General features: G+C 32.4%; 3 protein-coding genes and 1 pseudogene across 3 annotated transcripts; 3 read left to right on the forward strand and 1 right to left on the reverse strand.

Moving 5' to 3' along the window:
- Positions 1-17,238: 17,238 nt before the first annotated feature.
- Positions 17,239-25,526, forward strand: LOC133198898 (uncharacterized; annotated as a pseudogene).
- A 3,602-nt stretch (positions 25,527-29,128) lies between these two features.
- LOC133198899 (uncharacterized) lies at positions 29,129-42,067 on the forward strand. The gene is made up of 9 exons (XM_061334826.1): positions 29,129-29,264; positions 32,295-32,406; positions 33,381-33,560; positions 33,773-33,807; positions 34,750-34,804; positions 35,049-35,113; positions 39,527-39,721; positions 40,995-41,232; positions 41,718-42,067. Exons 2-9 carry the CDS (start codon positions 32,316-32,318, stop codon positions 42,008-42,010), a joined length of 1,152 nt encoding a protein of 383 aa, XP_061190810.1. The 5' UTR covers positions 29,129-29,264; positions 32,295-32,315; the 3' UTR covers positions 42,011-42,067.
- Positions 42,068-49,008: 6,941 nt separating this feature from the next.
- On the forward strand, positions 49,009-58,270 carry LOC133199275 (histone-lysine N-methyltransferase PRDM9-like). Its single transcript, XM_061335109.1, has 8 exons — positions 49,009-49,087; positions 50,660-50,887; positions 54,179-54,213; positions 54,574-54,628; positions 55,667-55,731; positions 56,153-56,347; positions 57,134-57,371; positions 57,929-58,270. The coding sequence occupies exons 1-8, from the start codon at positions 49,033-49,035 to the stop codon at positions 58,225-58,227; spliced, it is 1,170 nt and encodes a 389-aa protein (XP_061191093.1). The 5' UTR covers positions 49,009-49,032; the 3' UTR covers positions 58,228-58,270.
- A 3,203-nt stretch (positions 58,271-61,473) lies between these two features.
- LOC133198507 (fibroleukin-like) lies at positions 61,474-66,274 on the reverse strand. Its single transcript, XM_061334590.1, has 5 exons — positions 66,110-66,274; positions 64,461-64,597; positions 64,182-64,278; positions 63,656-63,823; positions 61,474-61,622 (listed from the first exon to the last, which is right to left on the reverse strand). Exons 1-5 carry the CDS (start codon positions 66,231-66,233, stop codon positions 61,474-61,476), a joined length of 675 nt encoding a protein of 224 aa, XP_061190574.1. The 5' UTR covers positions 66,234-66,274.
- Positions 66,275-144,179: the final 77,905 nt, after the last annotated feature.

Below are 144,179 nucleotides of genomic sequence, written 5' to 3' on the forward strand. Positions count from 1 at the left end.
TTTTTTAAAGATAGTCTGATATATCAATTATAATTCATTGATATTTAAATTAATCTATAATTGATTTTAATTATACTTTTATTTTTTTTTTTTATTCTTTCATTATAAACATAGTAAAAAGATGAAATAATGAACGAGAATTTAGAAATGAATGATTATTGAATAATTCTATATAATTTCATATCTGAATTTTTTCCGTTTCTTTCATTATGAGCATTTTTTTTTAAATATCAATACTTTGTCTTAGACTAGTTTTATCAATCAAAATGACATAATACGTAAACCATAGTGGGATACATGAAATGTTCATATAATTCGGACTGAAAAAAAAAACAATCGGGAGTGGTATACGGTATACTATGAAACACGTTTCCTCCGATATTTTCGATAAAATTAACTCAAAAAGTCTATGTTTATACGGTATTAGTAAACCTATAAATTGAAATCCACTGTCATTGCAATTTTTTATCAGATATTTTATCATACTCAACTGACATTTTACCAAAAACTGATCATTTCACCGTTTCGTGTCACCCTTCCTCGTGGAATTTTTTTCCCAAAACAGTCTAGACGAACTCCAAAACAGCTTTGCTTTTCCAGAAGTAAGAAATTGAGACTGAAAAAGACTCCGAAAATAGAGTCGACGCGCATGTGCACACGCACAAAAAATAGCGATTTTTCGGCAAAAATTATGGGTCTACAAAAACTGTCTGTGCAAAGTTTTGGAAAGTATGGCAATTATGCCAGTACTCAGAAATGCTAAATAAAAGACTTCGGAAGAGATCGTATTTGTCAGATTTTTGATTTTATTTGCAAAAAAGGAGATATTTACTTTCAAAGGTGATGTTTGAAGTCAGGTCAATTACAGAGAAAATGATACGTTTGAGAAGTAAATATGCATAATAAAAGGGATATATATGCAAAATGGGACAATACATATTGTAACTGTTAAAAACTTGACTGAATTTTACACATATATTAGCATTCCGGTATTTTTATTTGTGTACGACATCTGAATTGAACGCGTAAGTTCTTACCATGGTTATTTACCGATTTTTTTTTATCACATACGAACAGATATTATTATGAAAACATTTTTAAAACTATTAGCTATCAAAATGAAATCTTTAAAAACCACTCTTCTAGAAATTAAGGTAACAACATGTCTTCTAAATATAAACCTGTGAATATGTCTGCTCCGTAGTGAAAAATGCGCATTTTCTAATTAAAATACATACAAGCTGGGTGTCTTCAAAAACAAGTAAAAGCACCTAGATATCGTAGGAACAACATAAAATTAAATCAAGGAGACAATAAATCAAATAAGAAAATAATTCTTACCGGCAGTATTGAATTCGATGTCGTATAATCCAATTTACTACTATGCAAGAGTTTGAAGCAATAAATAAGTCAATATCCACAAAATAATTTCATAAATATAATTATCCATTCAACAAAAATTAAAGTAAAGTCACAATGCACTAAATACAGCCATTATGCAGCCGTATATATGAAGAAAGCGAACGACAATCCATCGTTTGTTTACATCGGACGCCATTTTGCCGCAATGCATGATGGAGCCAAAGACTTTTTCGGAGTTCATGCCGTTTTTAGAGTTCGTCTTGACTGCGAAAGGTGGCCCTTGTTGCAAAAATTTATTCAGTTGAACATCTTACTATTCGTTATATCAAGTGAAAAAATAATGATATCCCTTCTATTTCTATAAAAACAACCATCTTGTTCCTACTGTTAGTGATGTTTTATAAAATAAAATTATTGTATATTTTTCTCAGATATTCGTACAAGCAATGTCGTATTACAAGGCCTAATAATTTATGGCAAGAGCTGTTGCGATGTAAATAGATCTTACTCCGCGTAGCACGTTTGTTTGTTGTTGTTTTCTCTCTTTCTCTATTTTTGTTTTGTTTTGTAATTGTTTCTTTTTTGTTATCTTTGTTGCTTTCAAAGTATAAACAACATATATATGTGAGATTTTATGTTATTTGGTATTTAAAATAGACAATGAATATCACCAACTTGTCAATATACATTTGCTCTATTTTCAATGGCGTATTTAGAATCAATATTGTGGAGTCCTTTGTCGCCGCAGTAATTGAAAAGAAAGAAATGGGGGTCAACTGCAATGAGGCCACATCGCTGTTAGGGATGCGCCTCAAAAAATAGTTTGTGTCCAAAAACATGTGAATAAACATGATAAATATTAAATCCCTCTTTATGACATTATGATATCATGAAATTAGCTTAACAGCAGACTGGGTAGTGCAACTTGTATAATTATATTTATATATATTACCTGAATAAATCTCATCATCATCATCACTGTCAAATGAATTTCCATTGAATTCCCAACTAAAAGGGTCCGATTCCACTTCCACATTGAGCTAGCCATTTGGATGTCTAAAACATCAAAGCATTTAGATTCAACATCACCTTTTAAAAATTAAAACTGTCTTCAAAACTGGCCCATGGGCCAGGATGCTCACTTTGGTCAAATAGGTTCAATAAAAGACTTACTTATAGACACAAAATATTACAAAAAAATTATTAATTCAGATTCTGAGATCTTATTTTCCAGGTATAAGTCTTCTGCTAAATGTTTCTTTGTGTGACATCATATTGTAACTAGGGGATTGCTCTAAAATCAGCCCCAGTATTTCCAATTTGTTTAAACATCATTTATGTTAAAAATTATACAAAAAATATTTTTTGGAAAAAAATATACAAACTTAAATTTAAATACAGATCAATCTGGATTTTAACTTTTTTGCACAAAACTATAAATTAAGAGCTGTATTATGAAATTGATGCATATGGAAAATATTACCTTAGGCCATTCCAAGTTTTTTTCTATGTTTAGCATCCACCCATCTTTCAAATACTTCCCTACCTATTCGCAAAAAACACACAAACCAAAAAGTAAAACACAAGTCATTATAGCCATAAAAATGATGTCATTCAAAGAATATGATTCCATTAATCTATTTTTCTCGTAGAAATATTTATTCTTCAGCAAAATCAAGGTATTAAATGCTTAAAATATTCCAAATATGGCATATTGTAGACAAATACTTAGAGAAATTGACAGAATTCAGTGAATCGACCAGAATAAACAATTTCAGGACTCCTGATTTTGTTTGTTTGTTTTGTTTTTTTTTTTTTTTTTTAAGGGATGTCAAAAAATCCAAGGCACACGCGGAAGCTAAACATTGAAAAAACTTGGAATGGCCTTAAATGTACAATGAAATACCATACTAACAAATTCTAATTAATTATCTAGGCTCGCTCTTTGATCTCTAAAAGTTGGCATTAATAAATGATTTTGGTTTAAATATATTTTATTCTAAATACTTGCTGTAATAGATGACAAATCTCCATGAAGTTCTAAAAACAGAAAATTTATTTCCACATATCTGTTATCAAGGTGGCAGGGGATAATTTTTCTTTTCAATGCCAAACATGTGCCGAGGGGGTAGGCATATGCATGAGGTCAATAAAAACAGATCATAGTTTGGGGCAGTTTCTTGGGTGCTAATTAATTGCACTTCATATATCTATAGCTCAAAAAAAGTGTCAACGTATAACATGTAACCTACATATTAAAGTGCACATGTACCGAAAATGCACTTGGAGGTCTCCAAAGATTTTGGCTTGTTTTTCCAAGATTTGGGCTGCTGTCGCACCTATACAGCCCATTCCATTCCCGAGCGAGCAGGATAAAACACCCAGTATTCTGTAGAACAATGCATGCCCTAATGAAAATTCACCAATTGATCTGGGGCCATTCACCTTCCCTCTGAGATGCACACCACTGCTTTTCAGCTGAATTTCCTCTGCGACTGACCAAATGTCTTAGTTTCGCATTTACAACTCTATATATGCTAAGCATCAGAGTGACACCTACATGATGCATATCATTTTTCTCAGCAAGCTCTGCTACACTGCACATGTACATGTATCCCATAATTATTCTATTCATTTTTCTACATAAAATATCACATCAATCAGGGGATATCTCAGTTTTTAAAGAAATTTGACAGCGCGTACTAATCTATAGTATGAAACTATCCCCTGCCACCCAATGTCATATGGCCATAGTCAAGTCGTACCCAAGGCAATTCAAATCTTAACATGTTAACATACAAACATATATGGTTTTGAGTTGACACAGATAAATGCTGTTTTTATTCTCACGGATCAAAAAGTTCCTTGATAAAATGGTTTGCTTAACGGATAAAAGTTATGTAATTGATCCTAAAAGTTTCCTTTTATTATATTTTGCTAGTTGTAAAGGGGTATATAATAAATTTATCATTATAACAGTAACTTGATCCTGAGACCCGTATTACGTCTCGTTGACAGGCGCGGATCATCAGATCAAACTCATTTGATCTGATGATCCGTGCATGTCAACTTGACATGATACGGCTCTTCAGATCAAGTTACTATTATAATTATATATATATACTGGCCTCTGTTCTTCTTTCAGAAAATATCACAGGCTCAATTTCGTTGAGTCAATAATTTAGAATATCCCATAATTATCTCTTAATTTGAATCACTTAAACCTGTTAAATCAACACATGCCCCTGATCGGCCGAGAATTGCAAAATTTGGTGGTAATTTGCTTTACATTTAGATTATTTTACAATGTATACTTTAAAATTTATTAAATATCCATTCCAATAAACAAAAAGAACAGATTACATTTATCGGAAAACAAATTTTTTACTGAGAATAAACATAGTTTGAAAAACTTGTAGTGTTTTGGGCGAGTAAACATGGTACTGAAGGAGATGCCTATCCCGTTAGTATATAGATCCCTGACTTAATGCATAGAATAATGATTATACGTTAAAAAAGTGTGTTATAAAATTTGCATTGTCTGTTTATGATACAGAATACAACAGATCTAGGGCCTATAAGTCAAAAAATTTATTTGTTTATTCATTTGAAAATTTTGTTACAATTCCAGGAAATGCAGACATGGCTCTTCTTTATAGTAAAATTCTGCGCCAGATTTTCATTTTGCTCAGTAAAAGTTCACTTCAATTATAATGCCCTGTTCACACGGAGAGTTTAATTCGAATTAAACATAAGTTACTGCGAATTAAATTTGAATCGCATTCGCACAGGGAATTTAATGCGAATTAGTTTAATTCAAATTAATTAACTGCACATTAAATTACTTCGCATTAGCTCCGTGTGAACGCTAAGCGAAGCTAATTCGAATTAAATTTTGACGCATGCGTAATGGCACAATTAAGTCACATGCCACATGTCTGTGGACAAATATGGATACTTATGCTATATTTTAGTGGAAAACAAAGAAAAATTATATTAATCACTGATTTGTGCATAGAGACTATGACAGAATGTAATATGGGTTTGCTGCGCATAAGGCGACGTGATTTGAAAATGACATCATAATAGCCTTACTGAATAGCCTTACTGTAGAAATAAAATTTTAATTCCCATTAGTTTACTTCGCATTAGCTGTAGTGTGAACACAATTTAATTTGCATTATTTTAATTCACATTATTTACTTCGCATTAATTTACTGCGAATTAAACTCTCCGTGTGAACAGGGCATAAGAATTTAATGCATGTTACTGTCAATCAAAAATTGTTTTAATCAGTAAATCATGATGCAAAAACTAACATAACTTGCAGAAGTCAGCATAAACAACTTCACTAGCGAATCAAGATCCCATTCAAAAAACATTGGTAATGTAATGCAATATCATGCACTCAAGTGTATAATATATAATTTTCTTATCGGTATTGTAAAACAATTGATACCCCATATGAGTTCCACATGGTGAAAAGAAGGACCCTTGACATGACCGACTTGCTAACCAGACATGACCTCGGCCACTACGTGGCCTTGGTCAGGTTAATTAGAATAATCTAACTGTGTCTTGGGACAGGCCCTCACTACAGTTAGAATCCCTCCCATATACCAATAATATAGCAGAAAATTGCAGAATCGCTCCGAAATGATTTTGGAGAAAATTAATGAAGTTGCATTGAAAATAACAGTCAAATTAATCATAAAAAAACCTTTTGAGACTGTAAATACCTTTCATCTAAAAATTTAATCCATATAATGGAAGAATTCAACACTTTTTCACCAACATTTTTCACTCGTTTCAAATTTACACAAGATGTTGACATTCAGAACTCTCGGGATATTTCATAGTAAATGCACAAAGTTAGAGTTATCTCCCGTATTTTCTTTGCTACATGGACAATACACGGAATGCATTCTATCGTTAAACAGGGTCCGTAGGACATTTATCATTTCAATGATAGAACATTCTATCTATGGTCAGGTCAGTTCACCTCGTAGACCAAGTCTTGGGTCCGTATTTCACCATGTTGACCTCAGAAGAGGTAATAAATTGTTAATATTGTTAAGTTATGAGTTGTCATCAATTTATATAGGGGAGTCAGCTTGTAACAATTCTCCTGGTTACGAGTTGAATTTTGTTGTTTCATTAATATGAGTTGACCTATTGGGTTTGATCTGATCTACTCAACATGCTAGAGGTTCACGGCGATATACTTTTGACTTGGCGCTCCGAGGTATATAAGGAGCGTAGGGACGTTTAACCGAGGCTCTTACTTGTAGGAGGAGATCTGACCTAGATACGATCATACGAGGCTGGTTACGAGTTGACCAAAAACCCTTAAACAGACACTGTAACTTTTTTTTGTTTAATGTTTCCCAATCCCAAACAAGGATAGACTGTAATGCAGGCCCAACTGTGTTCATTGTACGTGTATAAAAAATGAATAAAACGGGCACTATAAAGATTATCGTTCCGAAAAATTGACACATACAACTGACCTAGTTCGAATTTTCTCAACTAAGTGACAACTTTCCAAAGTTCACAGTACATACGATGAACTTCAAGCATCTTCTAAATTTCCATCTTCAAAAGTAACAAGAGAAGATTTTTTATACTTTAAAGCTTACAAATACTTACAAAACTGTCTTTCATACGCAATGCAGTCTCAGTGATCAGTTCATGTTCATGTTGATGTTTGTAGGGTGTTACCTTCGCTTAACTGGTTCTTGTGAACTTCCGGTAACCAGCACATTTCTGAAAAGTGAAAATCTTGTAATATGCAGGCAATATTTATGACTTTTAGAGTGGGACAGTTGCAAAGTATGATGGCAAAGGTACTTATTTTGGCCATTTTAGGGTGGGACAAGTCATTTTAACAACAAAAGACCCTACATACATAATCTATATAACTCAGTAACTGTAGGGCAGTGGCGGATCCAGAAGGGTGTCTAAAGATTAAGGGCCTGGGACACAAATTATAAATGCAATATTTAGCAACAACAAAATAAAAATTTCTTAATCTTTATACGAATAATTTTGGTTATAACAGGGGAGTTGGCGCCCCCCCCCCCCCCCCCCGAACCCCCTCCTAATAAAGGTCCCTGATTTTATTATGAATTGAGAAAAGACTCATGAATACATGTAGTTATTCAAATCCATGAAATAAACCCTCAAATCACAGGTTCCTCCTAGTTTTTGGACAATTTAGACCTGGCCTTCAGTGCAAAACTGTCAAATTAATCAATATAATCAAATTATCAGGAAATTAATTAATCAATTTAGATTTAGAAAGTATGCTACATTTAAGATTTAGACAGTATGTTAGAAGCATATAATATACTTTTAGTCAAGAGTGTACGGGGATTTACCCTGGATTGTATTCCATACACCTTGAGGCTGAATCAAGGGTGTAGGGGATTTACTCTGTGTTGTATTCCATACATGTGTGCAGAAGGCCCCAGTGCTTTTTAACTATGCCTTGTGACATCACAATATTTTACCTTCAGCTCAAGCTGTACATAGTACATGTATACTAAATTACACCAGCTGGCTTGCTATACAAACAAATCTTGTATTACAAGTTAGCTTGCTGCTTCAGCCTCTGAGGATGTATAGAATACAATTTACCAGAGGAAAATCTCTTTACATCCTTGATTGAATTGCAGTGGATATATCCCTGCTAGAATTACAAGAAAAACAATCCAATGCATGTCATATTTCCTTAGAAATAAAAAATGTCATGGTCAAGTAAGATTTTCTACAACTTTCAAACATTTTCAGGTTGCGTGATATCCAAAATCATGCACGTTTAAAATTCCCAAAATTATTTCATTTAGAAAAGGAAATCACCAAATATTTTGCAACTGAATGGAGTCTATACCCTTCAAGTAGTAGCCATCTATATCACAGCCTCAACATGGCTGATGAAGGAGAAATTTAAAGGTCATATTATATTGTATATATGTACAGGGGTATTTATGAACTTTAATTTACTTTGATTTAATTTTCATACAAAATGAGGACGGGAAATATATTCTTTCACTGCAGTGAAAGGTATGAGACCAATTTATTTAAGACTTTATAAATCTATGTTTATGCACTGGTCCCACTCTGGTGAATAATATTGCCTAGTCTCTTATTCATGGACTATAAATTTGTGGAAACTTGAATGTAATTGATATTGCAATTCAAATTATCCTAGTAATTAAGAATACGAAGCCAAATATACTTATTAAGCGGATGTTGCATTATTTTGTATGCTTTCTGTGGTTCATGACATTATGCTGAAAATTCTTTCCAAAAAATATTTACTTGTACATACGTATGTTTATCTAGAGTGTTCCAAGAAAAAACATGTGTTGCCTGCTATATAGGCTCATAAAAGTTGCAAATAAATCTAAGGATGGTCAGGTATTTGCTGTACAGTGCATAAAAAAATCCACAAATAGGAAGGCTCTGATAGAAATTGACAATATAATAGAAAATGTTGAATATGATTCCCCTATCCTCAAAACTAAACAAAATAATATTACAATTAAATCAGAAATAATTATAATTTAATGCATGTTTCCAACAATCCTCTGAAAGTCTGACTATCCCTATGATATTGACTTTACTACACTTGAATTTAACATTCAGCTGATTTTCAAAGGAAATACTTAGTATTCAAGATATCTTTATCTAAATTCACACAATGATATATTGTGAGAACTATTCAAATGTGTCCATTTTTTTTACCTTGACTTAGCTTTTTCATTTTGCATTTTGTTCAGTTTTAAAGGAACTTTTTTTTTATCCAAATACACATACAGTGTACTATCACATGTTGGTAAGAAGTATTCAAATGTGTCCTGAATTTTTTATTGTGACCCCTATGATATTGACCCAACTATTTCAATCTGCATTTGGCTCAATTTCAAAGAAATTATTCAAGACATTTTTATCTATACACATATCTGAGATAAACTATGTCAATTTTTTTTATCTTGATCTTCCCTTTGACCTTGACCTCGCTATTCCTTATTTTGCATGTAGCTTAGTCTTAAAAAATCTTTTAATTTATTTTTATCTATGCACTTGCACTGACACATATTGGTGATAACATTTCAACTGTGTCCAAATTATGACCTGTTCCTTTTGTTAATCATTAATCTGACTATTTATTTTAGTTACAGCTCTTTTTTTTTAAAGAAAGTATTCATAATATTTCTATCAAACGTACAATAACACAAAATTGGTGAGAGTTATTCAATTGTGTCATAATACTTCAAACCTTTATAAAGTTTCCTTTGACCTTGACCTCATCATTCCTCCTTTACTCTGATTTTGAACCATAGAAGCCTGATGCTTTTTTCCTTGTTTCATCAAAACTTATCCTGGGTAAGGCATTCATGTCCTGTTATAGATTTTAATTTCTTTTAATGAAGGTTGTTATCTAGAACACTGATATCTCAAATACAGGGATACATGTATGTCGAAGTGAGTTGGCACTCCCTAAAATCTTTTTTTCAGCATTCTTCATGTTTTTAACCCTTGTCATTTCCAATCTTTCTGCGAAAATTTCAAATTGTTATTAAAAAAAATGAATTGCAATGTTTATGCCTTTATAAAAAAAATTTAAACAAAATAAAAACAAAATTTTACCTATCAACCCTATTTTTTATTAGCAAGTAATGGTACGTGTATACAAGCATGTTTTTTTCCTTAGGCCTGATGTCTTATAGATTTCATTCCAGTTAATAAATCTTGTTGATCGATTGATTGTTTGTTGTTTAATGTCCCTCTTGAGAATTTTTCATTCATATAGAGATGCTACCACTTGCTGGTGTAGGGCTACAAATGTTGACCTATACTCGGCACTCAGGGCCAGTGAGGGATATTTTTCGAGCCAGCACTTACTGTGACAAGGGACCTTGGTTTATACAGTCTCATCCAAAGGACCGGTCTCCACGACCCGCAGTGGGATTCGAACCTGCGACGTAAGGATCAACTCCTTACTCCGCGATTCTAGAGCAGACACCCTAACCACTGCGTCATGCAGGCGACAAGAAATCTTATTAAAAAGTCTAATAAACTGTAGCTCTGTACATTGTATTTACCCTAAAATGTGCGAATTCAATGCATCACCAAACTCGATAAATCATGATATCTGTATAACAACATATTGCTGTTTCCTAATTAATGAGAATTAGTTTGTGTATATATATAGTGCAAACATATAGTGCATATGCATATATGCATAGTGTATATGCATATAAACATATCAAGTTTTCAAGCAATAATTACTTAAGTTGAACTTCAGTATCCATGACACTGATATATTGAATATCATGGATATGTTAAAAGGGATTTTGAAGTCCCAAACACTTATTCTTTGGGTATTTTGCCCTGGATATCTTGAATCCTTAGATATCAAGGTTTGACTGTATTTAAAATTTTTGGAGTTTCATTGTTATTCTGCTAACCCAGTTAAGCAGGTATTACTATTTCAATCTATACTATATGTCTTGTTAATTCCTAACCCATACTAATTATCAGACTAGTAATCAATGACTTCCCTAAGTAAGTTGTGACTTATTGACCACTTTCGGGTACATTAAAAGTGGCAGATTCAGGACCCCCCCCCCCCCCCCCACTCCAAGATATTTTTTTTAAATTGTCATTTTTACAACATATTGCATAAATGAGATTGTCTCTTTGCTATATCCAAACACATTGTTCTGTATTGTATTATATGTATTAAAAAACCCAAACATTTACTTATTGTAGTACTCTTAGATAGATTAAAGGCCGACTGAGTCATAATTTTTAATATTATACTTTCATGTAAATTAGTTGAATCTGATTCATCAAGAAACATTTGTTAAAAACACTATTACCCACTGAATAATGAAGCCACACCCTCCAGGATAGCAACAGTCGACATTGCTGGACTACAGGTGATATTCCAAAAAAATATTGACTCTGCAGAATTTATGCACGCAAGGTTCACTGTAATGTGATTGTTTGTTTGTTTGTATGTTGTTTAATGTCCCTCTCGAGAATTTTTCACTCATATGGAGACGCCACCACTTGCCGATGGAGAGCTGCAAATTTTGTCCTATACTCTGCACTTATGGCCATTGAGCAGTGAGGGATCTTTTTTGTGCCAGCACCTACTGCGACACGGGACCTCGATTTATACGGTCTCATCCAAAGGACCGGTCTCCACGTCCCACAGTGGGATTCAAATCCGCAACGTAAGGATCAACTCCTTACTTCGCGAATCTAGAGCAGGCGCTCTAACCACTGCGCCATGCGGGCGACTCGCTGTACTGTGTATTTGTATAAAACATTCAGTATGATATGAAAAATACTTCATGTAGTTGCAATTGAGGGTAACATTGAAAATTTTCACCCCAAGAAAACCATTGTCAACCTCGGCTGTGCATCGGTTGACAATGGTTTTCTAAGGCTGAAAATTTTCAATGTTGCCATGGTTACACTCAACTACATGCAGTATTTATATAATACAATCTCAAACTTTATATTACTGAGAAAGAACTTCAAGATATCCAAGGATTCAGGATATCGAGCCTCGGTTGACAATGGTTTTTTTGGGGTGAAAATTTTCAATGTTACACTCAACTTCATGCAGTATTTATTATATTATGCTGAATGTTTTTGCGAATACATATAAAAGTGAACCTTGCATGCATAAATTCTGCGCAGTCACTATTTTTGGAATATCACCCGTCATGAAGCATTGTTGACTGTTGCTATGCCGGAGGGCATGACTTCATCATTCGGTGGGTAATAGTGTTTTTTAACAAATGTTTCTCAGCGAATCAAATTCAACTATATAGCAGCAGAAATAATCTGAAAACTGAAAGCCAACCAAAATGTTAGTCTAAAAATGTTGATTTATTTTGCTCCCATCCTTTTGCATAAAGAAAGCTTGAAAATTCTTTCCATTTAACTCACATTTATCTTTTTTAATTACTAATAGTATGCGCAGTGGTTATTGCATTTGCTCTGGAGTCGCAGCTTACATTGCGGATTCGAATCTCATTGCAGGACATGGGGACAGGTCCTTTGGATGACAGTATATACCGAGCTTCTGTTTCATAGTATGCGCTGGCATGAAGAAGATCCATAATTGCTTATGGGTGCACAGGTCTAAATTTTTGGCCCTCCACCGGCAAGTGGTGGCATCTCAGTATGAGAGAAAAATTTTCAAAGGGATGGTAAACAAGCAAACAATTATTTTAATTACTTGTTCTTTAATATTAAGCAAATATGAAAGAATTTTATTTTTTCTCTTGAATATTTTGCAATTGTATCAGAGCTTGAATACTGTTCGTTATCTCCATATATTTCGTCAAATTCTTTCTTTCAAATAAACTTAACTTTCGGGAAGTTCTGGTAAAGTCAAATTACTGGTATATAAAATGTGAGATTATATGATGAAATAATTTCATTAGAGATGATGAAATAATCTCATTAGATAAGGCAAAATTATTTAAAATGAATTGTTTAAAACAGATAAAAAAACACTTAAAAAAAACCCAAACAAACAGATAAAAGAACACTAAAACAAATTCACTTGCTTTAAGTAAAATATTTACATATGTTTATTTACTAAACATTTTTTTTTAAGAAAAGGTAAGTCCACTTTTATCATTCTTGTTCAGGAAATTCGGATTATCCCTCATTCTATTTTTACAACCAGTAACTCACAATGACTTTTTTCAATATCCTAATGTTAAGTGCACAAAAGACAAACTTACGGCCTATAATTTATTAATTTATCTGTTTGCAATCGCATTGCCTTTGACAAACTACTTTAAAATGTCGGAGTTTCGAGGAAATTCAGTCAATATTAATAAATGTTATGTAACATATAAAACTGATTTTAAAGTTTAAAATAATAATTACATTAAACACGGTACGTTATTTTAAAGTTAATTATTTCAATTAATAGAGAAAATATCCTTAGAAGAAGTGCAACTTTATTCACATCCTTAACTGAATGTCATTTCTAACAAAAAAATCTGTTAAAATCATGTTATAATTTTTTTTATCAGTACTCTGGTCTTTAAGCGACTAAATAATAATAAAACATATCAAAAACAGTTAATTCGGATTTTGTACTATGTAAAAATTGTCAAAATATGTTGTTAATAACTTACTTTTACTGTTGATGTCCATTTTCACGGAAGTTACTCGTGCGCATGCGCAAAAAATCCATCAGGGGAATGTGTGTAAACGCCATGATGCAGCATGAAAATGTGTGTGGAAAAAATCACGTTCAGACCGGAAACTCACACTATGAACAATTTTGTATTTTCTGGGTAATATACGGTGCGAAATTCCGTTTTCAACGCTTTAGAAAACTCACTACATGAGTGTAAGTGGTGACTCTTCAAAATGTAGTGACTTGCTGGTGTGTTACCTAGTGCGTGTAGTGAGTATCGGGGTCTTACAAACACACACACACGTGTATGGACTCCGATCTGGGGACTCTGTCATAAAAACTTAAAATGGGGACTAAGCGATTTCATGACATATTTGGTATTGTTTAACTCATTTTACTTCGTAGGTATCCTGGTTTAAGTAGATGGAGTGAGTCTTTGAGATTGAATGATATTTCCATGAATTTAGAAAATGGGGACCCGGAAGTGCCAATCTGAGGACTCTGTGTAAAATTAGGGGACCCATCTTCTCATAAGCAAACAGAATTGGGGACCTAAACTCGGTCCCTCATACACAAACAGAGAAAAATGGGGACCCTAATTTATAAATCAAAATTTGGGTTGGGTAGACTTATGAAACGCACGGTGTTTATTTATTTGGTGTCTGTTTTCGTGCCATATATGGCCATAGATATACATGTTTTTGTTATACACTGAATTTCTGTAATTTGGTTGACTTGTACATACAGGCCTTTTATAACTCCAAATTCGCATCTTGTGGCATTGCTTGGGGTCGATCAATGTGGAAGCATAAAATGGCGGGGAGGGGAGAGCATAAGGCCCCGATGGGACCAAGCCGAAGTCCAGAGGACTCTGGGTACGAAGCCCCTGGAAGCTGGTGCATTTTAGATAAGTGACGATAGACTTAAAAAAGATTTATAACATTTTAAACCATAAAATGTTAAATGCTAATCAATACTTTTTTTTCTAAATACCTTTTGTAGTTATTATTAATGATATATATTGTCATAAATGCGTTTTCAGCGAGGAAAAAAATCTTGGTTCTCCCTGATGTCCTTATTATTAGACTGCATGTTATAGGCCTATATGCATTTTACATGTATTCAATATTACACTAAGTATGTATTATCCTTTATATACATGTAATGCTTTTGAAATTTCAATCATACATGCATGTTTTCATGAACTCGAGTCTTATAAATTATATATAAAAATGATATTCATAAATTAATATAAATTGAAAAATTAAAACATTAAACAAATAATGCCAAATTTTACTACAGTTCAGTGTTCAGTATTTTCTTCGGAGAGTGTTTTAAATTTATTTTTGAAAAGCATTTTAACTTTTTATGAATTCATTTTTCCTACCGAACAATGTGGAAGCACGTGCTTACGTGCTACAATCTAAGCTACGCCCTGTTAGTATTTAACACGTTTTCTCTCTTGAACTTCTTCAGAGTTTTGCAATTTCAAACTGAAGGCCGTGGTCACAAAGTAGTAAATATACCTTAAACTTACGAGGGCCGTTCAAAAATTACTCGGACTTGTTACACAGAAAATATATTTGACGACATAATCAAGCAAAAAGTCATAAATAATATTAAAGAATCTTTTCATATATGATCATCAAAATTTCATATATCAAAATATTATAAATTGGTATCAATTTCAAGTAATTTAACAGGAACATCTGATGAAGTCACGGCGCAGTAAAACTTTCAACGTCACGAGCATTTTAAAAACTGGGAGCTTTCATTTTCTCAATATTTTTCCTTAGTATTTGATACTGTATAGTTTTTGGTTACCTTATCCACCCAGAATAAACATCCATATGTATTACCATTTCCGATTCAGCTTAAAAACTATAAAACTATCATTGTATGTTTTAGTGTGTTAAACCCCAAAACTGCAGATATTTCTGAAGTAAAGTTTGACATCAGTCGATCTCAATCACATTCTTAACAGCCCAGATCAGTGTTTTGTCGATGAACTTCTTCCATTCCTCCCGTATTGCCTTTTGACTAAGGTCTATCGGTCTAAAATTCTTTTTACATGTTGTAGAGGTGTGTCGGATATTCCGCTGGTTTACTACATGTGTTATTAGGATTATTCTGGGTCTCTATTGGCGTTTTCCCAGCATCATTCATGATTTGATAAAAGTGCGCTGCTCCGTCAAATCACGAGACGTCATTTTTGCAGTTGATTTCGAAGGGGTCACATCGGAGAAAAATTACAATATTTCTGTTAGTACTTCAAATATTATGCCAGAAATCTAAATACTTAATAATAAAACAATAAAAAGAATTTTTAGAAAAAAGTTGTTGAATAATATAGTAAAAAATGGAAAATAAATGAATAAAATTTTGGATACCGCATGTTTGTTTTTCAACATTTTTGCCGTGCTCCGTATATCACCATCAGCAGTATCAAAACGGCAATAATTTTATGAGATATTAAATAAAATCAGAAATTTTTACCAAGAATTTATTGGAATTTTTAAGAAATATGTTCCTGTGAAATTTCAATTCTATATGACGTCTGTAAGAGTAAATAATAGCAGAGTCCGCGTAATTTTTGAACGGCCTCGTATTAAGGATGAGGGCGCATTTGATTGATATTTGGCAGGAATCTGGGCGTATTTGAAAGTCAAACTTTCAGCATTCTTTTTATGTATTGAGTTCTTCTGAAAAAGGAAAAGGAAATATTTTCCAAATATTGTTGTTCTGATTTGCTGAAGAATAACTTGAAAATTGGCTAAATGAGTCATGTGGTTCAAAATGTTACCTTTTAAACTGATTTATGAAAGTTCTAAAATACATGTAGATAAATATGTATAAGTTCAGTAGCACTGAGAGCGAAACCAATTTGAAACTTTGATATACTTGCACATGTAGATGAAAATACATTTGACTATACCCTATTATCTTACTGGTGTTATTATGTATTTGCAGTGTTACTATGTTATCGTAATTATTAAGATAAGCGAACATAAATGATAAACTGAAGAGGTATTTTAATGAAAATGCAACTTTTTCCTTATCGTCTCGAGCAACGGCCCGGAGTCGTAGAATTACTGGCCTGGAAGGATTTTCTACGGTCGAAAAATGACCCTTCTTGTCCTAGAATATTGACCTGGGTCATTTTTCTTCGTAGAAAAATGACACCTTGGTCAATACTCTACGGGGGTCACTTTTCGTTGTTACACCGGAGTCCGCATTTTGCTCTCTTCTGAAAATGGGAGAGGATTATAAATTTTGGCTGTGCATTGTTTGCGCCAATGCTTTTTCCTATGTGTGTAACTCTGTAAAGCCTGTCCAGGTGTGGTCAGCCGACCAAATTATGGATATTTTAATCAATTATTTAAATGTTTCATAAACACGATTCCTGTGCATCACATGTCAAATACGCCCATATATAGCACTGTGACGACGAATATTGACCTCTGAGGAAAGATGACTGGGTGTCAATTTCACCGATCGATATTTCTTGCCTTCTCATAAATGTTTCAAAAGAGCTATATGTCCGTGTGATATAATGAGATCACAGTTTTGAGACAAATTGTTATTAGAAATGATTCTTTTATATCGATTTGAGAGGTAACTCTCTTTTTCAAGATCTGTTTATGCAGCTGCGCCAAAATGAAAACTTGTTTTACTGGAACATTTAAAATCTTTGTTTTCCTTGTCCAGATGTAACTTCCGGTTTTTGTCGAGATGGTTTTGCGCAGGTGCAGAACTGGTGTTTTTCTTTCAATCTTCAACCTGTAGGAATGTATGACACATCACGTGAGTGTGACCGACAGGGGGCGGGACTTGTTACTCTGGACTCAGCTCAAAAAGAAAGGCATTAACTCAGTTCATTGAAGGTGAGGTTATTTGTAGAAATATGAATCCAATAAGTTGTCATTTAACGCTGAAAATATCTTTTTGTTTTTAATAATGATCATCATTTTTCTGAAACTTAAGATTGAAAGAACACACTCTAAAATCATTCACTTTTCCGATTACATGAACATGAGACCTTTTTATCATTCACTTTTGTCAATGACAATGAAGTCTATATAATTCATTTCATTGTTTACAAGGAGTTGTACCAGTGTATCTGATTTATTTCGACGCCTTAATTTTAATCTAGTAGACAAAACTTTCAACATATATCAATATTGCAGTCGAAAACTTTCAATTTGAATGAGAATTGTTAGAATATTATTTTCACACTGAATTTAAGATGCACACGGCGGGTGTGACCGGTTGGCAGGGGATGCTTACTCCTCCATGGTACCTGATCTCATCTCTGTTTTCAGAGGCTTCTGTTGGCTCTGCTCATAATTTGTATTGCTGAAGGTATTCCATCCCTAATAGCCTCAGATACAATGAATTTGAATACATAACAGATGTGTACGGTTGGAATACTCAGTATATTTAGACATAATTTCCATTCATTACTATAAGCATGTAAGAATGGAACGTGTCCTAATTTATGACCTTGACCTTTGTTGAAGAGTTATCTCTCTCTATTTTTAAGTAAGAAAATCAATTTTAAAAAATCTATACGATAAAAAAAATGTTTTCAATTGTCATTCTATTTCTAATGATTTAATGCATCTTTCCACCACAGTATTTATTGATATTCATATTATTTGAATTTTTATTTTAAAAAATCGCGTGTCTCCATAGACTTCAATGCAATTTCTGTTAATTAATTACTGCTTTGTTAATTACATTTTTGAAACTTTTTTGAAACTTTCTTTTGGTTAATCCTTTCCTACTGTAAAATGCTTTGAATTAATATCAGAGTATTATATACGTGATGGATGTATAAGGATAGAGAAGTAGGTCCTATTAGGGATGGAAAACATTAAATGGACTTAAAGAATGATCACTATTTGTTATCTTTACATTTCATTGAGTTTTTTGTTTTCAAGAGACACAAGGATTGCACAGTATCTCTTGAAAATTTGGGAAAAAAAATAAGGAACCCAAGTTTGAGATAAACCAGTTTTTTAACTTGCACTGGTTTCATGTATAGATCCTATATTTCCCATAATCCTGTCCGTCAGTCCTTTGATTTTTTTTTTCTCTTTTCCAGATATGAATTTCTTTGGCCTTCAACAGGATAGAAGTGTAAGTCGTTCATCTTATAATATGTCAATCTTATAATAGGTAAATCTTATAATACGTTAATCTTATAATACGTAATTCTTATAATACGTTAATCTTATAATAAGTAAATCTTATAATACGTTAATTATCATATGTTTATCTTATTATACGTTAGTCTTATAAAATTGTAAACTTATAATATTTTAATCTTATGATACACTTGTCTTATAAAACGTTAATCTTAAAATACGTTAACCTTATAATACGATTATCTTATTATCCGTTAATCTTATATGTCATTCATCTTATAATACGTTTATCTTATAATCCGTTAATATTATAAGTCGTTAATCTTATTATACATTAATCTTATAATACGTTGATCTTAAGATGCGTTAATCTTATAAAATGGTAAATTTATAATACGTTAACCCTATAGTACAATAATCTTATAGTACGCTGATCTTTAAAATGTTAATCTTATAATATGTTAATCCTATTATATCTTAACTTTCTAGTACGATGATCTTATGATACATGTACATTAATCTTATAATACGTTAATCCTATTATACTTTTGTCCAATAATACATTAATCTTATAAAAAGTTAACTCTTTAAACCTTAATCTTATAATTATTTATCGCGTTAATCTTAAAATATGTGTCGTTTTTTATCGCTGTAAGACTATTCCTTAATTGGGAATGGCTTAATGACGAGTTATTTTTTTCTATATCATTAAAAACACAGATGTCTCTGAGTTTTAGAACCTAGAATAATAAATTTAATTAACTGATAAATTCAAATACTGACGCTAATTGTGTTTTTACCAACTGAATGCTAGAAATATCATCAATATTTAGAAAGAAAAATGTTTCTTCATTTTTTCCGTCTAGTTTTAAATGAATGTTCTCCTTTAGTGCCGGTCCAAGGTTGTTTCCGGTACGTAATTAACAAACGCTTAGGTAATCATTCCCAAATTTATTCATGGTATTAAAAAAACCGACTCTGATTCCATATTCCTTCAATGAGGAAACAGCAGTGATTTATTCAATTCTTCCAATATTCATTAATAACTGCACGCTTTCAACTGCACAGTTTTGTTTTTTTATTAATTAACTCAATAATTCAACAGTATTAATCATCATACTGATTGAGGACACTGTTAAAATTAAAAATAAATAAATGACGAGCATATGAAAGGGTCCTATTGCATAAAATACTGTTTATCATATTAACTACTGACTTTCTACATAAGTATTTTGTTTAAAATCTATTATCCCCTCCAAACAGTGTTGCAAGGGGGAGGGGGGTCAAAATTCCGCACATAGGACTATTACAGTGTTGTGGCTATGATATTGTATTTAATTTGATAATTTAGGCTCAGGCTTGCTAGAAAGTAAGAAGTAACAAGAAATTAATCTAAGGGTCAAAAGGTCAATGGTCAAGGTCAGAGTTTCTGTGAATCATAAACACTACTGTCGACAAAATGTAACATAAATTGCTGTTTAGTCTCACTCTTTATCTAGGGAAGTGGCAGATTACCAGAGGGTCAAAACATAAAAAGACCAAAGCTCAAAAAAGTTTCCATTGGAAATGTGGTTACAATATATAGGACCAATGGAACTTTAAGCTTCTTTATAATTGTGACAAACTCGTAGAATGCAGGGTGGCCTGGGGACTCCCCCCACCCCTCCCTTTCACATTTTTCTGAGTATAGCATTTTACTATAGTAAAGTCTCCTTTGGATGCAGGTTGCCCCCCCCCCCCCCCTTGCTTTGTTGCTGTAAGTTCGAGCACTGGCAAAGTCGTGGATTTGGACGGTTAATTGGTTTTTTTTCTTGTAAGATTATTTTTGGAAGTTGCCCCTCCCGCCCACACACACTTTTTGGATTGTTGAGGTTTTTGTTTTGTTTTGTTTTTTGTTTATTTTTTGGCCTGTCAGATATTTTGGAGAGCCCCCCCCCCCCCATTTTTGATTTGAAACCGTTGCTACGGGCCTGGGTGAAAAGGGTAAAGATGAAAGAGGCCAAATAATTGAAATTTAGATATACATGTATGTTTGGTGTAAATAAAAGTGTAGAACTCATTCAGAGGGTATCTTTTGATCTCTCAGTCTCATGCCGCAGGGGTACAAGATGGACTGCGCAAGAAATTTATTGATTGCGGAGCCAAAGGTCAAAATATAATTCAGCAATAAGTTTAAAAGTAGTATTATATGTAAATTAAAATACACAGTGACTGTATTTTACCATTCGCTCTCATACTCGTCGAACAGATATGCTTGACGTAAAAAAAATTAAAAATTAAAAAAAAAATGAAAGAAAAGAAATAATACTCGTTGATTCTAATGCCCAAGATCAAGAACAATGATATTGTTAACAACAGATCAGTTCATCGCGATAAACTACAATCATGTCGGAAGGAAATGGGGGGAAATGGTCTGTTTTGCCGTGCCCTTGTTATTGAAAAGCAGAGAACAGGAGGGAATTAGAACCTTTAATAGACGTAACTCTTCATTTAAAGAATGGCATATGGTAAGGCTCCATCTTCTAAGGTGGACCCAGCGCCAGTGCGCCCGCCCCCCCCCCCCTTCCCCGTTTGATTTTTTTTTGTTGCTGACATTTTGTTGATCCTAAAATCAAGGGAAAAAACACCTCTCATTTGTAAAAATTCGTCAGTTTCCGGGGGCCACCGGACCCCCACTAGGACTTTACCCTGGACACGCTGGGGCTTCAATTCAGCCCCCAGAACCCCTACCTTCTACTGCACCCCCTCCCGCGTTATGAAATTCCTGGATCCGCCGCTGATCTTTATAAATGTGACAAAGGCATTTCTTACTGATTTGACTTTTATCCAGAATTTTATTTTCGAATTATCTCTCTTGTTTTAGGCTCTCCAGCGATCTCTCGAAGAACTGATGAACACCGACAACGACGCAGCCGCATGTAAGTATCTACTTCCGGTCTTGAAGGATACTGTATTCTGGACTTCGTATACTGTATTCTGGACTTCGTATACTGAATTTTTTCAAAGACATACTTGATAGGGGAGGGGTTATTGGTATTACTCTTAAGATAGTATTATTTGTTGCAAATTGCAAAATAATTATGATTTTTTATCTTTTTATTTTTGCAAATCTTTGTAAACGCTTAAAACTTGATTTAAGTATACAAGTATTATCTTCGTCATACTGTAGGTAGCAGACTTTAATCAATTTTGTTTGTTTATTTATTTGTTTGTTTGTTGTTTTTTTTTAAGAAAATCATCCGGACCAATTCATCCGTTAAACGCCAAATTACACAACCTAAGCGAAATATGTAACGTCGTTAAATCAACCAATCAAAGCGTTAGAGGTTAATCAACCAATCAAAGCGTCAGACATTAAATCATGTCATCTTTTTTTGTTTCAGTTTGCGAGGACTATAAAAAGAACGGAGAAACATCCAAGTCGTACACGTTTATCCCTAATGCAAAGGTATATGGAAAGGTTTTATATAGGCAATAACTGCAGCCTAACTCATCTAGCATGCCTTTTAAGTTAATAATAGAATACATGTAAATACATGTCCGAATCAAAGCTAGAGGTATATTGTTTAGGTAACAATATTTGTTTAATATTTGATCCCTACCACATTTGGTTATTGATTTTTTTTTTTTTGGGGGGGGGGGGGGGGCATTCTCTTTTTTAAATTAATATAATCTTATAACGGTTTGTTGTTTTGCTCCTCATTCCAGATCCCGCTGGGCTCTAACCCGGAGGATCGCGCCAACCACACCACCCCAGAGGGGTTCCGTATCAAGCTGTCCACGATCCCGGGGCTGGATTCGGGGGATTCACAGAGGGGTTTGTACCGAAACACACCATCATAGGAAGTTACGAGGGACTCATTCACACCAACCACAAAGACGATGACCTTTACTCCTGGCAGGTCAGAGGTCAATCTTCTACAATCTGGTTTTCTGACTTATTCACCTGTTCTTATTTTTAATAGTTAGATGATATTTAGCAAATTCTATCGATTAAGACGGGTTAGGGTTGTAGGGGGTGGGACACAAACCTTTCTTAAACGCTTTAATTTGATTTCTTATGATCTATATTATTTAGAACGTATAATCCACTTCTTCATTGTCCGATTCAAAGTTCTGCCATAATGGCACCTTTTTCTCTTTCGTATTCGTTTCAAAAAGCTGTCGATTAAAAACTCAATTGAATGTGAACATAGAAAAAGTTTAATAATTAAGTGAATTTCCTTATCCAAATATTTAGCAATTGCTGATTGGATGAAAAAGTGGGCTGTGGTTTATGTTTCTTGCATAATTAATAAGTTCTAGAACACACATTTCAGCAGATAATTAGATTATGCTTTTTACTTTCCCAAAATTATTCATTATATGACAGACTATCGTTGTATTTTGCTAAAAAAATGTTGTGATAGAGTATATAAATATGCTTTTTTATATAAACATTACATTGCATTATTTTTATACATTACATTACATATGTATTATCATAACAGTAACTTGATATCCGAAGAGCTGTATCACGCCAAGCGTCCAGTTTGATCTGATGATCCGCGCCTGTCAACGAGATGTGATGCAGCTCTTTGGATCAAGTTACTGTTATAATGATAAATTTATTATATACCCCTCTACAACTAGCAAAATATAATAAAAGGAAACCTTTTGGATCAATTACATAACTTTTATCCATTAAACAAACCAATTTGTCAAAGAACTTTTTGATGCGCGGGAATAAAAACGTCATTTATGTATACTACGTTAAACCATAGTGTGGTGTTCCGGAACGTCGGATTACACCGTCAAGTGATTGCATAAATTCAACAGTAAACCCGAATGGCAAACAGTTGGGTATTTAGTACAGTAAATTACGTTACATTACAGACAGAGAAGGTAGGATCGGAGGGTATGTACGTCATAGACGCCGGAAATCCGGCCAACAGTAACTGGTTACGGTGGATCAATTGTGCCGGAAATGTGGAACAGGAGAACGTAATAGCTGTGTCGTGCGCAGGCCTGATCCTGTACATGACTACTAGAGATATTTATCCCGGAAGTGAGATGTTTGTCTGGTATGGTGACGGGTACGGAGATTATCTCAAAATCAGCCGAGTTCACCCAGGTATCTGTTTTCTAGGAACATAGGTTAATTTGAATTTAAATAATATGCCCGACGGTGAAACCGTTAGGGCGAGCGCAGTTCATTTTCTATAACTCTACACATCTTCTCACATGTCGTTTTACATTCTGCTCATTACACTTTTATCGCGTGTTTACTGTGTGTCGTTCATATTTTTTTTTGAAACCGTTATTGAAGTATATGCAGACTTCCCATGCATCGGGATCGAAATTTCTAACTTCTCGGATATTTCCGACAAAATCAGAAATAACCGACTCGTTTAAGTGACGAAAATATGACGTCACATACAAAGTCGTGTGTACCAAGGACACAAACGATAGTTTTGTGGCCAATTATGGCATGGAAATTGAATTAAATCGTTGTTTATTATTTTCATCAAGTAAATTGTTGCTATGCTTAAGCCACTATGTTGCTATGCACCGCAAAGGATTATTGGGAGTATGGAATATTTTCACGTGGGACGATAAAAATTTCTTTGAACAATGTGCAGATATCAACCCGAATTTCCTCCGTTCGTACACGTTGTCTATGGAGCTCGCTACGCGAGCGGCGCTTCGCGCCGCCTCGCTGCGCTAGCTATTATTTTTAAAATTAATAGGTTAATTTGAATTTAAACCTTGATTTATATCAGCATCATTTAATTACTACGAGAGTTTTTTAAAAAAAATATCCGGAAAAAAACCTATTCACATCACACAAAAGTTAAAGAATTTTTTGAGATTGTAGAGATTGTAGAGCCAAAGATTAATTTGATTTTTTTCTTAATTAAACCTGTAAATTGCAATTTAACTGTCACTTTAAATGGAATTACGAGAACTCACATTTATGAACATGCTAAACCAATCCTTTGTGGTTAGTTCCTTCCTTTTTAAAACGTCCATTTTTATTTTTTTTTTCGGTTTAATGTCTTTTCATTTCTTTGTATAATTCTAGAGTCGGATCTACAAGGGATTTTTAACATCCGGGTAAACGTCCTCTCGTTTGATGAGGAGGACCGAACGATCTACAACGACGGAAGTCCCGTCACATACATGAACTGGATACCGGAAGCAGCGTCTGACGTTGTCGACAACACATTTTGCCTCGTTCTGATGTACAATGGAAGCGAATGGAAATGGTTTCCGGAGAAGGACTATCGATATTTTACCGGACCGGAAGGACTACATCTTCCATATGTATGTGAGGATAGAACAACTTACAATGAGGATGGCGTTATCGATCCTGATTACAGGGATTATGAGACAGGGGACACGACTTCAAGTCACATAGACTCCGAAATTTTAGCTGAAGGCGACATGAAGCCATTAAAAAGTGAGGATCGATTAGAACCGGAAGTAGTGTGTGATGGTTCAGTGTAGAGTCTTCTTGTGTTTGCTTAATTTATTTTGTTGGTTATGTTCTGGAGAGAAAGAAAGTGTGACAGACACAGAGAAAAAGAATGAGAGTGAGAGAGATAGAATGGATAAGCCAGAGGTTGAGTGAATGAGCGAAAGAGAGAGAGAGAGAGAGAGCGTTTTATTTATTTTTTGAAATATGTTATTTCATTTTTTTTAAACATAGAACTGTGATTTATTTTAAAGTATTACACTGGACATTTTTAAAGGAAGACATTATTCTTAACATTATTAATTCTTTATTTATATATAAATATACATGTACATGTCTTTGTAATGAAATAAAATTTACCATATAATAACTAGCAAAAAGGGACCAAGGATCAAGGAATTTCAGCGTTTTTTAGTCCCGTCTTAAAAAATATTTTAATGTCGATATGAAATCATACGCAGTATTAATTGCTATGAGCTTCAGGGTGTTCTGGCTCCATCGTATTCTCACATTTCACTTTCAGACAAGATTAACACAGTGTTCAGTATTTATTCAGAATCTCGGAAATCCATGTCTTTTTTAGACCTGATTGACATGGCGTTTAGTGTCATAATTCCGAGTTATATATAATGCAGGAAAGGGGCGGGTCAAAGCAAGGTCGCCTATTTGAAATTGTTTGAAAAACTATACATTTAAAATATTTACCCCATGAAGACAAAGGACTGGCCAACAAAATAAAATAAAGAAATTCTTAAAGTTATTCATACCTTTTTTTAAAGAATGTGGTAGATTTTCTAAACAATCTTAATTTTTATATATAGAATTATATTTTGAGTGTCAAGAATTTTCAGTCTTTAACACTACTAACTGATTTGTTACTGAAAATAATTGTACTTGTGTTAGGGATGCGCGATTTAATCGATATACCGGTATATCGCGATTTTTTATTGCGTGATACGTATATATCGTGATACGGAGTCTAAAATACCGGTATTTGGTACATGATTATAAATTCCAGAAATTATTGATTTATTTCTTCGAACTATTAAATAAAATTACAGGAAGTCTAAAAAATGTTGAAAAAAGTGAAACTACGGCATCCAACTACGGCCTTTTATCACATGTATATAAATAAAAATGAAAAAAAGTGAAGTTATGTTTTTACAGCGTATTTGTTTTAAAGGAAAAAAATTACAGAAATTCATTTGAAATTGTAGTAAAAATTCCCTGTATTTTTGGGGGGAAATCGTGATATATCACGATACGAAATTTTTGGCGGTACCCATCCCTAACTTGTATTATGGCTATTTTATAAAATTCTGTATGAGGAGAAGACTATATCTTAGTTGTAGAACTTGTGTCTTATCCTTTTGACTTAGACACTAGCATATGTTCAATTCAAAGGGCGTGAATGGTCGACAGGGGATGCTTACCCCTCCACGGCACCTGATCCCATCTCCGTTGGTTTCTTGGGATCCGTGCTTGCTCTGCTCCCTTTTTGTTTTGTTTATTGGATTATTGACCTTGTTTACTCTTCAGTAAGCATATATTTACTTCAATATGTGATAAGCGGGACAGAATTTTTTTTACATTTACAAAATCTGTAAAACAATAGCATTAACTACCGTGTGGTGATACGTACTGACGTGTCTGCACTACAATCACGATTACCTGTATTCACCTGTGTTCACCTGACTTCAGGTGTGTTAATTACCATCGATCATGTCCGACTTCAACCAGGAACGGAATTACACGGAATCAGTACAAGACAAGTCGGCCATAGCGCCAGTTGGTTAATTAGCCTTAAAGTAATTAATCTTTATCAATTATGAGCTTGAATTTTTATTTATGCAATGGACAGAATTACAAAAGGAAATGATCTCTCATTTTATCAAAGATTCTTATGGTAATTAATGAATTGAATAAAATTGTTATGTAGATTAAATGCAATTTTTTGCACTTCAAACCTGATTGCAAACACACTGCAGTCCTATATAAGACATGCGAATTTTTTTTTCCGTGTAAACAGACCACGTGTTAACCCTGGCTTAGACTAAACCATGAAAGGAAATGATTAAGATATCAAAGAACTCTTTTTCTATATTCATCATAATTAATTCAATATACGTGCATTTGTTTATCGATGCAGACAAAGATGTCACAAGAGGGCGCTGTTTCGAAGCTGACAAAGAGTGACCTATCTATGTCCCACAGTTCGTGTTAATGATAAAGAGCTAGATTTTTTCCTTGTCTTTATTCAATGAGAATGCTTAGTCGACATTTTGTTCCATGCCAAGCTAGAATAATTGTATGTTTAACTGAACAAAACACGGAAAACTTTTGAATAAGAAATGAAACGCACGATTTGAATTATTTCTCTGCATACTACTAGCATATTATGGTTGAGAATGAACTGTTAAAAAGATATTTTAAAAATATTTTCTGTAAACGTCATTTTTTAAGAATATCTTCTATTAATCGTATTTTGCCAATGATTCCGAAACATTCTTTTCGCAAATAATATTTTAGCACTGACTCGGTTCTTCTGCACTGGATTCGACACAGTCGTATTTAAGCACTGATTTAGAAGCAGTCGTTCCTTTAACCAATCATATTTTAGCACTAATTCAGTCTTTTCATTACCCAATTATATATTAGCACTATTTCAGTCCATCCATTGCCCTATCACATTTTAACACTAATTAAGATACGATCGTTCCACTAACCAATTAAATTTTAGGTCTGATTTTGAAACAACCAATGATAATCAAGCTCTGATTCCAACAGATGTTAGGAAGTCAAACCACTGCACTATCCAAAACAGTATTGATTAAATGTTTATTAAGAGTCACTTTACAAGACCATGCATTTCAGACAACCGGACATCAATTTATAACTTGTCCTTACCACGGTTTAAAATAAAACAAGGGCACTCTCAGTCCCGAGAGAGGAAGCAATGAGATTACAGCGTTATGTAGACTATTAATTATGCGTCTGCATCTGACAAAATTATCTTATTATATCATATTATATTACATGTATATTATATTAGGTATATTAGAACTGCAGCTTAAAGTTTCAAATTCTAAAAGATGCTTTAATAGAATTGAAGTATTCGATCAAAAAAAAAAACAAAAAACAAACAAACAAACAAAACAAAACTGAAATCAGACATTCACGACACTTGAGATAATGTTGATAAATGACATACCAATAAAAAAAGGGAAATCATTTAAAGCTAAAATATGTTTTAAATTTAAACCTTTTACATGTACTAGAAAACTGTATGAAAACCCGAGATTATTCCCTTTATTATTGTTATTATTTTCATTTAAAAAAAAAAGCCTTTGAATAACTTTCAGATCAATACCTTCTTTCATAATTCTAAACCTACAGAGCAGACTTTGATAAATTGACAGTATACAACGCACTTATGACCTACAGGGACTTTATTATGGTAGGTAAAACATATCTATATATTGTCCTTTCCTTACTGTTAATAACTCACACGTTCAATTGACGTTTCTGTCAGTAGTTATTTTACACGCTTTGTGACGTGCACCACAGAGCACTTTATGTGCATCGGACACAATGTCCTCATTAATTAACATGAAACACCTGTGTTACTCAACTAAAGACAAACATTAAATTTCATAACTCCAGAAAAACAAGGTTAAAAGAGCACTTTTCAAACAGTAGTGGAATTTGCTGAATGAACATTTTACACGCAGGTACGACAATTAAAAGTGATGAATGGACTGTCATTTTACGAAAAATGACGAAATGTGCCGACCAATAAGAATCAAGAAAATTCGATCAAATTCTGTTAAGATACGGAAATTACCGAAGATGGGGGGAAAATCAACGAAGAATGACAATTAACCACCAGTGACTTTAGACGGGCGAGGAGAATAGGAATATATTATATGCCTAGATGTTGTTTATGAGAAAATAAATGATTCAGCGGACCGTGACGTCTTGGAGAATTTAGGGGGTATGAATTGCGATTTAAGGAGAACCGTGTCAGAATCTACAAAGTGATGCTGTAGCCGTTATTATAGAAAGAATAAAATTTTTTTAAGGAGACGGCGGGTGTCAAATTAATGAGGTGAGGATATTTTAATTACTTTGACCTCCTTTGAACTGATGTGATAATATACCGGTATATTATCCGGGATTTAAAAATAAATATGCATTGACAGTTTAATACATATACTCCTCTGCACTCTGAAATAAATATTTATTCATTCAACAATCTGTTAATCACCCCCACCCCCTCCTTCACGAGTCTTAGATATAAGGACTAATGTTTATGCTCAAAAGGACTGTTAGATAGGTATGATCTGGTGCCCTCGGGCCACCAATTAGACACTTGTTGTGATCAAAACTTAATTTTATATACACTGTAGTTTTCCTACGTACAACTTGCAGTTTAGATTGATACCTGAATGAATACTGTGAAAAGATAAGGTCCCAGAAACAAGTTTAATTTGCTACTTTTCCTAAGATTAATTTATTTAGAATCATTCTTTTATTTTAATTTTAAAAAAATGCAAGTACATTAAAATCCTTGTTTCTGTGTGATACATGTATATCATTAGAGTTTTGACTCAACATTAAATACGTTCGATACAAAACAGTGATATTGAGATTTAAATCATTCAGTTACTTGTATACTTCCGACGGGATGTAAACATCCGGGTACCTTACATATTCTTTAATCCGATTATTGAATTCGTAATGAATCATGGCCGTCTTTAAAGTAATCAATGGTTCATTAAATGATAAATAATTAAATTAAAATTTTCATCTGCTTTGGAGGCTGCCATTTTATAACCTTCGCTTTGTCGTAAATCGGTTTTTTACGTATCCCTTTCAAGTCAAAATTCGTAAGTAAAATCAAAACTAGTAAATATCATGGTTGTAAATCTATTTACAAAGGCATTACATGTATTTTATTTTATTTGCATGGTAGGGTTGGCGGTAAAGGTTAACTGCTCTTAACGATATACGAAAAAAATTTTACGTAAATGCAATAAATAAAAGTTTGTATTTATAAAGTTTGAATCCGTTTTCATAGGCCGGAGTCAACACGATTTCTTGAATTCATAATGCGGACTTTTTTAATTACTAAATGCATAATCAGCGCATGTTTGTCTATTGTTCTTAATGATATTTAATGTATTAATGTATTTAATGATAGTCCTATATGGTATGTATAAATTTGTGTTAAAAGGAGATCAATAGACATAATAAGCACTCATGGTTTAAATGAGACAAAAAACTCTTCTTTCTTCTTACGGTTGATTGATTGATTGTATGTTGTTTTACGTCCCATTCGAGAATTTCTCACTCATATAGAGAAGTCACCATATACACCTGTACCGGTGAAGGGCTTCAAATTTTGACCTTTACTCGGCACTCAGGGTCATTGAGCAGTGAGGGATCTTTATCGTGCCAACGCCTGCCGCGACACTGGGCCTCGGTTTTTAAGGTCTCATCCGAAGGACCCGCAACTTTCACTTCAAAGTGCCGAGCGCATGGCAAAGGAACGGTTGCTACCCATTTTTTATCGACTTAGGTCAGTCGCGGTCGAGATTCGAACTCACGACCTCTCGATCACGGAGCGAGCGAGCTACCGTGAACGGTCTTCTTCTTACGGTATTGTGACTTAATTCACCACGTGTTTTCTTATCTCGGGGTAACTTTGTGAATACTAAATTCCGACAAGTGACGTGTAGGGTAGCTTGCCACGTCCCTCAGCAAATGAGCTACTCGGGAATATTGTTCGAACAATCAAAATTATCAGACATTGATTTACAATCATTTGTACCTAAAGTTAAGTGCAAATGATCAAAATGTTAATTTCGTTTTGAAACCTTTGTAAATACTAGTGCCATATGGAAAGAAGAGAAAAAGATAGATATCACGTATTTTTCTATACAAACATAACCTTGTTAAGCTTAAGACTAATATTAGACCCATTCTTACAGTATTTACTCCACCTCCCTTGCATATTTATCAACCTAATCTCCAGTCAAGGGCAGGTAAATGGAAATTTTCAAAGTAGTAAGGGAGAAGAAATGCTTAATCATTTTATGTTGTCACAATCTAAACTCATTTTGACATTCATAATAGGTTTCAAATGAACCAATTTTTTCTTAGCAAATTAGTAGAAGTAATATAAGGTAAGATAAGAGAATAAGAGAAGCTACCAGAAAGAACCCCAAACCCGGTATTAAGTGTTAGATTCTATTTCTGTACGGGGGTTAATGTGATTAACCAAGGCTTAATTCTTTTTCAAAGGGTGGGGGTCATGGGAAAAAAGTTTTAAAAAAAATGGAATCGAAGTTATTCTTTTTATGAAACTTTTGGTCAAAACCCCCCAAATTTCTAGAAACATTCAAAGCTTTATTATTAAGAGCAGATTTAAGGTTGTTCGTACAAAGGCGTTTCCCATGATAGAATTTTAGAAACATGTAAGTTCACATATCAACGATACAGATTTAAACTGCATGGCGACTGTCATAGCTCTCGTACATTAAAAAGTGAAATATAGCACGATACCAGAAATAAACCAATAGCGCATACTGATTTGTTATCTGCAGACATTTCTGTCATAATTAATTTAAAAATCCACTTCCCTAACCACTCTATCACATTATATCAGTCATGCATGTTCGCCTCTTCTGCAGATGACCGTCTTCAATGCTTATACATTGAACTAATTTACACTCGTAGGCCGTAAACTGTGTTTAAACGGGCCCATTTACTAACGGGGGTATTCAGAGGGGGGGGGGGGGGGTCCATGTATTATAGGTTTTTTTTTTCAAGATGGAGAGGGGTTTATGGACAAGACTAGGTACTTTAGATTTTAGTATATATATAGTCCCTATATCAGCTTACGTTTTTATATTTGAATATGTAAATCTTTGGAGGTAAAACACACATTTTTTTTCATTCAATTTATAAACTTTGTTTAAAAAGTTGGCAATTGTTGTTTAGTATATGTCAAAATTGCCACAGTCTATCTTCAAAATACAGTATGATGTCAACAACCTTCATATATTGCTGGAGGTCAATAATATGCACTATCTATCATAAATAGGTAGTTATATCTATGCATTTTTCTTTCCAGGACAAAGGTTTTATAAACCCTATGAAATCCATAATGTGTTCCCTTCAGATCGGCAGATCTCTGGCCAAGAGAGTGTTGTGTTGGTTTATCTTGATACAACATTGTTATGTTGGTGAGTTTTGTCCTTTACTATTGCATTTATTGTTCTATTGACCCCCCCCCCCCTTACCACCAAAGTAGAAACAAGACATTCATATCAAAATACGTTTGGTTTGGAGATTTATTTTAAATTTCAAATTATATCTACATGTAGTATATCAATTCATCTACTTACATAATAGATCCACGGCTGCTTGTGGACAAAATGCATCAACTAATATTATATCTCTAGAGCTTAGGGATTATTTAAACCTTTACATTCATCTAACACCAATATTTATAACAACATTGAATAAAAAGCCTAACTTCCAAAATTAATTTACACACTATATAAATAATCACCAGTTTACATAACGAATTCGTACAATACACACCTGAATGACATACCTGTAAAATATTAAAGAAAGTGTATAAAATGTCAATCATTGGCTAACATTATGTAAACTGTGCATAATATCATTTCAAAATTATCAAATTTGTGATATTCGATTTCTTATTATTTATCCATTTTTTTTGATAATGTGGAATCATTATATTTCTTAGAAAATAAGTTTCGGTGATCATAAGATTATCCCTTTCCCATGAATTTTAAACAATTTTAGTAAATATTGATAAAAATTGAAATACAGGAGTTATCGGAGCCCTTTGCATTGAAATTACCCCCTTACAACCCCTATACAACCATTACAAACAACCATTACCACAAACTTTTAAATTTAAGCAACTTAATTGGCTTCGAATCATTTGTACGGACATTAATCATGGTAATGTGAGCCCACCCTCGGTCTTTAATTTTAAAATTTTAAGAATTGGTAAAATAAATTTCCTGAAATGTTTCGATTTATATCCCCCCCCCCTTTACCCAAAATATTTGGAGAAAAAATTCAGTACATTTAACCATTAAAAAGAAATTGTTATGTCCCATTTAATAAATAAAGGTACAAAGCTATGACACCAAATGCACATTGTCCTTTTTATAACTCAAAGGTTTTGGCGCATGCGCACCATGTAAACCCGGCTTTATCAGAGTTGGACGATGGTGCTTTGCAGTGCACACAGAACCAGCTACCAAGAACAGCAGTGTTGCAGTTTGTCAACAAATGGGCGGATCCATGGTGGTGATTGACAGTGCTGAAAAGGAAGAGGCGTTGACGTCATATATTATGGGTATGTATCACGTGACAGGAACTCAAAATCTAGATGATAAATAATGTATAGTACAAAAAACTCACATTCCAGTAATAATTCTGAATATTGTGATTTTTATTAATTTTTCTTTTTTTGGCATAGACTTTGAAATAATTGACTAAAATACAGATAGGAAAACAGTTGTACAAACCATTTTGTGACGCTAAAACAGTTCTGTTTTTCTATTTTAGAAAACGAGCTCCTTGTTATGACTGATCAAAGACTGGTGAGAAATTGATCACTTTTGTACATAAGTTATACACTCACACACACACACACACACAGAGAAAATTGAGAGAGAGAGCGAGAGAGAGATCACTTTTGTACATGTTATAAAATGTTTACATACACTGAGAGAGAGAGAGAGAGAGAGAGAGAGAGAGAGAGAGAGAGTTGTACATAAGTTATAAAATGTTTACACACACACCCTCACACACACACACACAGAGAGAGAGAGAGAGAGAGATCACTTTTGTACATGTTATAAAATGTTTACACACACACAGAGAGAAAGAGAGAGATCACTTTTGTACATAAGTTCTAAAATGCTTGTAAAATACATGGTAGATGTCTATGATGAAAAACGTTTATCTAAAATGAGAGAGAAGGGGGGGGGGGGGCAGAGAGAGAAAGCGTCACTAGTGTGTTTATTTAAAAAGTGTTTGAATAACATTTTATCTTTGAAACATGAAACTTTATAATACAAATATTTTTAATTTGTTTAAGTTCGAAGAGCTTCATGTTCATGTCCTTGGGATCGTATAAAAATTATGTTTACTTCTCAACAAAATGTAATGATTATTGTTGGTAATATTAATCCAATGAATTTTAAAAGTTACCGCGCTTCATGAAATATGCCTACGTGACAAGTCTGTGTGATTTACACACCAATAACTCCTACAAAACTTAAAAACATTCCTTTATAATAATTACAAAATCTGTATAAAGATCTACAAGTTATAATGAAAGTTTTATATTTGTAACTATTACAATGTGATTACAGATTACATTTGTAACTATTTCAATATGATTACAGATTACATTTGTAACTATTCATTATAATTACAGACCTTGCATAAAGACCTGGAGGTTATAATGAATGTTTTACATTTGTAACTATTACAATATGATTACAGATTACATTTGTAACTATTCATTATAATTACAGACCCTGTATAAAGACCTGGAAGTTATAATGAATGGCGATGATGAAATGGACAGGTGTAAGTCAACGTAAACTGAAAATAAAAGTAAAAACAAATTGAAAGTCAAAGAAGAATAAAACCTGAAAGTGAAATGCACAAAGTGAAACGGATGGACAAATTGAAAATGAAAGTCAAAACAAATTGAAAGAGACAGTTTTAATCATTTTAAGCTTATTAATAAGAAGATCCAATAAAATTTGTAACCTGATTCTTAAAAAGAAAAAAGATTTCTCTTTAGACACTGAAATATTTTTTTTTTTAGTTTGTGACGATTATATGAAGTATGGCAGAGAAAGTAAAACATATAGGCATTTCATTAATAATGAGGTAGGTAATATTAGTAATAATTAGTAATAAGTAATAATAAGTAATAATATAAGTAATAATACATAAAAAAATAAGTAATATTGTAAGTAATAATGAGTAATAATATAAGTAATAATAATTAAAAATATGAGTAATATTATTCTGAATATTAAGGTAAGTCACAGTCTAAGCAGTTTAGGAGTAAGAATCTTAGATATCGATTACGACTTATAGTTCATCAACTCAAAATTATTAAAGCACAGATCTCCTTTTCGTGCAGTTCATCACCAAACACAAGTCAATCTGATAGAAACTTTTGTAATTTAGTAGTTTCATGGAATGCTTAGACTATTTGAGAATAAATTGACGTAACTTACTATGAATGAATTGAAATATTCTAAAATCAGAATATTTTGTGGTGGTTTAATTTTCGTTGTTTTTTTGTTTTTGTTTTTTGTTTTGGTACATGTATGAAAAAATCTTAGAATTCATATCTTTCACCATATGTTAAAATAACAAAGTGCAGCATCATGTATGTCTCCGAACAACAAAATTAAACTCCCTTTAAATTGTCGACGGATTTTCCCGCTATTTCCCGATCATGACAAAGAGCACACGACGGGTGTGACCGGTTGGCAGGGGACGCTCATTCCTCCATGGCACCTGATCCCACCTCTCATATTTTTGGAGGTCCGTGTTTGCTCTGCTCCCCATTTGTATTGTTTTAATGGACTTTGAGCTTGAATACTGTTGATTATCTCCGTATTTCATTACTGATTATGAATTGACGAAACTAATTGACAATGAATAACTTTTCCTATTGACACTTTTGCGTTACTGTTTTGAATTTTTTTCTCTTCGCTTAAAAAAAATGAATTTTAAGTTTTACTTAAAATATTTTATGTACATTGGAATGCACTGTGTATAGAAAGAGTTATCGCGCTCGCATTATCCTTGGAAGTTTTTGGCGTTGCCAAATTAGGAGAAGCAAATGCAAGTTATTCTTGGAAATGAAAACATTCGGTAAATGCCAAATGGAAATCGTGCGCGGGAAAAATCTGGACACGGTCGTTCAGATAGCGTCGCTTTTCAGTTTCTTTCAGGACGCCGTGAAAAGTACATGTGTGTTGGATAGCTTCTAATTATTTTAATTTTGAATAAAAAAAAGAAAAACAAAAATTCTTCTTTACCCTAAAACAGCTCTGTCTGTAAACATGATCTCTTGTTTCATTGTTGTTTAGGTGCACCAAACCTGAACTGACAACACCGGTGCATTGGTTTTGCTTTGTTATATTTCTATTCTGAGTTTTCTTTATTATACTTTTTATATCATTTATGAATACACCAGATTTCCAACCTTTAAAACATATTAAATCTGAAGGATAAATTTAAGTTCCTGAAAATGCAAAGAAGCATGGCAATCAAACACACATGATATTCGTAGTTTTTATTATTTTCCGATAAAAGTACACTTTTAGAATATATCGGTTTAAAATATCCTGGCCTGAAATTTTCTTAAAAGTTTTGCAGGATATAAACTTCAGATCTGTGTTTATGTCCATTCAAAAGAAAAATTTGATTTCCAGAAGATTTAAAGAAAGTGTAGACTTATTTACTATGATATGACGTAACTTACTAAACAACTAACAATGAAATGACGTAAGTCAATGTTAGTAAGTTACGTAATCTTATTGATAGTAACTTACGTCATTTCATTGTTAGTAGGTTATGTCATTTCATTGTTAGTAAGTTACGTCATTTCATTGTTAGTTAGTTATGTAATCTTATTGTTAGTAAATTATGTCATTTCATTGTTAGAAAGTTACGTAATCTTATTGTTAGTAAGTTATGTCTTTCATTTTTAGTAAGTTACGTCATTTCATTGTTTAGTAAGTTACGTCATTTCATTGTTTAGTAAGTTACGTCATTTCATTATTTAGTAAGTATAACCAAACTTGGCATACATGTAACTAATTAACAATGAAATGATGTAACTTACTAACAATGAAATGGCATTTCCTAACTTAAACCATCCACTTTTAGGATATATACAGGGTGTTTCAGAAAACATGCAACCATTTGCTTTCCTCACTTTATTGATATGCAAACAGAGATATATAAAAGTTTTATTTAAAATTATAGAAAATAGGCCTAAGATTTTATTGATAACAAAAATTTGGGAAATAATTATCATTTAAATTAATTATAAAGTCATATTTGACATCATTGAAAAATAGGTCATATCATTCTGAATATGAAATTTACTAAAGATCAATCATCAGGAGTTTTGACACTGTTTTATCAAAGCATGTCGCTAGTTCCTGTGATTGCTTAGGACAATATAGATAAGAATCCAGAATGCAAAGAACTTTAAAAAAAGTTGAAGTTGTACAATTTTTTAACAAAATTTTGAATATAATGGAACGCAAGTGATAAAAAAGGAAAAATTGGAAGAACGAAGAGAATAGAACACATGAAAACATTGAGAATGTTAGAGACGTTGATTCAGTGACTCCAATGAAATCCTTAAGTAAAATATAACTGACCTTGTAAACGAATGCAACTCAAAAATGAAAAGTCGTGTATATCGGATGCTGAAATATGGTTTGAATCTTACACATTAGACTGGGTGAAACAAATATTTGAGGATTATTCTTCTCTTCCAAATCCGAAAATCTGCATTTGGCCTCAACATTCACCTGACTTAACCCCCCCTTAAAGGTCACAGTTTATAAAACACACCCCATTACAACACATGAACAAATCGTTTTTAAAAAATGAGTCAAGGTTCATAACAAAGAAATTTTGTGCACTAGTTATGATAATGAAAAATTTCCTGCATCGATTACATTTATTCATTCAGCAAAAATGACGTCATTTAGAACATATTTTGTAACTAGGTGAAATTTTAAAGGTTTTCTTTATTCTTTCGTAGCTCATTATCTATTTGCCGGAATAATTTTATTCTTACGAGAATAAATTTTGTAATTGTGCCTTTTAATTTAATATGTTGGTGGATGGTATTGGATGAAGCACGAATAAAATTAAGTCAATCAAAATGGTTGCATGTTTTCAGAAACACCCTGTATATAAAGGAAAACGTAACTTGACAAAACACAGAATTACTAAACAACTGTTTAGGATATATATCAGGGAAAAATAATCTGTATCCATGTAATGTATATCCTCTTCTGTATCCATGTGATGTATATCCTCTTCTGTATCCATGTGATGTATATCCTCTTCTGTATCCATGTAATGTATTTCCTCTTCTGTATCCATGTAATGTATATCCTCTTCTGTATCCATGTAATGTATTTCCTCTTCTGTATCCATGTAATATATATCCTCTTCTGTATCCATGTAATATATATCCTCTTCTGTATCCATGTAATGTATATCCTCTTCTGTATCCATGTAATATATATCCTCTTCTGTATCCATGTAATGTATATCCTCTTCTGTATCCATGTAATATATATCCTCTTCTGTATCCATGTAATGTATATCCTCTTCTGTATCCATGTGATGTATATCCTCTTCTGTATCCATGTAATATATATCCTCTTCTGTATCCATGTAATATATATCCTCTTCTGTATCCATGTAATATATATCCTCTTCTGTATCCATGTGATGTATATCCTCTTCTGTATCCATGTAATATATATCCTCTTCTGTATCCATGTGATGTATATCCTCTTCTGTATCCATGTGATGTATATCCTCTTCTGTATCCATGTAATATATATCCTCTTCTGTATCCATGTGATGTATATCCTCTTCTGTATCCATGTGATGTATATCCTCTTCTGTATCCATGTAATATATATCCTCTTCTGTATCCATGTGATGTATATCCTCTTCTGTATCCATGTGATGTATATCCTCTTCTGTATCCATGTAATATATATCCTCTTCTGTATCCATGTGATGTATATCCTCTTCTGTATCCATGTGATGTATATCCTCTTCTGTATCCATGTAATATATATCCTCTTCTGTATCCATGTAATATATATCCTCTTCTGTATCCATGTAATATATATCCTCTTCTGTATCCATGTGATGTATATCCTCTTCTGTATCCATGTAATATATATCCTCTTCTGTATCCATGTGATGTATATCCTCTTCTGTATCCATGTGATGTATATCCTCTTCTGTATCCATGTAATATATATCCTATTCTGTATCCATGTGATGCATATCCTCTTCTGTATCCATGTAATATATATCCTCTTCTGTATCCATGTGATGTATATCCTCTTCTGTATCCATGTAATATATATCCTCTTCTGTATCCATGTGATGTATATCCTCTTCTGTATCCATGTGATGTATATCCTCTTCTGTATCCATGTGATGTATATCCTCTTCTGTATCCATGTGATGTATATCCTCTTCTGTATCCATGTGATGTATATCCTTTAGATTCCTTTAGGGTCAAAACCCGAGAACCGGGCCAATCTGACGACTCCGAATGGATTCAAGGTCACCCTGTCTTCAATCCCGGGGGCCGGGATGGGGGCGTGGACACACATCCCGCTCTCTAAGTACACAGTCCTGGGATCCTATGATGGTCTGGTGAGGACAGATATCAGTGATAAAGATCCGTATTCTTGGGTGGTAAGTGACCAAGTGCTAAATTGTCGCAAAAAATAAAATGAAAAAAGCAAAAAAAAATGTAGCCAGACTTTTTTTTGTGAGCGAGAAGAAGGTACAAAGGACTATATTCTGTAGTGGCCAGTATCTGCCCCCAAAATAAAACTTTGATGGAGAAATCTTTAATTATGTTCTAAACCAGGTGGATATTTGCAGACTTCAAAGCATTAAATATTTTTATCAACTATGACATCATTAGTTAGATATGACGTCAATAAAATGACGTAAATTCCAAATTACAATGATTTTGAGAGAAAATAGCGTATTTTACGTCGGTATTTTGATTGGAAATTATCGAGCGCAGGTCTGCTCAGACTAGATCTTTTGATATAATGTGTAGAATGATAATATCAATGAAATATGTGAATATGATACCTGAGCAAGCTTGCGCTCTATAAATACTATAGTCAAAATTGAACAAACTCTGTGCATTTTGGCCTCTATTTTAAAAATAACGGAAATCCAAATAGTTTGTGACGTCACAGAGACAAGAAAAGCCAGCTAATTTTTCCAATTTCATAATATATTGTCTTAATTTGGATTGTTTTATACAATATATGCACTTTTTCTCATTTCAAGAGATTTTCAAAATTTGACTATTATGGGGGCAGGAATACGCCCTTACCATATATAGTTCTTTAGAGTTATTGTTTTTACTTCCAAACCATTTTTTATTCATGGCAAGGAGCACATGTGGCGGGTATGACCAGTCCGCAGGGGATGCTCACTCCTCCATGGCACATGGTTCTATCTGATATTTTAGAGGTCCGTGTTTGCTCTACTCCTAATTTGTAATGTTTGAATGGACATTTGATCTTGAATTCTGTTCGTTATCTCCATGGTTCATTTAGTTGATCAATTAATATGTCGAATGTTTCCCCGGCCGCGAAAATTAAAAGTCATTCATGGCTTTCAAACCGAAAATTAAAATGTTGGTTTACAGTAATACATGAAGATAAAACAAGTGATCACAGAAAAAAGATATTGTGGTACGTTTCTTACCTAAAATATCGGCAATTGTCACTGGTTATAGGTTTTTATCCGTTCTTACTCCTAGACCTTGAATCAGGCAGAATTCACTTATTCTCTACCTTTGTTCATGTAAATAAATGCCCTGCAAGATCTATTTTCACTAAACAGTTAGTTCCAATTGTCAGATAGGATAATTAAAGCTGGCTTCATCTTCCGCATATAAGTATTAAACAACCATTACAAAGAATTTTGTGTATTGTTTTAGGTTGAAAAATTGCAAGGAAACGGAACTTACGTCATAGACGCTATGCCATTGGACAGCAGTAATTGGCTGCGTTTTGTGAATTCTCCACGCAACTACCAAGAAGAAAATGCGCAAGCAGTACCATGCGCAGGTTTGATTTTCTACATGACTATAAAGGAAGTAGATCCGGGCTCTGAGCTGATGGTATGGTATGGAGACAGTTACGGCCTCCATCTCAACGTAGGCAGAATACATCCGGGTGAGTCGAGAGAAAAAATCCGGATATCGATCCCGATTGAGTAATTTATTCTAAGCTCGTTACGCTCAATGGTCGTTTTCATGATTTGGTGCAAAAATGTATATACAAGTATATACAGTATAAATATATATACATGTATATACATTATAAATGTATATATATGTATGTACAGTATAAATGTATATGCATGTATATACAGTATGAATAAATATACAAGGGTAAAACAGCAGGGGTAGTTTTAAAGATTTAAGGTAATTCCAATCTTTTCTAGATATTCTTGTTAAGAGTATAAACTCTTTCCTTTGTGTACTTGTCATACACGTATATGCTAAGATACGAGTTCGTGTGTCGCTTTGTTGTAAGTACTTGTCCACGCTTTTAAAGTTTATATACTTATTTTTGTCTAACCCTGCATTTACCCAACTTTAAATGTGTTATGTTTATTGTCGAATTTTACAATGTAAAGATTTTAATTTAAATTACAGAACACGATTTAAACGGAACAGTGGTGTTTCGCGTTAACATTCTTCACATCTTGGATAAATATGGTGACGTCCTTGCGTTTGATGACGGGACCATTGTGACGTACGATAACTGGATAGAGGACCTGACGTATAACGTTGTAGATAGGACTTTTGGACTCCTCCTGTCCTATGACGTGAAACGGAAGCGATGGAGGTGGATTCCGGAAAGGAATTACTCGTATTTTACTGATAAAAACGGACTATATCTTCCATTTGTGTGCGAAGATAGGGATTCTGAAATTCCAGATGGATGAATTTATTATTCTTTATAAATTATACGTATTGTAATAAATTAAACGTTTTTATTTACATTAGTTTAATCTTTTTGACTTCTGAAAAAAAAAAAAAAAAAAACTATAAAGCAAAATGGAACTTAACAACAGGTGCGATAAAATCTTGTATTTGCTTTGATTCGAAGGTATATAACAAGGATATTTTTTACTTTTTACTAATTGTAGAATGGAGCTGAATTTTGTAGACATAAAATACCATTATAAACAAGAGGCGCATGGGCCATATTGCTCATGTGAGCACGTCGGCTAGGATAAAGTAAATCAATTCAGTGTTGAAGAGTTGTTTTTTTTTGGGGGGGGGGGGGGGGGGGGGGAAGGGGGGGGCTTAAATTTACACTACCTTAGGATGCTTCCATATCAATATTACTAATCATGGCTTTGCTGTTCTCGAGCAGAATTTAAAAAAAAATTCCCTATGTATTCCTATATAAAACTCTGATCGCTCATTGCTGCCCCACTAGTAAATTTGAACAAATTTGAATCTACACTACCTGAGGATGCTTCTATAATAATATGACTAATCATGGCTTTATTGTTCTTGAGCAGAAGATTATTCCAAAATGATTTCTATGCAAAACACTCTTTGATCAGAAAAGCTCAATTAGCCTTCGGCTCAGGTGAGCTAAAAATCAGTGTTAACGAAATCCAGATTGTAAATTTGAAGGAAGAAGTCTTAAATACATCGTTTCTCAACCATTAGTATTTTTTTATATTGATAAAATAATAAAACTCATCTTTAGTTTCATGACATGGGGATTTCAGAGAAACTATTTTGCATGTATACAGTTCTATCATTTTGGGATGTCTATTATATTGCAATGCATTATTGTATAAAAAAAAATATACCTAGGTAAACTAGATGGATGTGTTCAGTTTTTCTATCCCTTTTTTAAATCATGGAAATTTGCTTTCTTTAACCGAAGTTAATAAAATTTCAGTGACTAATCACGTCGGGCCAAAAGAGTTTTTGAAAGTCTCAAGTATTGTGACGTTCAGAAAGAGAATTGAATGTTGTTTCCTTTCTTAACTTTGACAATTTTGACCCAATTTAAAATATCTGTGAAGATAGAAGGCCACAAAACGACATAAGAAGAATAACAGTGGGTTTTTTTTGCCTAATCACCCGGGTGAAATAAAATCTGATTTGAAACATTTTAAACAATTGAGAATCTTTAATCAGCATTTTCAGAAAAAGCGTGTAGATGTTACACTCAATAGTACGTAAAAAGTGAACCTAAAAATATAAATTACGCAAGTTTTAGAATTTTAAAAATCCTCTGCAGTTGCAAATAAATTTTTATGAGCCTCCATTTTAATTGCCATTTTAAGCAATATTTAAAAAAAATAAATGAACCGACCAACCAGGAAGCGAATGCTGACTAGTGTGACTTCCCATAGCTTCTTTATTTTTCTTATTCATCATTTAACCCGATTCATTATCATTGACATTCAAAGAAACAAGAATAATGCAATTTTTCATGGCATATAGTATTTAGAACAGGAATATAATTTCTTTAAGGATAACAAAGAACAACAAAAGCCTCTCAGACGATGACCTTCAGGTCAATCATTGACAGAGCGGAAATTTACGCTTGATTGCTCAGCCTTTGCCTTTCACGCTTGATTGCCAATCCTCTGTGTTTTATACTTAATTGCCCTGCTTTTGTGTTTCACGGTGTATTCTTGTCATCTGTCATTCATTCATCACTTACTCAAATCAATCACATGACTGTCATGTGACTCCTTATTGTGTCAATTTCATTTTCCTCCTTTTTTAAAGGGATTTACACACCGTCACAGAGGTAGGTTATACTTATTTTCAGGTATATAGTCCTGCAGGCCTTTTAACAAAATATCATATGACTACGATTAAAATATGAAAACTGTGAAATTTCTTTTTTAAATTAATATCATAAATTAAAAAAATATATATTTATGATATATCCATGTCATGAAAATTTAAATTGTTTTACGGCCTGCTTTAGCTGAGACTTTTGTCTCTGTTGTGAGACCTTTTATGTACACATCTATTAATTTATTGATTTATTGGAGCTACGTTTGAAAATGTCCGAATATAATTCACGGAATTTTGAATTCGTTATAAAGAAAGGTCTTTATCTTCGTTATTTTTTTTTTCAAGGACAACAGTGAGTTTTCTTCTCCGAGGGGCTATTTGGCATGGGGGAATACGACCACGAATTATGGCTGTCCATATAAATTTCACAAAATTGAAAAATATCAACTACCCCATACACCCCTTGCTCATTAAATAAAATGTAGGAGTAGAAAGTTACACATTAGTTTTAAAATTTGACAAAGTAAAAAGGAAAAGGAATAATAATATCCCATACATCATTGGATTGTCGACAATTTTTTTTTTTGCATATAAGTAATATATAGCCCCTTCGCCCATTTCTTTGTCAAACATCATTAAATCATATTAGTCTCACGTTTTAAGGCTTATTTTGATCTTTTAATATTTCTTCCGAGGCTAATAATAAAACTCCGGAGTAATGTAACTGTCTTGGAGAAGAAACTCCACCTATTGTTGTGCGTAGCTGTATAATATTGAATTAAGTGTCACCTCTATTTTCGCTGGATTGTTATTTCACTTCCTCCGTAACATATGTAAATACATGTACATATATGTATTTAATATAAGGTAACGTTTCAGTTATTTCTTTGTTTAAAAAAAGCACATAAAAATATGTATTGTTTTGAAAATCACAATTAACTGCCAAATATTGAAGAGTGGCTCGGATTCCAGTAGAGCGGACGTCAGAAACTCCGGAGTGACTCACGATGGCTTCCTATTATAGCTATAGACCCTTTTACGTAAAATAAATAAATAAATAAAAAACCGGCTGACGGTCTACCTCAAAATCCTTCCTTTTTGCATGGAGTAAAGATTTCACTATCACTTGGTTGAACGATCACCAAGATAGCACAGCACTCTCTGTCTCTCTCTCTCTCTCTCTCTCTCTCTCTCAATCTTTACACGTAACGCTTATTTAGATGATTTATGGGCGACTGCGATATTAATTTCTATTCCTGTTTTCTCATTGAATGGATTGTGGTTATTTATAGAACAATTATTGGACACCTGTCTGACAGCCATGTTACGTCACTGACGTCTGTCCCCTTCTCTCTCTCTATCTCTCTCTCCCCTTCTCTCTCTCTCTCCTTTTTATCCTCCTCTCTCCTATGTCGAATCTGCTATCCCCTTTTCTCTATGTCCATCTCTCTCTCTCTCTCTTCTCCCCCTCTCTCTCCTTTCTCGCTTCTTCTAGCTCACTCCCTTCCTCTCTCTCTCTTTCTCTCTCTTACATTTTCAAACAGTACACTGTAAAAAATGTGTTTACAATTCAAACACTTTTCTAAACACTTTCTTGTCACCTCCTTTTTTATATGTTTAATTTCTAAATATGTAAAATTCCTAAACATGCCTTAGAAAGTGTTTAGAATTTAAACACTTGTGTGCTTAGAAATTAAACATATCTAAACACATAAACCATGTAAACACAAGTTTTTAAATTCTAAACACATAACAGCAGATGTGTTTAAAATCTAAACACATCATAAGTATAATTTGTACCTGCAGAAAAACAAAACACTCTCTTAAATTTAGGCACAAAAAGTATATGTTTTTAAATGCGCATAATTATCAAAATTTTCAAAATATGTAACCAAATTAATTATTTTCCATAAAGCCACTGAACGTTGGGATATGTACAATGTGTGATGTACATGTACTTAATTTACACAAATAATGTAGGTGATAGAACTGAATAGATTTGATAAATCTCAACAATTCAATCAGAATGACAAATAATTTATAGCGTACACATATATAACCAACTTTTAATCTTCAAAATTATTTAAGAAAATAACATTAAGCTAACAATGTCATATCAAAACTTCAATGAATATTTCTAAAAAGCTTTATTAAAGAATTTTTAAATTAAAAATACAAAATGTATATTTATATATATATTCATTATAATCATTATAATTTGAATCGGCTGCAGAGTTTTCCTCATGTCAATCACAAAAATTTCAAATTTTATTAACTTTCAGCAAGTCCCAAAGCACCACATATTATAATCTATATCCCATCAATAACTGCCAGAAAGTAATCCATTTCAAATGCACGAGGGTATAATTGTAAACACGTTCGAATTAACTCCGTAGTCTTCAACAAATGAAGTTTCAAAGTATTGATTATGGTACAACAAAACTGCGCTTGAAGATGACACCAAGTACATTGTATTTTGAGTTCGATCTGGACTACAGTACCTGTAGGAAAGAAAGCCAGATTCTAGAAAAAGTACACGATCACTGATATTTTACATTACTTAGAAAAACAAAATTGTTCAAGTTATAGTGAAACTATACTGATATAAATATAGATGTTCTTAATGACATTTAATATTATTTCCTCTCCTACAAGTTTATGAACGAATTCAAGATATCCAAGTCAACTTTATTTACGTTGCTCATCGTGGTTAATTAATGCAAAGAAGAAGAAAACAAACCTTTAATGTATTGCAGTAACAAGATGCCCTCTCACGTATTTCACTATTTCGTCATGGTTATCCCTTGAATTGGGTTATCATAACTCTCATTGATACATCACCTTAGCTTGCTGTGTTTTCTTTGTTTAGATAGCCGCTCAAATTAACGTTCAAATATATGTGTGTCATTTCCGGGAAGATAACTCTGCATTTTACAGTAAAACATGTTTAATTTCTAAACGCGTTTAGATATAAAACACGTTAAGACATAAGTGTTTAGTTGTTAAACACAATACTATACACGTTTAGATCTAAACATGTAATAGAAGTGTTTATTTCCTAAACACAATTTTTACAGTGTATATATTTATATACTCAAAAAATACATATATAATAACGTAGACAGTAATTTTGTACTTTGAACTTAAATTAAGTGATCCGATGATTGAATAAAAAGTTGGCAATTCATTAACATTTTAGATAATTGATTTTTTAGCCGATGAAGGATTCTGCTTTCCTTTAATCAAGTTAGGTGTTTACTTGGAGTGATCAAACACATGCTAAATGATGTAATAATTCGCACCTTTTATCACTATGCCGTCTAGTCTAGTGTAGGTAATCGCCTTGTTGAGCAGCTTCACATGTTATACACGTGTTTTCAGGCAAACATAAAACACGTGTAGCGCATGTACATGTACATAAAGATCAATTGTCCGGTAAGAGGTGACAAATGGAAAGAGAGAAAGAACTGTTCCATTTCCTGATCCTTCAATCACTACTCAGTCACCAAGCGACGCTGACAGAGTTTTAACTGAACATTCAGTACCTTTAAGGACATACGCAATGTAGTTTGAACTTTATCGTTTCTTTTTTCCCTGGAGTCGAAGAGTTCCAATATTTGGAGGACCTGTGTGCTACTCTTTTAATGTCTATGTATGGTGCTGTACACCTCTTCTGAAACAAATTTAGATGAAAAAAAAAAACCATCTAGAATATATGTTACGTAATTTTTGTATATTTTTCTTTGAATTATAGAAGAATTTACATCAATTGATATCTATTCAAAACCCCTGGTAATGCGTGCTTTTTTTTTGTCTATGAACATCTGATGGTACTATAATTCTAAATTAAGAATATCTTGAAAAATTATCAGTAGGTAAGGTACGTTGCATATGTCCTTAAAATGTATTTTTTGCTTGTAATTAAGTATTGAAAAATGATATACATCTGTGAATATATATCTTTGTGAGAAAAATGCCTACCTCCCTCTTACTTCGTAGAAATCCGTGTACGAACGACAGAGATTTCCGTGAAAAACGTGAATATTTAAATAAAGAAATGTTATCTGATTAAAATACATTATAAACAAAAGATTTAGATGCGGAATAATTTTATTGGTAGAAGTTATCAGTGAAATTGACGTATTTTTAATTGTTAGTTTAAGAATAATGAAATGTTCTTTAATAAAGTAAAACATTGTCTATACAAAATAAAAAAAAAACCCACTCTTTTGTCTTAAGAGGATGTTTAGGTGTTTAGCAGGCGAATTTCCGCGTAAATAACAGTTTTATCGTATTGTTTTTTCAAAGATAGTTGTGTTAATAAGTTGTATTATCACTGATAATTGTTGTTTAAAATTAAAATACACAAGTAAAATCTCAAAACGTCCTTTACATCGATCAGCTGTTGTCTTTGATCTTTGCTTGTCTTTGATATGACATCGATCAGCTGTTGTCTTTGATATGACATCGATCAGCTGTTGTCTTTGATGTGCTTGTAAGGGAATAAAAACTATAGTGGTCTTCCAACTTTGTAAATAGATAGATTCTGAAAATTGAATAGATGGCAATGGTTTGATTGGAAAATAAATATTCAAAACATTTGAACTATTTTAAAATTAATATCTATAAACAATATACCCCAAAACCATTAATAAAGTCAAACCGTAACTTTAGTCCTGCGTAAAATCGCGGTATTCCAGAATTAACGACAACGTAAGGTTACGAGTTCTTATAAAACGGACCCAGGGATTTCATTTCTGATTTTTTTTTTTAGATATTAATTGTAGTCTTTATTTTGTATCAAATCTGACCCATGCCCCACTTACACAACTAAAATCCTGAATCCGCTCCTGATTTGCCGATAGAACATTGTTTGATTATAGATACGCTAAGTCTGTACACAAAGTCTGAGATCTTTAAACTAAGTCTGAAATCTACAACAAATGTACACCTTCTATAAATTGAATTATTTAGCTATTACACTGGTTAATGAAAATGCTAGAATAGAACCTCTCCCCCCCCCCCCCCCATGGTATGATACATTATCAATATGTTTAAACAAAAATAGCTTTGTTTTAATTAATCTACTAGTACTTACAGAGAATTGCTGAAATTATCTACCTGCTATTTAATTGTTCGAATATTTATTTATTTTTGTAGAAAAACCCGATGCATTTATTTCAACGTAATGTCAAGAGGCCTTCCGATTGTAGCAGTACCTCTTTTGAGTTGGATTGTTACAGGTAAAAGAGATAAAAGATCGCCTTCCGAATTATTAAAATTTAAAAAGAAGAAGGAAACTTTGCATTAACTTTAAGTTCTCTTTTAACCTTGTTTCCAATCAAAATTTTGACACTTTCAGGTTCTTTCTTCGCCTTATTCTGAAGCGAATATATATAAAGCATATATGCGATTTCTCCCTGACAGAGAAAAGAAAAATATTCAGTTATGCCAAAGTTTTTATTTTTTTTTTTTTGGTTTACGATTTTCTGTCTCAAAAAATGCATTGGGTGGTCGAAAAATAAAAATAATTTAGGATTCAACAATTTCATTTTAAAATACCAGCAATGTTTGTTTTAATAAAAATAATACACGTCAATAGTGTTTTTAAGTTTTATTGTCTAAATCACAGAACTCTTTTTATTTAATTTTAATTCATTTCTAACTTTAGACTGAATGTCATTTTCATTTAGTTCTGATTTCTGTTTGCCAATCAGTGCTTTGTTCATGATGTTCAACTTCTTTATGCGCTCTTCAGTGATTTGTAATGTGTTATAAACCTTGGCATCCCCACAAACAAAAAATAAGGGTCCAAATTTAAGTTAAATTTAGATTGAAGAAAAATACAACTTAATTGTTTAACAATATTAAAAGTAATTGACGTTGAAATAAAGGTTATAATAATTTGATCATGCAGCTATCAAATTTTTTTCAACCTGCGGCACAAAAGCCTAATAATTTCTCAATCAAGTCCTCCTTTAAATTTTTGCAATGTACCTGCACAGTCGGCAATGCTCATTATTTACTTAGTAATTCAAAGGGCTTTGATGTCAATTGAGTATCAAATTTTCAAAGATTTGTGTAATGAATTTACTTCATTAAATCAACAAATGTTTTATACATATTTGAATTCATCCAGTGAAATACCAGTCAGAATTACTTCAACTAAGATGTATCTCTCAACACCAAATTGGCCTATTATCTATAGGTGTATCCGTGTCACTCTCCATTATTACGGTATGAATTTAGCCAATTGAGACATTGCAGTTGGAGAAAGAGATCATGCATCCAAGATTTTATTCACTTTCCCATGCAGAAAAAGTTCTTTAAGTGTATCTCATAGCTTTCAGTGAGGAATTACCTTGTCACATGACAGAACCACCATTTGTGCTTATTTACGGTCACCTAAATGTTTATAGAGGTCTCAAGAATATATTAATAAGCGCTTATTTGATTAAGATGCATTTTAAAATTTAAAACCCACCAGTTCAGCTGAGAAAAATCCGGAAAATATGTCGGAAAAAGACATTATTTTTATTTTCATGATTGGTGAAAATTAGGGTCGGCGGAATCGTAAACCAAAAGAAAAAAAAACTTGGCCTAATTGAACATGTACCTCTGGAGTAACAAACAGTAATGTTATCGTTGATATTGCAGCATATTTTCAGAGAGTTTTTTTTTAAATAACACGTCCTGTTGTTGCAAAATGAAGTACATGAATATATCATATATAGTTTGAAAATATAAAAACGTGAGGGCGGAGACACGTTAATGATTAATATGTGAAATTTGTAAAAACATATATCATTTCACAGTTTTGATCGCCATTGATTCGGAGTCTTTGACATGTCCCCCTGGGTTTTCCGGCTCAGAGGTTTTGAGATGCTCCCGGGGATTCGTGAATGTGAGTGGATGGTGCTTCTCTTTCCACAAAGAACCTACGTCCATGTTAAATTCCAGTGATATCTGTCATCAGCAGGGAGCTCACATGGTCGTTCTAGACTCTGAAGAGAAAGAAAAAGTACTCACAAAATATATTGAAAGTAAGCAAAGGAGTGGATCTAAGTTTTAAAGAAAAAGCCACATAAAATTTATATTTAATTTGCTTATTTCCGACTGCCTGTGTCAAAGAATCCTATCCATAATTTTTTTTATGTATTTTTTTTTTTAATTTTGGCTCAAAATTTAACAAAAAATAAAAACCACTCGATATACAATAAATAAAATTAATTTTAAAAACTATTTGGCAAACAACCAGAAACTATTTTATGCTGCGCCATACAACATTTGAATTCTCATGTATGTACCTCCACCTCTTAAAAAAACTTTCGTTAGGGATTTCTTTTCTTTTTTTCTTTTTTTTTTTTTGGATGCCTTATCTGTTGAAGTTAATTTATAAATTATCCAATTTCAGGACAGATTATTGGTTAAATCTTGAGTATTTAACGAGGTTGGATCCTGATATTTAAAGTCTTAAACTTTTTTTGTCAAGTATATTTTTAGTTTTTACAAACATAGCTTAATTAAAAATCAAAACAAAAAATGGGGATCAATATGCTTCTTTTGGCGCTACAGCACATTTAATATGACCTTTTTGCATTGAAATTTGTGTCTTATTCAAAAATCACATCTTCAACGTTTTCCCTCCAATGTTTTTATCCAAATAAATCATGGGACAAAATAAACTATGAGTCTATTTAAAAAAAGACACATTAAAATTGTGACTAAGAAAAAGTTTCAAATTGCTCCGCATAATGAATTATTTGACCTTTCTGCACCCATAAAATGTGATTTTTCTGGCATTAAAAATTTAACAAGCAAGAAAGTTATTCTAAAGTCTTAAACTTTTGCTGAATTTAGGCAGATTGGTCAAAATTATCTTATATATTCAGAAAAGAAAAACAAAAGTGGGGGTCTATGATGTAGATTTTTAGATATTACTAAAAAAGTGTTGATTTTATGTTAAAATTGGCTTAGTTTTTGCCTGGACTTTCAGAATATAATTACTATATTTGTCACAACATAATGAAAGAATTCATAAGAAATAATTTAATAGATATTTCAGAACCAGCATAAAACAATTCACTGCAAAAAACAGCTCTGTGTGCAACCAGCATGGAAAAATAGGAATCTAAACTTAACAGTACATGTACTGTATATACCGTATAATGGGTATTTTCTGCCGTTGTCCAATTTTTGCGGAATTTTGCGGATAGGACAAATCCGCAAAAATTACAATCGCAAAATATTTTTTCAATATTCATTAAGATATTTTGTACATGCAATTATGATAAGTGGTGCGTATGTCTAACAGGGTTCTCATAACACAAGAACCTGCGTGCTGGACACAACAAAATTATTTGGAACGCAAGGTTTTTAAAATCGATGCGTCCGCAGACTCATGAGTGGCCACATCCTCGTTAGCAAGAAAATTCGGGTGTCATCGAAATTCGAAGATTTTAGATGTCAGGATTTGTCCAAAACATATTGAATCAAAACCTTCCTGTAAATAATATCAACTAAATAAGTTGATACAAAAACATCTTTACTTGTACTTATTTCCCAATTATTAGTCCAAACTCCGATAGCTGCGAACAACACATGGTAGTTTTCTTTTTTAAACACTTTTTTTTCAATCTTGTGTTTTATATTGAGACAATAATTACTGCGTGTATGCACAGTGTGGCTCGATTGTCTCGTGAATTTCACCTAATGCATACGACTGACAGGATTAGTTACGTCTCAATGCACAGGACACCTGTGATTGTTACCCGTCAACTTAGGGGTACTCGATTATGCAACTGTTTGTTTTAGCTTAAAATATAAGCAACAAATTAATTTTGATTGCAGTTAACTAGAAATGTATTTTAGAATATGGCTTGGATGCATTTATTATCATCTAAATATATTTAAATACTAGTATTTTAATAGATCGCATAAAACGTCTGTTAGAATAAAGATTTGTATTGTTGTTTAGGTGGACTGACACTGCATTAATTTATTTCAATTGGTACTCGAAATATTTTTTACAAAAACTAAATAAAAGATAGTAGTTTAATTAAGCATAATAGCTTAATACCAGTTTTCATGCACCTTTGATCAATACAGTGTATGTCTTAATGAATTTATAAAACGTAAACATGACAGCGTTCTGATAATTCATAAAGTTTAGTGCATGACCATACCCCATAAATAAATTTTTGCGGTATAGTGCAACCGCAGAAATTGAAAACGCAGAAATCAATTTGCTACCTTTTAGGGGTTAAATCGCAAAAATTTCCAACCGCAGAAAATACCCGTTATACGGTATTTCAAAAGGGAAAAATTGATTATTTTCTTCTAAAAAGCCTTCCACCACAAAATATAGTCCCTGGCTTAATCCTATTAGGATGGAATTTAATCGTAGTTTTTTTCATTGGATATAGTTTAATTTGCATCGTAGAATCCAGATATAATGTTAGAACTTAAAAATGATGCATAATTTTAGAAATTAAGACCCAGACCAAAATCTGCTAAAAAGCTCAGGATCGAACCTCCTTAAACATTTTTGTTAATGCAACCATTTATTTAAAAAAAATCAGTTTTAATGAAACTAACAATTTACACTTTTTTTCTAATTGAAAGGGGAAAAAATGCCGTATATACTCGCCTATAAGTCGGATAAAGAAAATAAAATACCGTATATAATCTCCTTTAAGTCGTTTAAGGGAAATAAAATACCGTAATAAACACTCGCTTATGAGTCGGATTTGTTAGAGGTAAATTTTGGTCAAAACCTCTATCTCCGAATTATAAGCGAGTCAATATTTTTTTTTTTCTGGAAAACGAAATATAGTTTATATTTCTATAACTTATTACAAAGTTGAGAGCATGCAGGACAGGTAGATGTAAAGGTTACTATAAGCATTATGTATACGTACAAGTCTTTACAGATTTATAGTATAGTAGAGTATATACGGTACATAAAATGATATAACCCGACTTATAGCCGAGTATATACGGTACATGAAATGATATAACTCGACTAATAAGCTAGTATATACGGTACATAAAATGATATAACCCGACTTAAAGGCGAGTATATACGGTACATCAAATGATACAACTCGATTTATAGGCGAGTATATACGGTACATAAAATGATATAACCCGACTTATAGGCGAGTATATACGGTAGATAAAATAATATAAATCGACTTATAAGCGAGTATATGCGGTTTATAAAATGATATAACCCGACTTATAGGCGAGTATATACGGTACATAAAATGATATAACTCGACTTATAAGCGAGTATATACGGTACATAAAATGATTTAAGTTTCTCTTTTCAGAGATGAATTTTTTCAACATATATCAAGAAAGAAATGTAAGTTGTAGGAGGGAGAGAAAGAGAGAGAGAAAGAAGATATATAGGTGTGTGTGTGTTAGAGAGAGAGAGAGAGAGAGAGAGAGAGAGAGAGAGAGAGAGAGAGAGAGAGAGAGAGAGAGAGAGAGAGGGAGACAGAAAGAGAGAGAGAGAGGGAGACAGAAAGAGAGAAAGAAAGGAAAAGAGAAAGAATAAGAGAGAGGAAGAGAAAGAAAGAAAGAAAGAGAGAGAGATTAATACTTATTTTTTAATTATTGTAAGATCAAAATTGATGCGTTTCTATTAAGTGCTCGCAAAATGCTTTTATTTGAAATTTACCTTCTAACAAATATAACGTTCAACATTCTATTGCATTTATAGGAGCTTTTTAAGATTGCTCAGAAGGAATGGGATGTTGAGACTGAAAAGAAGAACTGTAAGTATTAAGGTTCATTGACCGCCTATCACAATATTTTCTAAATATGAAGAAAATATGACAGGGTTCTTTTATTTCAAGTTCACTGGGATAAATCGAGACATATGAATCGAAGTAACTATTGTTAATTGATTATACGTCGTCAATATTTCTGAATATGGGATTGAAGGCCACAGCAAGTGCTTTCTTCTTCTCATGTAGAAGTTTTAATTCTGCTTCATATAGAAACAGGTCGGCTAATAAAAAAGATTCAAAAAGAAAAAAAAAATGGAAAAACGGGATGTGGGGGGGGGGGGTATCCCAAGTGCCTGTGAATAACGGAGCACAATTAGTGCCCATCGAAATTGCAACAGATTGTTGGCAGATTTGATCTCTGAAGATATGATAAATTGTTGATGTTCCGTATGAGAACCCAAGTTAATTTTACGTCACCTGACTACATTTCACGTCATCTGACTACATTTCACGTCACCTGACTACATTTCACCTCACCTGACTACATTTCACGTATCGCTCTAGTCGATCTACTTTTCAAACTTTACTACCTAAACTCCTTTCACACCTCATCCTATCTTCTTTTTTTTTTATTTCACACCTCATTTAACCTGACCGTCATTTCATACCTCACGCGCAAAAAAAATTCTTTCTTTGATCATAAAGAGTTTCTAATGCAAACGTAATGTATATGTACATGTGTGAATGCTTGTCCATATAGTATTTTCTCTTAACCTAATTTGTCAAAAACGTACACAAATTTAAAATTCGATACTTCTATCCACGTTAATCAATTTCATGGTGAATTAATAAAGTATCACTTTCTTAAAATAACTCCATTCTGTTTAGCTAATACACACTTGATTTTTAAAAAAAAGCATTGATGTAAAAAAAAAATCAGTGCTTTATTAGCAAGAGACTTGTTATGGTATTAACAAAACCGATGTTATTAGCACATTTTTATCAGGATAATACATTTCGAATGAAAATATTATGCTTTGCATACCTAGGACAGTCTTAGTGCAATTTTGTTTTTCTTTGCAGTTTGTGCAGATTACATTAAACACGGTGTAAAAAGTTCTAAATATAGACACATTCCTAATGCAAAGGTATGTACTTAAACAATAAAATGCTTTCTTTGGCTGTTAGTATGGGAATTAATGTTGCAGCTGTTGCCGAGAAAATGCGTTACCAGCGTATGCGTAATTTTTTTCTGCAGTAGCTGCAACGTTAATTCCCCTATTAACAAACAAAAAAAAGACGTTTTATTGTTTATATTTATAGTTGTACAAATAATTATTCAAAGTAGAATTAAATAGGTGGAATTGTGTATTATTGGTATGTACGCCATTGTATGTTTAACGGCAATGGTTTTCTCAAGAAATAAAGGAGACGATATTCAGTGGATGTAAATACAACAAAATGAGCTCGAATACTATTCGTTATTTCCATATATCTAATCATAAAATTATTTAATTATCTGTCCTTGACCTATGTTTCGTGTCCTTGACATTATCTTGTACATGTAAGATTCCCCTAGGTTCCCTTCCACATCAGAGAGCTAACCTTACCACGCCACCTGGATTCTCCATAAAACTTTCGTCATTTCCGGGGGCGGGAATGGGCGCATGGGCAGAGACCTTCGTACCGAAGTTCACTATCCTCGGGGTTTATGAAGGACTTATTCACACTGTAGACCGGAAAGATGACTTTTACTCATGGCAGGTAAAATTATATGAAGAATCATCCAAAATCAGGTACAATATCTCATCCACATACAGGATATTCTATATATTCCCGATATAAAATGTTTGAAAAAGAATGTTTTAAAGGAGAACACCTAAATGTTTGACATCAAAAAGGCTGTTAAAATTACTACAACAGAAGAAAAAATGAATATATAATCAATCAATTGTATCGAAGATTCTAATGTTTTGATCCATATGATGATTTGTTAAAGGAAAGTCAGTACAATATATGAATGTTGAACTTATGTTTAAAGTATCAGTTAAAAAAAAGAAATTAATTTTTGAGAATTCATCAGGACATGAACTATAGTTAACGCTTCATGATAAATATGCAGGCGTGAAGCGTTGTAGTTCATGAACCTCATGAATTCTCAATAACTAAATTGATTTCTTATATTCACATTATTTTCTAATGACGTACCACATATTTTTGTCATTCAACGATCATTTCTGAAAAAATGCACTATATGTTTTTTTTTTTAATTTCAATTACTTTACAATGGAAATATTCTAACTCATCCCACGGTAGTTCATGAGAATAGGAACTTTTTCTAATTTGCAAAGTATCTTAAGGAAAAATATTTGGAAATGAAAATAATTTAGATGTTAATGTTCTGAAAGTTTAAATAGTGTTAAATTCAATTGCATCTTCTCGAGCCTTTCCTGCAAGCTCGGAAAGACACCTTAAATGTTCATGCATTTCCTCACCGTATGTAAATATTTTATACACAATGGAGTCTCTTCTGATTTAAAATTTTTAAAGGTAGATAAACAGGGAACCGATGGTACTTATAACATAGATGCAGAAGACCCATCCTGTAGTAACTGGTTACGATTTGTGAACTCTCCCGCCAAATATCAACAAGAAAATGTCATCCCTATAACGTGCGAGGGCATCATCTTCTATATGACGTCACGTGACGTAGAACCGGGTGAAGAGCTTCTGGTCTGGTATGGGGACGGATATGGGAGGTTTTTAGGGGTAAACCGTATACATCCGGGTAATTATTCAATCTATCACTTCACATACCTTCATTTCTCTAATTTGCAAATGGGTAGAAGTAAGAACTGCTTTTTATCTATATTAGTGTATAAACTCCTTATATTCCCCCCCCCTTTTTTTGCATTCCACAAATTTAAATTTTAGAACTTTTAGTTTACTAGCTTCATTGAAATCTTGAAACAAAGTTTATTGCAGTGTATGAAATTTGTAATTTTTCAATTGTTTTTTCCATTTAAAAGACCTTGATTATGGTTTCAAACACCATCCAACGATACTTATTTTCCTTTGTTCTTCAAATTGAATTTTAGTTATGCCTAGATTGGCTTATGTATCAGAAAATTGTACTTTTTACCTAGGTCGAAAATGGGATACTCTCCCTTTGAACATCTGTTGGTTTTCGATACATAAATTCAAGTTTATCGATTTATAAGTTTTTAAAGGGTATGGGTGTAGAACAACAAACAAATTATATAAATGGAGTTTAGAAAGTTTATATGTTATGACACAGATATCGGTATTTCAATACTGATATTATTTTCTTTCCTTTTTCTGCAGAAGTTGATCTGAATGGGTCTTTTGCATTCCGTGCCAATGTTTTGACATTTGACAATGAAAGACTAATTTTTGATAATTGGACACCTGTGACGTATCAGAACTGGAATCCAAACGACGAGGGTGAGACGGCAGTTGATCCTATCTTTGGCCTCCTTTTGACTTATCATAACGACGGTAGGTGGCGCTGGGTGACAGAGAGGAATTACACGTACTATACAGGAGAAGACGGACTAAAACTTCCCTTTATTTGTGAGGATTCTCCGTTTTATTTGGAGCCGGAAGAGTGTTCTATTACGTAATGTTTCATTGTTTTAAAATGAAAATAAACTTTTGCCACCATTATATTTTTATCATTGAAAAAATGCAGTGTTAGACTAGTGAGTCAAAAATGTAATAATTGAATGGAATCTCCTAAATTTTATGTATTTCATTTGTTTTCTCGGGAGAGAATTTTTAAATAAACTTCGGATAGCATGTAGACAGAATGCATATTGTGGCGTCTCGTTATCTTCGCACTTCTTCAGGGAAACTTACATTCAGATCTCTTCTTTCCAAACGTACAAAATAATACCTAAAACCAAGTGTTATTATAAAGTTTTATGCACCCGTAATCGAAGATTCGGGGCCATATATATTTTGCTCTGACCGTCCGTCTGTTTTTCTGTCTGTCTGTCTGTCAGTTTATCTGTTTGTCTGTTAGTCCGTAAAATAAGAACTTTAACCTTACCCATAATGTTTGATTGGTTAAAGAATGGCTTTCAATCTTTTCAGGTGTATTCCATGCTAAAAGACCTTTCCCAGGGTGTAAATATTTTTGACCTTTTGAACTTGATCTTGGAGTTTGACACACTTTAAAAAAAATACCAAGTATTAACCTTGGTCAATTCTATTGAACGGTTAAATCAGGTAATTACATGCACCACGTGATCATTTCTTTTGACAAGATCTTCTCCTAGGTACCAACAATATTGACAATTTGACCTTGACCTTATGAGTTTGACCTACTTTTGAAAAACTTTAACCTTGGCCGTAATTTCTGAATGGTAAGTGCTAGGGCTTTAATATTTCACCGCTTTATTTCCTGTGGCAAGAGCTTTTCCTGAATACCGACATTTTTTACCCTTTGATCTCGACCTCAGACTTTGACTACTTTTTAAAGTCTTCAGTCATAACTTTTTAATGGCTGATTCTAAAACTTTCGTAATTCACCTGTGTATTTCTTCTGAAATTCATTTGTGTACTATTAATTTTGGCCTGACAATTTTTGACTAACTTTTGAAAATCTTTAATTTTGGCCATAATTATTGAACTGTTGGTGCTTTTATAGCTTTTAGATTTCAAAGGTGAACTCATTTTGACAAGACCATTTTTTGAGTACCAACAATGATGATCTCTTGACCTTAACCTTAGAGTTTAACTTGCAAATGACAACCTTGGCGATAAGCGGCCATACGAGGGCATCATTGTTTCCCCAAAACATCTTGTTGTATTAACATCAGCTCCTTAAAAAAAACTTTTTCTCTTTATTGGACTACAAGTACCAAACTGCAGTCTATATATTTTTTTTTTGGAAATATGTATCATAGTCCATACACCGCATAATAGAGAATGAATTGTCTTAATACAGACTTAAGCATTGAATCATTTTTTTTTTTTAAATGTTGTCTCATAATATTAACGATGAGTGCAAAAAAATTGAGAAACGCGAGCTAGCGCTTTATGAAAATTTGTTTGTACACACCATTGCTGATTCGAGACGGCATCTTTCAAAAAATAATTATTCAATGCTTATATATACTTTTTTTTACTCCTAGCCTTGCTTTTTTTTTTTTTTTTTTTTTTTTTTTAAATATTTTTATTATCCCTCGGGTAGATTACAATTTATAGAAGTAAACGCGAATTTTGATTTCCGCTTATGACATTGCACTTACACGGCGTTAAACTTTTGTGACGTCAGAGTTAAATGCATACTATAACTTTTTGCGCCCCCCCCCCCCCCCGTCTTTGTTAATATGTTTTGAATGCGTAGCTATCAACACATTTTATAAACAAAATACTTGTAAAATGTAAATATATCTATCTGTGTTTCAACCCGAACAAAAATTACAGTGACGATATTAGTCTTCGATGACGGATCTTGTACATTCAAGAGCAGAAAACTCTAATATTTACTCTTTTTGAATGATTATCTGTAGCAATAAAAGATATTTATCTTCAGAAAATGTGATGTTTTGACTCTAACCTCATAAAATACCCTTGCTAAAAACGTTAGACCTCTAAGACGTACGAATCTGGCATCATTGCGTTTCTTGCCAGAAAAAAATAAGCCAAATAAATATTTTAATGGTATAATTCAATTTGTAGAAAGAAATATGAAGTACATCTGACGTCAAATATTTAGCTCATTTTTTTTTTCCACAAAATAAAAATGGAACAAGAGCATCCAAAAAAAAAAAGCAATTATTGTTATGTATATAAAGTACATTAAGTATATAATGGATTATGTCTGCTCATCCAATCAAAATACTGCATTCATGGAAAAAAGATGGGGACATCTCTTTAAAGAAGCCTAATCCTGGATATATTGTACTGCGGAACATGAACATCAAATGTAACTAATTATGATTAGGTTATAAAATATCTTGAATACAATGAAACCTGTTTTATCCGACATGCACTGGGAGAAAATAAACATGATGTAAGATTACACAGTGTAAAGATAATAGAAATTGGTAGAAATGAGAATGAAATTCATTGTCGGGATTCACAGATTGTACAGGTGTCGGAGAAAACAGTTTCCACTGTAATACTTTTTATAATAGAACAATCTTTATCCCAATTATTCGTCAAGGCATCTTCATGTGGCAGCGTGGCAGTGTTTGTAAGAACGAAATATTTCTAGTTTCAAATTTATTACAACACATATTATGTACAGTTTTAACTGGGTACATTTGGTAAGGAAAATTGATAAAACATTATTGCTTCAGCAAATAGTTAAACCACAAAACCCCTCAAAAAACAATTCTTTACAAGTTTTCTCTCTTAATATATAACATTATCAAAAAAAAAAAAAAATGAATAGAATCCCATGATAAATTTAAAATTGTCTCTTTTATCAGAAAGGTTTCATTTGACTGATTGATGATCGTCGTCAATTTGAGGCCTGGTCTCTCAATTTTGAACGTCCATCTGTTGTAAGTAAAAAAAAAATAATAAAAGTATTAAATAATGTTTAAGAAAAATAAAAGGGTATGTTTTATAAAAAAAAAGATAAAAGAATTAAATAATGTTTTATGAAAAAAGTAAAAGAATTTAATAATGTATCAGAAAAAGGGCATGTTTTATGCTTTTTACGAATATTCTAATAACCGTTTAAAATGTTCAAGGAAATACCAAATATTAAATACGGGTTTTTAAGATTGAGTGTTGTTTACCTAGTGACGTTTTATTAACATCGTGGTCTTCCTCACATTTGTCCCTCTCTCTACTGTAGGATACCAAGGTCTCCTCCAGTCTGTCGAGGACCAGGGACCGTTAAGGAAGGCTCAGCTACAGGAGTTAAACCACCACCCTCCTCCTCCTCCATATTTAACAGCACAGTTAGATATAAATCTGTCGTTATCCCTGTCTGGTGTACTGAAGTACATCCCAGACAGGTCAAGGGCAGAAATCCCCGTGTTAAACACACTATCACCTGTAGAGAAAATACATCACAGGGATCATTGATTGATTCATTTAAGTATTGAATCATTATTTTATGCAGGATATAGTCTCATAACTGCAAAAGTATTTGCAAACGAATTGAATAACGAGCTTTATCGCTTATATTATTTTACATTTTTAACTCCTTGCATTGACTGTAAATTTGATTTAGATTTCAAAATCCCTGTATTATCCTTAGGGTAAATTAATAGAAGAGACATTGCAACAGATTCTGTACAATGTGAGCGCGAATTTTGATTTTGATTTTCACTCCTGACATAGCACTTCCACGGTGTTCAACGTTAGTGACGTCAAAATAAAACGCATACTTTAACCCTTTTACCCCCTGTCTGTGTTACGGTGTTATGGTGTTTTGAATGCCGTAGATTCCTCACACTTTATAAGCAAAATACATTTGGAATGTAAATATATCACATTAATTTTATTGTCAATAATACTGAAGTACATGTAAGATAGACGGCTTCTCGTGCTGTCTTCTGTAAATAGCGATACCATTTATAAAAAATACAATACAAAACGCTATGCAATTCATACAGCATCCTTTCTAATGGAACAATAAACCCAAGGCGTATTACAATTTTATGATTAAAAAAACGAAATAATTTTTTTTTTGGTAAAGGTCACTGGAAATATTAGAACAATGAATATATCCAATATATTGAAAATTGATATCTGTTAGAGAACGTGACTTAAAAATGCATTAAATGCAATACGAAACAAATCATTCAAAATGTTAACAAGGTAAGAAATAATGGTTTTAAAATATAAGATTTTCATTTAATATAGAATAGGTATTGTAAAATTGAAATGCCCTGAGATGTTTTGAATTCGGCAGTTTTAATTTGACTATGTTCCCGATCAAATAATTTTCTTTGAACATCAAGCTTTCATAAACATTTTGACATTACATATCAAATACGCACTGTAAATTTCCTAATCATTAGTAGTTAAAAATGTAAATTATTGAAAATCATCAAGAAACTCAAGCTGAATAACAATAGCGGATCAAACGTAGTTACTGGATATACACGTTACTGGATATACACGTTACTGGATATACACGTTACTAGATATACACGTTACTGGATATACTAGTTACTGGATATACACGTTACTGGATATACTAGTTACTGGATATACACGTTACTGGATATACTAGTTACTGGATATACACGTTACTGGATATACACGTTACTGGATATACTAGTTACTGGATATACTAGTTACTGGATATACTAGTTACTGGATATACTAGTTACTGGATATACACGTTACTGGCTATACTAGTTACTGGATATACTAGTTACTGGATATACACGTTACTGGATATACTAGTTACTGGATATACTAGTTACTGGATATACTAGTTACTGGATATACACGTTACTGGATACACTAGTTACTGGATATACACGTTACTGGATATACACGTTACTGGATATACACGTTACTGGATAAACACGTTACTGGATATATTAGTTACTGGATATACTAGTTACTGGATACACTAGTTACTGGATATACTAGCTACTGGATATACACGTTACTGGATATACTAGTTACTGGATATACTAGTTATTGAATATACTAGTTACTGGATATACACGTTACTGGATATACACGTTACTGGATATACTAGTTATTGAATATACTAGTTACTGGATATACACGTTACTGGATATACTAGTTACTGGATATAGTAGTTACAAATAATTAAACATAATTTTCTTGGTTTTTAAGATATACAATTCTAAATTTCTACTACTTAGCAGTGACTAATTCAATGCCTGCGGAATTTGTGAATTTACTCACAAATGATATCGTAAAATACAAAAAAAGAAGTTTGCTTAACGCAGAATCAAGGACCTTTACAGAATACTAGAGAAACATGTCTCTTTGTCTCTTTTTTTCAACAACTAAATAAACATTATATGCAAAGAATTATATGATGGTGCACTTGATTTGAACCCAATTTTCAGACCTTACCTAAAAAAAAGCACTTACCTAAGGTTCCCGTGGCCGGTCCTGCAAGAAAGAGTTGATATTTTTCTGTTTCATCGGAGACAGAGAAGCGACCGTACAACTCATACAGCCTTGTACCATTGTGGAGAGTGATGGCAGCATAGAGAAATGAGTTGTTTTCTTTTGTTAACTGATGGATTATGTCATTTCCTGCATTAAGATATATTTAAAATCAACTGTAAAGTGGATTACATACAATTAATTCTATTTTGAATATGAATATACCTTGATGAAAATCAACTTATTTTCTTAAGCTGTAGACACTAGTGCTATTTTTTGTCTCTTTAATACCATGCCACTAAGTGATTTTTAATTACCTCTTGCTTTCATTATTTTCTTATTATTTAAGATACAAATTAAACAGGATAAGTGAGTATTGTCGAAACATACTACCCAGTCTTAAAACCAAATCTTTGATACGCTTCAATTTTATATCTGCCACAATAAAGAAATGTTGTCAAACTTTGAAGCGGATGATAGCTCTTATTTGACAGTGATTTACACTTACCAACCCAGACGTCCTGTTCAGGTGAACCAAAACCATTCTTATATTCCGTCCAGCTCCTGTCAAAACTCAGGGATCCGTTTACGCGTTTCTGAATTGCCTTTGAAAATTAATATGTATAACAATACAATTCATTGGTTCGAAGAAGAATTGTAGGATCAATGTGTTATGATATAAACTCAAAATATTCATATTTTTTTTTAAATTCTACAATCCTTTAAACAACAACAACACTGACTGTGAATTATTTTTGTACTTTTAATTTTGATATAAACTAGATACCGTCCATCCTCCGTCCATTGTCTCCATGTCGCAGAAAACTCTGACAGGACTGGAAATGGTGCCATGGGGGTAAATGTCATACACCCCTGTATCAGTGTAACCATCTGCGTGAAGATCCTTACAATCTAAGGGAATAACTGAAAAAGAAAAAAAAAACATACTGGAATCATATTATGCCTAAATACAGGTAGTGAGAGGATACATTATACCTGCAAGATATATTAATGTTAATTGTTGAAGCTAAATTGTGAACTAAAATGTAGAATATGTCAAGCTCTCCCTAATTACATGGAATTATTTTGGTTTTCTAATTGTTTCAGATCTTTAATCTATGATATGGTTAATATTATTTTAAATTTAATTCAATTAACCCCAATACTCTGTTGATAATTCGAACATTATTTGTATTTCTTATAGGAATGTTAATGAGGAATATATTTATAGATCAGATGGTGTACCACGTGGACAGTGAAAGTGAACTAATTTTACTTCTAAAAAAAACATGGCAATGATATCGTTTCTTTCAGCTGATATAAGGTATGTTAAAGTTAACATTTCCTAAATTCTTAGGTCCGTACAATGACCTTGTTTTCAAATACAGTCTGTCGTTGTATTGAATGTAGACTGACGTCTTTAACACAGATGGTAAGACCTTTATTTTCACAATGAAATGTCCACGAACTTTCCGTTTTCCAGATCAGGACAGGGGACACACGGTGGATCTGACCGGTAGACAAAGGGTGCTCATTACTGCATGGCGCAGGATTCTCCACCCAGCTTTCAGGACAGTTGTTTGCAAGAGAGCAATTTCGAGTTCCTAACTAAAAGTGCTCTCTTTTTCGATTATTTAGTCAATTACAAGCTATAATTTTCTAATGGTTAAGAATGATACAGTGTCATTAAGTCAAAGATTAATATTATTACTGTAGAATCATCGTGTGAAAATTTTACCTTATATTTGTCATTAATATATCCTATACAATGGAAGTTTATTTTTTCTTTCAAAGTTAATACTAACAGAAAGTAAAGAAAGATAAGATAGTGGAATCACAAAATATAACTCCATTAATCTCAAATTAATCATTAATTAGAAATAAAAATAATAAGAAAAAATCAGCAAAGAGACAAGAATATTATTTAGAATTAATAATGTTGAAAACACAATTGTTTATACCGCATATAACAGTAATGTCACGGGAAAAAAACGTATCGTGAATAGTAAATATTGATAAACCTCTTCGACCTAAAAGGAGTGCGATAAAAGCAGATGAAGCGTTTAGAGTGTTTTTTGTGATTTATGTCAGACAGAAAAAGTCGCCCGCGTGGCGCAGTGGTTATAGTGTCTGCTCTAGGGTCGCCGAGTATGGAGCTAATCCTTACGTCGCAGGTTCGAATCCACCGCGAGACGTCGAGACTGGACCTTCGGATAAGACTGTATAAACCGATGTCCCCTGTCGCAGTAGGTGTTGGCACGAACAAGATTATTCGCTTCTCAATGGCTCCCGAGTGCCGAACATAGGTATAAATTTGTAGCCCTCCATCGGTAAGTGGTGGCGTCTCCATGTGAGTGAAAAATTCTCGAATGGGACCTTAAAATACAAACAACCAAACAAGCAAACAGACATAAAAGAAATAACAATTATACACACAGTTATCAGAGTAGTATCTCCAACCGGCCTCATCAGACATCTCAGACGTTAATCTTTTCTTGTGGGTACGACATTTCTTCATTTGAGAGTTGAAACCAAAGAAGACGCATTCCCTTTGACACATCGCGGCACACTCGGTCAATGAATGAGAATTATATTCTCCTAAAAGTTCGATATTTGATTTCTTATCATTAAATTCCAGTATCGCGGTATATTTCTGTGAAATAATGATAGGTTCGGATAAAACTATGAATCCGACAATAAAAGAGATAAGACACTGATTGCTCATTTTCTCTTCTCTTTTTAAGGAAAAAAGTAACTGCTGCGTTTCTGTGAAAGTTTGCTAAATGGTCTATCAACCGCCAAATAAATATATATCAGAACCTTAATCAATGACAGAAAAGTGATTGGCTAACTGTTACATACTCTGTATTTTACAATCGTTTAAGTATCGATTTTATTGAAGTTAATATGAATTGTCGTAATTGATTACTTTGCAATTGCAATTCAAATATCAAAATGAAAAGTTTGCTGTTTTTTTTTTTCACGTAGTTTATGCCTCTAATGTTAAACTACTGTTGAGTGTTTTTTTAAGTTAGTTGTCTTGAAAATATTGAATTTTTATACATATTTTCCTTTTTCACTCAATGCAATTAAAATTCTGCGATTTCGGTATTCAAGTTCAAAGAAACAAATATCTGATTCTCGAAATTTATTAAGAATTTATTGAAGTGTTTCAACTTTTATACATTAGCCTCCAAATGTCAATGTAACACATTATATTATCAATGTTTTTTTTTTTTTTTTGTTTGTTTGTTTGTTTGTTTGTTTGTTTTTTTTTTTTTTTTTTTTTTTTTACTTTTGAATTTAATTTTTTGGATTACAATCCTCGAGCACACCTTAGAAAGACATTATGTAGACTTTGTAATATACAGTAGTAAAAGTGTTCTTTGAGATCGTTCTAAGACGTGTTAAAAATCTTTCAAAAATGGCAAGGTTTTACGATACATGTTCTAAATAAAGGTACAAAATACGTTGTTTTTACAAAATACGAATCAAGGTAAATAAATATTATTGTAACTTATGAAACTCGTACTCATTATTTTAACCTCCAAAGTGAGGCGGAATAATTGTTTGGATTGTACAAATAATGCTTAAAATGCATATAGAAACAGGCGTGTTTGCGGAGTTATTTCTGTTTTTTTTTATACTGCTGAGAGTCTTGTTCTTCATGTTTTGTTTTAAAAACATGTCATAGTTCACATGAAATATGTTTTTCTAATAGAGTAGAAAGCCTTATAATAAATCAACCAACGAACGATACCAGAGGGATAAAAATCATCCGTGATAAAGTAACTGGACCTTAATGCAGCTATAAACCAGCTATGAAGAGAAATTTGGAATAGCTGACTTATCATATAATATTTTTTTGGTCCTGGCAGAGCTCGGTACCAATTTGTTTAAAAAAAGTTTTAACAAAAACGATGATTATAGATCCGCTTACGACGTCATCATGTATTACAAAACCCGGTATACTGGGCACACGGAACCATGACGTCATTCCATAAATTAATATATCACAAAAATTGTGACCTTTTTACAGGTATACAATTTTAACGTCTACGAAAAGGCTTTACACTTCTTAAAAAAGTTTGGAACTTTTCAAATACCCTCCGTTTATAACTTCATGGAGTAAAGATTTACCAGTAGAATAATATTAATTTGATTTAAAATCGTATCATTTTTTTTCATTTTCAAATAATAATGCCACAAACTGCAATCATGAAATATGATGATAACGAACAGGAATCAAGCTCAATAGTCCATTGAAACAATACAAGTAGGAAGCAGAGCAAACACGGACATCTAAAAACATCAGAGGTGGGGTCAGGTGTCATAGAGGAGTAAGTATCTCTGTCCACCGCTCCCACCCCCTGTGCTCCTTGTCATTATCGAGCAAACGGTCAAACCTTAGCGATTTAGTGTGAGATAATGACCTAACAATTTGTATAAAAATGTCAGCATTCGACTCAACGATGGGCTGCATTTCCTGATAAGGTCATTGTATCAATCATAGAATTTACGAAATGTTGACTTTAAGCGCACTATTGATTTTATTGTTTCATCAGCATATTTTTCAATAGCTTGCCTCGTTTAAGAACACGATTCTCGGGAGTGGATCTAAAAGCCTTTCATACATAAGTCGCGTGTAATTTTCTTTTAAAGATTTTAAGAATAATGGATCCCACGATATGATATTGTCTATATAGTAATTTGCTAAGTTAGCAATTATGTAAGGAAATTATCTGCACGTGCAATTTTAAAAGCGATTACAACATAAACCAGGAAGAAATTTCCTCTGTTGTCAGTTAGCAAACGGTCAACGGTGACAGGTCGAAGAGGCTGCAACGGAATATCAAAAAGAGAAATCTTCTGGTTTAAAATATCTGGAAATAAACTTGCTTGTCGATACATCTTAGTATACACGTACAACTAGATTTACAGTAAATACCCCTGTATTTAAATTGCTATGCAGATGAAATACGTGAAAATGTGAGAATAACACTCACATTATGAAAAACTTAGTCTAAGGTCGTTTTATTATTTTAATATTTTCATAAACTTCGTAATAATTTTTTACATTTTTTGTTTTCAATTTGTACTAAAGTCAACGTAAATTGCTATTTGGAAATTAAAAATCGCACAACACCTGCTGCATTACAGAATTATATCTCTTATCATCCCCGACATTAACCAGCAATTACTTCGATAAATATTCATTTGAATTTTTTTTCCACTTAACAAAAATTTTCATTGTATAAATTAAAAATAGAAACACATGATTAAAACATTTCCTTTAAAACACACAGAGAGAAAAAAAAAAGATTTAGAGAAGCTGAAGGTAAAACATAAAAAGAATTATTAATCACGCTTCTCAACAAGTTTATAACATAGTCGCATTGAATTTGTTATTGCACAGACTTGTACGCTGATAAACATTATACAACAACGTACATTGAAATGTAGTTCGGTAACTAAATATAACTATATCAATTGGAAAATAGAAAGAAAAATCCGTCCGTAGACATACATCAGGTCGAAATGATGAACGTAAGGAAAATTGAATGATTATTTCTATTAACATCTATAAAAAGGATGTTTAAGACCCCAAGACTCTACAAAATAAATACAAATAACTTATCACCTCAATTACCTTGACTTTTCATTGTAATCAATGTAAGTATAAATACTGTATAAAACAATTTACTCCTCTCACTTAGAGGTTTAATTCCTACTCGAAATATTTACATTACCATTATAATACTTTTTTTTTTCTTTTTTGCCCAAAAGACAAATGACATTTAGTTTATCAACTTGATCTCTATCTTCCGATTATACAAAAAATAATCAAATAAAATGTAACTTTTAAATTATTTAAAATTACAAAAAGATGAAATTCTTATAATCTAATATATATAATTAACAATTTGTTTAGTTTTTATTTATCCATTTTTTTTAAACTGAATACTAACATACGATATCAAGTACATATTATTCTTTTTTACCTATCCATTTGCTCCTATTTTCTCACTAACACTCATTCATTTTGGTTCATGGAAGCTTACTTGTAAATATATTTTAAAATTAAGAGAGAGAAAAATAGTTATATATCAATATAAATACACTAAAATAAGGAAAACCTCACGTATTGTAACAGATTAAAACTTAATATTATTGTCATTCCCATTTATTCCATAAATAAAATTTTTGCATTTCCAAATTTTTGCTTGCAATATATTTTTCAACCCTATATTAGTGTATAAGTAAAACAGAAGTTCCAGAACTTTTGGCAGTTTGCCTTTTTAAAACATGAAACATGAAAAATATATTGATTTGTATACAAGACAGAAAATTTACAACTCTATAATATTTTGACAAAGGAAGTTCAACTAACAAAATATTAATTACATTAAAAGTCTGTCCGTGCAAAATTTAAAGAATCGTCCAAATGGAAGGTTGCAACCTAGGATTTTTTAGTGGCTTAAAATTTTCTACATAAAAGTAGAAGTCAGAATATTTACAGAAAATTGTAGAACCTCGCATCTACTTCTAGTAACAACTCATTTGCATATTTGTCGAAAATCACACTAAATTATACGGACAAAACCATACAAACTGATTAATTCAAAAAGTGACCTTCTGCCATCAGATTATTTTCAAATTGTGTTTTCTTTTCAAACGTATGGAGTTATTTATACAAATAATGAAGAAAAACTTAATTCAAATGAAGATTTTTTTAAAGGTCATTTTATAGATCCTAAATCAATGAGTATGATTCTTTAGCAACTTTAAATGCTATTTTCTCTTAAGACCAAGTAAAAAATTCAATTAAAATAAGCATAATCTTTCGAATGGTCTTAGGTCTACTATGTATTAAAATATTGAGCATGGGAAATAATATCTACATGTTCAAAATAAACTTTGAAATACCATACCTTGCTACAATTTCGCATATTTCAAATAACAGCCTATTATCATATTTATCGACTATTACCTAAATATCTAAATGGAAAATAGAAAAAAACAAAAACAAAAAAACAAAAATAATTCTAAATCTAATATATTAAAAAAAAGAAAAAAAAAAGGAATAACTGATTTAGATACTTCATATAAATTTCTATTGCTTATTTTAGCCCCCTGCAACCAATTACCTGGAGTTAAATTGTTATCTCCCCTTTTTGGAACTCTTTAGTATTATTGGGTAAAAATGACATGTATATCAACATGGAATAACGAAGGTCATCATGGTCATGTATGATCATTTTGTATGAACCTAGGGAGTTGTGGATCATCATTGTACTATGAAAGTGGAAAACTCATTTTAAATATCTTTGAATGTAAGAAAAAGAAGCAACAATCTAGCTAGAACAAACAAATAGCCCCTGCGCTAAGGTCCATTATGTTGTATCGGTGTGTAGACATGGAAATTGTGATGAAATCTACTTGTTAAAACGTTTATTATACATGTATGCTTTAAAACATCGTGATGACGTTTTGTTTATTGGAGGGACAAGCAAACATTGTGCATGTATGCGGATAGAAGATTCATCCTAAAACAAGCAAGGAGAAACCAAGTATCATGATACACGTTTACTATATTCCGCTTGTGCAAAGAACACACGAATGCAGCCAAAATATGCCATTTTGCAGTACAAACTGGAAAGAATTAAAAAAGGGCATGAAATTAAGATCTATAAACATGATAAAGGAGTGATAATTTCATTCAAATAGGAGGGGGGTGCTGTCGAATTTTGTCAGGGCATTTATTTTAGTTTTGTAGAATATTCTTAAAAAATTGTATTAAGCTTTGTAATTTATTCGATAGTTTGTCAGAATAACCATAATAGTAATAATAATACCCTTGCAGAAAGAGCTTAATTTTAGGAGATGACTGGAGACTTTTTTGTATATATTTATTCACTGAAAATAGTTGGCAGGGAGGGGGGACCATTCAAGGTCAGATTGACTTCTTCCCAGTTGAGGAAAGTTTACTCATTTTCAAGTTCAGGTTCTATATACGTGTGTATCTACCCAGTAGTTTTACCCCATCCACCGACCTCCCCACAAATGAAACTGAAATGGTTGTTCCCCAAGAAAATGAATGTTATAATAAATAATTAATAATGTTTTTTTTTTTTTTTTTTATCAGGATGGTTATATCAGTTTCAATGAGCAAAATAAAAAAAGGTATATATTGAGAAATTTATTAGCTGTACATACACCCCATATGTACAGGGACTCACATAGGATCATAAACATAATTTTGGTAAAACTTTTCATTACTTATAAAATATACACATTTTGCATGAATATTACCAGTTACAATGTAGTGCAGCACATGTATATGCAGTTTATCTACGGAATTTATAATGACCATGTAATTTTATTGAAATAATTGTGCTTTTATATCTGTACTAACATTCCTTTTCACAAGACTTGAATACTGTAACATGTATAATATTCCATGATCTGATAACAGAGCACAACAGAAGCTATTGAAGTTACACAATTATGGATATTAGGGCATGTCAACAAAGGAGGAGGTGCATGCTGATGACAGTTATACATATGAACCAGAGCAAGAATAAACGCTCAAAGGTTTAATGGAAAAAGTTCGCTAATAGACTGTCTCAAAAGTGAAATCATTATATATGGAAGCACGTTTACAGCAACAAGGAAAATGCCTGGACATAGTAAATCATTTACAAGCAAGAAAATATTTGATTGCTATTGGTCAGACTTAGAGGTTGAAAAGAATATTACAGATATAGTGATACCCATATCAGAAGAATGGGTCATGAAGATAATCAACATTCTAATTAAAAGAGACTTAGTGCAGAAGTGAAAGAAGTATGGTATCCGGATAGGGTCGTTTACAAAAGCTCAACAGCGTGTTCAAAAAAAAAAAAAACAAAAAAAAAACAAAAAACAAAAAACAAAAAACACGCCGTCGCGGTACCATACAACACGCCGTCACTACGCAGTAGTAGTTGTGGTAATAGTACAGACAATAAAACGTGCTACTACATCACTTGCACGGTTCGGTTCGTTTCGCTTTGTGTACGGTGCGGTACGCTTCTTGCACGGAACGGTAGCTCTGTGAACGGTACGGTTCGCTTTGTGCACGGTACGGTACGATTCTTGCAGGGAACGGTTCGTTTTATGTACGGTACGGTTCGCTTTGTGCACGGCACGGTACGCTTCTTGCACGGAACGGTTCGTTTTGTGAACGGTACGCTTTGGTGAACGGTATGTATATTAAGTGGGCGGAGCTTGTACGCTTTAGTTTATGATTGGCTACTTCATAAAGTCTTTTATTTCTTTATTATGATCTCTTTATTTTATATAATTGGAAGGACGGTGTTGCATGCATTTTCTAAGAAGTTGATTTTAAGTTAAAGCTGTTAAAAATATTTCCTTTTTACAGATGTAATTTCGTTATTACATGTATCTAGATGTCTTATTTACTTTATCTTTTTTAATTTACTTTCTGTATGAACTACTTTCAATTTTTAAAATAAAATACTTCAAGTTGTCTATTTATTGTCTTAATTTGTACACCATCTACTTATGGTTGAATAACATGGAAAGAAATGGAGCATATCAACACACAATGTATAACAAGGATAAAAAAAAAATATTTTGGTTGCGTCCATCTGCATTTTTTTTTTAAAGAATAAGCGTAGATTTTTTTTTAATTGTTCTAATTGAATACAATTATTATTTTAAATATTCACTTATCACACTTTTAAGCAAATGAGTTTGATTTTGTAAATCCCTCATGCTTTCATTTCGTCTATCATTCTTTTTACGTTCTTGTCGCTGTTGCTTCATAAAAAAATCTCTTAACCGAATGACCAAACAAACAATAAAATAATAAATAGGTTTTATTTTATTTGCTTTTTTTTACATGGATTCCTAAGGTGTTTGGCTCACTAGGAAAAAATACTTTGAAAAGTAATCGGTAGAAGTGCACATAATTAGTGCAAAATATTACTTAATTTTCTGTTAATTGTTTTTCTTTTTACATAAATTTTCCATCAATGTGTAAAAACGCCTTTTAAAGGGAAGATACAATCAAGAAAACGGTTAAGACAGCTACAATTCCATCTACATCGTATAAATGTATATGTAATATATATTGACTGCAAAGACAGATATCCGAAATAAATAATCTATTAAAATGTTAGAAATAAATATAAGTCCGTTTTCAATTACCTAGAAAATAAATAATATGCACCCATGCATGTCCTCAAAAACTTTGAAAATGAATAATTTGCCCATGCCGGGTGCAACTCCTCCCACCCTACACCCTTTGTTTCCTTGTCAAACTTTTTTATTGAGGATCTAGAAGAAAAGCTGAGTGCAAATGAAATTCTGTTTATCTGCTGATTAAAACTGGTTCTTTGTTGTAAACTTACTTTTTAAGACAATAAACTGTTAATACACGTGTGAATGTAGGCATACCTGGACTAACGGGGTTAGATACGGTTCTGTATACACAGCTTAAGTTTTTACCTGTGAACGTGTGATGACAATACTTGATCGAAATTTTCAAATGTTTTAGAGTAAATAACGAAAGCATAGAAAGACGCCAGTATCGATAACGAGACCATGGCAAGAAATGTATCAGTTTCATGTAAAAAAAAATTAAAAAAAAAAAAAAAAATGGATGGACACGCATGCACGGACTAAGCATTTTTAAAAAAAATTAAACTGGGCTTTATGTATAAATTCCAGGAAACATATTTTACCTTAAGGTTTCAGTAAATAAAGCAAAGGAAATGGGGACATGCTTTAAATAAAGATTAATTCTGACATATAAACTGAAAATTTCTCGGGAAAATATGGCGATCGAACTTTTTGACAGTATGTCATATTGGCGATAAATCTTGATTTGGTCAGAAGAGTGTAAACCAACACATATTATTTATATATACATCGCCTTTATTTATTTTCTCTTTTGATTGAGAGGCGTTTACATTTTAACATGTCCTCTTTCAAATTAGGAATTTAGTTTGTAATTTTTTTTTGAATTTTTTTGCTGTTGCTAAATCCCATTTCTCCCTAAAAGTATTACTTACATGAATAAAAAAAAAATGATTTAAGGACTTGATTTGGCAAAATAGCACAGAATCCTAATACATTTTTAATGTGTTTTGGTTTCCGAGAACCTTCATAGAAACAAGAATAGGGTAGATAAAAGCTATAGAAATAAACGATAAGGTATTAAATTCACTTTTATTTATTTTAAATTATACACGAAAATATTACGATGCTGCATTTAATATTAAGTAAAATGTTAGACAATCACAACCCAATCATACATAGTGAATAAGGAATCACCTCACACTCTGTCGAGTTGTTTTGAAGTCGTAACTAGTTTTGAGTAGCTTGCTTATATTAACAGATGTTAGTCAAGATGCATGATACTTAATAATAATATCTTGAACCTCTAGGGTTAATTTCCGTCCTTCTTTAACGGGCGCTGCATCGAAAAAATAAAAGAAAATGACTTACTGTATTTGGTCATTGCAAGATTCGGAATGCTTTCGGGGCGTGGCTTGCATTATTATTTAAAAACTAGTAGTAGTAGCAGTAGTAGTAGTAATACTAGTAGTAGTAGTAGTTGTAGTAATAGTAGTAGTAGTAGTAGTAGTAGTAGTAGTAGTGGTAGTAGTAGTAGTAGTAGTGGTAGTAGTAGTAGTAGTAGTAGTAGTAGTAGTAGTAGTAGTGGTAGTAGTAGTAGTAGTAGTAGTAGTAGTGGTAGTAGTAGTAGTAGTAGTGGTAGTAGTAGTAGTAGTAGTAGTAGTAGTAGTAGTAGTGGTAGTAGTAGTAGTAGTAGTAGTAGTAGTAGTAGTAGTGGTAGTAGTAGTAGTAGTAGTAGTAGTAGTAGTAGTAGTAGTGGTAGTAGTAGTAGTAGTAGTAGTAGTAGTAGTAGTAGTAGTGGTAGTAGTAGTAGTAGTAGTAGTAGTAGTAGTAGTAGTAGTAGTAGTAGTAGTGGTAGTAGTAGTAGTAGTAGTGGTAGTAGTAGTAGTAGTAGTAGTAGTAGTAGTAGTAGTAGTAGTAGTAGTAGTAGTAGTAGTAGTAGTAGTAGTAGTAGTAGTAGTAGTTATAGTAATAGTAGTAGTAGTAGAAGTAGTAGTAGTAGTAATTATTAAGTATTAATTGATTAAAACTGGTTCTTTGTTTTAGCCTTACTGTTTAAGACAATAAACTGTTGATATACGTGTGACTGTAGGCATATCTGGACTAACGGGATTAGATACGGTTCAATATACACAGTTTAAGTTTTTACCTGTGCACGTGTCATGACAATACTTGATCAAAATTTTCAAATGTTTTTGAGTAAATAATGGAAGCATAGAAAGACGCCAGTCTAGATAAGGAGACCATGTCAAGAAATGTATCAGTTTCATTAAAAAAAAAATGTATGAACACGCATGCACGGACTAAGCATTTTTTAAAAAGATTCAACTGGGCTTTATGTGTAAATTCCAGGTAACATATTTTACCTGAAGGTTTCAGTGAATAAAGCAAATTAAATGGGAAAATGCTTTGAATAAAAATTAATTCTGATATATATCCAGATTTGTATTTTTTTTTTAAATGATTTCGTGTATTAAACTGAAAATTCCATGCGAAAATATGGCGATCGAACTTTTTGACAGTATGTTATATTGACGATAACATCTTGGGTTGGTCAGAAGAATGTAAACCAACACATATTATTTATATATACATCGCCTTTATTTATTTCTCTTTAAATTAAGAGGCCTTTACATTTTAACATGTCCGCTTTCAAATTGACATTTTTTTTTTGGTTGCTAAATCTGTAATCATTTCTCCCTAAAAGTATTGCATAAATAAAAAATGATTTAAGCGCTTGATTTGAAAAAATAGCACAGAATCCTAATACATTTTTCAATGTGTTTTGGTTTCCGAGAACGTTCATAGAGACAAGAATAGGGTAGATAAAATCATAGAAATAAACGATAAAGTATTTAATTCACTTTTATTTATTTTAAGTTGTTCCTGAAAATATTACGATGGTGCATTTAATATATAAAAAAAAGTTAGTCAATCACAACCCGATCATGCATAGCGAATAAGGAATCACCTCACGCTCTGTCGAGTTGTTTTGAAGTCGTAACTAGTTTTGAGTAGCTTCCTTATATTACATGTAACAGATGTTAGTCAAGATGCATGATAATTAATGATAATATCTTGAATCTCTAGCGTTAATTTCCGTCCTTCTTTTACGGGCGCTGCTTCGAAAGAAATAAAAAAAAATGACTTACTGTATTTGGTCATTGCAAGATTCGGAATGCTTTCGGGGCGTGACTTGCATAATTATTTAAAAAAATATTCATGAACTAGTAGTAGTAGTAGTAGCAGTAGTAGTAGTAGTAGTAGCAGTAGTAGTGCTAATAGTAGTAGTAGTAGTAGTGCTAGTAGTAGTTGTAGTAGTGGTAGCAGTAGTAGTAGTAGTAGTTATAGTAGTTGTAGTAATAGTAGTAGTAGTAGAAGTAGTAGTAGTAGTGGTAGTAGTAGTAGTAGTGCTAGTAGTAGTTGTAGTAGTGGTAGCAGTAGTAGTAGTAGTTGTAGTAATAGTAGTTGTAGTAGTAGTAGTAGTAGTAGTAGTAGTAGTAGTAGTAGTAGTAGTAGTAGTAGTAGTGGTAGTAGTAGTAGTAGTAGTAGTAGTTGTAGTAATAGTAGTAGTAGTAATAATAGTAGTAGTAGTAATAGTAGTAGTAGTAGTAGTAGTAGTAGTAGTAGTAGTAGTAGTAGTAGTAGTAGTGGTAGTAGTAGTAGTAGTAGTAGTAGTTGTAGTAATAGTAGTAGTAGTAATAATAGTAGTAGTAGTAGTAGTAGTAGTAGTAGTAGTGGTAGTAGTAGTAGTAGTAGTAGTAGTAGTAGTAGTAGTGGTAGTAGTAGTAGTAGTAGTAGTAGTAGTAGTAGTAGTAGTAGTAATAGTAGTAGTAGTAATAATAGTAGTAGTAATAGTAGTAGTGGTAGTGGTAGTAGTAGTAGTAGTAGTAGTAGTAGTAGTGTTAATAGTAGTAGTAGTAATAATAGTAGTAGTAATAGTAGTATGTTGTTGTTGTAGTAGTAGTAGTAGTAGTAGTAGTAGTAGTAGTAGTAGTAGTAGTAGTAGTAGTGCATTTCACTTATAATGGACATGACCAGATACCCTTGAAAGCATTAAAAGGTCCATTTCTATATAAATAGGGATTTGACCTATAGGACAGGGCTTGTTTTTTTTCTGTACAAAAAGCTTGTAGATTTCCGATCCGGTTAATGACTTGAGGCTGAATACACGTAACAATTTGTTTTTCATAAATCTTTATTTCAGTGAGTAGAGGTAGGAGGAACACTTTAATTGATATTCTGAGTTTGTTATTTCCAAATGTAATAATTGATATTTTTCTTTACTTCTCATTGTACCTAATTTCTACTATCTCTGGAATTCTATTTTTTATGCATAGGCTATTTATTTTACAACACTATTCCTTAGATATAATTAAAAAACATGCCATTAATGTGTGCAAATTATATAGGCCTAAATGAAATCCAAGGAAGTACAGTTACTGATATATGTAGCCCAACTGTTTCAAAACGTAAGATCTTAGAACATTGACTGAAAACAAAAGTACGTGTATGTTATTCTAAATATATTAAGCTCAAATAATTCAAGCAATGCGTAACATACTACAATGTAACCCAGACAAGCACTAGTAGCACGGACAGAATAAAACCAATGTGATTAAATTCTAAGGAATGTATACGATTGAAATTCATCGCAGCTCAATGCTGCCGAGAATATACCTGTTTCGAGTAACACAGAGTGAGTTATTCTTGTCCTCGGAGAAAGTGTGCTTATACTGAGATTGGGTCCGCCTGACTGACAGCTGTACATTGGAATATTACGATTTGATCTCTCTCTAGTGTTTTTATATCAAGAATGGGAATGCATAAAGGATAGATAATTGAAGGAAAATAAACAAGCCTCTGAAAAATTTAAAATAGTCTTTGAAAAGGCAAAAATTTAAAACTATAAAAGTGTGGCACCAGGTGGATTCGAACCCCCGACTTTAAAAAGATGATATCCACGATATAATAGTCAGCGCACATATCAACTGAGCTATTCTGACTATAAGATTAACTCGTAAAAATTTGAAACAGATTGTAAAAATCAGGTTTCCTTATTTTGTGTAGGTTTTTTGTGAATTTTGACCCTAGGGCAGGGGTGCCCCTAAAAAAATCCTATCTTAAATTATTCCTTACATCCCAACCTATCAAAATGTCACAATTTTATTTAGGGGCAGGACTGCCCCGAAGGACTTCTAGGCATAATTTCATGCAAAAATCAACGCTTTAACGGACAAAATGGTGTTTCGGCCAACTTTGGAGGTTTATTGTAAAGTTGTAAATAATGAATTTTAGTTGTAAAATACAAATTTGAAAAATTTAGACATATATACGATAGAAAACAACAAATAAAGATTGATTTTTAAATGTCACTTTTTCCGCGAAATTGTTCTCTCCTATAGGTCAATTCTTTTGTAATAGTGAATACATCCTTTAAACCCGAATTAAAAGGTCAAAGATTAATGAGGGTTATAGCTTTCATTTGTCTGTTGCGAAATGAGATCACAATTTTTAAGGTTTCATCAGAAGTGTCCGAAGCGTTCACATAAATGTGCCGAGCGCTTGTCTAAAAATAATGTAAATTATTTCATTTCTTAACTTGACTACAGTTTATTCCATGAAGAGGAAGAGGGGGGGGGGTATATTTCTACTCCTAGGCACCTCCTTCCACCCCGGTATTTCCTGAGAACACTGTTTATGCCCTGTTCACAAATTTGTATTGTTTAAATAATTTTGAGATCAATCACTCTTTGGTGTTTTCACTTTTGTCACTTAAATTGATTTATTGAGTTCATGTTGTTTTACGTCCCCTTCGAGAACTTTTCACTCATATAGAGACTTCACCATTTACCGGCGAAGAGCTTCAAATTTACTCGGCACTCAGGACCATTGAGCATTGAGGGTTCTTCATGATGCCAACGCCTACCGTGACATGGGACCTCGGTTTTAAGGTCTCATCAGAAGGAACCGCAACTTTCACACAAAGTGTCAAGTGCTCAGCGAAGGAACAGTTGCTATATATATTTTTTTTTTTGTCAGCGTAGGTCAGTCGCGGTCGTGATTCGAACACACGACCTTCCGATCACGGAGCGAGCACCGACTCAGCTTTCGTGACGGCTTGTCATTTAGAATTTTCATTTGGACACTGTGTAGGAATGTAGAAATTAGCACTTTTTTATCAAGAAATGCTGCAGTCTCATGAGTTTACCTGATAAACCTTTTTATACTGTAATATGGAGATAACGAACAGTATTCAAGCTCAAAAGTCCGTTTAAACAACACAAATCGGGATCATAGCAAACACGAACCTCCTAAATATTAAGAAGTATGCAATGGAGGAGTAAGCATCACCTACCGACGGGTCACAACCACCGTGTACTCCTTGTAATTATCGAGAACAACGGTAAAATCCGTGGACAATTCAGTGTGAAATAATGGGATAATTATTAATAATTGGTATGAAAATATCAGTCAATATTCGACCTAATGATAGATTGTATTTGCTGACAAGGTCATTGTATTGACCATAGAATTTACAAAATGATGCGACTGTTGATATTCTTGTTTCATCAACTTGTTTGTCAATAGTTTGCCTCGTTTAAGAAATTGTTCGTATGTAGATCATGCTCTTGCGTATCGAGTCAAGTGAGAGACGTAAACCCCATATTCAGGTGATAAGGATATATTGCTACATCAGTGAGGGAAGTTGACGATTGAAAAGTCGAAGTCATTACGTTTATCATAAAGCTTGGTTGTTAGGTTACCATTAAGGTCTTATTCTAGTAAAATATCCAGATCTGAAACATTTCAAATTCACTAGGACATATCGAGTAGACATATGAATGGAAGTAACTATTGTTAATTGATAATACGCCCTCGATATATCTGAATGTCGAGTTGAAGGTCACAGCAAGTGTTTTCTTCTTCCTCTGTAGAAGTTTTTGAATAAATTCTGCTCCATTTGAATACAAAAATAGATCTGCTAATAAGGGGGCGCAATTGGTACCCATGAAAATTCCGACAGATTGCTGGGTGAACTGGTCTCCAAAAACTACGTAGAAATTGTCAATCAGAAACTCAAGCATATTTTTTATTGTCACCTTCAGAGTACTTGTCTGTACAATCAGAATGTTTTTTTTAACAAAATACTGTTGCAAATGACCAATGACAAGGTAAGTAAATTTACGAGTTCCATTTGTATTGAAAAAGCAACTGTCAATGATATAAAAAAGCCTGAACTTTAATTAATCGTGGGGAATGGTTGTGAAAAGAGTTTTAAAGGTCGTAGGTTTTCATGTTATTGATTTTGGTAAAATTTGTAATTTTCTATTTTCAAATTTTCTAAAAGTTCCTTTGAATTTTAAGCATCCACATCTGATTTAAACCACTTCTTGAATATTTTGTTGTACAGTACTCCTGAATATTCTCCTTCACTGCTTTTATTATTTTAGCGAGGAGTAAAGAAAGAGGCTTGGTTGAACATTTACTTGAACCCGCTAGGTTTCTTTGTTTGTAAGAATTTTTATGAAGTTAAGGAATCCGGTATAGGTATGGTTATTTAAATTCATTTTGACTGTTGGAAATATTAAAAAATATTTAAAAGGACATATGGTTTTTAAGAATTTCTTTCCTGGAAAGGGAGCTGTGGGTTTGTTGGATTACCACTTGCAGAATTAAATTCCAGTTCCTCCAAAATACATTTAAAATAATGAGCCTTACAAACAAAGATAATGTTGTTAACTGCTCTGTCAGTTCGGATCAGTACAAACTAATGGTGCAATTTATCTAATTTTTTTTTCACTTCTTACTTATTAAAAACAGAAGGATAGATGGTTATCATATTTTCCCTCAAACGCTTATTTTGAGATTTTAACATCCATCTGATACATTTAATCCATTCTGACAAAGTGTCAAGCTCTTCTTTTTCATGTTTGGTCAATCGCCTGGCGTAATTTTCCACAAAATTCATAATATTTATAAAATTAATTTGAAAGATCGGGTACCCTAAATTTTTGCCCTTTTGAAATAATGACATTGTCGTTTATAGTTTATATTCCTTAGCTTTTCCTACTTATCACTAGAAAAAGGAAGTTTGGGACTCACGTTATGTTAAGGATCCACAATAGGCATTTTTTTTTTTACAAACAGCTTATACCATGTCAAAACTTTGTCTATGTTCCTAATTGTCGTGACTTGAGAATTACACCCCGGCATACCATTGTTACAGTTATATAAAAATAATTAACCTAAGCATTTTTGAAGAAGGAAATATTCTATGTATATTTTTAGAAACTTAAATTAAAAAGATGAAGTAGCAAAATTAGTCACAAAATATGGCCCCTTTATCCACCATTATTCAATTAGAAACAATATTCAAATTATTTCACATACCTTAATAAAAAGTAAAAAAAAAAAAAAAAAAAAAAAAAAAAAAAAACAAAAGAACAAACATCTGGTAATTGATTTTTAGAATTTTCGTCACGAAAACTCATCTTTTTTCCCTGAACTCATTTAAATTCTCTGTACAGTTGAATAATGTATGAGAAATTTTATCAATTGTTTTATTGGTTGGAAGATGATATGTAATATTTTAGCTTCATTTCCTTTGATCTTTAGTAGACAAAGTGTTTCTATGAAATTCTGCTTCCCTCATGAATAGCTAAATACAAAATAAATAGGTTCTCTTTACGAAAAATGATACATTTTTTCCTCCTCGCAGGTAGCTTGTTAATGGATTGGAACGCATAAACGTTATTGATTGATTCAATCATTACATAGAATCGTTAATTTAGTTATGAAGTAATTAATTCTACGCCAAATTATGAAGACTTTTTTTTATCAAAATAAAAGTTATATTTACTGTACAAAAGGAAACCCCTTTCACAAAATATCATTTAAATTTATTAAAAGTTGATAAGACATCATTTTCTTTGAAAAAAAAAAAAAAAAATTTCTCTCCCTCTCGTTTCGGCAAATTGGCTATTTTTATGAGCTTATGCAGTAAAAATGATAATATGATAAAACACAATATGACGATAAGGGACAACGATCGATCTAAAAAAGTCTATAAACATTACAAATCGGTGAATAGGTAAAAAAAAAAAAAAAAAAAAAAAAAAAAAAAAAAAAAAACACGGACCTCTGGAGATACCAGTGGTGGGCCCCTACCTAGGAGAAGTAAACATCCCCATTTGACCGATCACACATTATGTTTTGATCAGGAAGACGGAATTACCCGTAGACAAATTTGATATAAAAACAAATACGTAACAATGGGTATAAATATGTCAGACAAAGTACGAGTAATGATCGGTTGTATTGGCTAAAAAAATATTATAACCACCATAGAATTTAAAGAAAAAAAATATTCGATGAATATAGGATCTCGAATGATTTGTAGTTGGATATGATTTTTATCCAACGAGTTGTGTGTTTTTTATCCCCGAGTCTTGGCGAGGGGATAAATACACACAACGAGTTGGATAAAAGTCATATTCGACTATAAATCATGGGAGATTCTTTTTATCCCATGTTTAATACTTCACAACCAATGTTTTACACTGTTTTATATAGGACTCCACTTTATTTTACTTCATCATACTTGACGCAAAAACCACTGTGACGTCACGACTACACTTAACGGTGGGTTATGAAAAAAAAATCCAGTGAGTCATATCCACGGGATTAAGGGGTGAACATGGGATAAATAAAATTATTGAACTAGCAATATTAAGATTAAAATATCACTGGGTTTCCTATTTTTTTTATGATCCACAAAAAAACAAAATATTCCCAAAAACTAAGGTCCTGATATAGTTATATTTTCTTCATGTCAAAGTGAATTGTTTTAATTTTCCTTTTTATTCAGTACGTTAAAAAATATATCTTGTTTTCATAACGTAATATTTCCATTTTATCGGGTTTTTTAAGCGCTAAGCGCTTACTGGCATCTTAGTACTACTTCCGTTCGCGATCCAGCGCCACTAAGCAAGTAAGATAACTCCACTTACTCTTCTAAAAATATGCAACTGGAAATCCCCGACTCTCTTTCGGCTATTTTGGTCAAGTACTGCGTTACGCGCAGTTCTAATTATAGATGTCAATAAGAGAGATAGAGAGTACGAAATCCGCTCCTAGTGGATGAGGGCGGTTCTTATCTTTCTACATTGTAGTTCATTTAAAAATTATGTAGGCACACACCACTTGTGTAACATACAGCTAACAGTTACTATAGTGTTAATTAGAAAAAGTTTTAAAAAAAACATCTTCGGTGCAAATATCTGAAAAAAGGCTCATAATAGGTCATGTTATGCAGTGATTGAATACGTAAATATTTTTGATATTTGAATACGTACATATTTTTAAAACTCAGAAAATTGATTTACAGTGTACTTACGTTCTATATAATTTATATCTATATTAACTAATATTTTTTCTTCTAGACCCTTATTTCAGACAATGTAACTAAAAACATGTTTTTTTATTATCATCCTTGCTCTATGTACAGCGCTATCAATGATGGTGAATTTCGCATCTCAGTACCAGTCAATAACAGACTGGAATGCAGTCATGGACTGTCTATACTCGTGTTGTAATCTATACGTGTAACACAGATAAAAAAAAAATATTATGAAATGTGGGGAGATAACGAGCCGTATTCGAGCTCAAACGTCCATTAAACCTTACAAAATAGGAGCATAGCAAACAGGACCTCTAAAATTATGTAAATAATTCGCAAGGAAAGGCAGTTTGCGGCTGTACGTACATGTACTAATTTCTCGGAAATATTTATGACAAAAGTGTGCAGTGCGCAAGATATGGTGAAAAATGCAAAACCTTAATTATTTTCAGTATTCCGTTTCACCGAACACACCAGTGCAGTGGATATTTTATTCCTATCAGGACACCATTGAATGTACTTCTTATAATATCCTTTCTATAGAATCGTAAATTTATAACTCGCTTATGAATATGCAGAAGAAAAAAAAATGAAATATACTAAAAAACAATTCAGACAAAATATTTAGTTGTTTTAAGATCTTTTATTCTTAACTTTAATAAATATGTTATCAGTTAGGAATTATTTTATCGAAGCAGTAAAAAATAACGTCTATTTTTAAGTGCACTTCTTACAAATAAAATCACAGTCAACAGCCAATCTTCAATCTGAAACACTCATGAACACAGAATGAATTTATTATTAACATTTATCACCAGAACATTTTTAGCTGTCAGTGTTGCACATAAATGAGAGAAATAAATCAGCGACATTTACATGTGTTCAAAATTGATCAATTTCCAGCAAATGTATGATGTATAGCTATGTGTATAGTCTGAATTTTGTTGGAAAACTCGTCGAACCCCCCACTCCCACCCCACCCACCATTTGCTTGGAATTTATACGCAAAGCTAAATTTTATAGACTCTTAGGGCGATGGAGAATGGTAGATGTTGAATATAACTAAGTATAAACCGAGGCACCCCAGGAATCCAAGAAGACGAGCGCCGAACCTTTCAACTTTTTATATACAGAAATATTATATATAATTTTAAAAGTCCTAATTACACCGACTTTTTTGTAAATGTATTCAGACCCACCTAGGAAAACACATAATACACAAAATATACAATCCTGAAACCAAGCGCCTACGTTGAATACACCGCAATATCCATCACTGTGAGATTTTTATAAGCTTATCAAAGACTCTTTTAAGACACAAGAGAAAGAAGTGCTCTTGAAATATTTTGCCTAACATTGATCATGTTAACAAAATTTAAGAGAAACGATATGTGATTGTCTTATTATATTTTTATAGATACTTCACTGATACGAAGTACTGTGGATAAGCCATTTTAATTTGAAGTTTAGCAAATTACGATTGGCTCGAATTTCCTAAAAAAAAAATTCTCTTTTTCTTGTGTAATGTCTTTTCGAAAATTTTTCACTCATATTGAAAATACACCACTTGACTGAATTTAGACCTATGGTCGGCACTCATGGCCTTTGAGCAGTGAGGATCTTTTTTGTACTAACACCCACTGTGACACGGAACCTCGGTTTATACAGTCTCGTCCAAAGAACCGGTCTTTACTTCCCTTTGTGGATTCGAACTTGCGTCGTATGGATAAATTCGCATAAATGCAATGATGTTAAAAAAAAATAGAAGCGAGTGCTGCTCATAACTGCAAACTAACTCTTAAAGGAACGTCCGGACGAAGAGTATATTTGGATTGTGCAAATTGCTCCAAATGAACGTTTTTTTCATAATAACGTCTGGAAATGCCATTTAACACAAATAGACTATTTTCCATAACTGCAGTATTGCTCTTTCGCGCGAAAAAAAGTAAACTTATAAAAATGAAAAAAAAGTAACAGACTTGCTTGATGAAAATGTATAATAAATTTCACTGTCTTTGTTAAATAACGACGTATAACGACGTCATGTGATGACACAGTCTCGAACCTTCAAATCTATCCTTTTGCGGTTTAAAGAGGCGGATACAAGTTTTATTTTAAAGTGAATATGTATCAACAGCAGTTGCACTGTCAACATATTACTTATTCCAATACAACAGACAATTTAAATTCAAAATAAATTTGATGAGTTTCAAATTGCAAACATTGCTTAGCGCTTCCCAGTACTTTCAGTACTTTAATTTTTATTATGTTATCTTTAAGATATGTTCAAATCATGTTGTAATCAAATAACACACTTGCATTCAGACATCTCCATAATGATATTTTTTGTTATCACAGTTTTGTTGTTTTTGTCACATTTTATCCTTAACATTTCAGTTGTTAAAAACGCTATTTGATATTTATGTCACAGTATCTGCGACATAAATATCAGACAAAACATTGATAATTATAAAGCATTTCTTATACTAGACAAAAACATTTCTTATACTTGGCAAAATCATTCCTTCAAATTACACATTAATTCATTATGCAATAATAAAGGGCGAATGTTTACCATTTTTTGAGGATTCGGACAATTTTGGCTGAGATTTTCTAATAATGCTAAATAATATCATGTTGCTATGCCTGAACCTTTTTAGTTCTCGGAGTTTAATGATATGTTGATTTTAAATTGTGCTTATATCAAATCAAAGACATAATGATGTACATTTCTCCAAAGAAGTAAACATAAGTAAATTTAACTTCATAATTTATGTTTTAAGACTACCTTACTGCAGTATTCATACTTTACTGGACAGAGGCATTTCCATCTATAATTTGCCTCTAGATATCACAAAGGTCTCCCTTGAGTCATTGGGAATTATATAGAAAAATTTGAGAAAAAAGATCAAGGAAGAAAAGTTATCATGTGGAAACCTTTTTTTGCATTGAATGAATTTCTAACATTGGCCTTTGACATTTAGACTTGAAAATATTTATTTTAAGTCATCAGAAGTTATGATATACAACTTTATTAAAATAAGGCTAAAAAAAGAACGAAAGTTGTTTTCTGGAAATTATTTCATGCAATATATAAATTTTTGAACTTGATCTTTGACCTCTTGACTTCAAACCGATAAGGGTTTTCTTCTGGCCATTGAGAGATGTGATTTAAAATTTCATTGCAAGATTTCAGAGACTTTTAAGATAAAATAAATAAGCATGACCTTCATCAATTATTTAGTGTATCTGTTACGTAACGTTCGTGATTCATGATTTCACGAAAGCAGCATCACTTTTCAGGTTAAGGAATACTTCATTTATCTATATTGTCAAAAAATTGGACAAGATCCATCTCGTGTATACTCTTGCGAAAAAGACGATTAAACTGGGTATCTCCATGCTCAGCTTGTCATTCTTAAACCCACAACGCTATGGAATAAATTCAATACACCCTTTAAATATTTATTAAATACTGTAAAATCATATATTTTCGGGGGGTCAAATTTTCGAGGATTGAGGTAAACATATTACTTTGATGGGCTTTAATTTCGTGGCTGGGGAAGATTCACGATACAGTTATATAGACTGAGCATTTCGTAGGGGTTTCGTCATACCACTAAATCAACGAAACCCCCATGAAAATTAGGGATTTCATAGCAATGGCATTAAAGAAAGGCTATGCATTGGAATCAATGGCCCATTTATCAAAAATTATGTTTAATAATTAATTGATTTTTTCACTGTTAAATAATGTTTGATCCACATATCAGCGCACATAATATGCCTGAAATGTCTCTAACATGATTTATATCGAAAACTTCACTGCGATCAGCTACTTGTTTACATCTTGATGTGTGGTACAGTACCGATTAGACACAACCTAACAGAAAGCGAACCCAGAGCGCACCTCGGGTTCGCTTTGTGGCTTCGCTTCGGGTTTCCTTGGGGTTCGCTATAGCTGACCCCGAGCGAACCCGCAGCGCACCCCGAGCAGACCCCGAGCGAACCCGCAGCGGACCCAGAGCGAACGACGAAAGCGAACCCCAAATTTAGTAGTGAACCCAGAAATCGAACGCGCGTTCGGTGTTGCGTAACAGATCTGTCAATCAGGATTAGCGATAAGACGTGTTAACCAAGCACCGCGTCGATCAATCAGCGTGCCAGTTTGTTATTCGATGTAAATAAAACATTGTACAAGCAAAACGTGTTAATGTAAAGCGTGAAACTATTATTAACATGATTAAAAAATATATTTATATTTTAATAATCCAGGTAGCATTTTATTTTTACACATTTATTTTCTTTATTTTCTTTTTTTAAATCACATTTCGTAAATTTACCAGACAAAAGGTACTTTCATGTATAAAAGAAAAAAAAAAAGAAAGAAAATAATGGTTATTACAATTGTTGCTAAAAAATGAAAAAAAAAAAAAACTGTTTTTTTGACAAATCATAGCATTTCATCCTCTCAAGTTACTCTACCAGATTATGTATATGTACATGTACGTGCTTTCATTCAATTATTAAGGTCTTCCGTTTCCAACGGGAGACCTTCTACTGATTGTGATGATTAAGATTATTCTTCTTATTTCTTTTCTTTTCCAGACGCCAACTTTGAAGCTCAATATCTTCCTCATTCTTCAACGGATTTTGTTCAAATTGTCAGAGCTTTTAGACTTTATCAAACACTCTCAGAATACTGTAATACAATTCGGAAATTACCTTCTGTTCACGAGTTGTTCCCCTTTGATTGAAATTTTAAGGCCTTTGATTTCCAGACAAAGGTTCTGAGACTGTAATAATGGATACACAAAACCCTTTGAAATCGAAAAGAAGAAACATTGAAGTTGTGCTCGTCAGTTTTTGTTTTTTGATTTTTGCATTAGGAATGGCTCTGGAGAGGGGTCAAAAATTAGAACGCGGAAAAGAGCAAAAATGTTGACATATTTTCCTTTATATCTTTAAGACTAAAAATATTTTGTTAAAACATGTAGAATAAAAGTTGTGCATAATAGCAAGAGCTTTTATTTTAGATTATTTAAAAGGGGCTGGCGCCTAAAATTAGGGATCTAGAGCCCTTGAAAATCTTCGCTTTATAACTCAAAAACGGTAAATATTTCGATATGGCTTTCGAAATTAAAGTTGTTCTTTAACACCTTATTGATCTCATAAAAATGTTGGTTTGTTCAAGTATTGCGTAATATGTAGGTAAAAAGCAGGTTCCCGTAAACAGGTAAGTGTTTTCATTCGGCAAGTAAATTAGAACTCTTCATGTGTATAACTTAAACAAACTTGCTATAAACAATAAACCCTACTGTATTTATTGCTAATATTCTTCTAAATAAGATTTTAAACGTGTTGTTTGGTTCACTCATAAATTATTTTTTACAACTTTCTTTTCTTTTTTAATTTAGTTTTAAAGGGAACACGTCTTCAAATAAAGGAAGGAATTAAATGTACCTATATAACTATATAAGAAATATTAAACTTTAAGAATCGAATAATTAATGATCATTAACTGTACGCATTTTACGTTCTCCATGCTCACCTCGATGTTTATGGTTATGTAACACAACCCGCGATCCCACGTTGCCGAGGTCACCAGTGTACCAGCCACCTACGGTCATAAACAATGTAAACAAAACATTGTGTAGAAACAACGGTTAATGAAACATTATTATTTTTATATATCGAATCTTTAAGATAACTTAATCTCACCTTTGATTTAGTCTTAATTCAAAACACAAGTGCATAAAACCATTACGAATTTTAATCGCTTTCACCTGCCTGTTCACTGTCGACACAACAATACGATAAAAAAAAAAAAAAAAAAAAAAAAAAAAATTATTTCTCTATCTCGTGTTATTGTATTCTATTTCAATTTTAATTGAAAAGGTGCTACGGCAAATAATTGCAATTAGTGATGGAAGTATTAAGTATTAATACTTGTGTAAAGTATAATTTTTACTATCAGTCTCTTGTTTCTTCATTTAATTTTTCATTTAATATTAAATAAACTATATACATAAAATAATACTTTTAAACATACAATAATTCACGCCTTCTTACAGCACACAGTTTACATTCCGCTCTGTCTCTGTGTTTAGCTTTTGTAACCCACTCGTCGTTCACACGTGTCCGCAGAGATTAGCGAGCCGCGGTCATGTCGGTGTTAAAATGCAATGTGTACTCATAGCGATTAATGGAAAATTGTGTTTGAAATCATTTCGAATCTTAAATATTATTTTATTTCACTTTATCTCACGCTTTTTTTATCATTATCTTATCCGCCTGTGCATTTATTTGCATTTATGCATTTTAATTGCCGACTTAACCACTAGGTTTGCAACAATTTATTTTTCTGCCTCATGTTTTAAACTGCATGGACACATGCATAATAATTGTAAGTGGAGGTGACGTTTTCAATTCTCGGGAAAATCGAAAATTAAATTAATCACTTCTGAGTTTGCATTATTTGCTACCAAACTTTTAATTGTATTGTACAGAATGATATACTTATGCATTTCTTTTATTTCGTCGAATAAACAGAATATTCCAATACACGATTTTACGGATACATGCTTGTAAGTACATGCAGTTTTACACGGAAGAGCGCCCAAACTAAATACATCCTGAGATTTCAGAATACACATGCTTGTGTACAAAGCAAACGGGTAATTCACAGATAAGGAAAAACGGAAAAAAAAAACATGTCTCCATAAATTAAATACACAGTCGCAACGATGTGTTTTGATTTATCAGCATACGCTTTTTTTATCCTTCGTTCATGTATTTCGACTATACGGAAAAAATAGATCCGATTCGGTAAATTATCGCAAACTAGGTTGAAAATTGTCGGACTTTTTATCCAAATTGAAAAAAAAAATGTGTTAGTTCTTTGAATGGCAATATATCCGAATAGTAACTAAACAGCCTATCAAATATATCTCGGCGTCTCGTCCATAAAAGGATGAAACTTTGTTTTGTAAATAAAGTGGTTCTTAAAAATATGTAACAAATCTTAAACATCTTAATAATTATTAAATTTTTCTAGCAAATAATAATCTTTCATGTTTAATGGACTGACAGGTGATCAAATTTCCTCTCATCACGATACGTACCCTCAACCCCCCCCCCCCCCCTTAAAGAATACAATGTTTCTTTTGAGAGCCGAAAATGTCAATCGGTTCGTTTGTTCAGGTACGTATACATGTAGGTGAGGGCTGGTGTTGAACTCCGAGAGAAATCCAAAACCTATTTTATTGTAAACCAATAATCATACGCGACGTTTGTTATTCGCGAATCGTCAAATGAATGAAAAACAAGGACTGCAACGATTTATATCCGTGACTAAGCTTTCCTATTTTATAAACTTTTATAGGTCTTTTATTTTATTTCTAAAACTTAAAAAAAATGTAACGATTAAATGTGTTCAATAAAGTGGTCAATTGAGCGTCGAAGTGTGTACTATTAGTTTCTTTGTGTGGGGGAGGTACCATTTTCGGTGCATTTCATTTCCGGAATTTTGCATTGCACCTCCGACAAGTAATAAATTTCACTTCAAACATTTATTATTTTCATTCCGGATTTTTTGAATATATTTCCAGCAATTTAATGTTAACAAAATAGATGGAATTAAAATTTTAATAGGATATAAATGTTGAATGGCTGAAAATTTATACATTTTATAATGCACATGGCACTTACGGCCTTTGAGCAGTAAGTAATGAAATACGGAGAAAATAATCAGCATTCCACAGGTGAAATGTAAAGGAGAAATGTACTTTTTTCTTTGTGGAAAAGAGTGAAAGAGAATAATCTAAATGTGGAGACTACACTCTCTTTATTTGATACATATGTAGGTTCTCTTTTTCATTATGGATGTGAGACGTCGGGGTTTCATAAAGCCCCACATGTTGAGCAAGTACATATTAACTTTTGAAGAAAATTATGTTGCTTCGAAAATCTACAAATAACTTAATGGTTTATTTCGAATTTGGTAGATGCCCAATGTATGTTCAAAGAAAACTTCGAATTCTGAATATTGGTGTAATTTGCTCAATACAAATAATTGCATTCTGCAGACAGGTTATAAACAATTGTTATGTGAGTATGAAGAACAACAGGAAATTTGTGCAAACTGGTTAAGTGCAGTTAGAAAGCATTTTTAAAACGCTATTTGGTTTGAGTGATTAAATCTGTTAAAAAGAATATTGATAACTACCCTAATTCATCTGGAAAATCTGCAGCAAAATTTAAGTTATAATGAATCGATTTCGACTTCTTTATCAACATTTTCCCAAACTTTTTCGTAGACCTCTGGCTTTACCCTTAATTCTGTAACACTCGGAACTCGAGAGTTACCCGCTAGGTGTCGTTTCTGCGTCACTTCCGTGTAATTCTACTTTGACATTTCCAAATCTTACTTTTTTTGCGTTTGACCATGAATGCTCGGATTATTGTGGAATGCCTAGGCAATTAAATAGCATGATTAAAGACAAAAAATATCTACCGAAACAAGATATAATAACATATTTTGGTGACATGTAGTAGTTATATGATATTTTGGCCCGATATCCAAGAGGGGTCCAGTGTTAACAAATGGAAGTGACTTACCTTCTCTATTTCATAATACCGCGGGTATGATTTTTTAATAAAACGTTAATTCTACGTTTTTTGTTTTTGTTTTTGCTTTGTTTTTGTTTTTTTTTTTTTGTTTTTTTTTGTTTGTTTTTTGTTTGTTTTTGTTTTTGCTTTTTTTTTTTTTTTGTTTTTTGTTTTTTTGTTTTTTTGATTTTCGTATGGAATACATTGTAAATGTGTACTAGAAGATTTATTTATGGAAAAAAGACGAATAAAAATATTCTTGGACCCAGGGTATATGTTAAAGGGGGGGGGGGCTGCTCACAAGCACCTCTGCAGCATTCAAGCTTAAAAGACCATTTAAACAATACAAATCAGGAGCAGTGCAAACACGAACCTTTTAAAATCAGAGGTAGAATCAAGTGCCATGGATCTGTCATGTTGTAAATTTTGAACTTACCCATTGGCAGTAAATAGAAAATTTACATGTCATGTTGTAAATTTTGTATTTACTGCCACCGGGTAAATTCAAAATTTATAGCATGACAGATCCTTTTCATGCTAGCACTTACCCCGACACAAGACCTTATAAGGTCTCATCCAAAGGACCGATCTCCACGTTTTACTATTTATCCAAACTGGGCATAAAACATTCTCAATGAATTTATAATCATTGTGTTGAATCTAACAAATTATTCCGACTTGTATGGTCTAAAAGAACATGGCTGAACTTATCTATTCGGAAACCCACAGAATGGGATTGCTCTTAACCAGTTTGTGTTATGGCCTTGATACAAGGTCATTTGGTCGAGTCAAGGTCACTGACACAGAAACTGTAATTTCGCTACAGTATTTCTACTAGTGAAACATCGCTGGTATCATGCAGAGTGTGACATGGCCTTGACTCCAGTTCAAGATCACTAAGGATAAGATGTTTTGACTGTATGTATGGACTACTGTGAACTTTTCAAGTCGGTATCACACAGATTGGGTTTTATGACAAGAGTGTGTCATGGCTTGACGCAAGGTCATTTGGAATGTTCAAGGTCACGTACATTCTTTTACAGTTTTTCCTAGCGAAATATTGTAAGTTGCTTCCCCTTACAAGATTGCTTACATGTATAACTTTAGAATGTGGCATGACATTGACGCAAGGTCACTAATTCCTTCCGCAGCTCCAACGGACGACCTATTCGTTGCTTTGTAACGAGCTCGCTCTAGTTTTTTTTTATTATAATTCTAATTTACATTTCTTTTAAATCCAGATCAGCATTAAAATTATTGATCTTCTTAATTGAAAATGAAAAAAAAAAGAACAACTATGGTTTTATTTTGATTTATCTTCTACAAGAAAAATAATGTAAAGCTTTAATTAGCTTGTTTGTTTGTTTTTTAACTGAAATAAAAGGGAAAAAATGAAGCGCGATTTACAAATTGAACGAACTAATTATCGGTAGTAAATAAGCAATATAGTAAGTAGTACAGTATTGTATTCTCTCAAAATAGCGTAACTTTTTATAATAAAGCGTATTTAAGATATTTAACGATTTTTTCTCTGATGTTTATTATATTAACTGCTAATTGTGATCTTGATTGTTTTATATCAATACAACAAAAATGCACATTAAAAAAACATTCCCAATACTTACATAAATATTTAGTCGGCACATGCCAAGAAAAAGTACGTATTCTAGTTTTAGATCGAACGCAATAAAAGCGGAATTAGCGTTAATCTGTAATTTTTCCCCAGGGAGATGTGCGCGAGGAAATTAATGTCAGCAGTTTTGAGGGAATGATCTTAAGTTCTACTGGTTTTAAATTAAAGCTAGAATACTTATTATTTAGAAGTCTTTGCACCTTTTTTCCCGTTTTTTTTTTTTTTTTTTTTTTGGGGGGGGGGGGGTTTCCATGCAAATCATATGCGGTTAAAAAAGTAAAAAAGAAGAAAAAGAAAGTGAAATGATTTATAGTAAACTGATTAATTGTTCAGTAAAAATTAGACGCCTTTCAAAGTTTTCAGTGTTTCCGTATTAAAATATTTTTTCTTAGTATAAATTAACATCGGGCATGATGAACTTGGTTGTTGTGGAAGTCTCGCGCCTTATTAAGGTATCATACCGGTAATTGACTAATGAAAATGAACTTAGTCAATTGTAGTTCCATACATATAAAATTATTATTTTTTCCTTCTGAATTTTTTTTATTTCCTTCCAGTCTATTTTTACAATTTTGGTATCTATGTCTAGTGCATTTTACATATTTTGTAAATAAATAAAGGTTTTTGACAGGAACAATTTTTTTCAGGGCATAGGAGGCTACTTCCTGGGGTAGAAGTTTATTTTTCTTTTACTAAGAAAACGGAAAAACTTAGGATCCACCCCCTCAAATCTGCTGCCGTTAATTGTCTAGCCAGCGTTAGGGGAATATGGGTGATTTGCATCAATTACACTTTTTTTGACTCTATCGCTGCGGAAAAATGGACGGGATTTCTGGGCATGAATGTACACGACATGATAGTCGGGGTTACTTTTAATACCTGATGCTTATTATTATTTTTTTTAATATAATTTCGGCAAATGAATGAATAAAAAAAAATGCTGATTTTTGAAATTCATCAATGAAAAGATGGATATAGTTTTAAATCATTTTTAGGTCGTATTTTAAAAATCTTATACCCCCTTACTGCATATAATAAAATCCGATTGAATCAAAACTCAAGACCCACCTATGTCATGTAATAGAACATGCAGCATTTGATCAAAAATAACATCTTTAAGTATCAAAATGATTAAAAAAAATTCTTAAGTCGGAGGATTACATAAATAATTATTTGTAATCTAAAATAACTACATGTATTAAGTCTTATTTACTTGTAGTTTCAAAAATATCCATTTCTAAAACTTTTTTTATCAATTTTCCCAAGTCGATGAATTTCACCAATAAATATTTTTAATCTAAAATATCTATCGATTAAGCCTTATTTCGTTTAAAAAGCATCCGCTCAAATATATTTTTAACTATTTTGCATAAAAAAAGCGTGCGTTTACGTTAACAACCGTGAATGATCGTGTAACGTGAAGAATCGTGTACGTGGGGGATCATTCGTGTAACAGGTTTAATCCTGCCGAATCGTTCGTGTATATGTTGTCAACAATAAAGTTGCAGCCACTGTACATGCTCATGTATCGATCAACACAAAAACAACAATGATCGATTTCACTACTGTATTTGGAATATACAAGGAGCGTGGCTTACTCGCGGCAAGATTATACACCCAATTTTACGTTAACGCCCCCAAAATCTACCTGGTTCAAGATCAATAATATACCGCCCGTCAATCAAAAACAAAACAATAGCTACTGATCTTACTGACAGGCCAGCTACCTGTGCTACCTGACATTCTGAGATTGGATGTTTCGATAGCAATTACCTGACCACGCGACAACCTCTTTTATGTGCCCCCCTTGATTTGTCGCTTGGGTCCACAGAAACTCAATTCGCCGCCTTCTGGGATCAATATAGCGACCCCCCCCCCCCCCCCAATAAAATGAATCGATAAAATGGAATCAAAATAATTGAAAGAAGATAATAAGACACTGATTGCATACATTAAGTTTGAAAACTATGAAGATTCCTTTGTCATAAGTTTTTATCTGTGAATACAGATGTTTCAAATTTTAAAAAAAATACAAATAGTACACATACATGTATTACGTAAATATTGTTTTTCGTGTACAATAGATTGTTGTTTATTTTTAAATTGCACCATCTTTGAATGGCATTTATTTTTATTTAAGAAATTTGGATCACAAAAAATTTCAATAATTCTTCATCACGTAGTGGAAGAAATATCAAAATCATAGTTCGAATTTTCTCTAAATTCCTTATTCGTAAATCAACATCATGGGCACAACTGTCGACCAGGGAAATTAATAATTTCTAGATTGTTAATGTATTCAAGAGAAATGAAACTTCTTTTCAATATTTACACGTACAATTAACCTTGTAGTTATTTTTTACTGACAATTAAAAAATCATTGATATGATTGCTTTGTAGCTTACACTCGAGATTTAATTACATATATATATATATATATATATATATATATATATATATATATATATATATATATATATATATATATATATATATATATATATTAAAGGATATTTCTTTAACATGATATTTTTTGTATCAAAAATATCGATGAAACTGCAGAGATTATCAATTTTATGCAAAAGTATAATTTGGTTTCACCATTGTGTCACTCAGAATTAGACAAGAAACGTGTGTAATGTTGACATTGATCGCCATAAAGACTTCCTGTTTAATACAATGTTTATATGAATTTTTGGCATCTTGAGTATTAGGGCACTCCAGATAAATAACATCTGTACTAATTAGACCATCCCTCTTCTCAGGTAACCGTACGGTGAAAAAATTGGGTATTTAAAGCGGGGTCCACTTCACGCTTGAGTGCGTAAAGCGAACCCAGAAAGCGGACGCCGGGTTCGCTCTAGCGGTCACAGAGCTGACCCCGAGCGAACGCAGAGCGAACCCGAAGCGCACCCAAGACGAATCCACAGCGACCCAAAATTTCTGAAAGCGGACCCGTAGCGGACCCCGAGCGAACCCAGAAAGGGAACCCAGATGCGCTTTGGTTCGCTCTGGTGTAATGTTGTGTGTGGTCGGTACTGTACTGAGCTATAGACAAAAATGAATACAATGTTTGCATTTTAAGTTTAGGTGTAGTTCTGTACTCTATTATAATTGCAAATTATTTCAATAGAGTTCTGTTCTAGACCAAAAGGAAATTATGATAATTATAATCTCATTGAAAAAGTTCATGGGCTTTTTGAGATATTGTCCAGAAACAAAATATTACACACAGACAAAATAACAGTCTGAAGAACAGAAGGACGGACAACTGGAAATACCGAAATATAATACTCCCAACTTTCAGTGAAAGCAGGGACAAAAAAGTTTAAATTTACGACTAACTTTTTAATTACTTCTTCTTAAATAGCGGAAATACTGTTAAAATGGTCAGTTTTGAAATTCAGTAATAATGAATATAGAGAAAACGAACAGAAACCAAGGTCAAAAGTTCATTAAAAAAAACCAAATGGGTAACACAGTAAACACGGGCGTCAAAAAGCATCAGAGATGCCATGGAGGAGTAACCATCCCCCGTGGACTGGTCCCTCCGCCGTGTTCTCTTGGTCATGGTCAGGCAAACGAAAAAATCCGTAGACAATTTAGTGTGTAAATAATGGGCTAACAATTAGTATGAAAACGTTGAGAAGCATTCGACTAAATAATAAATTGTATTTGCTGAAAAGGTCATTGTATCGACCAGAGAACTTGCGAAATGTTGACTTCAAACGAGGTTGTTAGTATCCTTGTTTCATCAACGTGTTTGTTAATAGATTCCTTCGTTATAAAATTCTTCGTACGTAGAGCATGCCCCAGAGTATCAACTGGGAGACATTAACTCCACGTGCAGGTGATAAGGGTATATTGCTACATAAATAATGGTAGTTGGCGATTGAAAAGTCGAAGTCATCACGTTTATCATACAGCTTGAATGTTAGGTTACTACTCACGTCTTTGTCTAGTAAAATATCCAGATATGAAACAAATGTGGCGGACTCTGTAGTATCTTATTATTATTTCAAGCTCACTGGCATATATCGAGTCGACATATGAATGGAAGTAACTACTGTTAATTGATAAAACGTCGACGATACATCTAACTGGCGAACTGAAGGTCATAGCAAGTGGTTTTCTTCTTCTCATGTAAAATTCTGCTTCATATGAATAAAGAAATATATCGGCTAAAAATGGGGCGCAATTGCCAACAACGGGAATTCCGATAGATTGTTGGAAGATCTGGTCTCCAACAACTGCGTAAAACTTGTCAATCAGAAATTCAAGCATCTTTTCAATTCACCTTCAGAGTACTTGTGTGTACAATCAGAATGTTGTTTTAACAAAATTTTTTGCAAAAGACCAACGACAAGGGAAGCTAAATTTTCGAGTTCCATTAAAAAAGAAAAAAAAGAAAAAAAAAAAAAAAAAAAAAAAAAAAAAAAAAAAACAGGTTAAAAGTTTTAAGTATCAATGTCTGATTTACACCACTTCTTGAAAATTTTCTTGCAAGGTACTACTGAAGATTCTCCTTCACTGTTCTTATTTTTTTTTTTGAGGAGTAAAGAAAGAGGCTTGGTGAAACATTTACTTGAACCCGCTAGGTTTTTTTATTTGAAAGGATTTTTTTGAAGTTTAGGAATCCAGTATAGGTATAGTAATTCAAATTCATTTTGACTGTTGGGAATTTTAAAAATATCTAAAACTGACATATGATTTTTAAGAATTTCCTCCTTAGAAAGAGACCTGTGGGTAAAAATTGAATTACCACTTGCTGATATAAATCCCAGTTCCTTTAAAATACAATTAAAATAACGAGCCTTATAAAGACTATGTTGTTAACTGCTTTGTCAGCTCGGACCAGTACTAACTGATCCCGTAATCTATTTTTTTTTTCACTTCTGTGATATTAAAAACACAAAAGGATGTAGTTTTTCTTCCTTAGCTTCTCTTAATTATCACTAGAAAAAAGAATTTGGGACTTATGGTATATTAAGTATCCACAAAACAAACAGCCTAAAACAAGCCAAAACTTTGTCTATGTTCCCAAATGTTATGACTTACACCCCTGCAAACCATTGTTACAGTTATCTAGAAATAATTAGCCTAAACATTTTTGAAGAAGGAAATAGTCTTTGTATATTTTAGAAACTTAAAATAAAAAGATGGAGTAGCAAAATTAGTCACGAAATATGGCCTCTTTATCCACTATTATTCAACTAGGAAACGCTATTCAAATTATTTCACATACCTTAGAAAAAGTAAAAAATAAATAAATAAATAAAAAAATAAAATAAGATAAAACATTCAAACATCTGGTAATTGATTTTTAGAATTTTCGTGCCGATAAGTCATCTTTTTCGTTGAACTCATTTAAATTCTCTGTGCAGTTGAATTATGTATGAGAAATCTTATCAACATTTTTATTGGTAAGAAGATGATATGTAATATTTTAGCTTCATTTCCTTTGATCTTTAGTAGACAAAGTGTTTCTATGAAATTCTGCTCCCCTCATGAATAGCTAAATACAAAATAAATAGGTTCTCTTTACGAAAAATGATACATTTTATTGTTCCTCGTAGGTAGCTGGTTAATGGATTGGAAAGCATTAACGTTATTGATTGATTCAACCATTACATAGAATCGTAATTCTGCGCCAAATTAAAAGTTATATTTACTATGAAAAAGGAAACCAATTTCACATAAAAGTCATTTACATTTATTAAAAGTTTAAATATTGATAAGACATCATATACTTTGAAAAAAAAATTCTCTCCCTATCGTTTCGGCGAATTGGTTATTTTTTATGATTTCTTTGTTTGTTTGTTGTTTAAAGTCCCTCTCGAGATTTTTTCACTCATATGGAGACGTCACCACTTGCCGGTGGAGAACTGCAGATTTCGACCTATGCTCGGCACTCATGACCATTGAGCAGTGAGAGATCTTTTTCGTGCCAGCACCTACTGCGACACGGGACCTCGGTTTATACGGTCTCATCCGAAGGACCGGTCTCCACGTCCCACAGTGTGATCTGAACCCCCAACGTAAGGATCAACACACACACACGGGCCTCTGGGTGGGACCCTACCTAGGAGAAGTAAACATCCCCATTCGGCCGATCACACATTATGTTTTGATCAGGAAGACGGAATTACCCGTAGACAAATTTGATATAAAAACAAATACCTAACAATGGGTATAAATATGTCAGACAAAATACGAGCAATGATCGGTTGTATTGGCTAAAAAATTATTATAACCACCATAGAATTTAAAGAAAAAATATTCGATTCATAAAATTATTGAACTAGAAATATTAAGAGTAAATTAGCACTGGGTTTCCTATTTATTAACGATCCATAAAAAAACAAAATATTCCCAAAAATTAAGGTCCTTATACAGTTATATTTTCTTCTGTCAAAATTAATTGTTTTAATTTTCCTTTTTATTCAGTACGTTAAAAAATATATCTTGTTTTCATAACGTAATATTTCCATTATATCGTTTTTTTATTATAATTTATCATAAAGATATGTTCAAATCATTTTGTAATCAAATAACACACTTGCATTCAGACATATCTATAATGATAATTTTTGTTATCACAGTTTTGTTGTTTTTGTCACATATTATCCTTAACAATTCAGTTGTTAAAAACGTTATTTGATATTTATGTCACAGTATCAGCGACACAAATATCAGACAGAACATAAAAAAAAAAAATATAAAGGATTTTTTTTACTAGACAAAAACATTTCTTATTCTTGGCAAAATCATTCCTTCAAATTACACATTAATTCATTATGCAAAAATAAAGGGCAAATGTTTACCATTTTTTGAGGATTCGGACAATTTTGGCTGAGATTTTCTAATAATGCTAAATATTATCATGTTGCTATGTCTGAATTTTTTTAGTTCTTGAACTACATAGATGCTGTCAATTAGAAACTCATGTATCTTTTTAAACTCAACTCGGAGTACTTGTTTGTACAATCAAAAATTTGTTTAGCAAAATAATTTGCAAATTACAAAATCAAAGTAAGAAAATTTACGAGTTCCATTGAGATTTTAAATTAAGAGTAGGGAAATCTCCGTATAAACCCAGAATGGTCAAATGAATAAGTGCTGTGAAAAGTTACACATGCACTAGTTTAGGTTTTGAGCTCCGTTTAGTAACATATCCACCCTTCTGTGAAAAAAAAGATACATAGCAAATTTTCAGTAAATATTTGGTCACATGGGAACTTTTAAATCCAGACCATTCGCGCAATACTTCATAGAAGAATATTCCATTCACGTGCTAAATTATCAAATTAGATATTTATCGGTTAGATTTTATGATTTTAACTTAGAAAAGAAACAATGATTGAAAATACATTTTTACATGAATCGGTCTGCTACAAAATTCGTGTACCTTTTTTTTCGATCCGTGGCAAGAGGAATAAGGTAGTTTCTGATCCTAATCTAATTTATTTTCTGGCTGATCCAATTTTTCCTTATAAAATAACCGCATCAATTCTTTAAATTAATAGATGCAATTATATGAAAAATGTAGAACTGGGTATTGGCTAGAGATTTGTATTGCGAAATATTGTGATATTTTGGACTGTATTGCGATATGTATTGCAAAATTTCCATTAAAAATTCAAATGGTATTTTCTTATTATATTAACTTCCTTTTACATAAAGAATAAACATAATGATAATAATAATAATAATAATAATACTTTATTTAAAGAAGGTAACCCTATTAGTGCATGCACTGTTCTTCCCCGAGGCCTTCTGTAGACAAAAATCAATATACATACATAATCAAATACACACAATCAATAAATAATCATGAATTATTGTGACATTGTGGTGTTTGAAAGCATTGAGTGTTGGAGACATTTTTATATATACAGGTAAATCATTCCATAACATAGCACCAGAGTATTGGAAGGAATTTTCAAAGAGTTTACATTTATGAGCTGGTACACACAGGTCTAATTTGGATTCAGATCGAAGATTGTATCGATTATCACTCTGGAAATCAAACATACTATTTAAATAAGTACGGTTAGAATTAAACAGTGATTTATATAACAGAACATATTTATTTACAGTAAGTTGCTCATACACTGTGAACCAATCAAGTTTCGCAAAGAAGGTTGTGAGGCAGCATCATGGGGAGCATCAAATATATACCTTGCAGCACGTTTTGAAGCTTATGAACTCGGTCAAGATTTGAGTGAGATATATTACCCCACTCGGTTAAACAAAAATCAATTGAAGGCATAATAAACGCATTGTAAAACAGTTTGTGCATTTGAATAGGAAGAAATTTTTTATTCTACTGAGGGCAGAAATTTTACGTGACAATGACTATGATAATTTAAAATTTGAATTAAAAATATCCTGTTGATTAAATTACAGTTATTCAATGAAATACACCCATACAACAGCATTTGTCTTGCTCTCTTACTGTTTGATCACACACCTTTCTGACAACTTATACTTTACACAGTATGATAGAATTCCTGTGTCCAAACATATTGTCAGTTTATCGGTATTACGTAAGCATACCGCAATACGAGATTTTTTTTCAACATACCGCATATACCGGAACATTATTATTATTGCCCAGCCCTTTTAAAATGTATCATCAAAATTAAATTTTAAATGAAATATAGAGATAACAAACAGTATTCAAGCTCAAAGTCCATTTAAACGACACAAATCGGGAGCAGAGCAAACATGGACCTCCAAAAACATCAGAGGTGGGATTAGGTGCAATGTAAAAATCCGATACCTAGAAAAAAAACTATAGGGATGAGCTTGTACAAGTTTTTCAGGTCTCAATATATTGGGCGAAAGGGGGTAGGGATTTCAATCAGAAATCAGAGCTTTCCTGGAAATACTTAATTTTAGGAAATCAAAAAAGTGTTCCTTTCTTAAGGTTCATTGATACTTTGATAAGAGAGATAACTCTTAATGACATTTTTTTCCTATTATTCATTTATAAATTTATGAAGATGAAAGGTCTTTTATTGTCAAATTTTATCTCTCAAGCTAGGCAGTACAGTTAAGGTGCGCAATAGAGATATCGGCAATTTTTTGTGATTTAAAAATATATTCTTAATCAGGATGACGATTCTTTTTTATGCTATACATGTATTTATAATTATCGTTATTAACTACATATGAGGACGATTAGATTTTATATTTAGACTTGTGACGTGATGTGCCATTCACGTGATTTTAGCACATATAATTGCAGTATTTAGGTCACCTGTAAATTTCACTAGTGCAAGGGCATAACCAATTTAAAATTCTAAGTTAAGTTTATAAATATTTTCAACTCGCATTGCAGTTGCTGAAAAGTGCTGGGATCCTATATAAATTCTACTATTTCATTGCTTGAATCATGTTTGTTTTAAAGCATGCTCAAATTTCTGCTGGTCAACGGCATTAAATGTAGATATAATTAATTCATTTTCAAGATTTCACCAGGATCGTAGCACTTTTCAAATACCTTAATACTTCTAGAGTTTATGTGTAAAAGCTTGCTATGATTAATTGCGTGTATGCCCTTGCACTAGATCGATTTTTAAGACCCTTACATTACCCACCGATGTACTTGCAAACAAATATACAATTAAAAAGGAAATGTACGGAAAATACATGAAAAAAATCATAAAGAAGACATTGAATCCACGGTAATGGTCTCCTAAATATCTGCAAATAATATTTTATTTTAATAATTTTTTTTTTTCGTTGTGAAAATATTACTTGATCTGCCTCTCACTGCATACAAACTGCGTCAAGTTTTACGAAATGACGTCACATCGACAAGTGCATAGTGATCAATGACTTGTTTATATCTTGCTTAATAGGATTATACTAATGGCAAAACAGGATGTTATAGAGTAAGTTTTTATTTAGTTTAATGGTTTCCAACAGTTTAAAATAGTAGATCAATTGACTTTCTGGTATTTTTTAGAATTGTTAGTTTTGGATGTTGTCATAGTCAATATTTCAAACCTTGGCATCAATCACCTGTTATAAATTTTGTATCACTCTATTGGAAAAGGGGTCATTTTTCAACGGGGTAATTTTTTTATAGGACACAGATATAAACAAATGGCCCTGGGGCTCTTTTTCTACAAAAAAATATTTTTTTCTAAGGCTGGAGGGTCATTTTTTTCTCGTTGACAAATGACCCCTCGGTCATTATTCTATGGGGGTCATTATTCGTCTTTACATCGGACTCCTTTTTGTAGCCTTAACCGCGCTGCGTATACTATATTTCTTTTTTACTTATGAAGTATAATCCTTATGGACAATCATAAACTATGCTAAGATTTTTATATGAGTGAGCAGAGGGTTTATGTGAACCTTTAAGAGTGTAAATTTTATGTGGCACTACCAATTTCGATTCACCGGCTGCAGATGCGCATTTTGACATATTATGTCTCTTCAGTGATGCTCGTTCTGAAACGTATTAAATCCGAAATATTTTAATTAAAAAAGACTTTGAAAAGCTTTAAAAAGGGGCTGCCAAAGACTGGAGCCAAATACGTCGACGGATCAGACCTATGCATGAGGGAGATAATCCTTAATTTGAAATATATTTCTAAATTTTACCACAGCAATAAAATATACGCGGGTATGTTAAGGAAGCATATAAGTCAATTCTCTGGAAATTTAGACTTTTTAAAGAAAATTAAGTTTGATAATTTACCAAAACCGCTGATAAATGTAAACTATTATTATCTATTGCATAAAGATAAAAGAGTGTCTAACGCAAAGACGTGCACCACCACCACGGCATCACGTGACTTCTATTAATAGCGAAATTTTCCTTAGTAAAAAAGCTAACAGAACAACAATACCCCGAAGTGTAATAATTTCTTTGAGTAACTAATATAGTTGGAAAACATCTATTTTGCCTAAAAAGTGCTGCTAGAATCCCACTGTCCCGTCAGTAAAATAATAATTCCATACATTCGCACGAAACCTTACCCGATGTTTTGAATTTTATACATATAAACCGAGATTTTTCGTAAAACCATGCTTAACTCGGTATTCTAGCAGCACTTTCCAAGTATTTTAGGAGGCAAACTTTCCATCTGTACAAATCTTATGTTTTGAAATATACAGCTTATTGTTGTTCTGCTGCATTATTTTTGTCACAAATGACAGAGGAAAGGCCGACCGGGATACGTATATAGCTGACTGTCTTCGAAGAGAATACAATCGATGAAAATAAATTAGCATACCTGTTTCAGTATCTGAACTCCATATGAATTTCACAAAATATTCAGGATATTTGCTTTTAAACTCCATTTTACGTATCTTTGTACGTGCTGTCTTAGCCAAATTCTCTTTACACGACATGATCGATTCCCAAGTTACTTGAAGTACACGAATGACGTCATCGGTGGTAGATTTTAATCAAAATGACAGATACAGCATAACAAAATAAAACCATTTTATTTTTGTTAATGTTTACACGTTTCTATTCATTTTCTAGAGTTAAATTACATCTCTAAATACGAATATTACGAAAACTTGTATTCTAAAATTGACGTCATCTTGCCTACTATGACGTCATAATGTAGCACTGATTAAGTCAAGGTAGAATATTTTGTATGCTTCCTTATTACCCCTGCGTATATCCGTATTTTCAAGCTAGTACTGAAATCCTTAGCTACTGGGCTTAATTTGATGAAAATCTGACCAATTCTGTATAATCCGTGATAGAAAGTATCTAACATTAATCATTTCTTAGAACTTTGACTCTATTGCTAAGAAGGGGAATTCTTAAAGGTCAAGATGTAGTAAATAAAAGTGCCTACAGATTTCTCAAATTTGAGAAAAGAATTCTTTTAATGATCCTGTTCAGCTAAAGCTTTGTAAAATGTGTATCTGAACATATGTTGTAGGTTAACTCAATGGAAAAACATGTTTTAAACTGCCTTTTGCAATGAAAATGAAGAAAGTTTCGCATAAAAATGGTTTTTTTCTATCTCAAACAAAGAAAATGTATTAATATTGCCTATTGTCTCTCAGAAAAGGGTTTTCATATCTTTTTGACTACTTCTTTTAAATGATTTCATCGTAAAACAGGTTGTATTTATCGTCGTAGTTTGCGCAACCACCCGAAGATGACATCAAGTATTTTTGATGGTGATTTGTTTATTTTGTTTGAAAATATTTTTTCGTGTGGTTTGTGTTACAAAAGTTTAATTTAGTATCATAGGTTTGTACTTAATTTAAAAGTTTATTTGATCTAAAACATTGTTAAAAAATGTTGAATTTTCGGGACAGGATTCCATTTCTGTGTTAAACTGAGAGACAACATATCTGCCTCCCTTTATTATTTTTTTTTATTTATTTTATTTTATTTTATTTTCTTTTGTGCATGCACAACCATTTCATCCATTGCACAACCATTTCATCGCTTTCCTATGAAATAATAAAAAAAAAGAGAAGAGTAATCACTCATTAAGATTTTCATGACAGTCTGTTCACGGAATTTTAAGGGAAGTTAACATACTGCATATGGTATTTGTAGCACACAATATATTTGTTTTACTTTATAGGAAATAATTTTTTACATTCAAAAATAAAATGTCTCGCAATTTTCTGTTGGCGACAGTAATTCGTCAAAATTAAAGGAGTCAATTTATTCTAATTGATATATTCTTAGCAATATTATGGTAGATATGTAAATGAAATACAAACGTACGGCTGATGGTGTGTTCCACCTATTCTGACAATTCCACCTAGTGCAACCTCTATCTATTCTTATGATTCCTCCTGGCGCACCCTCCACCTATTCAGACAATTCCACCTGGTGCACCCTCCATCTATTCTGACAATTCCACCTGATACACTCTCCACCTATTCTGACAATTTCACTTGGTGCACCCTCCACTTATTCAGACAATTCCTCCTGGTGCACCCTCTATCTATTCCGACAATTCCACCTGGTGCTACCTCCATCTATTCTGACAATTCCACCTGATACACTCTCCACCTATTCTGACAATTCCACTTGGTGCACCCTCCACCTATTCAGACAATTCCACTTGGAGCACCCTCCATCTATTCTGACAATTCATCTTGGTGCAGCCTACACCTATTCTGACTATTCCAACTGGTACACCCACCACCTATTCATACAGTTCCACCTGGTGTACCCTCTATCTATTCTGACAATTCCACCAGGTGCACCCTCAATCTATTCTGACAATTCCACCTGGTGCACCCTCTATCTATTCTGACAATTAAAACTGGTGCACCCTGCAACTATTCTAACAGTTCCAACTGATACACCTTCCATCTAATCTGACAAATCATCCTGATACATCCTTCATCTATTCTGACAATTCTACCCGACACACCCTCCATCTATTCTGACAATTCCACCGGGTGCACCCTCAACCTATTCTGACAATTCCACCTAGCGCACCCTCCATCTATTCTGACAACTCACCCCGATGTACTCTCCGCCTATTCTAACAATTCCACCTGGTGCGCCCTCCACCTATTCAGACAATTTCACCTGGTACACCCTCTATCTATTCTGACAATTTCACCTGGTGCACCCTCTATCTATTCTGACAGTTCTTCCTGGTGCACCCTCCACCTATAATGACAATTCAATCTGGTACATCCTTCATCTATTCTAACAATTCAACGTGGTGCACCCTCCACCTTTCATGATAATTCCACCTGGTGCACCTTCTATCTATTCTGAAAATACTACAACTTCATAAATTACAAGGTATAGGTGATATGTTTACGTTTGATAAAATGGGGACTATTGATTGCTTACTTCATTATAAGACCTAATTACTCTAAAACTAAAAAAGGAGGTCAAACCCCTGACTACTCTTCTCTATAGATTTTCAGATGAGAAGTTTTGTATATATACATTCAACTTTTTTGTACATTTCAGTAATAAATGAGTTCATTCCCTCAATTTCTGTGCCCATTTTCATCAAACAGCAATTAACAAAACTCATTTGTTGAATTTTGTTAATTGTGATCGAGGTTTCCACCTCGCACAGAATTTGAGGACATCAAAACCTTCTAAAACAGATAACCATACCAATGATTCCAGTGGTGAGTTTATTAAGCGTCAGTAGAAAGGCTTGCGTGAAATGGATCGCTCGCAAAGTATTGTCAAATAAATTGAACGATTTTGACATATTCAAAGGGGTAAAAAAAAATGTTCTTCTTTGGGCAATATTTTAGAATAGAATTGTATTTCTTTACCTCATCATTTATCATCAAACAATGAAAACTTTACGCGTTATCAGAGCAGAAAACTTCACAATTGAATGTGCGTGAAACTGCGTGATTACGAGGTGAATGTATGTGCGTTAAAATGCGTGACTCTACTGCAGGGACGGTGTTTTTAATGCTTTGAACACAATGTGAAAAAGATAATATAGACCCTTGCTGGAAAAAAAGAACAAATTGATAATGTCATATCCTTAGTTTAACTTCTGGTAAATGTATCTTCTCCTTTTACATTTTAACTTGTAACAATCACATTTCTATGGCATGACGAATTTTATGAATAAGCGTATTTAGATCGAATTTAAAAAAACTTGCACAGTATAAAGTCGAAATAAAATCGATACACTGCATACTTATAAAATTAATTTATCAATGAAATATGTCGAGATAACGAAAAGTATTCGAGCTCAAAGGTCCTTTAAACATTAAAAAATAGGAGCAGAGCAAACACGGACCTCTAAGACATCAGAGGTGGGATCAGGTGCCATAGAGGCATTGACTTTTTTAAATTTCATTTTTTGGTGAACGTGATGTGAATGAAGTATATTATATCCTGTTAAAAATCTTATTGCCATCTACCTGGTTAACAAACAATTGAGCAATAAAATACATACATCCCAACCCCCCTCCCAATAAAAAAAAAGAAAAGAAAAAGAAAAGAAACCTGAAATATTTAAAAAGGTGTCAAAATAAAATAAAACACTTTTCATCAAACATTAACGAAAAAAAAACTTTTCATTTGTCGGATTTTGTTAATTGTGGATCAAGGTTTCCACCTCGCACAAAATTTGAGGGAATCTAACCCTCTAAATAGACCACCATGCCAATGATTCCAGTAGTGAGTTTATTTAGCGCCAGTAGAAAGGCTTGCAGAAATTGACGCGTCTGCGAAGTATCGTCAAATAAATTGAACAACTCGGACTTCTTGAAAGGGGAATTAAACATTCTCTTTTGGGCAATATTTTAAAATAAATTTGCAAAATTGTTTACCTAATCATTTATTATCAAACAATGAAAACGTTTTCAGAGCAGACATCTTCAAAATTGAATATGTGTTAAAGTGCTTAATTGCAGTAAATGTATATGCATTAAAATGCGTGACTGCACTGCGAGGAAGGGGTTTATATTTGTGTGAACACTATAGAAAAAAAGATTATAGAGACCCTTGCTGAAAAAAAAATTAAGTTATCATCTATGTACAAATCTTTAATGTCAAATCCTTAGTTTAACCTCTGGTAAATGTATCTTCTCCTTTTGACTTTAACTTTTGGTAAATGTAAATGGAGTTTCTTTTCGTGCAGTAAATATCAATTATCATTAGATAAGAAGGTCTTTATAATTTGAGGTAAAATTGCATGACTGTTTCCTGAATGGTTGATTGACAAGAAACTTAGTCCATAATTAATTCACGATTCTATGCAATGACTGAATCAATCAATACCATTTATGCAATCTCAAATCCATGAACCGGATACCCATGAGAAAGAAGAAAATGTGAGAATCGTTTTTATTTATTTGGCGTTTTTCTATTCAATCTGGTACACCTTTAATCTAGTCTGACAATTCTGAGAATTTTTCTAATCATGAAGGGAGCAGACTTTCATAGAAATACCCTGCCTACCGAAGATCAAAGGAAATGAAGCTAAAATATTTCATATCCACTTCCTGCTAAAATTTTTGAGTGGGTTGGGTTTCTCATACATATTTCAAATGCACAATGAATTTAAATGAGTTCAGAGGGGAAAAATAATTTTTTTCTCGCAAAGTCAAAAAACATTTAGCGTTGTAATCATACAGATAAGATCCTGTTCGCTCTAACTATATTTATTTATTTATGTAACACTACAATTGAAATGGCCATGTACTTTCAATAATGATAAAATCATACTTTTGGCAACTTTATTTTGTTTACTTTGATTTTTTTTTTTATACACGTATTTGAAATAATGAAATATCTTATGTGCATAGTCTATTTCCTACTTCAAAAACGGTAAAGTCAATTATTTCTATATAACTGTAACAGTGGTTTGCAGTCACAATAATTAGGAACATATCCAAAGTTTTGGCTCGATCAAGGCTCTTTAAAAAGTGCCTTTAGCGGATCTTTAATGTAATGCGAGTCCAACACTTCCTTCTTCAAACTAGGTTAGACAAGCTCTAAAAGACATTGTTAGTATTACAAAAGGTTTACACTGTATTAGCATGTAAACTCTGAAGATATTGTAATATTCATTAATAGAAAAGTGTTTTTTAAGATTTTTCATTTGAAAAAAAAAAAAAAAAAAAAAAAAAAAAAAAAAAAAAAAAAACTATTTTATGATACAAACATAAACATGTAAAATTACCATAATCTTGTCATTGTAGTATTCATTTTGTGAGAGGGACAGAGAGAGAGGGGTGTGAAAGAGAGAAAGAAAAAAGTGAGAAAAGACTCAGAGGAGGGCGAGTTTAAAAAGAATGTGGGTGGCAGATAAAAAGAGAGGAAGCAAAGCTAATTAAAGACAGGGTTCATTAATGTCAGTATTAAGTATGGAGTGTCATTTTTGCCAGGAGGTGTTAAACTCATTTAATTTTACTGCATTCCTTGGCTGTATATTTCAATGACTTTTAAAGAATTGAAAATCATTTAGAAAGCCATGGATAGAGAGGCTAATGTTTTGACAACGAACAATGTAAATATATTGTTTCATTGACATAAGCAAAATATTTGAAGATTTTGATGAATGTGTATTACTTATATCTCCAAATATGAAAATTTTACAATCTAGTTCGGAGAAATGTCTTTTTTGGTTGCATAGCTAAAAATTGCCAAATTAAATGATATATTGTTATTTCCTCTGCCTCACAAAATGTATATATATTAGAGTCTACTTTACCTATAATAAACATTAGACTATTGGTGGTCAATATATTATGATTGATTCTATATCGAAGCCATTGTAATGTACTGTTTGGGGGTGTTAAAAAGAGTAAATAATAAATTGCTTTCCAGTATGTATCTGTTGCCTATTTTCCCATACCCACAGGTTTTATTACTGATTTATTTAGCATATCATAAATAGGCTATGATCCTTTTTTTTGGGGGGGGGGGGGGGTAATACAAAGACTTTGATTTTGCATTATATTTCTGGTTTATGAATGAATACATTTTTACAAAAGTTATACCTCTTTAATTCTGCCAGTATTGCTTGTTGTATGCCTTTAAAAGTTAAATGGTTGTGATGGGTAGTAATTTTAGGTTTAAAAGTAAAAAAGTGATTTATGATTAAATGTTCAGAGTTACAGGCATAAGGATGCGTTGCCCAGACTGTTCAAGCTGTGTTAGGCTAATTAAGAGTAGAGCAATGTCTAGTGTGGTCAAGAATAATGAGGTTTTAATCAGTGGAGCAATGGGAGCTATTGTTCGTAGAACTGGGAGTCGTGTATTGAGTTAAGGTCAAATTAGAGTTAGGACAGTTTGATAAAGATATATGTAGAGTTGGAGTTAGTTAAATTAATAGATTGGAGCTAATATTTTAGATTATCATCTATTCGAGCTAAGATTCGTATATAATAAGTGTGAAATGTTCAGAAGTCATGAGTGCTTTACTAGGACTTAGACAGTACGTATGCTAGCATAAATGTAACATCTTTCGTTTGTACTGTGCCTCCTCAATGTATATATGTAAATAAATTAGTGCATCGTTTCCTGACTCTCTATTTGGATTGAGAATTACAAGAGTTACAAGGATTTATTAATCACGGATTTATACCAACAATTGGATATGTATATGGAGATCATAAAAGTTATGATTGCTCGGTCACCTCCGTGACAGTTGATTTGAAAATCATAATTTTGTTGCATGTTGTCTAATGATAACAAGTTACTATTCTCGTCTAAAAGGTCATTTACATATTTTATTCCCTTTACATACCAGGACTTACAGAATATTGTTTGATTTTCAATTTTGAAAATGTTGTTATACCATAAAGGTTGGCAGGCATATTCCTAGGCCTTTCAACTAATTTTTCAAGTTGCACATATGGTAAAAAAAAAAAACACTTGATAGATAGATTTATAGGTACGTGAAATTCTCAAAATAGAGTAGAACCGTAACATTCATCTAATTAAATAAAAATTAAAAATTTAAATTATTATTAATTGATTTGCACGATGTTGTGTTTTAAGGACAGGTAACTCAAGTGTAAAAAACGATCAACAAATTGCCGATTTATGAGTTATCGTTTATAGGAATGGCATATAAGCTGCTTCCGTCGGTGTTGTTATGTATACAAAAGGGTTCCTTGTATTGTTGTGTTTACAAAAGTGTTGACCAAAACAGGGAGAATGTCTTCACTTTATCTGGAATAACGGGATCAAAATGAATAGGAAAAGGACTATATTCAAGATTTATAACTCTCTATGACAGTGGTAATGAAGAAAAAATATAATGCCATGTTTTTGTGTGTGCATTGTTGTGCTTGTTCTAGAAAGATATATATTTCTACAATTAAATGCAATAAATTATCATTTTATTCATTTTACTAAGCACAACGAAGAACGACAAAGTATAAAATTTTAATCGGGTTAAAATTAAGGAGGGGGTTGACCACTTTATATTTTTATCAAAAATTTCAATTACAAATTATTGTACAGTGTTTGTAACTACCTGATGAATACGTTTACAATTTGTATTGAATTTTAAAACCATAAGATTCCGCTGACACTGAAGGGACACTTTGAAAACGCCAACAATTGACATACTTAAAAACAATTAGCTACCTCGGACCAGTTGTAAACAAGTTCCAGTAAAGAGTTATCGTTCTTTACATCGAACCCTAGCGGCATTTGAAAAGCGTAATATTCCTGCCAGTTTCATGTCTCTATTTTGTCTTGAATTTCTTGGAAAGCTTTCAGAACATCTCTTCAAAAATTATCATGCATATTCTTTCTTGAATATGACATAACCTGATCCTGTACTTAAAAGTTTATCCATGTCGACCCTATTTTCCAATAAAAGTTTCCACTTTAAGTTAGTGTTGTAACACTTGCTTTAGCCTTCAACGCGACATTTAGATATACCGACGACGTATTATCAATTAACAATAGTTACTTCCATTTATATGTCGACTTAATATATCCCAGTGAACTCGAAATAAAAGAACAGAGTCTGACACATCTCTTTGATATTTGGATATTTTACAAAAAAAGGCGTTAATAGTAACCTAACAACAAAACTTTATGATAAACGTGACGACTTCAACTATCGTCAACTTCCCTTACTTTAGTAGTAATATACTCTTATCACCTGCATGTGGGGTTGATGTCTTCCATTTGATTCGATACGCAAGAGCATGTTCTATTTACGAACAATATTCGCAGTACAGTTAATGTGCGCAAGAGAAATATCGGCAATTTTTATGATTTTTAAATTTATATTCTTAATCAGGATGGCGATTCTTTTTAGTACTTTATTCATATCGGACAAATGTAATTACGGTTCATAACAACATATTGAGGACGATTAAATTTTATATTTAGACTTGTCACGTGATTCGGCAGTCACGTGATTTTAGCATATATACCTACAGTATTGAGGTCACCTATAAATTTCACTAGTGCAAGGACAAAACCAAGATAAAATTCTAAGTTCAGTTTATTAATATTTCTAACACGCATTGTAGTTTCTGAAAAGTGCTGCAATCCTATATAGATTCTGATATTTCATTGTTAAAATCATATTTGTATGACGGCATACTGTATTTTTTTTTTTTTTTTTTTTTTTGCTGGTCAACGGCATTAAATATAGATATAATTAATTCATTTTTAAGATTTCACCAAGATTGCAGCACAAATACCTTAATACTTCTAGATATTTTTTTTGTGAAAGCTTACTTTGATCCATTGATTGTATGCCCTTGTACTATATCGATTTATTAAGACCCTTACACTACACTCCGATGTACTTGCATTCAAATATACGACAGTATCAGTTAAATAGCAAAATCTACGGAAAATATATAAATAAAATTAAAAAAAAGAAGACATTGCATCCAAGTTAATGACCTCTTAAATATCTGCAAGTAATATCTTATTTAATTATAGGATACATTTTTCGCTGTGAAAATATTATTTGATCCGCCTATCTTCGCAATCAAACTGCATCAGGTTTTACGAAATGACGTCACATCGACAAGTGCATCGCGATCAGTGACTTGTTTATATCTTGCTATGCGGGGTTGAAGTAATGACAAAACAGCAAGTTATAGTAAGTTTTATGTAGCTTGATGGTCTCCTACAGTGTAAAATCGAAAATCATTTCATTTTATTGTATTTTTAAGAATTGTTGATTTTGTATGATGTCATAATTAATATTTCCCGTACAAAATAGGTTCGACTTCTTGCTTATCTTTATGTGTATTAAACCACTTCCTGTACAGAGGTATTAGGAGACAAATGACCACAGGTGGACTGCCAGCCCTCGAGGCATTCACACCTGTATAAAATAAGCTCCTTCCTTACCTGGATTTTATCACCGATAAAAAATCTCTGCCTTTAACTGACTCTGGGCGTAAAAAAGAAACCCAAACTGGTTAACAAAATCGAAAGCAGAGTATTTATGTAGGAAAACATACAGGGGAGTACCTGTAGGAATCGTCAGGGCTGAACTGTAATTCAGAACATGATACAATTATGTCAAACTGTAATTTCACTTGTTTCTCACCTCAGGATTTGTTTAGCGTTTGGAAGTCACGTGGGCTCATCCATTTAAATATCCACAGCATGTTTGTTTTGTCAACAGGTTTTTTTTTTTTTTTTTTTTTTTTTTTTTTTTACTGCGGGTTCTCTTATATATATTGTTGTTAAAGGGGATAAACAGTCGCATGAGTTATTTTATACATATTTTATGCACATTTATCATGTACATTTATTGTGTAAGAAAAATATGCGCCTCAATCGGACCAAGCGACTTTAAAGTAAAAACTAGTCATATAACTCAACACACAAAATTCACCTCAATTTTGTAAGGGAAATAATAAATACCAAATAAGTTTTGCAAACATTGACTAAAAGCATTAAAGTTATAACATTTGTAATATGTGTTGCAATGGAATTTGACACCGACCTTCTTATGGTTATGCTAAAGCTTTTTTTTTTTTTCTTTTTATTAATGAATTGACATTTATTGTACATATTCAAAGAGAGTCTATAAAATTTACTTGTAAATTGAATTCTTGTTTGACTGATTTGTTATTTGAACAGGTATCAGGAGTAAATACATGTAGGTCAGCAGTCAAAATTATTCAACTCTTGGCAGCATGTTCCTATGGATCCAGATGCATTAAAAGATTTCTGTTGTGGGTGCAACCAATGGTAGTGGTAGAAATGATTGAATGATTTGTAATTAGAATGTAAAAGAAATTAAAAAAAAGGGGGTGACCATGCATTAGATGTTATTGGTGGTGGTGGTGATGGGGAAGGGGGCAAATTTTCTTCTTTTTTCTGGCCTTCAATAAGGACATAATATGAGGTGTCAGTTTATATTTCCAACATCACAAGAGACAAATTATGACGATATATTTATTATTATTTATTTTCTTTTCACTGGAAATAATTAGAAAGGGAAAATAATATTCCCAGTAGAAAACAATTTATTTATTTCAGTTCACATCTTCTAGGTCAGAATATTTCCAAAATCTGGCCTCAGATTCAAGTGGTCCTCCTTGAACTTTCTAGCTGGAAGGAGGTCAGAGGTCAGCATGTAGAGCGGAGGTGGCTTTTTTGAGCTCCGAAGTTTAATGTTTAGTTGAGTGTTTTTTCAGTGGATAATTTATATGAAAATGCAGCACATGTAAGTGTATTGTGCGTATATTCTGGATTTGAAAAATTAAGTTTACATAAACGCTCTAAGATAAGCTCAGATAAGCTCTGGATCCTTTTGTCTGAATAACCTGATAAAATACAAGGTACTTCGCCATTGTGAGTACGCGCTCACCATCATATCTGATCATTTGAACTGTCAGTACAAAATGGCAAGGATCACAGACACAAAAGATACCCCACTTAAGAGATTTAGATGTGACAGTAGTGCCAATTCTGAAAATCTAAGCCAATTTAATGAATTGCTCGATTCTGTGTCCGGTAATGTAAATTCCTTTAAGCAGGCAATAGCTTTAATTTAACAAAAAGAAAACTTTGAAAATGCTAGTCCCTGGAGCTAGTCCCTGAGGTTTCATTCCTCCTTGAGGAAGTAAAAGAACTCAAAAACCGAATGGAGGAGATGGCACAATATCCCAGGGGAAACTGTTTGAAAATTATCGGGATACCGGAAGACAAAAATAAAAAAAAAACCCAGATGATCTGGTATTAAACGTCATTAACAACCTGATTCTCACCAAACATCAAAATGACTATAAATGACATTTCAAGAAGTCATAGGGTGGGTAGATTTAACCCAAAAGTGAATACAAGACCAAGAGACATAATTGTCAAATTACTGAGCTATAAAAGTAAAGCAATGGTGTTCGCTAAAAAGCAATCTGAAGTCCTACAATCAATATCCATGCAAACACACTGGTCCCATTTACTTCAATGAGGTATAAACTACACAAAGAGCGTCATTGCTATGGAGAACGCGAAATCTAGTGAAGGATCGATTACTAGACAGTTGCAGGACCTATGACGGGAAGGCTTTTGCTAAAAGAACCGGTCCACGTGGAAAGAAAATTTCTATACGTTCAGAAGAAGATCTGATTACTTTCCAAACGGGTGAAGATGTTCGCGGATGTGATGATAACGAACTATCCATAGAAAACGCACAAGAAATCCAATGTTCAACTCCAGTAAGTGATCCTCACAAATAACCATAAAGATATGTAAATATCTCCACGTGTAAAAATAAATCCCGATCTTCTAAACGCTTTACCTTAGCAATGATGTTCATGGTGTCCTATGTGACGCAGAGTTAGACTTTGTTTTATTGCACATACAGCTTCAGCCGACTTTATGCTTGACAATAATTGTTTGCTTAATTTTTATTGAACAAAAGAAATAAAATTCAATTTAAAGAACCTTACACAATAACATAATTTTTTTTCAACTTCAGAGCTTCGCCAGTGCTTCCTAAATTTCTCTATGCACGTACGAGTTTATTTGCTATATGCTACAGTAGTCTGTTTCTACAGACCAGACGCTTCTAAATGTTTTGCCACGCTTTCGTACAGCGAAAGTGCCTTTTTTTTTTTTTTTTTTTTTTTTTTTGTAAATACAAGGTTTGCTGCTGTATCAGTTTCTGTCTTAATTTTTTGAATTCTTTTGGTGTCCTCTTTGTATATATCGTTCTGAATTTTTCAATGTGGTCCGCCACCTTTACTATGTGGGGACAGCATGCATGATCTTTGGCTCTTTTTTTCCATTTTTTTTTTCTCTATTCACTATTGTTTTTAATGTTCTATATATATATTTTTTTAAATATTGAATTTACAACACATACTAGGCGTACCTCTGTATCTGATTTTGCTACCACGTTTGCGGCGATTCATTACACATTTTTCATTCTTTATTTTATTTTATTATTATTATTATTATTTTTTGAATGGGTACCACTTTAGAACAATATCGTCCCGCTATCGGGGTTTTCTATATGAAATGTAGAGGAATAAAGATAAGGTCTTGAACAACGCTGATTTATTTTATTTCAGACATAAACTGAATACATTATTTCGAATTCACCTGAAAAAAAATAGGTTCATATCGAATTATTAAAAATGATTTCTTCCAGCTTCTCATATCTTTTTTTTTAAAAATCTCATCTGGTGATAATGAAATTAAGCCTGGTCCAGCTTAAGAGAACTCCCTTGATATTACATATTTGAATATGTGAGATCTATCAGAAATAAAATAGACTCGTTAATTTATTTAGTACAAGAGTTTGATAGTGAAATATATGGAGATAACGAACAGTATTCAAGCTCAAAAGTCCATTAATCAATACAAAATAGGAGCAGAGCAGAAACTCATTTAAATTCAACTATAAGAAATGACGATCTTCATATTGAGGAATTTGGTAATATTTTTAGAAAGGATAGGAATTCATATGAAGGGGGATTCATGATTTATGTCTCTAACTCTCTAAAAGTTACTCGGAGGGAAGATTTAGAACTACGACATATAGGCAGTTTTTGGATTGAAATTGAACAACCAAATGATAATCTATTTATTTGTTGTGTTTATCGCCCACCAAACTCATGCAATGATTTCTGGGGAAAGTTTTCATGGTCCATTGAAAAAAATAAGTGATATGTCAAACAATATTGTAATACTTGGAGATCATGAGCATGGCTGGGCTTTCTAACGTAATAAACAAACCTACGAGAGTAACACAAAATACAAAAACGCTTATAGACCCTATTCTTATAAGTCGGGAAAAATTCCTATACGATTCAGGTACATTAATGGTTGACGCAAATATCAGTGACCACAAAGCTAAGTACATACATGTGAAACAAAATCACTGTAACAGTCATGCATATAAACGCAAAGTGTGGAGCTATAAAGAAGCAAATTTAGAAGAACTTAATATTTTATTAAGTAACTTTGATTGGGAAAGCATTATTACAAAATCAGCTGATATTAATTATACGCGAATGTATACCCGAAAAAACTGTTACGATAAGACCCAACGACAAACCATAGATGGACTCTTTATTAAGAAGAAAGGACTATATTCTGTAGTGGCCAGTATATGCCCCCAAAATAAAACTTTGATGGAGAAATCTTTAATTATGTTCTAAACCAAGTGGATATTTGCAGACTTCAAAGCATTAAATATTTTTATCAACTATGACATCATTAGTTAGATATGACGTCAATAAAATGACGTAAATTCCAAATTGCAATGATTTTGAGAGAAAATAGTGTATTTTACGTCGGTATTTTGATTGGAAATTATCGAGCGCAGTTCTGCTCAGACTAGATCTTTTGATATAATGTGTAGAATGATAATATCAGTGAAATATGTGAATATGGTACCTGAGCAAGCTTGCGCTCTATAAATACTATAGTCAAATTTGAACAAACTCTGTGCATTTTGGCCTCTATTTTAAAAATAACGCAAATCAAAATAGTTTGTGACATCACAGAGACAAGAAAAGCCAACTAATTTTTCCAATTTCATAATATATTGTCTTAATTTGGATTATTTTATACAATATATGCACTTTTGCTCATTTCAAGAGATTTTCAAAATTTGACTATTATGGGGGCAGGAATGCACCCTTACCGTATATAGTTCTTTGCGACTTAGGAATAGATTAAGGAAAATAGCACAAAAAACCAAGAAAGAGTCAGATAGAGAAGAATTTCGAAAAATTAGAAATAAAGTAAATAATATGAAGAAATATGCAATAGCGAATTATTATGACAATATTGATTCTCATTTAAACAACGCAAATAAAAGTAATAATACTGGAAATTATTAAAGGCTGTCTTCCACGCCAAGACCTCATCCGAAATACCCCCTATTCAGCAGATGAATGAAAACGATGATCACTTATACGCATTTTCCAATTACGATACTCGTAATTCATATAATTGTTCCTTACCAAAATGCAGGTTTGAATTATTCAAGAAATCATTTGTCCCCGATATTATTCGTGAATGGAATTCACTGAGTAACGAAACAAGAGAAATAACTTTAATTGGAATTTTTAAAGGAAAATTGAATAATAACATTGATATGCCTCCCAAGTATTTATCATATGGCAGAAGGTATCTGAATATTTTACATACAAGATTAAGACACAATTGTATTTTAAATTATAAGCTACATAGATGTAATATTAAACGAATCCAAATTGTTCTTGTGGATTAAAAGAGGATAGTCATCATTTTTTCTTTGTATGTAGAAAATATTTTGAAGCTAGACGTTTAATGATGAATGCATTACTTGTCATTCATAATGTAAAAATGATAAATGTGCATAAATTGCTATGGGGAGACGAATCTTTATCTTTGCAGGAAAATGAAAAAAAAAAAAAAAAATATTTGGTATTGTTCAAAAATTTATTCAGGATACGAGCCGTTCTTAATTAACACTTATTTCTATTATCTATATAGAAATGATTAATTTTAATATTATCTACATCGTATTTATTATTATCATTCTAATTAATGGATATTTCTTAAATATAAAAACAATTGTTTTTGTTTCTTTATGTACATGTATATTATTGTAAAACTTTGTAAATTTGTATGACTATTTCAGATTTTATGTATGGGAGAGGACTATATAAGTTTTTGGAACTTCTGTCCAATCCCTTTGACATATTGTCAATAAAATATGTTCAAAAAACTTTCTAGCATGATTAAAGAATATCTAATAATATACCATTTTGAATTTTAGCTATACTTGCAGTCATATTTCATTAATAACTCAAAAGGTGTCAAATTATTAAAATGGTAGACAATAGATAGTTTTCGATAGACACGTTTTTAGCAAGAATTATTTCCCGTTGGTCGCCATATTGGAAATATTCATTATTCAACAAATTTAGACTTATCATACTGGACAATTGGGTGACGATAACACAATTTTTCTTACGAATTTATGTTATCACAAGCTTCCTTTAATTCTTAATTTTGGTATTTTAAAGGTTTATTGCCTTTATATATCTGCCACATCTCCTCAATGAGGAAAATTCGGTAGTTGGACCTCCAATATGACTGCCAACAGGGAACAACTCTTGCTAAATTCTGGGCTATGAAAAACAATCTATAATGTAGACAGTTTTACATAGATATTATTTATTTACATGTATACCAAATAAATCAATGTACAAATCATCAAGGTTAAAACTAAAATGAAATCTATTTTCCAGGTGAAAAATCGCATTGTTTTGTCACTGTTACCAAAGAATGAAATGTTTGCTTCAAAAGACCTACACGTACAGTTATCCATATTTCAACAAAGCCCATGGCCAAGAAAGCTTGCAGATGAAAAAGAAAGAATAAAAAACGATTCTTTATGTAAAGAAATCTAACTTTACTAAATCAAACCATGTAGGAACTTTTACCAGGGTTGAGGATATCATTCTGTATAAACAGAACTAACAGTTTATGCTCTTTTTCAGAGAGAACGTTTTTTTAATCCGGTGATTGTTATCTCCATATGTTGTACATTTTAAAATTATTTCCAGTTAGATCGTGCAAAAATATGTCATTTGTAATGTCAGTTTTATTGTTTGAACTTTCCTCTAGTCAGATAAAGCTTATGTATTAATTTGAGTTTGAACAGAAGAAAATCGGATTGCAATTTTTGAGAAGATTAGATTCTGAAAACACAGTAATTTTTCATATGATTTAGATCCTTTTCTCCAATAATCTAAAACATTGTACATTCAATGGTCGAAAGATACTTATAGGGTAATGATTTACTATTTTCTATAATTGAATAAATTCAAGGCTTTCTTTCTAGAATATGTCAGAGAAAATTCAGATAATATCTGATTTTCCTTTGTAACCGGAAGAACTCTTCAATGAAGAAATTGTCTAAGTTACTAGCGAACTTGGCTTAAAGTGGTAAACTACCTCCAGTCATGATTGTCAAACCAAATAAAGGGATTTCTGAACTAGGATCAACGCTAAATGAAAACACTGCCGTGAGGTTTTATAAATTTAATACCTTTTTAACTGATAGCAAATAATCATAAATGTATAATAATCAAAATGAAACAAAGAGGAGAAGTCTTGAAAATTGCACAAGAATAAATATAGTTTAATCAAAAATATAATATAATTTGGCAAGTGAATAACAATAATCTCAATAAATAAATAAATAAGAAGTTTATGAAAAATTAAATAGAAAATGAAGAATGTGAAAAACTTATGAAAAATAATCTGTCCCTACTGGGCTTCCATACTTATAAAAGAAAGTCAAAAATCTTATTCCTTTAAATAAACACTGTTATAAATACCAATGATTTGGAAATATGTAAGAGAAATGAACTACATCACCCAATATGAACTCTTATCAACATTCTAGAGCTGCATCATATAAACTTTGTAAAATGACACTTAAATCTGGACTACTACTAAAAATAAAATTGAGAATAGTGGTTATAGAAGTTTGACCTGTTATCTACAAATCTTTAGACCAGGCTGGACTTGGAAAGGGGAAACTAAATAAAATTAACTTTATAAAACCTACATCCTAGCTTATTCCTACAAAAATTTAGAGTTTGTGAAAAACGTGAAATTAAAGCTAGCTAAAACCTAGAGTGCTGTTAAACAATAAGGTTTCATTAGCACTACTAAAAGGTACTAAAGAATGAGTGCTTTTAAACCAGAAGGTTTATTAGCACTGTAAGGAGAAACTTATCATTAGATCTGTTCCCAAACCTAAGTGAAGAAAACTACACAAACACAGCTTTAAATACCCTAGCTATAGGCCCAGAAATAAAATTCAATAAATATCAAAGATCCTTTAGTTAACTTAACCAATCAGAACACAGCTATCAAAAGTACTACGGAAAAGCTGCCAACATGGATGACACTTCTTGTTTAAAAGTAAAACGTGAAGTGTTTACACATAGTCTAACTCATAAAAGATAAATAATAAATGGGTTTTACGTAAGTAACAACTGAAAACACAAGGTAAATAAAATTTTCATACTGAAATACTAGCAAATACTTGTAATATATAGTATACGATACCAGGGCCATCAAAATAAAAATCAAAATCACTATTCCCCCCTTAAAAAAACAAAATTTACAATATTGTTTTTTTGTTTTCAACACATTCTAACATGTTATTCTACATTGAAACTGTCAATAAAACTCTGGTTTCTGGTTACAGGGATCCCAGGTCCCAAGATGAAAGAGAGGCTTTAAGTGCGATGACGAGCCTTGGCAGCCATATCCCGCACTTCCCAATGAACATAGGATACAGGCATACCAATTATTTTCAGGATTTATATAACAGGGATTTTCTATGACTTGAAATAAGCAGCATCCTTGTAACCCGGAATGTTTGGTCACCAGGTGGCGTCTTAGCATAAAAAAAGATGAATAGGAGAAGCAATAATACACTGGAAGTTTAGCTTTGTGATACATTAAATAATGGGCCCAGTAGGATTCAATCTTATTACAGATATAGTCCTCCAAAGGGCAGTTATGGATGGAACAAACTCCTTCATCAGAAGGCCACTTAAAGTGGATGGTTTCCAGTTCAAAGAAGACCTCTATATCCTCCTCAGAAACATTTAAATCAATAACTTCTATCTGATAAATGTGGAAAAAAATTGTAAAACAAGATTTAGAAAAGTAATAAATCAATTTTATCTCCACCAGTGCACTTTTTGGAGTCATTTTTCAATGAAAATAACTTTATAGATTAAAATCTTAGCATCAGTTCTCTGTAAGGACCAAAATATTACTGTAGGACTGTGGCACACACCATGAGCGATTTTTCATGAAACTCTTTTCAGGTGATTAATGCCCATACAGTATGACACAATCAACATTTGAATTTAATTAAAAATTAAGGTTACTACCTTGGTTGCCATGGTAACGGTCTAAGATATATTTTTGTCCCATTTACTCTCATTTCAAGCATGAAAATCTTATATACATTATGTGGTTTAATCATCTTTATTATTTTGAGATAATGCATACATTATATGAATAGAACAAATGGAGCATTGTATAACACAAATGAAAAAATCTAAATGTCACTGCAAATTCTTCAATTGGTGGCTCAAAGATGACCATATTCTTACATTTTGAAAATGGCCATTTTTACCCTATATTTTAAGAAGTCTCTCAAAAAATGCAGACAATTCAAGTAAAAGTTACCTGAAATTTTAAAAACACCATCTTAATATTAGTTAACTTTTATGAAAAGTAGAGTGGGGATTTATTTCGTTTTCAGTATTTTTAACTTCGAAAACTGACATTTTGCCAAATAATATTTTGTTAAAAATGTTATCAGTCACTGGTTATATTATAAAATTTCTTGTGTAACTTTTTCTCACTAAGGAATAAGACAATCCAAATGATAAATAAATAATATTAAAGATATTAGATAGGATAAAACAATAAAAATTGACTTATAATTGTTTCTCTATGATCCTTTACAAAGGACAGATAACTCAAAATCTAAAGAAAATTAGCTATTCATCTTTTCACTGGAACTTATCCGAGTAAACAACATTTTCAAATGCTAGATAAAAAATGGAAAAAGAAAATTGATAAAAACTCTTATGATACTTTTTCAACCAAAAAATAATAATTAATGAATAAATAAAAAATAATAAATTATTACTTGGTTCATACATAGGTAGATAGATATTATTTTAGCAGGTTTAAAATTTGATAAGCTAAAGTTAATTCCCTCCATTTAAATGTTGCTTGTTCCCAGATGCACATCTCTATATATTAATTCTATTCAGCTAAAGCAATTTAGAATTATTTAGACTGACCATAAAATTAACACCCCCATTCAAAAAACAAAAAACAAACAAAAAAAAAAAAACAAAAAACAAAAAACAAAAAAAACAAAAAACAAAAACAAAAACAAAACAAAACAAAACAAAGCAAAAAAAAAAAAAAACAACAACAAAAAAACAAACAAAAAACAAAAAACAAAACAAAACAAAAAATAATGTATAGTCTTACAATCAGTTTACATACACATATTCATGTGTATACATATAATTTTATCGTTACATTGATAAACAGTCTTCTTTTTGAATTATTAATCAAGCAAGAATCTACATCTGAACATTATCCAAAATGTGTATTCTGAGAAAAAATGTAGAAAATATGGCAATTTTGTAGACAATAGAAACAGCTAGATTTGATGTTTCCATGATTTCTCTTTACATCAGAGGTTGACCATTATGTGGTGTTGTATCTGACCAGTCAAGAAGAATTTCAAATGGGTTTGAAAAGTGACACTTGAAATAATCATCTTCATCTTTTCCGCTGGAATGAAAAACATACATGGGTGCAGTTACTTTGATTTAAAATCAATTGTTTATCTACTACATTTTTTATATGATAAGAAATATAATTGTATAAATGTATCTATCTTAATTAACATGTAATTAATTCTAAATCGGTAAATAGTATTTACAACTTGAAATAAATTGCCTTAAAACTATTTTCAGTGTAGCCAATTGCAAGATAAAAGCAACTAAAAAAATTACCATCACAAACTCCAAAAGCTGTACCCCTGCCCTGACATTATCTCCTCAAAAAGAACATTGTTCAGTTAAGATACTATCTGATGTTTAGTTCTCAGGGTCAATTTGCAAGGCTTCTGTCTCCATTACTCAATTTTGTAACTGCCTCCTGCTTCTGGTATATAGCCTTTGTGTTGAAATAAAGATTATAAAAACACAAGAATAATGTTCACTTTAATCAATTGTTTCCCAAGCATTTGCAACAATATCATTACTGTATACTGAATATTTCTATTTGTAATTAATTTATAGGTCTATGCCATTTTCTTATATAAATCATGTGCATTAGGGATATTCAAACAACTTCAACACTTTTTAATATACAATTGTATAATACATTTTATACATATTCAATGTATGAACTTGTACATCCAAGAAAAACTTTCCTGAACAAGTTCTGATTGAATGCTAGGGAATTATACCCATTATAAATTTGCTTGTGAATTAAGAGTATCTTTCTTTTAAATAGCAAAACAAACAACAAAAACAAAACAAACAAGCAAAAACAGTTTAATCGCACTTTGTTACACAAATAATATTTAATACCTCTTTGAAATACTAAATAAAAAGTTTATTAAAACATATATCAAATGATAAAGAAAATTGCATTAAATAACAATGTACTTACAGTTGCTCATATATCCTTCATTGAGTTACTATTTTAATTCAACCTTTCACAAGTGATGCTCCTGTGTCTCAGTCCTAACATGTAACAATACATAGTATTAATCTAGCTACACCATTTTTTTTCTCAATTACTAAACCCCATCACACTCAAAATCATGACTGTTATATTTGAGTCGCCTTATATAGTTCCTGATAATGTAATGGGACGATGTATGTTATATCTGGGGTATCTTATAGAGTTTATGTATTGGGAGAATGTACTTTATATCTGTCTTACAGAGTTTCTGTTAATGTAATGGGAGGATCTACCTTATATCTGTTTCATAAAGTTCCTTTTAATGTAATGGGATAACGTAATTTTTATCTGAGCTATCTCATAGAGTTCCTTTTAATGGAATGGGAAGATCTACCTTATATCTGAGTTATCTTAAAGAGTTTCTATTAATGTAATAGAAGGTTATTCGTTATATCTATCTTATAGGGTTCCTGTTAATGTAATGGGATGTACGTTATATTTGTCCTATAATGTATCTGTCAAATTAATGGCAGGATGTACGTTATATTTGAGCTGCCCTATAGAGTTCCTGTTAATGCAAATGGATTATGTATGCTATATCTGAGCTATCTAATAGAGTTCCTGTTAATGAAATGGAAGGATGTACGTTATATCTGAGTTATTTAATAGAGTTTCTGTCAATGAAATGGGCGATGAACGTTATATTTAAGATATCTTATAGAGTTCCTGTGAATGTTATGGGAGGATGTACGTTATATCTTAGTAATCTTTCAAAGTTCCTATTAATGTAATGGGAAGTTGTACTTTATATCTGTCTTACAGAGTTCCTATTAATGTAATGGGAGGTTGTACTTTATATCTGTCTTACAGAGTTCCTATTAATGTAATGGGAGGTTCTACTTTATATCTGTCTTTCAGAGTTCCAATTAATGTAATGGGAGGTTGTACCTTATATCTATCTTATAGAGTTTATGTTAGTGTAATGGAATATACGTGTTAATTGTCTTATAGAGTTCCTGTCAATGTAATGGGAGGATGTATGTTATATTTAAGCTGCACTGTAGAGTTTCTGTTAATTTAATGGGATGATGTATGTTATATGAGAGCTATCTTACAGAGTTCCTGTTAATGTAATGGGATGTACGTTATATCTTTCTTATAGAGTTCCTTTGAATGGGAGGATTTACGTTATATCTGAGCTATCTTAAAGAGTTCCTGTTAATGTAATGGTAGCAATCTTATAGAGTTCCTGTTAATGTAATGGGAGGATGGCCTTTGAAATTTTAATTACATATTTATGACATATGCATTGGGTCTAGGTAATACAACATGTTGTGAGTATACCGTATATACTCGCGTATAAGTCGATTTTTTTGGGAGTTCAATTCTGGTCCAACACTCTGTTTCCGACTTATAGGCGACTCATAAAAAGATTGGTAATTTTCTGGATGACGATTTTAGAAACATTCCCGCTGGTAATCGTTGAACAAAGTCTTTATATATTGTATCATTTTTGTATTCTAAGATTATGCATAAATTACAAGTATTATAAATTTTAATAATTTTATTTTTATCATACTTGTACGTATTTTAGACGTCATTTTTTTTAAATATTGATTGAAACCAAGTTAAAAGATCAAAGCATTAATTTGAAATTGTAAGTCAAATCTGGAAAAAAAGTTGTACATACTTATTAGCGGGTCAGAGGAAAATCCCTACAAAATAACGGGGGAAATACAACCGCTTATAGGGGGAGCAACTTATACGCGAGTATTTAGGCACATTGAATGAAAAAGGAAGTAGTCTAAGATCCTTTTTATACTTTTACTTTTTATAACCTACACAATATATTTTTTTTTCAATTTGTTCTAAATTAAATGTAAATCGATACTTGTTGATAAAAAACGCAAAACACTTGCTGCTTTACAGAGTTTTTTCTCATGAAATCTCCGGCCTTAAGCATTAACGGAAATTACCTCGCATGATAATCTATTAAAATAGTTTTCTTTGCTCTACTCAACAAGGAGTTTTATTGTATAATTTTAAAATAGAAGCACATGATTAAATCTTTCCTTTGAAACACACGGAGAAAAATAAAAGATTTACAAGAACTGAATTTAAATCATGGTAAGAACATTCCGGTAATCATTCGTTTGAGAGAGTATTAAGTTTATAACACATTCGCATTTCTATAGTTCTTGTACAGACATATTCTGACAAACCTCGTGCGTAAATGTACATTGAAAACAGTTCGGTTATATAAGTTGATATTGTGTTAATTCGGAAATGAATACATAAATCTCTCTGTATAAATACATGTGTTCAAAGTGATGAATGTAAGGAAAATTGAATTATTCAGAAAATGTTAAGACAATATAAAGTTTTCATCATTTTAGCCAGCAAAATCCGGAAAATTACCATTCACAGTATGCCCGAGTAATCCCACAAATACATCTATAATCTTTTACTTTAAAAATGTCCATTATAGCGAAAATATTTTTATTGTTTTTGTTGCCTTCGCTTGAAGCCAGGCCTTCCAACTACGGAGTTACAGGTAGAAAAAGATATTGAAGGGATACATATGTATATGCATTGTGTATAAAGAAAGACAACTTTTGTTTACTGCCCTCTCTAAATATTCGTTTCCAAATGGCAATATAACCGATTCATGTAAAAGCAACTTTTTGCGCAACTTTATTCTTATTAATTTGCCTTACATGTAAAGAGTGAGGAGGCCAGTTGAACAGCAGCAACGAACAAATTACTGCAGTCAAATATCATCAATGGTTCGTTATGGGCAAACTTGGAAGTAGACTTGTTTAGTATACGCGCATTTTGTTTTCAATTTAGAACATTGGACAGGGATTGGCTTAAAAGAGTAATCACAATTTGACATCGAGAGATATATAAGGGTAAATATCTCAGGTGGATACCATTGTTCATAAAAGGACATTTTCTTCCGCATTCAACAACTGTATTAGGTTAAGTATGGCTCCGTGTAAAAATCATGCAGGGGGTGATACATGGGGGTTTCAGAATTTTTTCAAACATTGGATGTTGGTAGAGTATGCTAAGATACTATAAAAAATGAAATGATTTTTATCAATTCTGTGTGTGGTTGCCATGGCAACAGTTAAACTGTTTTCGGTAAAACATGGCTGAAATTTCATCTACAAATAGGCAAAAATATCAATATTTCAGATGAAATTAAAAGAAAATCAGATAAGAAATCACACGCAGGTAGGTTAAGGTTTCCCGTAGAATATCACAGTGCACTCTGTGCCTTCACATCTCTGAACTTCCAAAATATGACGTCATAATGGAAAATGACGTCAAGTCACTGCCAACTTGAGGTGTTATGACGAGGAGAGTGTCATGAACTTTACACTTTATTTCTAACTGCATGTAAAATGCTAGATAGCTATTGCAAAATTCACGGGTTGTTAAAGGTTTTTAAGTCTTATATGTCCGAATATTTTAAAAATACACCGCTTACCTACCCTTGATTGAAATTCAGCATATTCAAAATGCTTATGGAAAATATACTTTTGAAATGTACTCTGTTTTATACCCGTGGTTGGAGGTAGAATTTATTTTGTGTGTATAAAAGAGTCTTGCGCACGTGATTAATGAGGATTAATCTGAGAATTTTTGTGGAAATCTGTTAGAAGAGGTTGTTCTCTAACTGAATCTTGCTTGGGAAAAATGTGTGTTGGCTTTATTTTAATACAGATTACGATATTGTGTGGAAAATACCCTCAAATTTGTAGGTAAGTTAAATTTCTCACGAAATATTTTGTACCCAAGTAATACTATGACTTTTCCCAAGCACATGTCGGATACACAAGGATACAATGAGTTTATTTATATACCAATTTGCTAATAATTATTGTGTTAATCAGCTGCACCGAAGCGATTTATATGAAACACTTCAAAAAATTATAAATGACCGTCACGTGATCAACAAAGTCATGTGATATCATAACAAATATGTCAATAAATAGCCGAGGAAACCCTCTATATAAATTAGAAGTACTAAAGTTCAGTACTTATAAATTAAAACCAAAACCGACATCGCAATGACAAATTATGTTTTGAGCGCATTTTAAAGCTTCGGGTAAGTAAGTGTTCCAATTATAAGTTGAAAAGGGAGATAATCCATATTAAGAAAAACAGTAAAATATCAATTTTTTGAGGATTTTCAGCTATCAAAAAAATAAATAACCCAACAGCCAATCCAAAAGGTCATGCTAATTTCATAGACACCATAACCTATAGCAAAAAATAATAAAAATATTTATGTGCAATTGATTATTCATTTCACAAAACGATTGACGAGTTTCATACAAAAAATGGCAATTTCCCTTTTTTGTAACAGTACAATATATATGCCCTATACATATATCATGCATACATTTAAGGAATGTTTTTAAGCTTTGTGTAAGTTATTGGTGTGTAAATCACACAGACTTGTCACGTAGGCATATTTCATGAAGCGCGCTAGCGCTTCATGAAAAATATGCCTACGTGCAAGTCTGTGTGATTTACACACCAATAATTCACAATAAACTTAAAAAAAAAAACATTCCTTATATTTACATTTTACAAGTTTAAAAGCAGCAATGATATACACGATATTTGAATTTCTTGCTGCCCTATATCGTTATATTTTTATTAACGTCTCGGTAGCCTTATTGTGACGTCACTTTAGCACGAGTTTCACCGTGTATATTTCTACGCGTGAGTATACACAAAAATGACTTTCAAATCAATTACACAGTTAACTTAGTAGAAAAACACAGCAAATGTAAATATATACATGTAAAAGTAAATTAACATTTCAAAACAATTTCTCAATTTTCCAATTTGAAATACAACAATATTTTACTTTAAATTAACCAAAATATGTTCATGACCAGTAAAATTTCTAATTTTAAGCTGAAAAGGGAGATAATCCATATTTACATATACAGTATTATATCCCATTTTTGAGGGGTTTTTTCAGCCTATTGTTTTTTCAACAGCCAGATCAGAAGGTCATGCTTGTTTCACACACACCATACCCTATGGGTATGATAAATAGTGTATTATACAAGAATTGAAACAGAATTTATTTATTTATTTTTTGTTTAATATACTGATCCAACAACCATCGAAGGACAATATTTACTTCCTTTTTAGGGTCGGGGAATGCATACACCTAGGCAAGCTAAACGGCTGTAATGACATCAAAAACAGATACAATTGTATAATATACAACTTGAGTTTTATTCTAATGATACATGTAACATGAAAATCATTTATGTTTGCCTCTTGGTTACACCTTTCAATATACACCACAAGAATTTTGACCGAATTTTTACTGCATGCAATTACATGTATTGATTGAATGAATTATATTTTTACAGATCAATACCAAGTCATCTGCGTGTTTTCCATTCAATTTTACCAGTTTACCCAACATCAAAATTATTAATTACTGGTACATGTATCAAAATCATTAATTGATACATGTAAACAAAATTTTAATAGTTTACATCTTTGTAAGATGCAATGATGCTGAACAAAATATTACTAATCTCCAATGCTTCTCTTTTGTAGTAACTGACTATCCTTTGTTTATTTATGAGTATATATATATATATATATATATATATATATATATATATATATATATATATATATATATATATATATATATATATATATATATATATATGTGTGTGTGTGTGTGTGTGTGTGTGTGTGTGTGTGTGTGTGTGTGTGTGTGTGTGTGTGCGTGTGTGGGAAGGCCATATTGGGGACCTTCGACAGATACGCAAGTCGTAAATTGGGGACATAAAAAACATTGGGGACTTGAATCAAGTCCCCAAACTTTTTTATCGTTTAAAACGAAAAATTGACATGTCTTAATCCTAAAAAAGTAAAAAAAAAATACGTGTCCCAGTTTCGGGGTTTCATCGAACACATGATTACACAGATATCGTGCGGATTGAAGTTGCCATCTTCACTTACACACCTCTGACGTTACACACATCTACAATGCGCATGCGCGTGTGTAAAGAGAGCGGAAGTCCAATTGTTTTAAAGCGGGATATAATAAACATGTCGAAAAAAAGACGCAGAGGAAAGCCTGGGCAGAGAATCCCAGATTCTTTTGATGAGGATGGATTCTATGTTAAAGAAACGCTGGAAAACGGTATGTTTTATTACTTGTTCGATGAAATATGGTGTATAGAAACTTACATCAAAGTGTAAGGGGGGGGGGGGGTCAGTGACGATTGCTGCATATCGGGTACTCTGTTGAAATGAAAAGACAGTTCGTATTTATGTGATAATTTTCTTTCTTGGAATAGTACACAATGTATGCTATTCATTTCACAATGATTTAAAATTCATCAAATGAAAGGTATAATCGAATGTGTTGTGTGTGTCATTTCAACATGAAATGAACTTCACTTATTTTTGTAAGATTCAACATAACTAAATTTGGTCCGTGTTAAGTGGAGATTTTGGAAACGTAGTTCACATATATGCTTTTTTAGCCAATAGTGAGATCAGATTGTAACACCCCCCCCCCTTTCTTCTTGAAATCTGTAACCTCTTACTTGGTTTTTTAGCCAAACGTGAGATCGGATTGTAACCATCACCCCCTCCCCCCCATCCCCCTTCTTCTTTAGCTCAGCAACCTATTTCTTTTTTTTTTTTTTTTGGTTTTTGTTTTTAATTTTTTAGCCAAAAGTGAGATCTGATTGTAAACACCCCCCCCCCCTTCTTCTTGAGAGCTGCAATCTATTACTTCCTCTTATTTCGTGTTATGCTTAGAATATAATATGATTATCAATTTAACTTAAATTTAACTGATGCCTATAATATATAGACATCATTTCATTTGTTTTCAATTGAATATTAATGGTTTCATAACTCATTAAATTTAGCTTAAAGCCTTAAGGAGGATATTCGTGGAGCCAGCTTGAATATATTCTGATCTGCTCTAATGCCCTGTTCACATGGAAAGTTTTATTTGCAGCAAAATAATGCGAATTAAACTAATACAATTAAACTAATGCAAATTAAATTGCATTCAAATGACAGCTAATGCGAACTAAACTAATGCGAATTAAAATTCAATTTCTACAAGTAAGGCTATTTAGTCAGACTATTATGACATTATTTTCAAATCATGTCACCTTATGCAAAGAAGATCCATTTGACAGAATGTAATAGGCTAATACCTGTACACATTTCATTCACATAATTTTCCTTTGTTTTTCACTAAAAAATAGCACAAGTATCTATAATAGCTGACCACCCACATGTGCATTTACCTTACATTTGCCATTACACTGTGATGCATCAAGTCGCCCACGTGGCTTCTGCTCTAGAGTCATGGAGTAAGGAGTTGATCCTTATGTTGCGGGTTCGAATCCAACTGTGGGACATGGAGACCGGTCCTTCGGATGAGACTTTATAAACCGAGGTCCCATGACACAGTAGTAAGTACCATAAGTACCGAGTATATGACAAAATTTGCAGCTCTCCACCAGCAAGTGGTGGTGTCTCCATATGTTTGTTTGTTTGTGTGTTGTTTAACATCCCTCTCAAGAATTTTTCACTCATATGGAGACGCCGCCACTTGCCGGTGGGGAGCTGCAAATTTTGTCCTATACTCGGCACTTACGGCCATTGAGCAGTGAGGGATCTTTTTCGTGCCAGCACCTACTGTGACACGGGACCTCGGTCTATACAGTCTTATCCGAAGGACCGGTCTCCACGTCCCACAGTGGGATTCAAACCCACAACGTAAGGATCAACTCCTTACTTCGCGACTCTAGAGCAGACGCTTTAACCACTGCATCACGCGGTGTCTCCATATGAGTGAAAAATTTTCAAGAGGAACGTTAACAACATACAAAAAAACAAACACATGCATCAAAATTTAATTCGAATTAGATTAGCTTGAAGCGTTCACGCAGAGCTAATGCGAAGTAATTTAATGTGCAGTAAATTAACTTACGTTTAATTTGAATTAAACTCTCCATGTGAACAGTGCATATAATGATGCCCTGTTCACAAGGAGAGTTTAATTTGAATTAAACACGTCAAGTTACTGCGAACTAAATTTGAAGTGCATTCACATGGAGAATTTAGTGTGAATTAGTTTAATTCGAATTAATTTACTGCACATTAAATTACATTGCATTAGCTCCATGTGAACGCTAAGCGAAGCTAACTCGAATTAAATTTTGATGCATGCGTAGGCCAGAATTAAGGCACAGGCCACATGTCAGTGGTTAGATTTATGTATCTGTGATATTTTTGGTTGAAAAAAAGGAAAGTAATGTAAATCACTAAAATGTATACAGTCACTATGATTATATATATTATGTCAAATGATCTGCTCTGCATACATGACATGATTTACAAATGATGTCATAATAGCCTTACTGAAAAGCTATCGTAGCCTAGAAACAAAATTTTAATTCGCATCAGCTTACTTCGCTTTTGCTGTTGTCCGAACGCATTCTTATTCGCATTATTTTAATTCACATTATTTCACTTCGCATTAATTTACTGCGAATTAAACTCTCTGTGTGAACAGGGAATTAGACATATAGCAAAAGGGATTTACTTAATAATGACCTACCTCAATGTTACTCAAAATGCACTTATTATCTAGTGTTAAAGAGCAAAATAATTGAATATTAAGTTATTGTTTTCATCATTGTTTATATACATTGTATATAAAAGAAACTTAGGGTGAAGCATCCATTGATTAAAAAAGCTACCACATTACTGATATGACAGTTCAATTCATTAAGTGACAATTATGTTTTCCACATTTTTTCTTAATTATTATCATTTTACAGCATTCCTTAAAAAATGACATTGCATGGTCTCTCTAAGGTTATGTGTTAGGAATAAAAAATTTCATTCAAAAAGATAATATGGATGAAAACATCTTGTACAAAATTTATTAATGATAAAGTAAACATTTTTCACATTTTCACTGTCAAACCAGCCTTATTTGTCATTTTTTCCAAATTGTGAGCCTTACATACAAATTTTATATATTTTATTTTGCATTTCGCCATGATTCTTATAGAATCATGGCGAAATGCAAAATAAAATATATAAAATTTTTATTGGACATAATAAAAATGACAGGAGTACATGTATAATGTCCTGATTTGGGGTATAATGACCTGATTTGATATGTCCTTCATAACAATTTAAATTGGTATTTATATTTATATTCTGTTTTGTTTTGTTTTTTTTTTTTTCATAAGATTTTTTAAGATTGAAATTAATGTGTTCACATAAAAATTGGGATAAATATATATTTATTCTTGGGAATTTCATTTTTCATCTTTTTGTACTGGATGTCAGTAGAGATATATAAAGGCTCACAATTTGGAAAAAATGACAAATAAGGCTGGTTTGACAGTGAAAATGTGAAAAATGTTTACTTTATCATTAATAAATTTTGTACAAGATGTTTTCATCCATATTATCTTTTTGAATGAAATTTTTTATTCCTAACACATAACCTTAGAGAGACCATGCAATGTCATTTTTTAAGGAATGCTGTAAAATGATAATAATTAAGAAAAAATGTGGAAAACATAATTGTCACTTAATGAATTGAACTGTCATATCAGTAATGTGGTAGCTTTTTTAATCAATGGATGCTTCACCCTAAGTTTCTTTTATATACAATGTATATAAACAATGATGAAAACAATAACTTAATATTCAATTATTTTGCTCTTTAACACTAGATAATAAGTGCATTTTGAGTAACATTGAGGTAGGTCATTATTAAGTAAATCCCTTTTGCTATATGTCTAATTCCCTGTTCACACAGAGAGTTTAATTCGCAGTAAATTAATGCGAAGTGAAATAATGTGAATTAAAATAATGCGAATAAGAATGCGTTCGGACAACAGCAAAAGCGAAGTAAGCTGATGCGAATTAAAATTTTGTTTCTAGGCTACGATAGCTTTTCAGTAAGGCTATTATGACATCATTTGTAAATCATGTCATGTATGCAGAGCAGATCATTTGACATAATATATATAATCATAGTGACTGTATACATTTTAGTGATTTACATTACTTTCCTTTTTTTCAACCAAAAATATCACAGATACATAAATCTAACCACTGACATGTGGCCTGTGCCTTAATTCTGGCCTACGCATGCATCAAAATTTAATTCGAGTTAGCTTCGCTTAGCGTTCACATGGAGCTAATGCAATGTAATTTAATGTGCAGTAAATTAATTCGAATTAAACTAATTCACACTAAATTCTCCATGTGAATGCACTTCAAATTTAGTTCGCAGTAACTTGACGTGTTTAATTCAAATTAAACTCTCCTTGTGAACAGGGCATCATTATATGCACTGTTCACATGGAGAGTTTAATTCAAATTAAACGTAAGTTAATTTACTGCACATTAAATTACTTCGCATTAGCTCTGCGTGAACGCTTCAATCTAATCTAATTCGAATTAAATTTTGATGCATGTGTTTGTTTTTTTGTATGTTGTTAACGTTCCTCTTGAAAATTTTTCACTCATATGGAGACACCGCGTGATGCAGTGGTTAAAGCGTCTGCTCTAGAGTCGCGAAGTAAGGAGTTGATCCTTACGTTGTGGGTTTGAATCCCACTGTGGGACGTGGAGACCGGTCCTTCGGATAAGACTGTATAGACCGAGGTCCCGTGTCACAGTAGGTGCTGGCACGAAAAAGATCCCTCACTGCTCAATGGCCGTAAGTGCCGAGTATAGGACAAAATTTGCAGCTCCCCACCGGCAAGTGGCGGCGTCTCCATATGAGTGAAAAATTCTTGAGAGGGATGTTAAACAACACACAAACAAACAAACATATGGAGACACCACCACTTGCTGGTGGAGAGCTGCAAATTTTGTCATATACTCGGTACTTATGGTACTTACTACTGTGTCATGGGACCTCGGTTTATAAAGTCTCATCCGAAGGACCGGTCTCCATGTCCCACAGTTGGATTCGAACCCGCAACATAAGGATCAACTCCTTACTCCATGACTCTAGAGCAAAAGCCACGTGGGTGACTTGATGCATGACAGTGTAATGGCAAATGTAAGGTAAATGCACATGTGGGTGGTCAGCTATTATAGATACTTGTGCTATTTTTTAGTGAAAAACAAAGGAAAATTATGTGAATGAAATGTGTACAGGTATTAGCCTATTACATTCTGTCAAATGGATCTTCTTTGCATAAGGTGACATGATTTGAAAATAATGTCATAATAGTCTGACTAAATAGCCTTACTTGTAGAAATTGAATTTTAATTCGCATTAGTTTAGTTCGCATTAGCTGTCATTTGAATGCAATTTAATTTGCATTAGTTTAATTGTATTAGTTTAATTCGCATTATTTTGCTGCAAATAAAACTTTCCATGTGAACAGGGCATTAGAGCAGATCAGAATATATTCAAGCTGGCTCCACGAATATCCTCCTTAAGGCTTTAAGCTAAATTTAATGAGTTATGAAACCATTAATATTCAATTGAAAACAAATGAAATGATGTCTATATATTATAGGCATCAGTTAAATTTAAGTTAAATTGATAATCATATTATATTCTAAGCATAACACGAAATAAGAGGAAGTAATAGATTGCAGCTCTCAAGAAGAAGGGGGGGGGGGTGTTTACAATCAGATCTCACTTTTGGCTAAAAAATTAAAAACAAAAACCAAAAAAAAAAAAAAAAAGAAATAGGTTGCTGAGCTAAAGAAGAAGGGGGATGGGGGGGAGGGGGTGATGGTTACAATCCGATCTCACGTTTGGCTAAAAAACCAAGTAAGAGGTTACAGATTTCAAGAAGAAAGGGGGGGGGGGTGTTACAATCTGATCTCACTATTGGCTAAAAAAGCATATATGTGAACTACGTTTCCAAAATCTCCAATTAACACGGACCAAATTTAGTTATGTTGAATCTTACAAAAATAAGTGAAGTTCATTTCATGTTGAAATGACACACACAACACATTCGATTATACCTTTCATTTGATGAATTTTAAATCATTGTGAAATGAATAGCATACATTGTGTACTATTCCAAGAAAGAAAATTATCACATAAATACGAACTGTCTTTTCATTTCAACAGAGTACCCGATATGCAGCAATCGTCACTGACCCCCCCCCCCCTTACACTTTGATGTAAGTTTCTATACACCATATTTCATCGAACAAGTAATAAAACATACCGTTTTCCAGCGTTTCTTTAACATAGAATCCATCCTCATCAAAAGAATCTGGGATTCTCTGCCCAGGCTTTCCTCTGCGTCTTTTTTTCGACATGTTTATTATATCCCGCTTCAAAACAATTGGACTTCCGCTCTCTTTACACACGCGCATGCGCATTGTAGATGTGTGTAACGTCAGAGGTGTGTAAGTGAAGATGGCAACTTCAATCCGCACGATATCTGTGTAATCATGTGTTCGATGAAACCCCGAAACTGGGACACGTTATTTTTTTTACTTTTTTAGGATTAAGACATGTCAATTTTTCGTTTTAAACGATAAAAAAGTTTGGGGACTTGATTCAAGTCCCCAATGTTTTTTATGTCCCCAATTTACGACTTGCGTATCTGTCGAAGGTCCCCAATATGGCCTTCCCACACACGCACACACACACACACACACACACACACACACACACACACACACACACACATATATATATATATATATATATATATATATATATATATATATATATATATATATATATATATATATATATATATATATATATATATATATATATATATATACTCATAAATAAACAAAGGATAGTCAGTTACTACAAAAGAGAAGCATTGGAGATTAGTAATATTTTGTTCAGCATCATTGCATCTTACAAAGATGTAAACTATTAAAATTTTGTTTACATGTATCAATTAATGATTTTGATACATGTACCAGTAATTAATAATTTTGATGTTGGGTAAACTGGTAAAATTGAATGGAAAACACGCAGATGACTTGGTATTGATCTGTAAAAATATAATTCATTCAATCAATACATGTAATTGCATGCAGTAAAAATTCGGTCAAAATTCTTGTGGTGTATATTGAAAGGTGTAACCAAGAGGCAAACATAAATGATTTTCATGTTACATGTATCATTAGAATAAAACTCAAGTTGTATATTATACAATTGTATCTGTTTTTGATGTCATTACAGCCGTTTAGCTTGCCTAGGTGTATGCATTCCCCGACCCTAAAAAGGAAGTAAATATTGTCCTTCGATGGTTGTTGGATCAGTATATTAAACAAAAAATAAATAAATAAATTCTGTTTCAATTCTTGTATAATACACTATTTATCATACCCATAGGGTATGGTGTGTGTGAAACAAGCATGACCTTCTGATCTGGCTGTTGAAAAAACAATAGGCTGAAAAAAACCCCTCAAAAATGGGATATAATACTGTATATGTAAATATGGATTATCTCCCTTTTCAGCTTAAAATTAGAAATTTTACTGGTCATGAACATATTTTGGTTAATTTAAAGTAAAATATTGTTGTATTTCAAATTGGAAAATTGAGAAATTGTTTTGAAATGTTAATTTACTTTTACATGTATATATTTACATTTGCTGTGTTTTTCTACTAAGTTAACTGTGTAATTGATTTGAAAGTCATTTTTGTGTATACTCACGCGTAGAAATATACACGGTGAAACTCGTGTTAAAGTGACGTCACAATAAGGCTACCGAGACGTTAATAAAAATATAACGATATAGGGCAGCAAGAAATTCAAATATCGTGTATATCATTGCTGCTTTTAAACTTGTAAAATGTAAATATAAGGAATGTTTTTTTTTTTAAGTTTATTGTGAATTATTGGTGTGTAAATCACACAGACTTGCACGTAGGCATATTTTTCATGAAGCGCTAGCGCGCTTCATGAAATATGCCTACGTGACAAGTCTGTGTGATTTACACACCAATAACTTACACAAAGCTTAAAAACATTCCTTAAATGTATGCATGATATATGTATAGGGCATATATATTGTACTGTTACAAAAAAGGGAAATTGCCATTTTTTGTATGAAACTCGTCAATCGTTTTGTGAAATGAATAATCAATTGCACATAAATATTTTTATTATTTTTTGCTATAGGTTATGGTGTCTATGAAATTAGCATGACCTTTTGGATTGGCTGTTGGGTTATTTATTTTTTTGATAGCTGAAAATCCTCAAAAAATTGATATTTTACTGTTTTTCTTAATATGGATTATCTCCCTTTTCAACTTATAATTGGAACACTTACTTACCCGAAGCTTTAAAATGCGCTCAAAACATAATTTGTCATTGCGATGTCGGTTTTGGTTTTAATTTATAAGTACTGAACTTTAGTACTTCTAATTTATATAGAGGGTTTCCTCGGCTATTTATTGACATATTTGTTATGATATCACATGACTTTGTTGATCACGTGACGGTCATTTATAATTTTTTGAAGTGTTTCATATAAATCGCTTCGGTGCAGCTGATTAACACAATAATTATTAGCAAATTGGTATATAAATAAACTCATTGTATCCTTGTGTATCCGACATGTGCTTGGGAAAAGTCATAGTATTACTTGGGTACAAAATATTTCGTGAGAAATTTAACTTACCTACAAATTTGAGGGTATTTTCCACACAATATCGTAATCTGTATTAAAATAAAGCCAACACACATTTTTCCCAAGCAAGATTCAGTTAGAGAACAACCTCTTCTAACAGATTTCCACAAAAATTCTCAGATTAATCCTCATTAATCACGTGCGCAAGACTCTTTTATACACACAAAATAAATTCTACCTCCAACCACGGGTATAAAACAGAGTACATTTCAAAAGTATATTTTCCATAAGCATTTTGAATATGCTGAATTTCAATCAAGGGTAGGTAAGCGGTGTATTTTTAAAATATTCGGACATATAAGACTTAAAAACCTTTAACAACCCGTGAATTTTGCAATAGCTATCTAGCATTTTACATGCAGTTAGAAATAAAGTGTAAAGTTCATGACACTCTCCTCGTCATAACACCTCAAGTTGGCAGTGACTTGACGTCATTTTCCATTATGACGTCATATTTTGGAAGTTCAGAGATGTGAAGGCACAGAGTGCACTGTGATATTCTACGGGAAACCTTAACCTACCTGCGTGTGATTTCTTATCTGATTTTCTTTTAATTTCATCTGAAATATTGATATTTTTGCCTATTTGTAGATGAAATTTCAGCCATGTTTTACCGAAAACAGTTTAACTGTTGCCATGGCAACCACACACAGAATTGATAAAAATCATTTCATTTTTTATAGTATCTTAGCATACTCTACCAACATCCAATGTTTGAAAAAATTCTGAAACCCCCATGTATCACCCCCTGCATGATTTTTACACGGAGCCATACTTAACCTAATACAGTTGTTGAATGCGGAAGAAAATGTCCTTTTATGAACAATGGTATCCACCTGAGATATTTACCCTTATATATCTCTCGATGTCAAATTGTGATTACTCTTTTAAGCCAATCCCTGTCCAATGTTCTAAATTGAAAACAAAATGCGCGTATACTAAACAAGTCTACTTCCAAGTTTGCCCATAACGAACCATTGATGATATTTGACTGCAGTAATTTGTTCGTTGCTGCTGTTCAACTGGCCTCCTCACTCTTTACATGTAAGGCAAATTAATAAGAATAAAGTTGCGCAAAAAGTTGCTTTTACATGAATCGGTTATATTGCCATTTGGAAACGAATATTTAGAGAGGGCAGTAAACAAAAGTTGTCTTTCTTTATACACAATGCATATACATATGTATCCCTTCAATATCTTTTTCTACCTGTAACTCCGTAGTTGGAAGGCCTGGCTTCAAGCGAAGGCAACAAAAACAATAAAAATATTTTCGCTATAATGGACATTTTTAAAGTAAAAGATTATAGATGTATTTGTGGGATTACTCGGGCATACTGTGAATGGTAATTTTCCGGATTTTGCTGGCTAAAATGATGAAAACTTTATATTGTCTTAACATTTTCTGAATAATTCAATTTTCCTTACATTCATCACTTTGAACACATGTATTTATACAGAGAGATTTATGTATTCATTTCCGAATTAACACAATATCAACTTATATAACCGAACTGTTTTCAATGTACATTTACGCACGAGGTTTGTCAGAATATGTCTGTACAAGAACTATAGAAATGCGAATGTGTTATAAACTTAATACTCTCTCAAACGAATGATTACCGGAATGTTCTTACCATGATTTAAATTCAGTTCTTGTAAATCTTTTATTTTTCTCCGTGTGTTTCAAAGGAAAGATTTAATCATGTGCTTCTATTTTAAAATTATACAATAAAACTCCTTGTTGAGTAGAGCAAAGAAAACTATTTTAATAGATTATCATGCGAGGTAATTTCCGTTAATGCTTAAGGCCGGAGATTTCATGAGAAAAAACTCTGTAAAGCAGCAAGTGTTTTGCGTTTTTTATCAACAAGTATCGATTTACATTTAATTTAGAACAAATTGAAAAAAAAATATATTGTGTAGGTTATAAAAAGTAAAAGTATAAAAAGGATCTTAGACTACTTCCTTTTTCATTCAATGTGCCTAAATACTCGCGTATAAGTTGCTCCCCCTATAAGCGGTTGTATTTCCCCCGTTATTTTGTAGGGATTTTCCTCTGACCCGCTAATAAGTATGTACAACTTTTTTTCCAGATTTGACTTACAATTTCAAATTAATGCTTTGATCTTTTAACTTGGTTTCAATCAATATTTAAAAAAAATGACGTCTAAAATACGTACAAGTATGATAAAAATAAAATTATTAAAATTTATAATACTTGTAATTTATGCATAATCTTAGAATACAAAAATGATACAATATATAAAGACTTTGTTCAACGATTACCAGCGGGAATGTTTCTAAAATCGTCATCCAGAAAATTACCAATCTTTTTATGAGTCGCCTATAAGTCGGAAACAGAGTGTTGGACCAGAATTGAACTCCCAAAAAAATCGACTTATACGCGAGTATATACGGTATACTCACAACATGTTGTATTACCTAGACCCAATGCATATGTCATAAATATTTAATTAAAATTTCAAAGGCCATCCTCCCATTACATTAACAGGAACTCTATAAGATTGCTACCATTACATTAACAGGAACTCTTTAAGATAGCTCAGATATAACGTAAATCCTCCCATTCAAAGGAACTCTATAAGAAAGATATAACGTACATCCCATTACATTAACAGGAACTCTGTAAGATAGCTCTCATATAACATACATCATCCCATTAAATTAACAGAAACTCTACAGTGCAGCTTAAATATAACATACATCCTCCCATTACATTGACAGGAACTCTATAAGACAATTAACACGTATATTCCATTACACTAACATAAACTCTATAAGATAGATATAAGGTACAACCTCCCATTACATTAATTGGAACTCTGAAAGACAGATATAA

The sequence above is a fragment of the Saccostrea echinata genome, unplaced genomic scaffold (genome assembly GCF_033153115.1).
Source record: "Saccostrea echinata isolate AGI-Se365-2 ecotype Australia unplaced genomic scaffold, CSIRO_AGI_Sech_v1 ptg000033l, whole genome shotgun sequence".
Classification (NCBI taxonomy): Eukaryota; Metazoa; Mollusca; class Bivalvia; order Ostreida; family Ostreidae; genus Saccostrea; species Saccostrea echinata.

Coding starts and splice junctions, on each gene's coding strand:
- LOC133198899 (XM_061334826.1), top strand. CDS start 32,316: ATGAAATCCATAATGTGTTCCCTTCAGATCGGCAGATCTCTGGCCAAG. Junction 33,808..34,749: donor TTATGACTGATCAAAGACTG/GTGAGAAATTGA, acceptor TTATAATTACAG/ACCCTGTATAAAGACCTGGA. Junction 35,114..39,526: donor GGCATTTCATTAATAATGAG/GTAGGTAATATT, acceptor TATATCCTTTAG/ATTCCTTTAGGGTCAAAACC.
- LOC133199275 (XM_061335109.1), top strand. CDS start 49,033: ATGTCAAGAGGCCTTCCGATTGTAGCAGTACCTCTTTTGAGTTGGATT. Junction 50,888..54,178: donor ACTCACAAAATATATTGAAA/GTAAGCAAAGGA, acceptor TTCTCTTTTCAG/AGATGAATTTTTTCAACATA. Junction 56,348..57,133: donor ATGACTTTTACTCATGGCAG/GTAAAATTATAT, acceptor AAATTTTTAAAG/GTAGATAAACAGGGAACCGA.
- LOC133198507 (XM_061334590.1), bottom strand. CDS start 66,233: ATGTGTCAAAGGGAATGCGTCTTCTTTGGTTTCAACTCTCAAATGAAG. Junction 64,598..66,109: donor GAGATACTACTCTGATAACT/GTGTGTATAATT, acceptor TTTCTTTTTCAG/TTATTCCCTTAGATTGTAAG. Junction 63,824..64,181: donor TGAACAGGACGTCTGGGTTG/GTAAGTGTAAAT, acceptor ATCTTAATGCAG/GAAATGACATAATCCATCAG.